The sequence below is a fragment of the Homo sapiens genome, chromosome 1 (assembly GCF_000001405.40).
Source record: "Homo sapiens chromosome 1, GRCh38.p14 Primary Assembly".
Taxonomy (NCBI): domain Eukaryota; kingdom Metazoa; phylum Chordata; class Mammalia; order Primates; family Hominidae; genus Homo; species Homo sapiens.
Genome location: NC_000001.11, coordinates 226,029,965 through 226,137,373, shown reverse-complemented (window position 1 = coordinate 226,137,373; position 107,409 = coordinate 226,029,965). Strand labels below are relative to the sequence as shown.

Genomic DNA, 107,409 nt, shown 5'->3' with positions numbered 1-107,409 from the left:
TCCTGCCTCTGCCTCCCGAGTAGCTGGGACTACAGGCGCCCGCCACTACGCCCGGCTAATTTTTTTGTATTTTTAGTAGAGACGGGGTTTCACCGTGTTAACCAGGATGGTCTCGATCTCCTGCCCTCGTCCCTTCGTGGCCTCCCAAAGTGCTGGGATTACAGGAGTGAGCCACCGCACCTGGCCCTTTTGCCTGATCTTTTATGTGAGGGGTTTGCTTCCCTTCCCCGGTGGTTTAAAGTTTTTGTTTCATAGAAAAGAAGGGTTCTGGGAAAGGGTTTTCCTGCCTGTCCTTGGGATCAGCTGATCATTTCTACTTGTCTGTGCTGCCAAGGGTGACTCTCCCCAGCTTCCTGCTCTGTACCACTGGAGGCCCATCCTGGGAAAGTGTGTAGGTGACTGTGATTCCTCTTGTCAGGGTCTCCGCTGTTCAAAATTGATGCCCCAACACTTGAACTTTAAGAACTGTTAAAATTGGCCGGGCACAGTGGCTCACCCCTGTAATCCTAGCACTTTGAGAGGCTGAGGCGGGCGGATTGCCTGAGCTCAGGAGTTTGAGACCAACCTGGGCAACATGGTGAACCTCGTCTCTACTAAAATACAAAAGAAAAATTAGCTGGGCGTGGCGGCGTGCACCTGTAGTCCCAGCTACTCAGGGGGCTGAGGCAGGAGAATTGCTTGCACCCGGGAGGCGGAGGTAGCAGTGAGCCAAGATCGCGCCACTACACCTCGGCCTCCCAAAGTGCTGGGATTACAGGTGTGAGCCACTGCACCCGGCCCTCTTTCTGGGTTTTTAAGCTTCACTGCGTGAGGATAGGTGGGGAGTAGGTACCATCCCATGAGAGGCCAAGCGGTCTCTGCAGAGTGAGGGCAGGTGGTCAGCCAGGCCAGCGGAGGGGAGACTGGAGGGAGCTGTCGATGCGGGGTGAGGGGGCAGGGGACTATGTTGCCCAGGCTGGTCTCAAACGCCTGGGCTCAAGCAATCCGCCCGCCTCAGCCTCCCAAGGTGTTGGGATTACAGGTGTGAGCCACCACACTACACCCAGACTTCAAGTTTCATTTTAGGAGGAAAAAAGCTAATGTGCCCGGAGCCTGGCCCCCGCTAGCTTTTGCTGCATCTCCTTTCTGTGGCACAGACGCAGGCTGCTCAGCAACGTCTTACACCCCTCATCTGTCCTGTCAACCCAGTAGGCTGGCTTCTGCCCTCACCAAAGATCACCAGCAGTTTCTGTGGATAAAACCTTTGACACCTTTGTATCCTGGGCTGCTTTGCAATATTTCACCCTCTTTCCTGCCCCTTCCTCCTTGAAAGTCGGCTCCACCCGGTGCTCTCCATTGCCTGCTGCCTCCCTGGGCACTCTCCCGCCCTCTCCCTGGCTCCCGCCTGTCCCCGAAATGCAGGTCCCTGGGATTCCGGCTGCAGCCCTCCTCCCTCCCCTGTGCGCTCCCACCCGGCCTGCTGGTTTGGGAGCCTCCTCTCTTGTAGTCCGGGAAACATAAGCACCCCCTGCAAAGCGTTGTTTGAGGGTTTTGAGCAGTCTTGTGTGTAAAACGCCTTTGGTAACCCGTGTTAGCAGTTTAGACACTGGGGGAGGGAGGGCTCCTCGGTCCTTCCTGGAACCCTGTGGATCGGCTGTGGTGATGTGTGAACCCCCTGGAAACCTCAGTGCAAGATGTGGACACCTAGGCCTTTTCTCAGTTTCTACCCTGTTCTCAAAGGACGCTGACCAAGGAAGTGAGTGTCCACTGCTCTGCATGCTCCGGCTGGTCTCTCTCCCCTCCTGTAGCTCTCACTGGCTCCTAAGCCCAGCTCCAAGCTGAGTGGGGAGTGGGTGTTTCCCCTAAAAGGAGTGCCATTTTCCCCACAGCAGGAAGGAGAGTGGACTTTGGCACTGGGAGAGGAGAGAGGTGCTGGTGGAAGGCCAGGCCTAGCACGGAGGCTGTGAGGGCGCCCTGCCCTGGGCCCGGCCTGCGCAGGAGAAGGGCTGAGTGCACAGAGGGCAGCAGCATCGGAGCCAGCGCCACGTGGGCTCACTCCTCAGCCTGACATTGTCCCTAGGTGCGGCCTTCACGGGCAGGGCTGTCATCAGGCTCCCAAACGCCAGGGCGAGGAAGCAGCGTGGAGCAGGGTTCTGCAGCATTCAGTAACAATTCATTGAACACACACTCTTGGAGCACCTGCGCTCCCGGCGCCAGACGCTGGCGAAGCCGGGCATGGAGCCCAGCACGGGCCCTGCTGTCAAGTAACTGACATCCTGTTGGCCAGAGGCAGACCAAATAAGGAAAGGAAAGAACAGATAACGAAAAGCAGTGAGAAAAGTGAAGGGATGATACGGGGACCACTACCTTAGCTTGAGAGGTCAGGAAAGGCTCTATGAGGAGAGGGCTGTTTGAGAACTTAACGATGTTAGCCCCGTGAAGATGTGCACAGAGCCTTCCAGGAGGGAACAGCCAGTGCAGAGGCCCTGAGGTAGGAAGACGTTTGTGTGTGTGGAGGACAACGGCCAGTGAAGCGCGAAGTGAGAGGCGGGGGGAATAGCAGGGGATGAGATCGGAGAAAGAGGTGGGGCACATCATTCCTTTGCAGGTGTGGTGGGGACCGTGGGGGAGGCATGAAGCCCAGGAAGGGCATGATCTGGCTTCTATTTGAAAACATTTCTCTGGTTGCTGTACAGAGAGTGGGGAAGCAGAAGTAGATGTAGGGAGATGAGTTAGGAGGTGAGGGCAGTGGTCCAGGTGGGGCTCTGGTGGCTTGAACTAGGCTGGAGCAGTGAAGACACGGGAGTCGAATGCAGTATACATTTTGGAGACAGCTGACAGGTGACAGGACCTGTCTGGCATGGCAATGTTTGGGGTGCTGCTGGGCCACCGTTTTTGCTGAAAGTCACCCCACCTGGTGTCCTAAGCAGTGTTCAAAAGTCCTTTGGGATCCTCTGCCTGAGACCGTGGCCACCACACCTGTACACAGTCTCACCCTGTCCACTGAGTGGGCCTCACCCTGCACACTGAGCGGGCCTCACCCTGCACACTGAGTGGGTCTCACCCTGCACACTGAGTGGGCCTCACCCTGTCAGAGTGGGTCTCACCCTGCACACTGAGTGGGTCTCACCCTGCACACTGAGTGGGCCTCACCCTGTCAGAGTGGGTCTCACCCTGTACGCTGAGTGGGTTTGGTGTCACCTGGGAGAAGACACATGGGGAAGGGAAGGGGAATCTCCTGTCGGTGCTGGAGGGAGGGCTGTGTGATGTATCTGGAAACGTAATGGAGGCTGCTCCCCTTATTCATGATGGGAACCGAGATGGCCAGGTTACGCTGAGCTGTCCTGGATTCTACCGTGGAGTCCCACTGGCATCTCAACTTTGTCCAAAACTGTCCCCAAATCCACCCTCCTGGATCCCTGTGTTTGTGAGTGGTGTCCTCTTTCCATCCTCCCTCCTCATCAGCGCCCAAGTCCTATTGCTTCCACTTCCCAAAGACTCAAGCCAGCTCCTCTCCCTCCCCAGGCTCTCACTAGTTCTCTGCTGAGTTGCTGCCCAGCCTTCTCATCCATCCAGTCTCTGCAGCACAGCCAGGGAGCTTTCCAAAAGGCAGATCTAATGTCCCTCCCCAGCTTAAAACTCTTCAGTCCCCAAAAAATTCTAGACAAAAGCCATACTTTTAAGCAGAGGTCACTCCAAAACGCAGCTTCAGCTCCACCTCCTCCTCCCAGGCCCCCTCCCTGCTCCCCATTTGCCTCCAGGACATGGCCCCAAATTAATCAGTCACCCTTCTGGGCCTTGCCCTTCCTACTAACTTGACCTTCAGGACTCTGTCCTCCCTCCTCAGAGGTCCAGGGACCCCCTCTGCACACAGCACAGGGCCCCTGTCCTCACACAGCTTCTCACCATAGCCCTGACCTTGGACCACACTGGCTCTTACCTGCCCCTCTCTTCCACGACAGGAACCAAGGATCTAGCGAGCCCTGGAAGGCAGGGCCGTCTTTCGTGTGTGTCTCATGCGGTTCCTGTCATAGCAACAGGACATTAATAATACAGTGAACACCAGCCCTTCCCAGGAAGGGAGGAGGTGGAGGGCCACTAAGAGAACAGAGGAACAAGTCTTTCCAGAAAACTTGCCAGGCTGGGGAAGGTTGTGATGGGTTCATTTGGTGGCACTGGAAGAGCTGAAGGGTGCTGCGTGGGCAGAGGCACCGGCAGAGGCTGCCCGGAACAGCATTGCCCGCTCACAGCAGCCTGCACACTGGTGGCACGCAGGGTCAGTGGCCCTCAGCTCACGCCCACACAGCTGTTCTGTAAGCATGAATTTGAAGACGGTGGCAAGGAAAGAAGGTGCACAGGTGGCTCTTCCATCCCCTCAAGCCAGTGTCCTAGGCAGTGTCCCAGCCTGGCCTTTGTTCCTTGGTCTCCATTCCCACCTAGGGAGGCCCTGGGAGCTGCCAGGGCGGCAGCCTGCGGGTGGAACTGGAAGGAGACCCGGGATTGGTGTCGGTGGGCTGCATGCTCAGGAAGCTTTCCTGAGGCTCAGCTATGTGAGCAAACAGGATCAAATTTGCTTTCTGGAGGCCCCACAGGAGTCTCCCCGGGGGACCTTCCTGCCCCAGGGCCATGCCCTTCCCCAGCTGGCTCACTCTCCTGTCCCTATACCCCAACTCCACCCAGTCTCTCCCCAGAATCCCATAGTTCTTTCTAGGTTTTTTTGTTTTGTTTTGTTTGAGACAGAGTCTCGCTCTGTTGCCCAGGCTGGCGTGCAGTGATGTGATCTCGGCTCACTGCAACTCCTGCCTCCTGGGGCCTCGCTAGGCTAATTTTTGTATTTTTAGTAGAAACGGGGTTTCACCCTATTGGCCAGACTGGTCTCAAACTCCTGACCTCGTGATCCACCCACCTTGGCCTCCCAAAGTGCTGGGATTACAGGCGTGAGCCACCACGCCCAGCCCTCTTTCTGGGTTTCTAAGCTTCACTGCATGAGGATACGTTGGGAGTAGGGGCCAAGCAGTCCCTGCAAAGTGAGGGCAGGTGGTCAGCCAGGCCAGTGAAGGGAGACTGAAGGGAGCTGTCAATGCGGGGTGACGGGGCAGGGGGCTATTGTCTTATGTTCATTTCCACCCTCTGGAATAATCACAGAGGCGCACATTGAGCATTTACTTCCTACCAACTGCAGTGCTAAGTGCTTTCAACACGCTTTCACTTTTAATCCCCTTTTTACAGAGCGGGACACTGAGCCTTAAAGAGGTCAAGCCATTTACCCAATATAGATTATAGAGAGCAAATAATTGGCAGACCTGAGAGTCAATTTCAGGGCTGTCTGGCTCCAGATCTCCAACTGAAATTAAGATGAAGGTTTCCAGAGTCAAACTGCCTGAGGTCAAATCCTGACTCCATAACTCACTCTGAAAACTTGGGCAAGTGACTTAGCTCTCTAAACTTCTGTTTCCTCATCTGTGAAATGGTGTTGATAACAGAACCTATCTCAAAAGTTGTTCTGAAGAGTGGAGAGTGAATGCATGGAAGGTGCCGGGCAGAGGACCTGATGATAAGCATTCGACAGGCGTGGTCGTCACGATGCATGATGGTGATCATGGTCATCATGGCCCTGGAACTGGCCTGCTGAGGTTTAGCTGCAAGAAAACTGAGCTAGGTGGACCCCTCCACTCAGCACCCTTCTTATCCTGCTACACAGGGCCCACAGCTGAACCCCTAGGTCTGAGGCACTACTGGATTTGCCTTTTTTTTTTTTTTTTTGAGACAGAGTCTTGCGCTGCCACCCAGGCTGGAGTGCAGTGGCGCAATCTCAGCTCACTGCAACCTCCGCCTCCTGGGTTCAAGCGATTCTCCTGCCTCAGCCTCCCGAGTAGGTGGGACTACAGGCATGTGCCGCCATGCCCGGCTAATTTTTGTATTTTTAGAAGAGACCGGGATTTCACCATGTTGCCCAGGCTGGTCTGGAACTCCTGACCTCAGGTGATCCACCTCCCTTGGCCTCCCAAAGTGCTGGGATTACAGACATGAGCCACCGCACCTGGCCCCGGGTTTGCCTTCTTACTGGAGCCAGGAGAACACGTGTGCATTCTTCTCCATGTCCAGTCACCTCTTAAGGGAGTAAGTCTTCAGTCCTGGGACCATGACCTCCCAAACTCCTGGTGGGTTCCTATACCTGCTTTCAGGACCAGCATCACTGATTTTTCCTATTGGTCAGGCTCCAATACAGCTCAACATGGTACTGTTATTGAGACCATCTTTAAGTAAAGTTTCAATATTTTTTCATCATAGATTTGTTTTCATTTTCATTTTTAAAATATTGCATTATCTATCTTGATTACTGACTTTTTTGGCATCCTGTTACATTTTGTGCCTGAGGCAAGTGCCTCACTCACCTCACCCTGGTCCCAGCCCTGCTGCATAGCGCTGCTTGAGTGTCCTCACAATATGGCAGCTGGCTTCCCCCACAGCCAGTGGTCCAAGAAAGCCAGGAAGCAGCGGCAACGTCTTTTATGGTCTAGCCTTGGAAGACACACTCTGTCACTTCTGCAATATCCTATTCATTACACAGGTCATCCCTGCTCAATGTAGGAGGCACTACATAGGAATGTGAATACCAGGAGACAAGAATTATGGGGTCACCTTAGAGACTAGCTACCACACCGAGTCTCCAGCCCAGACTCTTAGTGGTAGAGAGCAGCCTCCACAGAAGGAAACCAATAATCTGGTAAGGGAGTTTAGGGGCAGTGGGGAAATGTTGGTCACAGGATACAAAGTTTCAGTTAGAAGGAACAAGTTCTGGAGATGGAATGGATATGTTAACTATCTTGATTTAGTCATTCCACAGTGTATACATATATCAAAACATCATGTTGTACACTATAAATATATACAAGTTTTATGTGTTAATTTTTTTTTTTTTTTTGAGACGGAGTCTCACTCTGTTGCCCAGGCCAGAGTGCAGTGGCAAGATCTTGGCTCATTGCTACCTCCACCTCCCAGGCTTATGCAATTCTCCTGCCTCAGCCCCCCGAGTAGCTGGGAATACAGCCGCGTGCTACCACGCCCAGCTAATTTTTGTATTTTTAGTAGAGACAGGGTTTCCCTATGTTGGCCAGGCTGATCTTGAACTCCTGACCTCATGATCCACCCACCTCGGCCTCCCAAAGTGCTGGGATTACAGGTGTGAGCCACTGTGCCTGGCCAACTGTTTTTAAAAAACAATAAAACTGGTGAGGCTTTACCCCTTCTCCACCACCCTTCCCTGCCTTAGACCCTGAGTGGTACTGACCCAGAGCTGGCCCATGTGGGGCCCACTCACCTGATCACAGTTCACTGGTCCAGGAAGAAGCACCTAACCCAATTGGCTGTCTCCCAGGGTTTTTAAATTTGGCAGCGAGTGAGTTCCTCTGGTGGAAGATGGACCCTGTGGGTGATTGTTCCCAGCTGGGTGGGGAAATTAGCCTGGAGAGACCGGAGAACCCAGGCCTCAGTTCCCATTGTGCATGAAGCCGAGTGACATCTCTGTACTGCTTTTTAGTCCATTTCCTGCTGCCATACAGAATTCCACAGAGTGGGCCAGACACGGTGGCTCACGCACTTTGGGAGGCTGAGGTTGGCAGATCACTTAAGCCCAGGAGTTGGAGACCAGCCTGGGCAACGTGGTGAAACCCCGTCTCTACTAAAAATACAAAAATTAGCAGAGCATGGTGGCGCACACCTGTGATCCCAGCTACTTGGGAGGCTGAGGCAGGAGAATTGCTTGAACCCAGGAGGCGGAGGTTGCAGTGAGCGGAGATTGCACCACTGCACTCCAGTCTGGGTGACTGACAGAGCAAGATTCCATCTCAAATAATAATAGTAATAATAGTATAAAAAATTTTAAAAAGAATTCCACAGACTGGGTGGAAAAGAAATTGATTTCCCACAGTCCTGGAGGCTGGAAAGTCCAAGAGCATGGCACCAGCATCTTGTGAGGGCCCCACCATGGCAGAAGGATGGAAGGCAGAGGTAAGCATGTGAGACATGAGAGGGAAGTGGTCCAGAATCATCCTTTTTATCAAGAACCCACTCCAGAGATGATGGCATGGATCCATTCCTGAGGGCAGAGCCCTCATAACCTAATTACCTTGCAAAGGCCCCACCTGCCAATGCCACCATCACAACGGCAATTACATTTCAACATGAACATTGCTGGGGACATTTGAACCATAGCACTCTGTTTTGTCCATGGTCTGGGCTTAGAACCAATAAATTACCCCTTCCTCCCAAGCCTTCTTGAGTTGGGTGATGAAGTTCTGTCACCTCATCATCTCTTCCTGGGTGGCCTTCTGTGGAAGATGATGCTATCGGCAGTGTTTCTCAGCATGCAGCCAGTGCTATCGGCATCCACATCACCCAGGGCTCTTGAAAATATCAGTGCCTGGGCCCCCCCTCCAACCTGCTGAATCAGATTCTCTAGGGTGGGCCCCAGGCTTCTGCAATTTCAACATTGGAATTTGGGCAGGACTATGACACAGTGACTCACTGCCCCTCTCCAGCTGTCCTGTGTGTCCTGCAGTTCATGCTGCTTAGTGTTGACAGTGTCTGAGAAACCCAAAGTGTTGTAGCCCTGGGAGGTGGTATGTGGGCTCATAGCTTTGGGGAACCAAGTGGAGTTAAGAGCTGTGATAAAAGCACTGTGGGCGTTCCAGGCTGGGGTGGGGGCTGGAATCTGAGGAATGGAGGAGTATCTAGGAAAGTGGCTGGAAGCGGACAACATTGTGCTGGCTGCAGCTCATTCTTAGTGGGCAGGTCTTAGCAAGTCGTGTCATTCACAGCCCAGTTAAAAGATGTACTGGGCCGGGCACGGTGGCTCATGCCTGTAATCCCAGCACTTTGGAAGGCAGAGGTGGGCGGATCACCTGAGGTAAGGAGTTCGAGACCAGCCTGGCCAACATGGTGAAACCCCCATCTCTACTAAAAATACAAAATTTAGCCAACCGTGGTGGCAGGCACCTGTGATCCCAGCTACTCAGGAGGCTGAGGCAGGAGCATCGCTGGAACCCGGGAGGCGGAGGTTGCAGTGAGCCGAGATTGCGCCACTGCACCCCACCCTGGGCAACAGAGCGAGGATTCATCTCAGAAAATAAAACAAAAAGTTGAACCAAGATTGCAAAGTTCCCTTCCAGCTCCAAAACTCAAGCCAGGGGCCCTGTGAGACTTTCCCGGAAGTCTGGGCCCTGAGGTTGCTGAGGGCGCTTCCATGCAGGTGCCGCTTCCATCCAGGAACTGAGCTCTGCCCTTCCGTTTGTTTGTTCACTTCACTCCTCCCCTAGAGGCTGAAGTTGCTTCTGGGAAGGAGGCTGGGCACTTCTGGGCTGAGCCTTGTTTCCATAGCACCCAGCCACCCTGCCAGGAAGACACAGGTTTCTCCTGGTTGACTGTGAGAGGACTTTGACCCGCGCTCCGTTTCCTGCTGGGCCAGACTTAGGAGGAGGTACCGGGGCAAGCAGCACAGTGGGACTTGCAGGTCCCGGACCCAGCCCTTCATTCAGACCAGTTGTTCTGGAAGTTTGGGCCCCAACCAAGAGCAACAGCAGCAGTATCAGGAAACTTGTTAGAAATGCAAATTACCGGACCCCACCCTGGACCTACTAAATTAGAAACTCTAGGGTGGGGCCAGCCATCTGTGTTTTTGTAAGTCCCCAGGTGTCTCTCATGCACACCAAAGTTTCAGAAACACTTTATGCATTGTGTGCATGTGTGTGTGTGTGTGTTTTCTTTTTTTTCTTTTTTTTTTTTTTGCAGGATTTGACAGAGTCTTTATCTGGCTTCTGTTACATCTTATTCTGACTCAGGTTTACGGACACAATGCTGGAAAACCAGTTCCTGCTCTACCCACGCCTCAACTTGTTAAGAAGAAACAGTATCTAACACCGAGGCACGTCACATCTTCGCCATTCCCACTTCCTTTCTGCCCTAGGCATTCAATGTATGCCACCGGGGGCCATCAGGACTAGGGCTCTGCAACCACGGCAGCAGACAGGTGTGAAGCTCAGAGTCCCTCCTAACAGCCTCCCTCCAGCGTCTTCTTGGCCGCGGCGGCGAAGCAGCTCCGCAGGGCCTCGAACTCCCGCGCGCAGAAGTCCTTACTCGGCCCCGCAGGCGGCCAGCCGCTCGGGGAAGGCGCGGAGGCAGCTTCGCATGCGGCCCCACACCGCTCCGTCAGCCGACATGAGCGGCTATTCCCAGCGCCCCTCATGTGTGTGTTTTCAAAATGAGGTTTTGCTCTGTCACTGAGGCTGGAGTGCAGAGGTGCCATCATAGCCCATTGCAACCTCCACCTCCTGGCCTTAAGCAGTCCTCCTGCCTCAGCCTCCCAAGTAGCTGGGACTACAAGTGTGTGCTTGTTTTTTCTTTTGTAGAGATAGGGTCTTGCTATGTTGTCCAGGCTGGTCTTGAAGCCCTGGGCTCAAGCAATCCTTCCACCTTGGCCTCCCAAAGCACTGAGATTATAAGCATGAGCCTCCATACCCAGCCCAAGAACCCCCACTTTATTGTGTGATCAATTGTTCCAGTTTGCCCAGGACTCTCAGTTTTAGCACTGGGACTCTCTCTTTTTTTTTTAGACGGATTCTTGCTCTGTCGCCCAGGCTGGAGTGCAGTGGCGCGATCTCAGCTCACTGCAACCTCCACCTCCCAGGTTCATGCCATTCTTCTGCCTCAGCCTCCCGAGCAGCTGGGACTACAGGTGCCCGCCACCACGCCCAGCTAATTTTTTGTATTTTTAGTAGAGACGGGGTTTCACTGTGTTAGCCAGGATGGTCTCGATCTCGTGACCTCGTGACCCACCCGCCTTGGCCTCCCAAAGTCCTGGGATTACAGGCATAAGCCACCGTGCCCGGCTTTTTTTTTTTCTTTTTTCTTTTTTTTTTTTTTTTTGAGACAATCTCGCTCTGTCATCCAGGCTGGAGTAAAGTGGCACAATCTTGGCTCACTGCGACCTCTGTCTCCCGTGGTTCAAGCAATCCTCCTACCTCAGCCTCCCAGGTAGCTGGGACTACAGGTGTGTGCCACCATGTCCAGCTAATTTTTGTATTTTTTTGTAAAGACAGGGTTTCACCATGTTGCCCAGGCTGGTCTTGAACTCCTGAGCTCAAGCAATTCACCCACCTCAATCTTCCAAAATGCTGGGAGTACAGGCATAAGCCACCGCTCTCACCCATTCATTCAGTTTTTCAAAATCAGATCTGAGCTCCAGTCCTGGGAGCCTGGGGCAGCTTCTGATGCTAGGAGAGGCACAGGCCTGGCTACCACCATGGGTAGCAGAGGAGTGGGGTCAGCTCTGAACTTAGGAGAGTGATAGGAGGGAGAGGAGGCTGGGAGAGTAACAGGAGGGAAGGAGGGAAATTCTGCTGCCGCCGCCGCCGCCGCCGCCGCCGCTGCTGCTTTGAAGCTTTCCTGGGTAAATGGTGACAAGGACCACAAACCTCCTTACCTGGGCGAGAGCTTTGGGAGGTTTCAAAGCACCTTCACTTACATCACCCTACTGGATTCCAAATTACTCCTTAGAGCAGTGCCCATAAGAAATACTGCATTTGTCCAGTTTCTATTTCCTCTGCCTGAGCTTGAGCTGCTTTGGTGGCAGGGACCATCCCAGTGTCCCCATCAAACCTTCAGTGCCCAGTAGACAGAACCCTTGCCCAATCTTCCCGTCCAAATCCTGCATCTTCTGCAGGAGCTAGTTCCTCTGCAGGTCCTGGCAATATGGAGCACAGGGTCCATAGTTTTCCTCCCACCTATGGATTTCCTCTGGGCCATCACAGCCTGTTCCACAGACTGAATTTCAGCTCCCTGTCTTGGCCAGGGCACATCCTGTCTAATCACTCATGTTCACCCAGCTTTGCACCCTCTTCAGCCTCCCCACGTTTAAGCGAGGCAGCTGGCGGTGCAGGAAGAATATTCATCCATCTCCTAGGAGCTCAGGAGTCAGACCCTGGGCCCAGACTCCTGCAGCAAGTCGGGGCTTCTGTCACAAGCGCCTCACCTTACTGGCTTTGGCGCCATCTAGTGGACGCATCTGGGTCTGCGGGGACCGCAGCCCTTCCTGTGACCCAGAAGCAAAACCAGCAATTTACCTGGCCGTACATTATTTTTGAGTCCCGAATCCCAAGAGTCCACTCCCAACCCAGCTCAGCATGTATTGTCCACTGCCTGCTTAGTGCCGGACCAACACACCTTCACCTCACATCAACAGGGACTCAAACAGAGCCTCTTCCCCTCAAATCCCAGCCCCATACTCAACTGTGTGCACAAAAGCAGGCATTCGTCCTAACAAAGCAGAATGAAACAACCCAAACTTCCCTCAAGATGGGGAGCATGCATTCTACGGAATATTATGAAATGGATAAAAGGGTTTGCTGGATTGGAAACGTCTCCAAAAGCACATTAAAGAACAATACATACCGCATGATGCCGTTTATTGGAAGAAACAAACCCAAGCCTGATCCACTGTTCGCATATCCGTGTGAAATGCAGAGGGAGGGCTGGACACACACCAAGCTAATCACAGGGACCTTTAGGGAGGGATGGGGGTGGGGTAAGGGTGAAAGAGGCCTTTCCTTTTACACACCTTTACTGTGTATCTTTTTATATTTCTAAGGCAAAAGGTAAATTAAACAACCCCTGTGTTAAAGGTGGAGAGTGTCCAGGTTCTTGGCATCTTGAACAAAGAATTGGAAGAGACACACAAACAAAGCAAGGAAGGAATGAAGATTTTATTGAAAATGAAAGTACACTCCACTGTGTGGGAATGGGCCTGAGTGTAGGATTCAAAAGGCCCTGTTACAGAATTTGGGGGAGTTTAAATACCCCCTAGAGGATTCATTGGTTACTTCGGGTATGCCCTATATAAACAGAGAGGATGAAGTAAAGTTACAAAGTCATTTACCTGATATGCCCTATGGAGAGGATATTTCCGGTTATAGCTGAAGTGTGAATGAGCCTTATGTTCCCTGCCTCCAGACCCTATTTTCCTGCCTCACCTGGTGCCAGGAGCTGAGTCGCTGCTGCTCTCCCAGGTGCTCCATGATGAGCAGTGCTGGCCTTCTGATCCGACTCTCCCACACCCACACCAGCTGCCTTCCTGAGCCACCAGGCTCCCCAGTGGTGGCTCCTCTCCTTTGACGGCCTTGTCACCTCTCTGCAGTCTCTTCCCCTCACACCTGGCCGCTGCAGCCCCTCAGTGGTGAGCATTCGGTGGGCTGATCAGCATCCGCACACCGCTCCTAGTAAGGGGCAATCCCCATTTTGTGAGCTGTCATGGGAGCCAGGGCCCCTCCTCCCACCTCAAAGGCTAAAGGGGGCAGCATTCCTTCTCCCTTCCTGGGCATCTGGCTAACCCAGGCAAAGATGCAGGGACAGGAGCCCTCCCTCCCCGCTGTGGTGCCCAGCACCCCCGCCCATCATTACAGCCAATGCCTGTGGAGTTGTGGCAGGGGCTGCATTCAGCGATGCTGCAGCCCAGTAGTGGTGGTGACCACAGTCACCTCCCAAGACTGTCCCCGGCTGTGGCTGTGGCCATCCAGACTCCTGGTCAGCTCCCTGAGCTCCCCACAATACTCCCAAGGACTCCTTTTCTACTTAGTCATCAGGGTTGATTTCGATTGCTGGCCACCTCCCTTTGGGCCCTGGCCAGGCCTGTGGAGCTAGTCCTTTCCAAGTGTCACAGGTGAGTGACTGTGTGTGAGGGACAGCGGGTCAGTGTGATAGATAACCTGTGGTCCACATAGGGAGATGGTGCCATACCAAGAAACTGCCAGGACCGAGATGTTAAAGAGTCAGGGGATGTGACTTGCTAAAGGCAACCACGGGAGATGACTGTGCTGGGAAGATGGTTTCAAGAAAACTGGGAACCTAGGAAGCTTGGTGAGCACCCACTTGGACCTTCCCTGGCCTGGCAGGGCCTCCCCTTGGAGGGATAGCCCTGCAGCTTCCCCATCAGTGGGCAGGCTTGGGGAGGGCCTGGAGAGGAGAGGGGTCCCCTAAACACACCCAGCCCCAGGGCCTCAGCAGACAAGTGCTGGTCACCTATTATTTGTACTTATTGTAGTAAACAGTCACTTTTAGGCTGGGGGCTCACGCATGTAATCCCAGCACTTTGGGAGGCCGAGAGGGGCGGATCACTTGAGCTCAGGAGTTTGAGACCAGCCTGGCCAACATGGCAAAACCCCGTCTCTACTAAAACTACAAAAAAATTAGCCGGGCGTGGTGGCGGGCGCCTTGTAATCTTAGCTACTGGGGAGGCCGAGGCAGGAGAATGGCGTGAACCCGGGAGGCGGAGGTTGCAGTGAGCCGAGGTTGCTCCCCTGCACTCCAGCCTGGGCGACAGAGCGAGACTCCATCTCATAAAAAATCACAACAGTCACTTTTATGAGCAGTGCTCATTTCACCCCGCCTCTACCACACACTCGGCAGGGCGGCTTCACAGGTGCCCTTCCTGCTGTCTGGGACCCTTTGCCAGACTCCTCCCCACCTGGCCACCCTTCTTTCCAACCAACAACGTGGCTCCTCGGTTCCTCCAGGTTCCTTCCTGCCCTGTAAAACCCCTGGCCTCCTGCCAGGCTCAAGAAATGCCCTCGGATCTCTTCCGTGCTTTCGCCCCGCAGGAGACACAGCCTAGGTCCCGCCTCCGTCACGCGACAGAGACTCAGAAAGCGCCCACGCGGGCAGGGCCCGGGCAAGACTACCTCACCGCCGCCCACCCATCCCCGGAGCCTTCAGCAGCGCGGAGCTCAGGCTTCCCTGTCTCCCCTCTGCCCCCGCGCCGGCCGTGCGTGCAGTGCTTCGGCCCCTAGGCTGCGCCCGCGCCCCGTCCTCCCTCCCGGGGTTGGTGCGGGTCTCCCAGGCCGGGCCGGGGCACTGGACCGACGCCCAGGAAGCGGCCGCCGCCGCAGCGAATTGCCCGCTCTCGCTTCGGCTTTCACCGCCCAGAAAGCGGCGCCTCCGACCTGGCTCTTAAACAACGGCGACTTTTATTATAAAGCCCGGGGGTGGTGCGGAGGAGCCCGCCACTCGGTGCCCCTCACTGCGGCCTCTGGCCTTCGCCTGGAAGGCGCGCGAGCCGGCGGCCCCGAGAGGCCGGGGGTGGGAGGCGCGGGGGCGACCCCGACGCGTGGAGCCGCCCGGGACGCACGCGGGCCCCAGCAGCCCCGAGTGCAGTCCTGGCTGCGTTGTGGGAGCCGCGGCCACGCCAGCGCCGGGGCCCCTCCCGCCCGAGACTGGTGAGGCGGCGGGAAACCGCGGGACGGCCAGGCTGGGGCTCTTCAGTGCGGCTCTCGGCGGGACTGCGGTCGCGGAACAAAGGGGCGCGGAGGTGGGCGGGGGGTGCATCGCCGGCGGGGCGGGGCCTCGGCGTCCGGGGCTGAGGTCTCCTCACCTCCGGGCCGGGCGGGGTCTGGCGGCCGCGCCCCTCCGCGGGCTCCCCAGGCGCCCAGCCGCGCGGCAACAACCACAGCCACCGTTTCCGCTCCCCGCCCGCCCCTGCTCAGCGCTGGGGGCGCGAGGGCGCTGCTCGCCCGATTCAGAGGCCAGGTGTAACTACTGGTGTCACAGAAGTTCGGTGTTTCCAAGATGTGCTTCCTTTTTGTAGCGAAGGAAGCGCGGCCACCAGGCCAGGTCGTCCCAAAGTGCAGGGTCCCCGGCCCCCGTCATCCCCGCCCGGTTGCAGGCCCCGACGCTCCGCGCTCCCGCCTGCTGCGCGCGGCGGCCACCAGAGGGCGCCCGGCTGCTGTCACCCCGCGGAGCGCGGGACCCAGGCCGGGCGGGGGAGGTCAGCGGCGGGCCCGCCACCCCCGGCCCCTGCGGGGGGGGGCCTGGCGCTGCTGGCGGCCGGAGGGACGATTGCGGGGTCCCTTTCCCAGACCGGAACCAACAAGGCCGCCGGCCAGAGAACCGAGTTGGGTCGCCGTGTGACCTCGGGGCAGGTGCTAGCCGTCGTTGTGCCTCGGTTTCCCGCCTGTGAAGAGAGAGCGAGCACTGCCCGTCTGTGCATTGGGTCGCGATTCCCAAGCTCCCTAGGCTGGCCGTGGGGGAAGGCGGCCCCGCCGCCCCTGAGGCCCCGCGTGGGAACTCTCTTAGCAAGGGCACTGACGACGTCCTACTAACTGCCTTACGACTGTATTTTAAAGGAAGGTGGGAGGCAGGGCCCCTCATTTCCAAGTGCACCACCCACCAAAGCTGTGATCTTGTCACTGCTCAATACGAGCCTGGAAAATGATGTACAGCCCTTCCTTTAAGCGTGCTCGGTAAAAGGAGATCCATCCCAACAAGCAGAAGCTGATAATCTGCTTGAAAAGGGATTCCTCCACTTACGAAATTATTTGCAACGGGATTTTTCTCATTGAGTAAATTGTAGGCAAATCACCTGTGAATGAATATTTGTAACAGGCCAGCGGATTTGGAAATGAGTCTTACTGTAAAATAAGTACTTCCGTGGTAAAAATGGTTCCAGGGCCAAGGATGGGCCTGTGGTTCAGCTGGAGCATGCTGCCGGCTCACCTGATGGGCGCCTAGGACGTTCTCTAACGGGCCTCTGAGCCTGGTTCCCTCCCATTCCCTCTGCATCCACTCCAGCAGGGAGTCCAGGAGGATTCTACCCTTCCTTGGCCAGAGGATGCTGAAGCTGGGCCCCTTCCTACCTGTTTCCTCTCTTGTGCCCCATCTCCTAGGGGAGATCCTTTGCTCCACTAGGCTCGACTGGAAGAGACCGGGAGGCCATGCAGGGAGCACCCTCACTGGCCAGGCACCCAAGGTGTGCCAGGCACGGCCTCCCAGGCTGTAGCTCTACCAGGAGTGGGTTCTCCTTGTGAAGATTCTGACTTTGCTTGTCCCACCTGGCTTGGGGACTCCCACCCTCGCTCAACCACAGCATTGCCAAACTCAGTAGGGCATCTCTCTGGACACAGAGGGATGGAGGAAATGGCCACTCAGGCTCCAGAACTGCACGGGAATTCTGGGCCATATCTTGGCCCACCAGCCTCAGCTCACCCTGGCCACTCAAGCCTCGGCCTTCCTGGGGCCCCTTGGTTCTGGGGAGGGACCCATTAGTAAATACCATTGCTCACTTGCTGCTTTTAAATCTCCTGAACGTTGGCGGGGCACAGTGGCTCACACTTGTAATCCCAGCACTTTGAGAGGCAGAGGTGGGTGGATCATTTGAGGCCAGGAGTTCGAGACCAGCCTGGCCAAGACAGTGAAACCCCGTCTCTACTAAAAATACAAACATTAGCCAGGCGTAGTGATGTACGCCTGTAGTCCCAGCTACTTGGGAGGCTGAGGCAAGAGAATCACTTGAACCAGTGAGCAGAGGTTGCAGTGAGCCAAGGTCGCACCACTGTACTCCAGCCTGGGTGACAGAGTGAGACCCTGTCTCAAAAAAGCAAACAACAAAAAACAAAACAAAACAAACAAAAAGCCCAAAAATCAATCTCCTGAACGTTGTGAATTTTTCATTAAATCCAAAAAGCTGGTGGAACGAGCACAGGCTTTCCACCCTCTCACCTGCAGAAGAGGCGGAAGCCAGTGCTGGTTTGATGGTGCCCTCTTCATTCCCATTGAGGTTGGAAAGCTGCCCCTCCCCAGCAGCCCTGGCCTCCCCTAGGGTGATGCTCAGGCCTGCCCTGGCACACAGTGAGGGTGGAATCCTGAGAAGCCTATGGGGAGGGGAGCCAGACCTGGGGCTTCAGGTGGGAACCACCCAGCTGCCTTCATTACAGCTCTGGGGCTGTCCTTCCCACCACCGCATCCCTGCAGCTTGAGAGGGCTTACAGCCCATTCAAGAGAGACAGGCTTCATCCTCTGTGCACAGGCAGAATGCACCTCGTGCAGTGGATTGCCGCCATCCTTTTCTGTTTATTCTTCATTCATTTGTCCTACCCACAGTTCCTGACACTTGTTTCGAATCAGGCTCTCCAGTAGGGGTGAGGGCGGAAACATAAAGACATATTTTTCTGGGGTTCACGGAGAGTGATTCTTACTTCCTCATATTGGGGGGTTGGGGGGGACACTCTGACTTCACCATTTACTAGCTGTGTGACCTAAGCAAGGCAAGTCACCCAGCCTCTCTGAGACTGTTTCCTTATCTATAAAATGGGACCAAGGGGGACTTGCCCAGAGACCTCCACTGTGAGTCTTGGCTGTAGGTTGTGAAGGGTTCCAGTGGAACGTCCTCTGGCCACAGCAGAAAGATAGCCTGGGGCTCTGGGGACTGTGGAGATAGGCCAGACCCTCCTCCTGGAAGGCCCTTTGTCTCTCTTCCACCTTCCTTCACCCACCTGGGGCTCCTCCCTGTTGTCCAGTGATGTCCAAGGGCCTGCTGCCTGTGGCTTGGCTGATTGAATATTGAGGGTCACTGAGGACTCCTGTCTGGGACAGGGACAGATACACCACAAAGGGAGAAAGAGCTCTCTAAGCCTCTTGAGTCATGAGGCCCCATCCTTGTTCTGGCTCTCCAACTTGCCCTGTGTGACCTCCTCGCAGGGCTTCCCCCATCCTATGAGGGCCTGCTCTGGACATGTCTGGAAGGGGGTGCACACCTCCCTGCAGTCAGGCGTCAGCCCGGGGGAACTGGCTATGCTTCATCCAGACCCTTCCTCTCCTCCCTTAGAAATAGACTCCCAGCTCCAGAAAATGCCCATTCACACCAGGAAGGTCTAAGGATCCTCCCTACCCTGTACCCCACCTCATACCCATCAAAGTAGCCCAGGGTCCCCAGCAGTCAAGGTCCCCAGCCTCAAGAATTTGCTCATTAAGAAAAAGCTGATTCCCCCTCCTTCACCCTTCCCTTCCTCCCTCTTCCCATCTCCTCCCCTCCTCCACACCATGAGCAGCAGGCCAAGGTGGGAGGGGAGACAGACACCACCACCCCCGCCACCCACAGCAATCTTAATTGCCTAGATGAATCTAGACAGAGGCCGCCTGAGGCAGGAGCCTCATGTGGGGATGGCACCATGAGAAAACGAACAGTTCACCGCACCCACATTCATCACCATCATTCTTCATCACCTCTCTGTTAGTGTCAGGGGCTTCTTTAATAAAACTTTTAGCTGACAGCTGCCACTGTCCCTCAAGAAGTGACATGCCTCTGCTGGAACAGATCATCAGGAGAATCCTCCCCCAACTCCCCTTCCCGACCTGGTTCCCCCAAATATCAACAGCCCTTTTGTCATCTGGAATACAATTGCCATTTGCCCCCATCCAAAGGGAAAGAGTGGACCCCACCCCACCTCCTACAGGATAGAGTCCAGCCCTCAGGAGTTGCGTGGTGAGGGCAGTCAGAGAGACCCGCTGTGGAGACTTTGCAATACTTGAGGTCTCTGGTCACCCTGAGGGCTGAGTGAGCAGGCCTTTGGGACTCTGGAGGATGAGGCCCAAGCCAGGACACTCCTTGCTTTGCTCCTAGCCTCTCCCAGGTTCCCACGTCCCTAGACCCACTCTGGTCCTGCCCTCCTCTGGCCTTGGCTGTCACTGTCATCTGCGCCCATCAAGCTAGAGCGCTATAAGGCAGTCTCATCTCCAGGGCTGGGGCTGGAGGTGCTCCTGACAGGCAGCTTCATTATCCCACTGGCAGGGAAATGTTTGCTGCATACCTGGGAGCCTAAACCTTACAGCTGGAACACAGGGCTGCACAGAAGCCAGGTTGCTGGGGGCTGGGGAAGGGAGGGGAGTTGTCCCTCAATACCCTTTGGCCCCTTCAGAATGTTGAGCTACATGAATGTTACCCAACAAGTAAATAAATAAAATATTCATAAAAACTGAGGCATACAGCCGTGTGCAGTGGTATACATCTATAGTCCCAGCTACTCGGGAGGCTGAGGTGGGAGGATCGCCTAAGCCCAGGAGATGGAGGCTGCAGTGCGCTATGATCATACCCATGAATAACCACTGCACACTCCAGCCTGGGCGACATAGAGAGAACCTGTCTCAAACAAACAAACAAACAAAAAAAGTGAGGCATGCAAAGGAAAGAACATCACTCACAACATCCTGAATTGCGGGTGCATGGGGGAAGCTGGGGTGCTCATCCCTCAGAGCACAGTATCTGTCTACCAGCACTCTCCCCTTAGCTCCCAGTTAACACTGGTTGGGGCACTCAGGATATTGTCTAAAAGTTAATCACGGGCCGGGCGTGGTAGCTCATGCCTGTAATCCCAGCCCTTTGGGAAGCCGAGGCAGGTGGAAGGCTTGAGGTCAGGAGTTCAAGACCAGCCTGACCAACATGGTGAAACTTCGTCTCTACTAAAAAACAAAAATTAGTCAGGCGTGGTGGCAGGCACCTGTAATCCAAGCTAGTCGGGAAGCTGAGGCAGGAGAATGGCTTGAAGCCAGCAGATGGAGGTTGTAGTGAGCCAAGATTGCACCACTGCACTCCAGCCTGACTGACTCCATTTCAAAAAAAAAAAAAAGAAAAAAAAAAAAGAGAGAGTTAATCACTTAAGGCTAGCCCGAGTTTCTTGTCATTGAGAACCTTGTCTTTGTTATCTCTTTCCCCAAGGCCCCTGCCTGTGGACCGTTGAATATATTTGTGAAGGGGAAGAGAAGGGAGAAGGCCATGTAGAATTGGCCTGGGAGCAGAAGTCATCTTTCTATGGGAGCAGAAAGACCCCCATTTTCCCTGCAGCACCTCAGCAGGGGAGCATGTGCTTCTGGGCTGTGCCTGAGGTCCTGGCATCCTTTTTGTTTTGAGACGGAGTTTCACTCTTGTCGCCCAGCTGGAGTGCAATGGCACAATCTCAGCTCACCGCATCCTCTGCCTCCTGGGTTCAAGCGATTCTCCTGCCTCAGCCTCCCGAGTAGCTGGGATTACAGGCACCCGCCACCACATCTGGCTAATTTTTGTATTTTTAGTAGAGACGGGGTTTCACCATGTTGGCCAGGCTGGTCTAGAACTGCTGACCTCAGGTGATCCACCTGCCTCAGCATCCCAAAGTTCTGGGATTACGGGCATGAGCCACTGCGCCCGGCCCAGGCATCCTTCTTGACTGTGGCACTAAGGGCCCGAACACGGCTCACCCTGACCCTCCTCTGAGAAGGAGGGATTAGTGGGTAAGCGGCCTCACACCCTCAGTGGTCTGGAAGGCTGCAGGCATGCGAAAGTTTGCATCACACTCAAGAGAGACCAGAGAGGGCCCTAGCTACCCACACATGCGGAGGAGAACATCGTGACTGGCACACTGCAGAGGAGACAGGAAAGGGCCTGGGGGAAAGCAAAAGCAGCATCAGACTTGTAAAGTTGTCTGGACTTTGAATATGTTCCTCACAATCTACACACAGATCCATTAGCAAACAGTGGAAGCTTTACTGGCTCAAATTGTTTCTCACAACCTCTGACCAATCACTGGCTTCCAGGGACAACCCTTAGAAAGTCAGGCTTAACTCTCCCTCTCCCTCCACCTCCCCCTCCCCCTCCCCTCTTTCCACTGTCTCCCTCTGATGCCGAGCCGAAGCTGGACTGTACTGCTGCCATCTCGGCTCACTGCAACCTCCCTGCCTGATTCTCCTGCCTCAGCCTGCCGAGTGCCTCAGGCGCGCACCGCCACGCCTGACTGGTTTTCGTATTTTTTGGGTTTCGCTGTGTTGGCCGGGCTGGTCTCCAGCTCCTAACCGCGAGTGATCCGCCAGCCTCGGCCTCCCGAGGTGCCAGGATTGCAGACGGAGTCTCCTTCACTCAGTGCTCAATGGTGCCCAGGCTGGAGTGCAGTGGCGTGATCTCGGCTCGCTACAACATCTACCTCCCAGCCGCCTGCCTTGGCCTCCCAAAGTGCTGAGATTGCAGCCTCTGCCTGGCCGCCACCCCGTCTGGGAAGTGAGGAGCGTCTCTGCCTGGCCGCCCATCGTCTGGGATGTGAGGAGCCCCTCTGCCTGGCTGCCCAGTCTGGAAAGTGAGGAGCGTCTCTGCCCAGCCGCCATCTCATCTAGGAAGTGAGGAGCGCCTCTTCCCGGCCGCCATCCCATGTAGGAAGTGAGGAGCGTCTCTGCCCGGCCGCCCATTGTCTGAGATGTGGGGAGCGCCTCTGCCCTGTCGCCCCGTCCGGGATGTGAGGAGCGTCTCTGCCCGGCCGCCCCGTCTGAGAAGTGAGGAGACCCTCTGCCTGGCAACCGCCCTGTCTGAGAAGTGAGGAGCCCCTCCGCCCAGCAGCCGCCCCGTCTGAGAAGTGGGGAGCCCCTCCGCCCGGCAGCCACCCCGTCTGGGAAGTGAGGAGCGTCTCCGCCCGGCAGCCACCCCGTCCGGGAGGGAGGTGGGGGGGTCAGCCCCCTGCCTGGCCAGCCGCCCCCTCCGGGAGGTGAGGGGCGCCTCTGCCCGGCCGCCCTACTGGGAAGTGAGGAGCCCCTCTGCCTGGCCGGCCGCCCCGACCGGGAGGGAGGTGGGGGGGGTCAGCCCCCCACCCGGCCAGCCGCCCCGTCCGGGAGGGAGGTGGGGGGGTCAGCCCCCCGCCCGGCCAGCCGCCCCATCCGGGAGGTGAGGGGCGCCTCTGCCCGGCCGCCCCTACTGGGAAGTGAGGAGCCCCTCTGCCCGGCCACCACCCCGTCTGGGAGGTGTACCCAACAGCTCATTGAGAACGGGCCATGATGACAATGGCAGTTTTGTGGAACAGAAAGGGGGCAAAGGTGGGGAAAAGATTGAGAAATCGGATGGTTGCTGTGTCTGTGTAGAAAGAGGTAGACATGGGAGACTTTTCATTTTGTTCTGTACTAAGAAAAATTCTTCTGCCTTGGGATCCTGTTGATCTGTGACCTTACCCCCAACCCTGTGCTCTCTGAAACATGTGCTGTGTCCACTCAGGGTTAAATGGATTAAGGGCGGTGCAAGATGTGCTTTGTTAAACAGATGCTTGAAGGCAGCATGCTCGTTAAGAGTCATCACCACTCCCTAATCTCAAGTACCCAGGGACACAAACACTGCGGAAGGCCGCAGGGTCCTCTGCCTAGGAAAACCAGAGACCTTTGTTCACTTGTTTATCTGCTGACCTTCCCTCCACTATTGTCCTGTGACCCTGCCAAATCCCCCTCTGCGAGAAACACCCAAGAATGATCAATAAAAAAAAAAAAAAAATAAATAAATAAATAAAAAGAAAGTCAGGCTTAAAAATAAAAACAAGCAGGCTGGGCGCAGTGGCTCACACCTGTAATCCCCGCACTTTGGGAGGCTGAGGCAGATGGATCATTTAAGGTCAGGAGTTGGAGAACAACCTGGGCAACACGGCGAAACCCTGTCTCTACTAAAAACACAAAAATTAGTTGGGTATGGTGGTGCACACCTGTAATCCCAGCTACTCGGGAGGCTGAGGTGGGAGAATCGCTTGAGCCCAGTGGGGTGGGGATGGAGGCGGAGTTTGTAGTGAGCCAAGATTGCACCACTGCACTCCAGCCTGGGTGACAGGTGACAGAGTGAGACTCTGTCTTAAAAAATAAAATAAATAAATAAAAACAAGCAGGAAAACTACTGAGCAGATCAGCGCCCGGAATAAAGGTTACTAATATTACAATAATATTTTCATTAGAACGTTCTAATTATAAAAATAAAACTTGTTTTCTTAAAAAAGAAAAGCAGCAGAAATAGCAGCAGCTGCACACTGTGAGGAGAAGGCAGACTCCAAAGAATCAGTCCAAGCCAGCCACTAAATGAACAAACAAGACGGCAACAACAATGCTGGGAAAGGGAACTGGAATCCACAGTTGTTACAATATATTTTATTTATTTACTTATTTATTTTTATGTTATTTTAATTTTTTTTGAGATGGAGTCTCACTCTGTTGCCCAGGCTGGAGTGCAATGGTGCGATCTCGGCTCACTGCAACCTCCACCTCCCGGGTTCAAGGGATTCTCCGGCCTCCACCTCCCGAGTAGCTGGGATTACAGGCATGCACCACCATGCCTGGCTAATTTTTGTAGTTTTGTAGAGATGGGGTTTCACCATGTTGGCTAGGCTGGTCTTGAACTTCTGACCTCAGGTGATCTGCCTGCCTCAGCCTCCCAAAGTGCTGGCATTACAGGCATGAACCACTGTGCCCGGCCTTATTTTATTTATTTATTTACTGAGACATGGTCTTGCTCTATCACCAAGGCTGGAGTGCAGTGGCACAATCTTGGCTCACTGCAACTTCTCGGCCTCTGAGTAGCTGGGACTACAGGCACACCAGCTAATTTTTGTATTTTTTGTAGAGACAGGGTCTCACTGTGTTGCCCAGGCTGGTCTCAAACTCCTGGCCTCAAAGGATCCTACCACCTCGACCTCCCAAAGTGCTGAAATTACAGGTGTGAGCCACCGTGTTTGGCCATATTATCTAAAATGTCCATTTGTCAACAAAAAATTGCAAGACATGCAAAGAAAAAGGAAAGTGTGACCCACACTCTGGAAAAAAAGAGAGTCAACAGAAACTCACTGAGGGGTCCCAGATGTTAGACTTTGTCTCTCTCCTTCCCTCTCTTTCTCCCTGTTCCAATTTCCAGGGACGAGGCTCTGACTGGCCAGGTTCCACCCCTGATCCTATCATCTGTGGAGGAGGTGGAGTGGGCAGAGAAAAATTGTAATAACATAGTACGTGGAAGCTACTTGACCCCACATGGGTGAAGATCATTTCCTAGAGAAAAGAGGGGTCACTGGTTCCAGTTTAGGTAGACATCCCCAGAGGTGTCTGTTGCTCTTGTTTCTTTTCTGAAAGGTAAGTGGTGACACCTCCAGGAGCCCAGTGGCATTTGGATTTGTTATCTCCCACTGGGAGGACGGCATCCTTCATTTGCTGGCCATTTCTTAGGTTGGTGATTTGCAAACATCCCTTCTCCCCATGGAGGGACTGTGTAGAGTTGGAAGAGGGGAGGGATGGGAAGAGGCTACACTAACCCTAGGCTCCTTTTCAGCAACCAAGTCTCAGAAGTGGTGCCATCATTCACTTTTGATTTAATGTAAATTGCATTAAAACAACAAAGAAATAGTTGTTGGATCTCTTTCCTCTGACTCCATTTCTGCCAATGATCAAGATTGGGCTGTGTGACCAGGACATGGGTGGGAGCCCTGACAACACTCAGGGTGGGCCCTGTGTGAACCGCAGCTCTCAAGTAGCAAGGAGAAGACAAAAGAACCAGGAATGAGAAAAATAAAAGGTATTAAAATAGGCTTAGCTACTTTGGGGTTTTCCTTTGTATTTATATTTAGCAAGGATTGTGTGCCTAACTCTGCATTAAAATAGCTGATGCTACCAGTCATTGTTCCAGGCCTTTGCACACTGCAGCCTGGCAGGCTTTCTGCAGCCAAAAGTGAAGGCAGCTGGCAGGGCCTGGCCCACCCAAGCCGAGGAGAGGGCATTTATTTCATGGACCTCCCTCACTGAACCCTCGTGGGCGTGAATGCAAACAGAAGCAGGGCACTTTGGGTATGGCTCCGAGCTGGGAAGGCTCATAGGACCAGCCATGCTCAAGGACTTAAGCCTCCAAAACGCGTCTCCTGCTGCCTGCGGCCATGGGAGCTGAGATTCCTCCACTGCATCACCAAGCCTGGCATCTCAGGGAGGCAGATGCTATAGCCAGCTCTGCTCACACTCCCTTGGGGACTCAGCGAGTCCTACCTTAAAATGCCAGAATCTGTCATATCCTCCCTACGGGCCCATTGGCCACCTGGGAGGAACAGGTGTGCCAGTGAAAGGAACAGGTGTGCCAGTGAAAGGTAGAATGGGGAAGGAGCTACAAAGGGGAGGAGGACCCTGGAGTGAGAAGGTTTATGAGACAAACCCTCCCTTTGCCCAGAGGTTTCCAAGTCTTGGCCCTGGTGCTAATGACCTGGTGCCAGTGACTTCCATGCAGAGCTGGACAGAGTCCCTGAGCAGTGGGCTGATAATCCTGCGCAGGAAGGCGGCCATAGGGTCTACCAATGACGTTAGAATACTGAGGAAGAGACAGTGTGATGTCCCTGTGTGCTTGACGACTTAAATTTATCCCCTGGGGACAGTTAGCATTTGAAGTGTCCTTGTCAGGAGCCCACACTCCAGAGGTGGCTATGTCAACTGCTTCAAATGCCTTTATCTAAATATGCACCTGGGGGTGTTAAAAATAGTTTCTTTGGGAAAATGATGGGTGTTCCAGATGTGACTGGCTGGAAAGAGTGAGCAGGCACTTATGCTGGGGAACGAAGATTACGAGTATCTGGCAAACTCCCGCCGCTCCAGCCTAGAGTTCCATCGGTATCTTGAGTTCCCCTTAGTGGGGGGATTCTGTTGGTTGATACCACAGAAGAATATAATTGCATTTGCTTCCAAGGGACTCTTTCTTGCAAGACATGTCAGAAATCCGGGCTCCCGCCGTTGGGCAGCAGCACCGTGACCTCTAGCAGGCTATTTAGCTCCGGCTTCCGCTTCTGTAGATTGGAGATGATGACAATCTTGCCAGGTGGTGGTGAGGGGTAGCCGAGCTTTAAAATGGCAAGTTTCTGCTGCAGCTCCCTCCGGCTGTGTGGCTGGAGCAAGGTCAGCAAGGCCCCGGGCCCCAGGCCCCGCCATCCCCGGCTACCCGAGAGCGCGGTCGCGGACGACTAGCCAGGACGCCCCTAGAGCCGCCCTTCCTTCCTCCGCCCGCGCCGCGCGGGCCACCCGCGGACATCTGGTGGCTAAGCAGCCTCTCCGGGCTGCTGCCTCCTCCGCCCCCGCTCCGGGAAGCCCCGAGCTGGCGCCCTCGCTCTGGTCGCAGCATCCGGGGCCGCCTCTTTCGCCCCGCGCGTGGCTCCGGAAGCAGGTCGGCTTGCCTCTGGGGATCCGCGCGCCTCTGGGGGTCCGCGCCGGCCCTGCCTTCCCCAGTGGTGGCGGGGGTCGGGGGGCGCCCAGGAGGCCCAGGGGCTGCCCCTCGGCCTCGCCGCAAGCGGCCAGCCGAGGCCAGTGGGCCAGGGCAGCTGCAGGCGCCTCCCTCCCCCGCAGCACTGAACTCCCCCGCCCCGCACTCGAGGCGGCTGCCAGGAACTGAAATATTAATAGGCACAAACTTCCTGGAAAGATTTGCGTCCTCAACACAAATGACCCCGCTTTGCCCACTGAAATAAATAAATAAAGGGCAGCTCCCGGGCCAGGCGGCAGAGGAGCCGGGGGGAACTGCCGGGGAGCCGGGGGGAACTGCCGCGAACCCGCCCCCCAGCCCGGCCTCCGCCGCGGCCCACGCGCTCTCCGCACTGCTCTTGGAACGTCCCGCGGGACGCACCGGGCGGAGGGCGCGGGCTCGGGGCTCCCTTTTTTAAGCAGGGCTTGGGCGCGCGCGGGCAGCCTGGACGCCCCGGGTGGTCGCGCGCACGCCCGGCCACGCGCACGCCCCCGCCCCCGCGCTCCCCGGAGCAGCCCCCGCCCGGCCGCGCGCCCGGCCAGCCAGCCCCTGCCCGCGAGTGACGCGCGCGCCTCCCAGCCTGCGGCTCCTCCTCTCCCGACGCAACTGGCCCGCCCTCCTCTGCGCTCCTCCGCCGGGACATCTGTCATTTAGGAACCTCAAAACAAATCTCCACCTGGCGTTTAGAAATGCGATTTGATTTTCAGAGTTCTTCGATATTCGCATCTCCCGGGATTCCCTGGGCAGGGAGGCAGCTGTGGCCCAGGAGGCCAACGCGCCTCTCCTCGCAGCAGCTCAGGAGGAGGTGACAGGCCAGGAAGCCCCACTCCGACCGCCGCTTTCCCCATGCGCCACGGATTCAGCGCCTGCTCCCATCTTGCCCATAGCACAGTTCCAAAGTAGGGAAGTGTCAGTGCCCAGCTCGACCGCATACCCCATGGAGACCGCATACCCCATGGAGCGGTCCGGACGCCCCAGCTCAGGCTTCAGGCTTCTGAAGGGAACAGCTGCATTTGTTCCAACTGTTCTCCCTACCTGGAAGCCATCCATTCATTCATTTAAAATAGTTATTGAGCGCCTAATAGGTCCTATTCTAGGCACTATTCTAGGAACTGGGGATACGGAGCAAAAACAAACACAAAAATCCCTGCGCTCCTAGAGTTTGTATTGTAATGGGAGAGACAGAGCAACCAAAGTAAAATGTAAAATATGTTAAATAGTGATCAAGCTAAGGGGAAAAAATAACCACAGGGAAGAAGGATATGAAATGTGTGTGTAGGAGAAGTTAAGTGTTGGATAGGGTGCCTGGAAAGGCCTCACTGAGAAGGCTACAGTGATTTTTGAGTAAAGGCCAGAGGGAACCAAGCAAGCCACCCACACAGATATCCGGCGGCCTGCTGTGTTCCCGGAAGAGCAGGGAGGCCAGAGTGGATGGAGCAGAGTGAAGAGGAGGTGCCTAGTGGAAGCCAGGGGCCTACCTCAGTGGCTCATGCCTTTTAATCCCAGCACTTTGAGAGGCCAAGGTGGAAGGATCACTTGAGGCCAGGGGTTCAGGACCAGCTTGGGCAACATCGCAAGCCAGCCCATCCCCTCCCCATCTCTATACTTTTTTTTTTTTTTTTTTTGGAAAATTAGCCAGGCTGGCCGGTAGGGTGGCTTACGCCTGTAATGGTAGCACTTTGGGAGGCTGAAGCTGGTGGATCACTTGAGGCCAGGAGTTGGAGACCAGCCTGGCCAACATGTATTTTTAGCTTTACTAAAAATACAAAAATTAGGCCGGTGGGGGGTCCCAGCACTTTGGGAGCTGAGGCGGGTGGATCCCCTGAGATCAAGAGTTTGAGACCAGCCGGGCCAACATGGTGAAACCCTGTCTCTACTAAAAATACAAAAATTAGCTGGGCATGGTGGCACACATCTGTAATCCCAGCTACTCAGGAGGCTGAGGCAGGAGAATCGCTTGAACCCGGGATGCGAAGTTTGCAATGAACCGAGATCATGCAATTGCACTCCAGCCTGGGCAACAAGAGTGGAACTACATCTCATAAAATATATATATACACACAAAAATTAGCTGGGTGTGGTGGCACGTGCCTGTAATCCCAGCTATGTAGGAGGCTGAGGCATGAGAATCGCTTGAACCTGGGAAGTGGAGGTTGAGTGAGCTGAGATTGTGCCACTGCACTCCAGCCTGGGCAACAGAGTGAGACTCTGCCTCAAAAAAAAAAAAGAAAGAAAGAAGAAAAGAAAATTAGGCATGATGGTGGTGCCTGTATTTCCAGCCACTTCAGAGGCTGAGGTGGGAGAATGGCTCAAACCCAGGAGTTTGAGCTGCAGTGAGCTATGAGCATGCCACTGTACTCCAGCCTGGACAGCAGAGTTAGACCCTGTCTTTGAAAATGAAAATAAGAAGCTAGGGCTGGAGAGGTAAGACAGGGGGATCAGATCTTGGAAAGAGACAGTGGGCCATTGTAAGGACTTGGGCTTACAGATGAGAGCCACTGCAGGGTTCTTTCTGAGCAGAAGAGGGACACCTCTGACTTTGAAAGCAGCACCCTGCGGGGTGGGGAGATTGTAGAAGTAAGGGCAGAAACAAGAGACCAGTCAGCAGGCTCTTGGGGTAATCCCAGGAGAGATGATTACCCTAGAGGCTGCCTAGGATGGTGGCTGAGAAAGTGAAGAGAAGGGGTGGGATTCTGGAAATATTTTAAAGGCTGACAGGATTTATCAGCAGGCCAAATATGAAGTGGGAGAGAGAAAGAAGAGAGAGGAATCAGGGAAAATCTCAAGGTTTTGGCCTGAGCAACAGGAAGAAAGGGTTGTCACTAATCAAGATGGAGAAAACTGGCCTTGCTAGTTTGGTGGGTGGGGGTGGGACTCTTAGAAGCCCAGTTTTGAACGGGTTAGGTTTCAGACACCTAGTAGATACATCTGTGTGGAGGGTTAAGTAGACACTGGTTAGGCAGGTCTGATGCAGAGGAAATGTGCAGGCTGGGGATAAATACTGGGGAGCCACCAGCACAGACCTGCTGGTATTTAAAGCCACAGTTTTCTGAGACTGTCTAGCTCTGTACTGTGCAATACAGCAGCCACTAGCCACATGTGGCTCTCCAACACATGAAATTAGTGCAAATTATGGCTGGGCATAGTGGCTCACGCCTGTAATCCTAGCACTTTGGGAGGCCGAGGCAGGTGGATCACGAGGTCAGGAGGTCGAGACCAGCCTGGGCGACAGACTGAGACTTTGTCTCAAAAAGAAAAAGAAAAAGAAAAAAAGAAATTAGTGCAAATTATGTGACTGAAGAACTAACTTTTTTTTAAGAGATTGGGTCTTGGTCTGTTGCCCAGGCTGGAGTGCAGTGGCACAATCACAGTAGCCTGGAATTCCTGGGCTCAAGCAATCCACCCACCTCAGCCTCCTGAACAACTGGGAATAGGGGCACACACCACTGTGACTAATTATTTTATTACTATTATTATTATTATTATTATTTTTTAGTGGAGATGAGATCTCCCTCTGTTGCCTAGGCTGGTCTTGAACTCCTGGCTTCAAGCAAACCTCCCACCTCGGCCTCCCAAAACACTGGGATTACAGGAATAAGCCACCATGTCCAGCCTAGAACTAAATTTTTTTTTTTTTTTGCAGCGGAGTCTTGCTCTGTCGCCAGGCTGGAGTGCAGTGGCGCGATCTCGGCTCACTGCAACCTCTGCCTCCAGGGTTCAAGCAATTCTTCTGCCTTAACCTCCCGAGTAGCTGGGACTATGGGCGCCCACCACCACTCCTGGCTAATTTTTTTTTTTTGTATTTTTAGTAGAGACGGGGTTTCACCATGTTCACCAGGATGGTCTCAATCTCTTGACCTTGTGATCTGCCTGCCTCGCCTCCCAAAGTGCTGGGATTACAAGCGTGAGCCACCACGCCCGGCCGCCTAGAACTAAATTTTTAATTTTAATTAACTTAAATTTGAAAACCGATATCTGATTCAGTTATTGAAAATGTTTTAAGTATGTTTGGAACAACTCAAGTATATAAATCTACTTTTTCAGCAGCCAAGTTTATGAAATCTAAATACCTATCAAGATTTTCTGATGAAAATTTAGCATCCAAATTGAGGTGAGCTTTAAGTGAAAAATATACAATGGATTTCAAATATTTAGTACAAAAACTAAAATATTTCATTAATAGTTTTTTATTGATTACATGTTTAAATGATACTAATTGGCTACATTGGGATAAATAAAATGTTATTAAAATTAATTTCACTGGCTGGGCATGGTGGCTTATGCCTGTAATCCCAGAACTTTGGGAGGCTAAGGCAGTGGATCACCTGAGGTCAGGAGTTTCAGACCAGCCTGGCCAACATGCTGAAACCCCGTCTCTACTAAAAATACAAAAATTAGCTGGGCGTGGTGGCGCATCCCTGTAGTCCCAGCCACTTGGGAGGCTGAGGAAGGAGAATCACTTGAACTCGGGAGGCAGAGGTTGCAGTGAGCCGAGATCATGCCACTGCACTCCATCCTAGGTGACAGAGTGAGACTCCATCTCAAAATAATAATAATAATTTTACCGTTTCTTATTACTTTTTTTTTTTTTTTTGAGACAGTCTCACTCTGTCGCCCAGGCTGGAGTGCAGTGGCGTGATCTCGGCTCACTGCAACCTCTGCCTCCTGGGTTCAAGTGATTCTTGTGCCTCAGCCTCTCGAGTAGCTGGGATTACAGGCACTCACCACCACGCCCAGCTAATTTTTTGTATTTTTAGTAGAGACAGGCTTTCACCATGTTGGCCGGGCTGGTCTCGAACTCCTGGACTCAAGCCATCCCCCTGCCTTGGCCTCCCAAAGTGCTGGGATTACAGGCGTGAGCCCACCGAGCCTGGCCTTCTTATTACTTTTTAAAAAATGCGGCTGGGTGTGGTGGCTCATGCCTGTAATCCCAGCACTTTGGGAGGCCAAGGCAGGTGGATGGCTTGAGTCCAGGAGTTCGAGATCAGCCTGGCCAACATGGTGAAACCCTGTCTCTACTGAAATACAAAAATTAGCTGGGCGTGGTGGTACATGCCTGCAGTGCCAGCTACTCAGGAGGCTGAGGTGGAAAATCGCTTGAACCTGGGAGGTGAGAGTTGCAACAAGCCAAGATCATGCCACTGTACTCCAGCTTGGGCAACAGAGTGGGACCCCATCTCAAAAAAAAAAAAAAAAAAAAGTGGCTACTAGATGATTTTGCATTACACATGTGGTTCACATTAAATTTCTGTTAGATAGCGTCAATCTTGGGAGGGAGTATGGCTAGAGAAGAGGAGTTCACAGATTGCACTCTGGGGCACTGCTTTACGCAGAAGCCAGTGATATGGGGAAGAACCAGCAGAAAAGCCTGGGATGGAACAGTCTGAGAGGTAGGAGGAAAACCAGGTACGTGTGTTGTCCTGGAAGCTCCTGGAAGAGGGCGTTACCAGGATGAAGGGAGCCATCTGGTCAGATGGATGTTGCTGCAAGATCAAGTAATGAGGACAAGGGATGAACACCAAGTTCAGCAATGGTGACGCTGGCAAGAGCAGTTTTGGAGGAACAGCGAGGGCCAAGCCTGATGGGAATAGGTCCAGGAGAGAGCAGAAATGGACTCATCCGCAGGAATGGACTCATCAGCAGAGTTTTGCTGTAAAGGAAGAAGGGAGGGGTGACTGGAGTAGGAGGTGTGACAGGAAGGGCTCTTGTATAGCTGGGAGGAATAGCAGCATGCGTCCTGCTGATGGGGATGACTCGGAGAGGCCAGAGTGGCTGGAGCGGAAGTCCTGAGTGGGAGGGAGCTGGGTGGCATGCACAGGGACAGCTGGAGTCTTGGCCGGGGGGTTGAGGGTTCACTCATAGGTACAACAGGGAGAGCAGAATTCTTGGGCCCAGATGCAGGGCGGTGCGTGAGGCAGTGGTGGGAACTTGTGGAAGTTCTCTTCTGATTGCTTCAATTTGGTACTTTGGATTTGCCTCTGAATCGGTGTTCCCCATTTGCAGTTATCCCCTTACCTATCCCACCATCAGAACTCTTCTTTTTATTATAAGACTGAAGGAAAACAGCTCCCAGTGAAGGCATATGCCATCTCCTTTGCTTCTTGTATGCTCCAGGGCCTGGGCAGCACTGGCTCCCTTTCCTTCCCACATCCAGGACCAGTTCCTCTTCTTGCCAACCCCCACAGAGTCTGTCTCTCCTTGGGACACAGGTGAACTCGGGCCCTAGCCTCCCTCTTATCCATGGTTTGTGGGGCTGTGCAGGTTACTGAGTTCTCTCAGCTAAGACAGCTGCATTCTGATGAGTCCTGCTCTGGACTCGCCTTTCTAGCAGTGTTGAGTACAGTCATGCATCACTTAATAACAGGGATATATTCTGAGAAATGTGTCATTAGGTGATTTTGTCTCTGTGCTAACATCCTAGAGTGTCCTTGACACAATCCTAGATGGTAGAGGCTACTACACACCTGGGCTACACGGCGTAGGCTATTGCTCCTGGGCTACAAACCTGTACAGCATGTTACTGTGCTGAATACTGGTAACACAAAGGTATTTGTGTATCTAAACAGAGAAAAAGTATGGTGAAAATATGGTATAAAAGAGAAAAAATATGGGCCAGGCATGATGGCTCACACCTGTAAACCCAGCACTTTGGGAAGCCAAGGCGGGTGAGTCACTTGAGGTCAGGAGTTCGAGACCAGCCTGCCCAACATGGTGAAACTCCATCTCTATTAAAAATAAAAAAATTAGCTGGGTGTGGTGGCATGCACCTGTAGTCCCAGCTACTCAGGAGGCTGAGGCAGGAGAATTGCTTGAACCCAGGAGACGGAGGTTGCAGTGAGCTGAGATCACACCACTGCACTCCAGCCTGGGTGGCAGAGCGAGACTTCATCTCAAAAAAAATTAAATTAAAAATTTAAAAAAGAGGCCGGGCGCTGTGGCTCACGCCTGTAATCCCAGCACTTTGGGAGGCCAAGGCGGGTGGATCAAGAGGTCAGGAGATCGAGACCATCCTGACTAACACGGTGAAACCCCGTCTCTACTGAAAATACAAAAAATTAGCCGGGCAAGGTGGCAGGCTCCTGTAGTCCCAGCTACTCAGGAGGCTGAGGCAGGAGAATGGCGTGAACCCGGGAGGTGGAGCTTGCAGTGAGCTGAGATCACGCCATTGCACTCCAGCCTGGGCGACAGAGCGAGACTCCGTCTCAAAAAAAAAAAAAAAAAAATTTAAAAAAAGAGAAAAAAATGGTATCCCCGGCCGGGTGCAGTGGCCTATGCCTGTAGTTCCAGCTATTAGGGAGACAGGTGGGAGAACTGATTGAGTTCAGGAGTTTGAAGCTGTAGTGGGTGATGATCGTGCCTGTAAATAGCAACTGCTTTCCAGTCTGGACAACATAGTGAGACGCCACCTCTAAAACAACAACAACAACAACAACAATGCAAAACGAAATGGTACACTTGTATAGGGCACTTACCATGAATGGAGCTTGCAAGGCTGGAGGCTGCTCTGGGAGACTCAGTGAGTGAGTGGTGAGTGCCTGTGAAGGCCTGGGACATTACTGTACACTACTGTAGATGTTATAACACTGTACACAGTGTACACTAAAATGACTTAAAATTTTCTTAGGCAAGGCACAGTGGCTCATGCCTGTAATCCTAGCATTTTGGGAGGCCGAGGCAGGCAGATCACTTGAGCCCAGGAGGTTGAGATCAGCCTGAGCAACATAGTGAAACCCCATCTCTACAAAAAATAACAAAATTAGCTGGTCATGATGGTGTACACCTGTAGTCCCAGCTACTCAGGTGGCTGAGGCAAGAGGATCGATTGAGCCCACGAGGTTGAGGCTGCAGTGAGCAGTGATTGTGCCCGGGTGACAGGGTGACACAGCAAGACTCTGTCTCAAAACAAACAAAACCCACCTTTACTAAAGATACAAAAATTAGCTGGGGTGGTGAAGCACACCTATAGTCTCAGCTACTTGAGAGGCTGAGGTTAGGGGATCACTTGAACCTGGGAGGCAGAGGTTGCAGTGAGCCAAGATTGCTCCACTGCACTCCAGCCTGGGTGACACAGCGAGACCCTTAAAAAAAATTTAAACTTTTGGACTCTTGTAATAACACTTAGCGTCAAACACAAATACATTGTAGAGCTGTATAAAAACATTTTCTTTCTTTATATCCTTATTCTATACACTTTTTTCTATTTTTATAATGTACTACTTTTTTTTGTTTTGTTTTGTTTTGTTTTTTGAGACAGTCTCACTCTTGTCACCCAGGCTGGAGTGCGGCGGTGCAATCTCGGCTCACTGTAACTTCCACCTCCCGGGTTCAAGTGATTCTCCTGCCTCAGCCTCCCAAGTAGCTGGGACTACAGACGTGCGTCACCTTGCCCGGCTAATTTTTGTATTTTTAGTAGAGACGGGGTTTCATCATGTTGGTCAGGCTGGTCTCGAACTCCTGACCTCAGGTGGTCTGCCCGCCTCAGCCTCCCAAAGTGCTGGGACTATAGGTGTGAGCCACCATGCCCGGCTTTTTTTAGTTTTTAAACTCTTTTGTTAAAACACAAACACACACAGTAGCCTAGGCCTTCACAGGGTCAGGACCATCAACATCACCATCTTCCACCTCCACATCTTGTCCCACTGGAAGGTCTTCCAGGGCAATAACATGCAGGGAGCTGGCATCTCCTATGATAACAATGCCTTCTGGATTCCTCCCGAAGGACCTGCCCAAGGCTGTTTTACAGTTAATGTGTTTTTCTTTTTATAAGTAGAAGGTCTATACTCTAAAATAACAATAAAAAATATAGCATAGTAAACATATAAGCCAGTAACATCGTCATTTGTTGTCATTATCAAGTATTATGTACTGTACATAATTATATGTGCTGTACCAGAGGTCTCCAACCTTTTTGACAGCAGGTTCTGGTTTCGTGGAAGACAGTTTTTCCACAGACTGGGGTAAGGGGGAGGGATGGTTTCAGGATGATTCAAGTGCATTACATTTGTTGTGCACTTTATTTCTATTATTATTATATTGTAATATATAATGAAGTAATTATACAATTCACCATAATGTAGAATCAGTGGGAGCCCTGAGCTTGTTTTCCTGCAACTAGACATCCCATCTGGGGGTGATGGGAGACAGTGACAGATGAGGCATTAGATTCTCATTAGGAGTGCACAACCTAGATCCCTGGCATATGCAGTTCACAATAGGTTTCCGATTCTAGGAAAATCTAATGCTTCTGCTGATCTGACAGGAGGCGGAGCTCAGGCAGCAAAACCAGTGTTGGGGAGTGGCTGTAAGTACTGATGAAGCTTTCTTTGGGGGCTGGCCCGCCGCTCAACTCCTGCTGTGCCGCCCGGTTCCTAACAGACCATGGACCAGTACTGATCCACGGGTTGGGGACCCCTCTGCTATACTTTTATATGACTGGCAGTGCAGTAGGTTTGTTTACACCAGCGTCACCATAAACACGTGAGTAATGCATTGGTTGCGCTAAGACTTAAGAAGGCTATGACATCACTAGGCCATAGGAATTTTTCAGCTCCATCATAATCTTATGGGGCCCTGTCTGTATGCGGTCCGTCATTTATAGAAACTTTGTCATAAACTCATAACTGTAATTGGATTTGTGCTTTCTTTTTTCTTTTTTTCTTTTTTTTTTTTGCCTTGCCACCCTCTTCCTAAAACTAGGTCCTGGAGGACTGGACCAAAACTGCTTCCCGTTCTTCCTCCACAGCCCAGCACAGTGTGGTGTGGTGTATAATGAAATGAAATTGGGCCTCCGGAAAAAGCGATTTCCAAGTGTGTTCCGCAGGTGCCTGACGGCGAGGATCCTGTGCGCATGCGCCCACCCACCGAGCCTTAACTGTGGGAATTAGGCATTCTTCCTAAATGGTTTGACCTCGGGCCCTTTTAAAATCTTAATGCTTGTTAACAACATCCAAGGCCATGAATATACTTCGGGAAATACAGTCTATTACTCTTTTTTTTTTTTTTTTGAGACGGACTCTTGCACTGTTGCCCAGGCTAGAGTGCAGCCGGGCGCGGTGGCGGGTGCTTGTAATCGCAGCCACTCGGGAGTCTGGGGTCGCTTGAACCCGGGAGGTGGAGGTTGCAATGAGCCGAAATGGTGCCACTGCACTCTAGCCTGGGCGACAGAGCGAGACTCCCTCTGAAAACAAAAACAAAAACAAAAACAAAAAACAAACAAAACCCCCACACATTAGTAGTAGTTATTACCGTGGTCTTCCAAAGGGATTTTTCTCTTTCAAGCAGCAGTTTGGGACTCTTACCTGTTGTTTGCTGGTTATTACCCAATGGTCCAAGGAGTGAAATTTTTGAAAAACTAAACACTAGCTAGGTGTCACCACGAAGTGAACGCTGAATATAAAAGTCATCATTAATATTCATAAAGTAAGTCAGTGGAGAACAATGACTACATTGGTTAAAATCTGGTTTGCACAGAATATTTTAGGAAAACATTGTTTAGGACCCAGTATCCTCCCTCAGTGTGGAAGTCAGTGAATGAAAATTGTATTTGACAAGTTGTTCTTTAAGAAGACACTGCTTATGTGAAATGAAGTCAACTTGAATCCAGTTATGTGTGTCTGTCTCTTACATAAAAAGCCCAGAGGTAGGAATTACAGAGTTGGATGTGCTATGGTCTAAATGTTTGTGCCACCCCTACAAATCCATATGTTGAAAAAATTTTTTTTTCCTTTGAGATGGGGTTTCACTCTGTCACCCAAGCTGGAGTGCAGTGATGTGGTCATGGCTTATTGTAGCCTCAACCTCTCAGACTCAAGTGATCCTCCCACCTCAGCCTCACAAGTAGCTGGGACTGCAGGCATGCCACCACAGCTGGCTAGTTTTAAAACTTTTTATAGAGATGGGGTTTCCCTGTGTTGCCCAGGCTGGTCTGGAACCCCTGGGCTTAAGCAATCCTCCCACCTCACCTCCCAAAGTGCTGGGGTTATAGGCATGAGCCACCATGACTGGCTTGTATGTGGAAATTTTAACCCCCAATTTTTTTTTAACTTTCATTCTCAAAGGAGGTGATTAATCCCCAAATGATGGTATTATGAGGTGGGCCCTTTGAGAAGTGATGAGATGAGGGTGAAGTCCTCATGACTGGGATTAGTGACCTTATAAGAAAGGCCCAGAGAGCTCACTAGTTCCTTTCTCTCTTTGAGGACACAGCAAGAAAACACTGGCTGGCTGGCACAGTGGCTTACACTTGTAATCCCAGCACTTTGGGAGTCTGGGGTGGGAAGGTTGCTTGAGGCCAGGAGTTCCAGACCAGCCTGGGCAACATAAGCAAGATCCCGCCGTCTCTATAAAAAGTTAAAAAAATTAGCCAGGCATGGTAGCACATGCCTATAGTTCCAGCTTCTTTGGAGGCTGAAGTGGTAGGATTGCCTGAGCCCAGGAGTTCAAGGCTGCAGTGAGCCCTGACTGCACTACAGCACTCCAACTTGGGTGATACAGCAAAACCCTATCTCCAGAAAAAAAAAGTTATCTAAAGAGAGTTTGATAGACCTAGCTCATCTCATCCTTCCCACCAGGCCCCACCTCATAGGCCACTGCCCAGGCAACAGAGTGGCCGTGTGGATCCACCTCACTGTGGCTGGGATAGGGAATGGGATCACATGGTCTGCCTGGGGCTGCCCCTTCAGTGGGGAGCTGTGGGCTGGGCATTTCATCTGTAGGAGACTGTGAGGTGAGAGGAAGCAGAGGATATTCTGTGGGAAGAATCTTCATGGACCAGGTGATAAGTGAGCTAGATTTGGAAGAATGGGTGGGATTCTAGTGAGCAGAGAGGGGTAGAACATTCCCGGAGGGGTAAAGGAAATAAAGTATATATTACAGAGCAGGGGGAGCCTCGTGTGGTTGGAGCTGGGAGGTATGGGGAGATGGGGAGGGCAGGGGGAGGGGAGGGGAGAAAGAGTGGAGAGAAATCAGGCAGCGTTGTGCTGAGGCCAGAATGGGTAGGGGCTATATTTTGGGTAAGCTGGGGGAAAGTGGAACTGATGTTCTCTGAGCTGTGCTCTAGGAATCAGAGAGCAGATGGAGGCTGGAGGTAACTGGGAAGGAGCCCACACCTTTCTGGGCATCCTTTGTCATCCATCTTCCTATGTCCAGGCAGGAGCCAACCTGCTCTCCAACCTGGCTTGCACTTGGCTGAACAGACAGTCACTGCCCACTGAGTACCCGTGGGCTCTTCTACCTTTCCAGAACCCTGGCTGCTGGCCAGTGGGCTAGTGCTGGCCAATTGGCTATAATCGGAAGTGTGACCTATATGTGAAAGCAAACAGAGTCTTGGGACCCCAAACTCACTATGCCAAAGGGAAAGTTAAGTTTGGGAACTGAGTCACAGAAAAACTGCCTTCCTTTTGTTCCCAAACAGATAGCGGTAGTTTCACAATCCTGTGTCATAGCCTCATTCGTAAGCCAGGTTCCCACAACAATAGAAGGCTACATATTTCCCAAATTGTTCACAAGGAAATTCCCTGTGGGCCCCTAAACCTTTCAGAATACACATTCCCCTATAAGCTAGTTCTAAAATCAAGTTCTGTTAAACTTCACCCTGACAATGTCAATTATCAGCTTATCTTCACAGGGACAGGATAAGGACAAGACTAGAAATCATCCCTCCTCCTACCCCAAGACTTTGCATAATTGACTTGGTCCTCTGTTTCACATGTAAAAGGTACATTCACTAAGGCTAATAGGAACCTAAGATTGTATCCATTTGCCTCATTGTCTACCCTTCTAGGAGCGCAGTGGAGCGATCTCGGCTTACTGCAACCTCCACCTCCTGGGTTCAAGTGATTCTCATGCCTCAGCCTCACAAATAGCTGGGATTACAGGCATGCATCACCATGCCTGGCTAATTTTTGTATTTGTAGTAGAGACAGGTTTGCACCATGTTGGCCAGGCTGGTCTCGAACTCCTTGCCTCAGGTGCTCCACCTGCCTGGATCTCCCAAAGTGCTGGGATTACAGGCGTGAGCCACCACGCCCAGCCCCCTTACCCCGTTTTTTTTTTTTTTTTTTTCCTCTTCTGCTTGCTCTTTCCCCTTCAAATACTGAAGTTCCTGAAACCTTCCTTGGAAAAATCACAGGTTGTAGATGCTTCTGTGACTTGTTTTTGTTTTGTTGGTTTTTTTGCATCCTCAATCATGGTTAAATAAGCTTCTAATCAATTGAGACCTGCCTCAGTCACTTTTTGGTTTACATGTGTCACTACTGGATCAAAAGGTGTAAGTTCTCCATGCCCTCTCTTCCCATGCCATGGTGACTGGTGATTGTCTAGATGGTGGCTCTTCTAGCAACCTGGATCCCTGAGACCCTAGGTGGAACAGAGCCCTGCCCTTCCATCCTCTTTTCTCCACTGCACTGAGCGTATAACATGATTGAGAAATATACTTTGTTGTGTGAAGTCATTGAAGTTTGGGGCTGATTTACTGCGGTAGAACCTAGCCTCACCTGACTAATAGACCAGCTGAGGGAGCTCCTTGCTCAGCGGCATGGGTTCCCCCGACACCCCCACCCCACACAGAGGTAGGCTGGGGTTGAGCAGAGCAGGGGAGGACAGCAGGACTTTGACCCCTGGAGGATTTGGCTTGGATTTCCCTCTCTTTTTTTTTTAATTTAAAAAAATGTATTTATTTATTTACTTAGAGACAGGGTCTTGCTGTGTTGCCCAGGCTGGAGTGCAATGATGCAACCTTAGCTTACTGCAGCCTCGGACTCCTGGGCTCAAGTAATCCTCCCACCTCCGCCTCCTGAGTAGGTAGGACTACAGGAACACACCACCACATCTGACTAATTTTTTTTTTTTTTTTTTTTGTAGAGATAGGTTTGCTATGTTCCCTAGGCTGGTCTCAAACTTCTGGCCTCAAGCAATCCTCCAGCCTCAGCCTTCCAAACTGCTGGGATGACAGGTGTGAACCACCACCCCTGGCTCAGACCTCTCAAAGGGCTCACTGCCTCCAGGGGGACCACAGCTGGGCTGAGCCTGCATTGCCTGAGCGCATACACCTCCACTGTAGAGGGAGAGGGCACCTGCCAGTGGAGGTCAGCCGCAGGCAACACAAGGTGGATTGTGTCTGAATCACCAGTAGCTCTATACAGCAAGGACCCTGTCCTTGAAGCACTGAGGCTGGAGACCAGACTGGGTCCTCAAGGCAACAGCTTCAGTCACCTCCTCCAGCCTTTCCTCCGAGGGGAGCTCTGAGCAAGACAAGCTTGATCATGTTACTTCCCTACTTAAAAACCTAGGATAGGGGCCAAGCAAAGTGGCTCATACCTGTAATCCCAGCACTTTGGGAGGCCGCGGCGGGGGCGAGCGGATCACTTGAGGTCAGGAGCTCAAGACCAGCCTGGCCAACATGATGAAACCTCATCTCCACTAAAAATACAAAAATTAGCTGGGCGTGGTGGTGTGCACCTGTAGTCCCAGCTACTCAGGAGGCTGAGGCAGGAGAATTGCTTGAACCCAGGAGGCAGAGGTTGCAGTGAGCTGAGAGGGTGCCATTGCACTCCAGCCTGGACGACAGAGCTAGACTCTGTCTCAAACAAACAAACAAACACACACCACCTCCAATAGGCCAGGCTGCTCATGCCTGTAATCCCAGCACTTTGGGGAGCTGAGGCAGGAGGACTCTTGAGTCTAGGAGTTGGAAACTAAACAGGGCAACATAGAGAGACCCTGTCTCTGATTAAACAAACAAACAAAACCCATAAAAATTAGGATAAGGTCCACATACCCTGGTCAAGCTTCAAGGTTGTTTGCAACCTGGCCCCAGGAAAGCAAAGTCCTGAAGAGTGGCTGCGGCAGACTGGCTCCTTCACCATTGCTCTGCTACAGCCACTACCAAGAGTTTTGTCTTCCCCAACTCCCTGATAGGTTCATGCACCTGGACAGTGGCATAAGCCATTCCCCACACCTAGAATGCCCTCACATGTCTCCTGCCCCTTTGCCTCTCTGGCCTGCTTTCGCTCCCTCCACCCTCTAGGACTCCCTCCAGCTCCTTATGGCCTGGAGGTCCCTGCCCACAGTCCCTGCTGCCTCTCTGAGGTGCAGACAAGGGATCATCATCGTCCCCTTCCCAAACTCTGTGCCAGGCATGATGCTGGGTGCTGTATACAGAAGTGAGCAAAGTGAACACAGTCCTTGCCCTCCTGGAGCTGATGGTCTTGGGGGCAAATAATCAGACAAATAAATCTAGAAATCTCACACTGAAGGAAAAACAGGGTGGAAGGGATCTATTCTAGAGGTGAGTGGGGGTTGCTAGGGAAGATCTCTTCAAGGAGGTGGGGTTTTGTTTTTCTTGTGGTTTTTTAGAGATGGGGTCTCCTTCTGTTGCTCAGGCTGGAGTGCAGTGGCATGATCACGGCTCACTGCAGCCTCCAATTCCTGGGCTCAAGTGATCCTCCCACATCAGCCTCCTGAGTAGCTGGGACTAACAGGTATGCACCATCAGGCCCAGCTGAAGAGGTGGTTTTTAAACTGATGCTTCCTCAGGGTGGAGAGGCCTTGCTGGATAGCGGGCAGGAGTGTACAGGAGGAGAAGGAAGAGCATGTGCCCAAGCCCTGAGCAAAGGTGGGAGAGGGTAGAAGAATGACCCTAAACTGCAGAACCCTGTAAAACCCAGGGCATTCTCCTTCCCCAGCATTTTCCTCTTCTGCTTCTCTTTCTCTCCCCCATCCTGTTTTCCCACCAGCCCTGCCCCCCACCCTTAACTATGGCAGGTGCCAGGGATGCACCTAGCACTGTGCTTAGGCTTTACACACTGTCATTCCCCAGCAGCCCTGGGAGACAGGTGTAATCATACCCATTTTACAGACCAAATAACTGAGACTTGGAGAGGTTAAGAGAACTGCCCAGGGTTGCTGGCCAGCAAGTGGTGAAACACATATTCAAGCCAGGGCCTGGTGTTTGTGCTGCCCTCTCTGTCCTGAAGAACCCTGCCTGGAGCTTGCCTTGTGCCCCACGGTCCTGCCCAGGCAGGAGGCTAATCCCCTTCTTGCTTGCTCACTATCTCCCTGCCAGGTGAGGGGATTGTGGAAGTGGAGGAAGCCATTGCATGGGGCCAAGCTGCCTCTCAGGAGCCCTGGACCCTTCCACTGGTAATGGAAGACCAAGACGGTGCTGAGCTATGAATGGCTGAACAGTTTCAGCCCAAACCACTCCATGGGCATTGCTTTTGCTGCTGGCTTCAAGCGCATCTGCCACAGTCTCAAAGAAAGTAAATTCAGCCTGGAACGGTAGCTTACACCTAAAATGTCAGCACCTGGGAGGCCAAGGCAGGAGGATAGCTTGAGGCCAAGAGTTCAAGACCAGACTGGGCAACATAGGGAGACCCGCCTCCATCTCTACTTTTAAAATAAGTTTAAAAATAAATAAATAAAATGGAGCCTCGGTAAATCGGAGGCAGCCAGGTCCAATTGCAGTTCCAGTGGGCACCAGGAAGAAGCCTAGGGCAGGAAGCTGCCTTTACTGGACGCCCCCCATTCCCGATGCAATCACCCATGACATTCCATTAATCGACAGCAGCCTCTGGAGAGGCAGTGGTGACAGAAGCTCTCATTTTATTGCTGAATGAACTGTGGCTCTTGGGGTTCAGTCACATGCCTAAAGCCACACAGCCAGTGCAAGGGGAGCCGGAGTTGGAACACAGGCTCCCTGACCCCAAAGCCCCCATTTCTTTCCAGCCACTACTTCCAGCAGGCCTGGCAGGGGCTGGGGAGAGAGGCCAAGCCCTTGCAGGGTGGTCTAGCAAGCCAGGGCCCAGCTGGCTCCCAGGAGCTAAGTCTATAAAGCTTCCCTGACAAGAGACACTTGGGGTCTTCCCAGCCCTTTGCTGGCAAGTTTTATTAGAAATGTCTTTCTGGCACTGTGGTCAAGTATTTTTGGAAGTTTCTAAGCATCTCGACGCTTGGAAAAGTGCATGGTTAGGCTGGAGAGAAGACTCTCAGGGAGTCGTGCTGAGGGAACAAAACTGGTGATCCAGGAAGTGAAATCAGCTTCATTTCTTTATGATTCTGCGGCCTTTTCCTGACCCCAGGACAGATCTGGGAAGCGGTAGGTCAATAGGCTCCTAGTTTGTGTGTGTGATGGTGGTGGTGGGTGGAGGATGAACTGAAGGGCGAGGTTTCCCAGCCTTCTGAAATCCCCTACCTCTGCTCCCTGTAGACAGAGGCGCTCTCTTCTGCTGTCTCCTTGTAAGATCCTGACAGCTTAACTGACTAATAATTTCTAGAAGCAGGGCTTCTTCTTGATACCCTCCACAGAGGTCCTGGTGCAGGATGTAAAAGGAAAGAAAACTCACCCGTTCAGGAGACCAGGAAAGGGAAGTTTTATGGATTTAGGAATCTAAGCCAGAGCAGCTCTGAAGTGAGTCACGATTTCTTAAGCACACACCATATTAAGCAGCTCATCTAGGCATTGTACATCTATTTTTAATACCACTATTGATGTATATCTTACATATTGTATAACTTACTCATTTCAAGTGTACAATTCAGTGAATTGTTAGTAAATTTACCAAGTTGTGTAACCCTCACCATAAATCCATTTTAGAACATTTCCATGACTCCAATAAAAGACTGCAGTCCCATTTACTGTTAATCCCCATTCTCCCCCTTCTCCAGGCAACCTTTAATCTAGTTTCTTTTTTGCAGAGATGGGGTCTCACTATGTTGCCCAGGCTGGTCTTGAACTCCTGGCCTCAAGCAATCCTCCCACCTCACCCTCCCAAAGTCCTGAGATTAGAGGTGTGAGCTGCAGTGCCCAGCTCCATAATCTATTTTCTGTCTCTAAATTTGTCTTTTCTGGACATTTCATAAAATGGAATCATAACAGGCCAGGCACGGTGGCTCACACCTGTATTCCTAGCACTTTGGGAGCCCGAGGTGGGTGGGTCACTTGAGGTCAGGAGTTCCAGACCAGCCTGGGCAACATGTTGAAACCCCATCTCTACTAAAAATACAAAAAAATTAGCCAGGCATGGTGGCGCGTGCTTGTAATCCCAGCTACTCAGGAGTCTGAGGTAGGAGAATCACTTGAACCCGGGAGGCAGAGGTTGCACTGAGCTGAGATTGTACCACTGCACTCCAGCCTGGGTGACAGAGCAAGACTCTGTCACAAAAAAAGAAAAAAAAACCCACTAAATAAAATAAATAAATAAATACATGGAAGCATACAGTATGCATTGTTTTGGGTCTGGCTTCTCTCTCCACGTAGCATTTGCAAGACTTATCCATGGCATAGCATGTATCAGTAGTTTGTTCTTTATCATTGCTCAGTAGTATTTCATTGTGTGGATGTACCACATTCTCTCTATCCATTCGCCAGTTGATGGACAGTTAGGTTGTTTCCTTTTTTTTTTTGAGACAGGATCTCATTCTATTGCCCAGGCTGGAGTGCAGTGATGTGATCATGGCTCAACGCAGCCTCAACCTCCGGGACTCACGTGATCCTCCTGCCTTAGCCTCCTAAGTAGCTGGGACTACAGGCATGTGCCACCATGCCTGGCTGACTTTTTTATATTTTTTGTAGAGATGGTGGTTTTCCCATGTTGCTCAGGCTGGTCTTGAACTCCTGGGCTCAAGGGATCTGCCCACTTTGGCCTTCCAAAGTGCTGGGATTACAGACATGAGCCACTGTGCCCAGCCTTGTTTCCAATTTTTGGCTATTATGAATAATGTTACTAAGAACATTTGTGTGTAGATAGGCTAAATCCTCACAACAATCCTGTCAGGTGGGCATTGTCATCCTCACTTTAAAGACGAGGACACCAAGGAACATAGAGATTAAGTAACTCACCCAAGGGCACACAGCTGCAATATTTCATCAGGCCTAGGAAGCACATTTTTCCCATATTTTCATGCTTCTGAAACTGGGATGCATCTCATAATCAGTGGCTTGTCATAGCTTACTTACAGCATTTTCCCCTTTCCTCATGGTACATAAAATGATGGTATGTTTTACAATCAAGGGCATCTTGATGAGATATGGCATTAAGTGGCTGGCCTTAGAGGTCTCCCTTACAGTTCACTCTTGTGTTAGGCCTGTTGGTTGTAAGTGACAGAAATCCCACTCAAAGGGAAATTTACTGGCTTGGTAATGGGAGAGGATCCTCGGACTAGGTCTTTGGGTTGGAGGAAGAGCTGCAGGGACCCTGAAAGGGGACTCCACACAGTTAAGTCTCTGTCCGTCTTTTGTTGCTGCTCATCTTTGCCAGCAGGCTCTGTTCCTCCATGAGGCAACCCCCGCTTAATAGTCCAAGGAGTGAAGTAATCCGAAAAACCTCTCTTCCTACCTCTGTGCATCAATTCTAAGGGAGAATTCTGAATGGTCCTGCTGGGATCACATGCCCATCTCTGGCCCGTCACTGTGGCCTGGGGAACGAGTCCCTCAAGGATCCAGCCCTGGAGGACATGCCCTTCCTTGTGGGTAGAAGATCTGTTGCCAGGCCGGGCATGGTGGCTCATGCCTTTAATCCCAGCACTTTGGGAGGCTGAGGTGGGCAGATCACCTGAGCTCAGGAGTTTGAGACCAGCCTGGCCAACACGGTAAAACCCTGTCTCTACTAAAAATACGAACATTAGTCTGGCGTGGTGGCGGGCACCTGTAGTTCTAGCTACCCAGGAAGCTGAAGCAGGAAAATCGCTTTAACCCAGGAGGCAGAGGTTGCAGTGAGCTGAGATCGTGCCACTGCACTCCAGCGTGGATGACAGAGCGAGACTCCATCTCAAAAAAAAAAAAAAAAGAAAGAAAGAAAAAACAAGAAAAGAAAAGAAAATCTGTTGCCAGAGGAGGGTAAGTAAGTGAGTTGCATGGCCAGCATCATTGAGCCTTCGGGCCACTATCACATGGTGTCACTCATTGTCATGTGATTATAGATATTACTGACTAAGGGGGTCTTTAGAAAGAATATCTGAAGTTTTTGATTTGTTTATTCTGTTGTGAGGTAATATTCTAAAGAGGTTAATTATACCTCTAAAAACTGTGTTGTTTGAAAATTAGCTGGGTGTGGTGGTGGACTCCTGTAATCCCAGCCACTTAGGAGGCTGAGGCAGGAGAATCGCTTGAACCTGGGAGGTGGAGGATGCAGTGAGCTGAGATCGTGCCACTGTACTCCAGCCTAGGCAACAGAGTGAGACTCTGTCTCAAAAAAAATAATAAATAAATAAATAAATAAATAAATAAATAAATGTGTTGTTTGAAGGACTTAATAAAGCAATAAAATATTCATGTAATATTCTAGATTTAATTATATTTAAACTTCTCATCAAGTAAAGATTTGTTTGCAGACAGTTCTGTAATAAAAACATGAAAAATCTTTTAGGAAACTAAACCTGTGAATTTGCCATGTTGAATTTAAGCTTCTAAGTATCGGTTTATATTTAACTCTGGCTTTAAACTGTGTGATATCACTTCTGCATCTCCCAAAAGATCTGGCACCTTTCTACCTCCACCCTGTTGCTCAAGTTCCCTTTGTTTGAATTGCCCTCCCCATGTCCATCTATCCAAATTCTACCTTCAATTTAATGTCACTGTCTGCAGGGGTCTTCCCTACTAGCTCTATCTGAAGGCAGTTTCTCCGTCTTTGAATTCCCACAGCCCCCTCATTAGGACTAGACACTCATCCGAGAAGAGCCTATAGCAGTATAATTTCCTGACCATTTGTTGGGTTTTTCCTTCCTATGTCTTCGTTTTCCCATTTTTGGAAAATAGGCTCTTCTGTGCCTTTGCCTCAGGAAAGGTTAAGTCATTGGGCTTCAGACACTTAAATCCAATATAATTCAGATAGAGATTAAGCTGCTATAACACAGACCCCAAAATGCAGTCATGCAAAAAGGATAGAAGCTTATTTCTATCTCACGAACCAATCTGGAGGTGGGCAACAGTGGCTTGAGATAAGTAAGCTGCTTGGCTCCACGTGGTTATTCAGGAACCCAGGTTTCTTTCTTGTCTGTTGTTCCTCCATCTCCTAGGGTATAGTCTTCATCTGCATGGTTGCAGCTGGAACACCACCCCGTTTGTGTTCCAGCCTATGGAAAAGGTAAAGAATTTAGAAAAGCATGTGCTTCATATTTTATGGCCAAGGCTTGGAAATGACACACATCACTCACACTTACATTCCATTGTCTGGAATTGCATCATATGGATGCATCATATAGATACATCTAGTTAGAAATGCGCTCTCTCTCTAGAGTAATGTGTGCTTATTTAAAAGTCAAGTATGTGGCCAGGCGCAGTGGCTCACGCCTGTAATCCCAGCACTTTGGGAGGCTGAGGCGGGTGGATCACAAGGTCAGGAGTTCAACACCAGCCTGACCAACATGGTGAAACCCCGTCTCTACTAAAAATAGAAAAAATACAAAAATTAGCCAGGCATGGTGGCGGGCACCTGTAATCCCAGCTACTCGGGAGGCTAAGGCAGGAGAATCACTTGAATCGCTTGAACCCGGGACGCAGAGGTTGCAGTGAGCTGAGATCGCACCACTGCACTCCAGCCTGGGTGACAAAGTGCGCCTCCGTCTCAAAAACAAACAAACAAACAAAACCTCAATTATTAGGAAGGAGGGGAGAAGATATTTTGAGGCATAACTAGCAGCTTACTACATTTTATTTTTTGGCTTTTGGCTTTAGTTTTCTCAGAGCTGGTGTCATTGAAGAGATTATGCCGAGTGCTTCTGGGGACAGAGAAGTGGGGACAAGCAGTAAGGCCAAGAAGAGAGAATCTAGGGAGAGAAGAGGGCTCCTGTACCAGTGGTCTATTGCTGCATAATAAAACATCTCAAAATTGTTAGTGTTAAATATTGACAACATAGGTGAGCAGGGTTGTGATTTTAAAAAATTAAAAAAGAAAAAATGTTGACCACATTTATTTTGCTCACAGATCTACTATTTTTGTAACATTTGATGGAGACACCTTATCTCTGCCCTGCTCAGTATCAGCTCAAGCATCTCAAAGCCTGGGTGCTGAGATCATCTGAGGGCTCTCTCAGTGACCTGTTTGGTCATTGCAGGTTGTTGGCTGGGACTTTAGTTGGTCTTGTGGCTAAAACACCTACACACGGCCTTTCTGTATGGACGCGTGGCTTTCCCGTAGCCTGGGGCATGGGTTCTAAAAGCAAACCTCCTATGAGCAATTGATAAGCAGACATTTATTGCCTTTTATTTTTATTATATTTTATTTATTTTTTGAGATGGAGTCTCACTCTGTTGCCCAGGCTGGAGTGCAGTGGCACAATCTCAGCTTATTGCAACCTCCACCTCCCAGGCTCAAGTGATTCTCTGCGTCAGCCTCCCCAGTTGCTGGGATCACAGGCGCACACCACCACACCCAGCTAATTTCGTATTTTTAGTAGAGGCAGGGTTTCACCATGTTAGCCAGGCTGTTCTCGAACTCCTGACCTCAAGAGATCTGCCTGCCTTAGCTTCCCAAAGTGTTGGAATTACAGCCATGAGCCATGGTGCCCGGCTTATTGCCTTTTATTTATTTTATTCTATTTCTTTTTTTTTTTTTTTTTGAGACAGAGTCTTGCTCTGTCACCCAGGCTGGAGTGCAATGGCACGATCTCCGGCTCACTCGGGTTCAAGTGATTCTCCTGCTTCAGCCTCCCGAGTAGCTGAGACTACAGGCACCCACCTCGGCCTCCCAAAGTGTTGGGATTACAGGCATGAGCTACTGCACCCACCCAATTTTAAATCTGAAGTATTTATTTTACTTATCACCTATGTAAGAAAAAATATAACCACCTCACCGGAGATATCATTGCTTAGGATGAGGCTGAATTTATTTAGGTAAAAAATAGTGAGTCAATTTAAAGAAATACCTTAAGTAAATAAATCTGAGGCCAGGAGTGGTGGCTCATGCCTGTAATCCCAGCACTTTGGGAGGCCGAGGAGAGTGGATCACGAGGTCAGGATATCGAGACCACGGTGAAACCCCGTCTCTACTAAAAATAGAAAAAATTAGCCGGGCGCGGTGGTGGGCGCCTGTAGTCCCAGCTACCCGGGAGGCTGAGGCAGGAGAATGGTATGAACCCGGGAGGCGGATCTTGCAGTGAGCCGAGATCGCGCCACTGCACTCCAGCCTGGGTGACAGAGCGAGACTCCGTCTCAACAACAACAAAAAAAATTAAATTTAATTTAAAAAATAAATAAATAAATCTGAGTGAGGACTAGAGAAGGCTCTGTAGCAAGTTCAGGGTGCAGTGCAAGCTGCTCTTTCTTTTGGCCCTTATCATCCACAGACCCAACAATATCCGAGTGTCTGTGGCAATGGGGATGCTATATGGAGGCCCTGGGAAGCACCAGTAAGAGAATCACAGCACAGGCCTCTAGGGTTTGGGAACAGATGCACAGCCTGTTTCACAGATAACTGTTCTTCTGGCTTGCTTCTGGTCCCTGGTAGAAACAGAACACCTAGTTATGGGTCGTGAAGCGGCCGCATGTGCACTGCATGTTGTCTTACTCACCCCGCCACGGGATTGGGCACGTGCAGCAGCAATCTCTAATCACGCGGAGACGGCATATGTACACTGGGCTCCAGCAGGCTCAGAAGGCACAAGTGAGCTGTGCGAGCAGGTGGCGCAGACTCCTTCGACAGCGATTCTTGCCTTATTGCCTGTTTTCCTTCATTCCTAGGACCTCATAGAAAGTTCCTTGTGTCAGCCGGGCACCGTGGTTCATGCCTGTAATTCCAGCACTTTGGGAGGCCGAGGTGGGCGGATCACCTGAGATGAGGAGTTTGAGATCAGCCTGGGCAACATGGTGAAACCCCGTCTCTACTAAAAATACAAAAATTAGCCCGTTGTGGCCTGTAATCCCATCTGCTCGGGAGGCTGAGGCATGAGACTCACTTGAACTCAGGAGGCTTAGGTTGCAGTGAGCCCGAGATCACGCCATTGTACTCCAGCCTGGGCGACAGAGCAAGACTCCGTCTCAAAAAAAAAAAAAGTTCCTGTGTCAGTTGACTGAGGAGGAAAAAAATCCAGACTTGGTTTACAGATGGCTCCTGCACAACAGAGAGTGGACAGCTGGAGCCCACCAGCCCCGCTCCAGGGTGTCCCTGAAGGACAAGTGGTGAAAGAAAATCTTCCTTGGGGGCAGAACTTCAAGAGGCACATTTGTTTGTCTACTTTGCCTGGATGGAGAGACAGCCAGATGGAGGGATCTACATAGATTCACTGGCAAGAACATGGAAGGAGGATTGGTGACAAGCAGGTCTGGGGAAGAAGTATGTGGACAGATCTTCCAAACAGGCCCAGAATATAAAGATATTTGGGTCCCATGTGAATGCACACCAAAGGGTATCACTGCAAAGGAGGCTCTTGACTATCAGCGGAACAAAGCATGTTCTCTGGAGGTCGGGCTGTCTCTTTTTCCAGCTACCATTGCTTGCCCAATGGACCTATGTAACAAAGAGGCTGTGTGGCAAGATTGGAGGCTATGCGCGAGCTCAACAACATGGACTTCCCCTCACCAAGGCTGAGTAAGTCATCTACTAACTGCCTAATCTGCCAATAGCAGAGACCAACACTGAGCCCACTGTGGCTCCTTGGGGGACCCAGCCAGCCATCTAATGGCAAATTGATTACACTGGACTTTTTCCATCATGGAAAGGACATTATACACATATTCTGGATTTGCTTTGCCTGTTCATCTTGTTTCTGCCAGCACCACCATGCATGGATTAACAGAATGCCTTCCTCACCATCCTAATACTCCACTCAGTACTGCTTCTGATCAAAAGATGAGCAGCAATGGCCTACTGCCCATGGAACAAACTGATTTTTTTGTTGTTTTTCTTTTTCTTTTCTTTTCTTTTTTTTTTTTGAGACGGAGTTTTGCTCTGTTGCCCAGGCTGGAGTGCAGTGGCGCAATCTCGGCTCACTGCAAGCTCCGCCTCCCGCGTTCAGGCCATTCTCCTGCCTCAGCCTCCGGAGTAGCTGGGACTACAGGTGCCCGCCACCACGCCCGGCTAATTTTTTGTATTTTTAGTAGAGACGGGGTTTCACCTTGTTTGCCAGGATGGTCTTGATCTCCTGACCTCGTGATCCGCCCGCCTCGGCCTCCCAAAGTGCTGGGATTACAGGCGTGAGCCACCGCGCCTAGCCTTCTTTTTCTTTTTTCTTTCTTTTCTTTTCTTTTTTTTTCTGAGATAGAGTTTCACTCTTTTTGCCCAGACTGGGGTGCAATGGTGCGATCTCGGCTCACTGCAACCTCTGCCTCCCCAGTTCAAGCAATTCTCCTGCCTCAGCCTGCCAAGTAGCTAAGATTACAGGCACCTGCCACCACGCCTGGCTAATTTTTGTATTTTTAGTAGAGACGGGTTTTCACCATGGTGGCCAGGCTGGTCTTGAACTCCTGACCTCAGGTGATCCGCCCACCTTGGCCTCCAAAAGTGCTGGGATCACAGGGGTGAGCCACTGTGCCCAGCCCTTGTTTGTTTTTAAGGCAGGATCTCGCTCTGTCACCCAGGTTGGAGTGCAGTGGTGTGATCTCAGCTCACTGTAGCCTCAAACTCTTGAGCAGGTGATCCTCCCAGCTCAGCCACCCAAGTAGCTAGGACTACAGACACACACCACCACACCTGGCTAATTTTTATTTTATTTTATTATTTTGTTTTGTTTGAGACAGGGTCTCGCTTTGTCGCCCAGGCTGGAGTGCAGTGGTGAGATCTCGGCTCACTGCAACCTCTGCCTCCACGGTTCAAGTGATTCTCTTCCCTCAGCCTCCCAAGTAGCTGGGATTATAGGCGCCTGCCACCAAGCCCGGCTAATTTTTGTATTTTTAGTGAGATGGGTTTTCACCATGTTGGCCAGGCTGGTCTCGAACTCCTGACCTCAAGTGATCCACCTGCCTTGGCCTCCTGAAGTGCTAGGATTACAGGTGTGAACCACTGCGCCCAGCCATGCCCGGCTAATTTTTGAATTTTTAGTAGAGACGGGGTTTCACCATCTTGGCCAGGCTCGTCTTGAACTTCTGACCTCGTGATCCACCTGCCTAGGCCTCCCAAATTGCTGGGATTATAGGCGTGAGCCACTGTGCCCGGCCTCACTTTTTTCTTTTCTTTTTCTTTCTTTCTTTTTTGAGACGGAGTCTCGCTCTGTCACCCACGCTGGAGTGCAGTGGTGTGATCTCGGCTCACTGCAACCTCCGCCTCCCGGGTTCAAGTGATTTTCCTGCCTCAGCCTCCTGAGTAGCTGGGGGTTACAGGTGTGCGCCACCACGTCTGGCTAATTTTTGTATTTTTAGTAGAGATGGGTTTTCGCCCTGTTGGCCAGGCTGGTCTCGAACTCCTGGCCTCAACTGAGCCGCCCGCCTTGACCTCCCAAAGTGCTGGATTACAGGCGTGAGCCAACACGCCCGGCCCCTGAGGTCACTTTCGCGGGGCAGAGGGTATGAAGCTGCGGAGAACAGGCTCGAGCGCTGCGGAGCCGGGAATTACTGAGTCCCGCGACGCGCGGGCAGGACTGGCACTGTTTTTTCCAGCTCGCGGGCTCTCAGTTCATAGTATGACATCCCCACCCATCGGCCCGGAGGCTGCTGAGCACTAACCCGATTTGTTTTCCAAAGTGCCACGCTTCACCCACTCGGCAGGATATGCGGCACCTTCAGGGCCGCAGCTGCAGCTCGCGGGCTCCAGGCGTTCGCATGGCTGGGCCAGGCGCTGGAGGCGGCCCTCACCCGTGGGACGGTGCCCCCCAGGCCCCGGGACGGAAAGGAGCTGCGGCGACGGCGGGAGAGGGCCCTACCCCCGGCGAGGCTGAGGCCTCAGGAGCGGACCTCACTGCAGGCAGCCCGGGAGGGAACGGCGGGGGAGTCCCGGGTCGTGGGGGTGACCCAGCCAGGGCTGGCGGAGAAGGGCCCGTAAGGTCGGCAAACCTGGGAGAGCGCGGGTGGCTGGAACCCCCTGTGCAGGCGGCCGCGTGGGGGCGGACCCGGTGGGCGTGGCGAGCTCCGGGGGCGTGGCCTGGGCCTTGGGGCCGCGTCACGTGACAACGACCGAGGCTAGAGGTGCTGTTGGGCGAACGCGAGGCGTCTGAAAGGATCAGTTTCGCGTTTTGGGGAAAGTTCTCTCTGGCACCTGGGGCTGGGGAGGGCGAGCCGGAGGAAGAGAGCCCGGGTGAGGCGGCGATTTCAGAAATGCCTGAAAAGGGAGAAGCCCGCCCCGGAGCCACGACAGTGGGGACGCTGGAGAGATGCTGGGGACCGGCCTCCACGACCTGGGGGGGAGGGGGGAGGGGACGAGCGGCGGGCACCCTGAACCCTTAGTCCTCGAGGCCCTGACAGCGACCCTCCCTCATGCTGCCCCCGAGGAGGAGTTGGAAGGAGCAGCTGGCCCCACGCCCCGTTTCCCGAGACTGCGGGCAGCGCTCCTCAGGAGTGTGTCCGGGGCCGGCTACTTCCTCCACTAAGAGACGAGTCGCCCGGGCCGCAGGAAGGGCCTGGTGCGCGGCCATCTGCTGACCAGTCTGGAGCTAGCGTGGTGGCTTCGGCTGCGCTGACAGTGATGCCACCGAGGTCTCTTACACACCAACAAGCTTCACAGGCCCCTCACCCAGCTAAGCCCGGGCATGGCATGCCTTGAGGGTATCCGAGGCTGTGACATCTTAGCAGAAATCCAAGCTAGCCCTCCCCACCCCCTCCACTCTACCTCCCCTTCACTTGGAATCAGAACTGTTCTATTTCAGCTCCAAATGTGATGATGATGACCAAATAAAATCCACCGTGAATTGAGCCCTCACTGTGTGTGCCCGGCTCTGTGCTAAACATTTGTCATGCGTTCTCTCACATAATCCCCGGACCTCCTACCACTTTCGTTATTTTTGCCTTGCCAGCACTAATTGTAAAACTGAACTCTTATTATTACGATGTTTTAATTGACTCAAATTTAGAGGTGTTATACGAAATCACAGGTTTGATGTGTAATGTTTCTTTTACTAATTCATATACAACATATAGACCTTGCAAATGTTTGAAACTGGCCGGGCGTGGTGGCTCACGCCTGTAATCCCAGCACTTTGGGAGGATGAGGCGGGCGGATCACCTGAGATCAGGCGTTTGGGACCAGCCTGGCCAACATGGCGAAACCCTGTCTCTACTAAACATACAAAAATTAGCCAGGCGTGGTGACACGCACCTGTGGTCCCAGCCACTCGGGAGGCTGAGGCACGAGAATCACTTGAACCCGGGAGGCAGAAGTTGCAGTGAGCCAAGATTGTGCCACTGCACTCCAGCCTGGACAACAGAGCAACTCCGTCTCAAAAACTAAAAATACATACATACACACATTTAACAAATTGGATCGGCCTTTTTTTTTTTTTTTTTTTTGAGACTGAGTTTCGCTCTTGTTGCCCAAGCTAGAGTGCAATGGCGCGATCTCGGCTCACCGCAATTTCCGCCTCCCGGGTTCAAGCGATTCTCCTACCTCAGCCTCCCGAGTAGCTGAGACTACAGGCGCCCGCCACCACGCCCAGCTAATTTTTTGTATTTTTAGTAGACACGGGGTTTCACCGTGTTAGCCAGGATGGTCTCAATCTCTTGACCTTGTGATCCGCCCCCCTCGGCCTCCAAAGTGCTGAGATTACAGTGTGAGCCACTGCGCCCGGCCCTTTTTTTTTTTTTTTTTTTTTTGAGACAGGGTGTCACTCTGTCACCCAGGCTGGAGTGCAGTGACGCGGTCACAGCTCACTGCAGCCTCAACCTCCCCGGGTTCAGGCGATCCTCTCACCTCAGCCTCTTGAACAGCTGGGACTACAGGCGCGCAGCAGCACACCTGGCTAATTTTTGTATTTTTTGTAGAGATGGGTTCTGCTATGCTGCCCCAAGTTGTTCTGGAACTCCTGGGCTCAAGCAATCCGCCTGCTTCGCCCTCCACAGTGCTGGGATTACAGGCATGAGCCACCATGCTCAGCCCTGCCTCAGTCTTTTTGATGGTTATGTGGTATTTCTTTTTAAAATTTTTTGTTTGGGTTTTGTTTTAGAGTATGTTGCCCAGGGAGGACTGAAACTCCTGGGCTCAAAAAATCCGTATTTTATTGTTTTCTTTAACTATGAATTATTTAGTTGTTTTATGTTCAGGCAGCTGGTCTGTTTCTAGTTGTATTTTTCTATTAATTTTATCTTAATTCCATTGTGATTGAAGAACATACTCTACGTAACTGCAGTTAAGAATATTTGTTAGGCTTTCTATCAGCTGTGCATGTGAACAACTTTGGTAAAAATTTTCCTTGTGAATTTGAAAAGAATGAATTCAGTTGTTGAGTTCAGAGCTCTATATATGTTAGCTGATGAAGTTTGTTAATTGTGTTGTTCAAATCTTCTATATCTTTACTTCTTGTTTTTTCTCTCAGCTGATATAAAATATATTTTAAAGTCTGCCACAATGATTGTGAATTTGTCTACTTCTCTTTTTAGTTTTCTCTGCTCTGTATATTTTCAACCTGTGCTGTTAGGTGCATACAGATTTAGGATTGTGATGTCTTCCTTTTTGATTGCTTCCTTTAGCATTATGAAATGGCCTCTTTACCTCTTGTTATGTTTCTTCCCTTAAAGTATACTTTTATGTTTGTTTGTTGTTTTTATTTTTGAGATGGGGCCTCACTCTGTCGCTCAGGCTGGAGTGCAGTGGCCTGATCAGGGATCACTGCAGCCTCTACCTCCTGGGCTCAGGTGATCTGGAATCCCACACCTGAGCCTCCCCAGTAGGTGGAACTACAGGCCCACACCACCACACCCAGCTAATTTTTTTTTTTTTTGAGGCGGAGTCTTGCTCTGTCGCCCAGGCTGGAGTGCAGTGGCACGATCTCGGCTTACTGCAAACTTCACCTCCCGGGTTCACGCCATTCTCCTGTCTCAGCCTCCTGAGTAGCTGGGGACTACAGGTGCCCACCACCATGCCTGGCTAATTTTTTGTATTTTTAGTAGAGACGGGGTTTCATCTTGTTAGCCAGGATGGTCTCGATCTCCTGACCTCGTGATCCACCTGCCTCGGCCTCCCAAAGTGCTGGGATTACAGGCGTGAGCCACCACGCCCGGCCTTTTTTTTTTTTTTTTTTTTTTTTGAGATGGCGTCTTGCTCTGTCACCCAGGCTGGAGTGCAATGGTGTGATCTCAGCTCACTGCAACCTTCACCTCCCGGGTTCAAGTGATTCTCCTGCCTCAGCTTCCCGAGTAGCTGGGATTACAGGCATGTGCCACCATGCCTGGCTAATTTTTTTTTTTTTTTTTGAGATGGAATCTTGCTCTGTCACAGAGGCTGGAGTGCAGTGGCAGGATCTCGGCTCACTGCAACCTCCGCCTCCCGGGTTCAAGTGATTTTTGTGCCTCAGCCTCCGGAATAGCTGGGACTACAGGCGCACACCACCATGCCTGGCTAATTTTTTGTATTTTTAGTAGAGACTGGGTTTCACCACATTGGCCAGGCTGGTCTTGAACTCCTGACCTCAGGTGATCCATCTGCCTCAGTCTCCCAAAGTGCTGGGATTACAGGCGTGAGCCACTGCTCCCGGCCCAGTGTCTTACACTTTGGATTTATCAGGTTGTTTCTTTATCCTTATTATATTCAGTTTAAACATTTTGGCTAAAAGTTTGGGTGATGTGTCCTCAGTACGATGTCAGTTTGTCTCCTTTTTGATGACATGAAGTTTCATCGTTTGATTAAAGCCTAGTTTCTCTTGAATTCCCTCTAATCAGGTTTTGTTCCCTCTATTTCATCAAAACTGTTATTAGGATCACCAATGACCTCTAGAAATTCAATGGTCAATTCTCAGACCTCACGCTCCCCTTGACTTAGTAGTATTTGACACCGTAGATCACTTCGTCCTCATTGGAGCACTTTCTTCTTTTGAATTCCAGATGATCACATATGTCTGGCTTTCTTCCTCTCTGCCTATTTCTTCTCAGTCTTCTTTGGAGCTGTCACTCAGTCTCTAAACTCTAAATGTTGAGTTCCTCAGTCCTTGGAGCTCCTCTCTAATTTCTTTTTTTTTTCTTTTTTCTTTTTTTTTTTTTTTTTTGAGACGGAGTCTTGCTGTTGCCCAGGCTGGAGTGCAGTGGCAGGATCTCGGCTCACTGCAAGCTCCGCCTCCCGGGTTCACGCCATTCTCCTGCCTCAGCCTCCCGAGTACCTGAGACTACAGGCGCCCGCCACGACGCCTGGCTAATTTTTTGTATTTTTAGTAGAGACGGGGTTTCATCTTGTTAGCCAGGATGGTCTCGATCTCCTGACCTCGTGATCCACCCGCCTCGGCCTCCCAAAGTGCTGGGATTACAGGCGTGAGCCACCGCGCCCGGCCTTCCTCTCTAATTTCTATCAGCACCTGCTTCCTTGGTGATCTCAGCTAGTTTTAAGACCATGCTGATGACTTCCAAATTTATATCTCCAGCCCAAACCTCTTTCCTAAACCCCAGGTTCATATCCAATAGTCTCCATGAAATCAATAAAAAGTCTAATTAAGCATCTCAATCTTAACACGTCCAAAACTGAGCTCCTTATATTTCCCAAACCTGTTCCCTCACAGTCTTCCCTAAGTGAAGCAATAGCAACTTCATGCGGTTGCTCAGGTCAAAACCCTGGCCCCATTAACCGCCCCCTCTCCCTTTTTTTTTCTCATGCCTACATCCATTAAGTCCTAGCCATCCTCCTATCATTGTAAAATATCCAGAATGCCACTTTGCACACTGCCACTGCCACCACCCAAGTCCAAGCCGCTATATCATGTCACACTTAGGTTACTGCAATAGCTTAATTGGTTTTCCTTTCTGCTCTACCCTTATTGCCTTCGGTCTATTCTCCAGACAGCAGCTGGAGTGATTTTGTTAAAACATTAGTCAGACCATTTTATCCTTCTGCTGAAAACTCTCCAGAGGTTTCCCGTCTCACTCAGTGTCCTTGCAGGACCTATAAAGCGCTACATGCTCTGACTCCCATTACATCTCCGGTTTCCCACCGTGCTTCTCTGCTCGTTTGCTCTGCTGTGGCATGCTCACCTCCCTGTTGTTCCGAGAACATACCAGGCTGGCTCCTCCAATGGGACCCCTAATAGGACCTGAAATACTCTTCTCTCACATCTGTGTGGCTTGCTGTCTCATTTTCTTCAAGACTTGACTCGAAAGATACCTCAGTGATGCCTCCCATGGCTACGCTAACTTCCAACATCTCCCCCCCGAGTCCACAACACTTGTTATCCACATTCTTTTTTTCTTTTTAGCACTTACCACTATCTGATAAATTATGTACAGTTGGTCCCAAATTATGATGGTTCGATCTACAATTTTTCAACTTTACGATGATGCAAAAGTGACACACATTCAATAGAAACTGTCCTTGGAGTATCCACACAACCATTGTTTGTCACTTTGTTTAGTATTCATGAGCTCTTCAACATTTTATTTAAAAAATAGGCCGGGCGCAGTGGCCCACACCTATAATCCCAGCACTTTGGGAGGCCGAGGCAGGTGAATCACAAGGTCAGGAGTTCAAGACCAGCCTGGTCAATATGGTGAAACCTCGTCTCTACTAAAAAACAACCCACAAAAATTAGCTGGGCGTGGTGGCATGTGCCTATAGTCCCAGGTACTCAGGAGGCTGAGGCAGGAGAATTGCTTGAACCCAGGAGGTGGTGGTTGCAGTGAGCCAAGATTGCGCCGCTGCACTCCAGCCTAGGTTACAGAGCAAGACTCCATCTCAAAAAAAAAAAAAAAACAAAAACAAAAAAACAAAAAGGCTGTTAGATGGTTTTGCCCAACTGTAGGCTAATATTAAGTATTCTGAGCACATTTTTTTTTTTTTTTGAGACAGGGTCTCACTCTGCCACCCAGGTTGGAGTGTAGTGGTAAGATCTCAGCTCACTGCAACCTCTGCTTGAACCCGGGTTCAAGCAATCCTCCTGCCTCAGCCTTCCAAGTGACTGGGATTACAGGCACGTGCCACCACGCCCAGCTAATTTTTGTTTTGTTTTGAGATGGAGTCTTGTTCCCGTTGCGCAAGCTGGAATGCAGTGGTGCGATCTCGGCTCACTGCAACCTCCACCGCCAGGGTTCAAGCGATTCTCCTTCCTTAACCTCCCGAGTAGCTGGGATTACAGGCGTGTGCCATTATGCCCAGCTAATTTTTGTATTTTTAGTAGAGATGGGGTTTCGCTACGTTGGCCAGGCTGGTATCGAACTCCTGACCTCAGGCGATCCACCCACCTTGGCCTCCCAAAGTGCTGGGATTATAGGGGTGAGCCACCGCGTCCAGACTAATTTTTATATTTTTAATAGAAACAGGGTTTCACCATGTTGGCCGGGCTAGTCTTGAACTCCTGACCTCAAGTGATCTGCCCATCTCAGCCTCTCAATGTGCTGGGATTACAGGCGTGAGCCAACATGACTGGCCATTCTGAGAACATTTAAAGTAGGCTAGGCTAGGCTGTGATGTTGGGTATGTTAGGTGTATTAAATGCATTGTCGATTTAGGGTATTTTCAACTTACAGTCAGTTTACTGGAACATGGCCCTATCCTAAGTCAAGGAGAGTCTGCATTTACTTCATCTTTATTGTGTTTTTTCCCACTACAATGTAGCTCCATAACAATAGGGAACTTTGTTCACTTCTGTGTCCCCACAACAGTGTCTGGTACATAGAAGGTACTCCATAAATAATGAATGAATGAATGAACGAGGCATAGGGGGACTGGGTGATTTGCCCGAGGTCACTCGGCTAGTACAGAGGCAGTTTAGCTACTGTTGTTTTTTGAAGACAAAGTCTCTCTTGCCCAGGCTGGAGTGCAAGTAGCACAATCATGGTTCACTGCAGTCTCAACCTCCTGGGCCCAACTGATCTTCCCACCTCAGCCTCCTGAACAGTTGGGACCACAGGTGGGTGCTACCATATCTGGTTATTTTAAATTTTTTTTGTAGAGACAGGGTCTCACTATGTTGCCCAGGCTGGTCTCAATCTTCTGGTCTCAAGTGACCCTCCTGCCTCAGCCTCTTATAGGCGTGAGTCACCACGCCCAGCTCAGAGCCTGAACTCTTAACTGTGGAACTACACTGCAAATAATTATTTCCTTAAAAAAATAATTTCCAGGCCAGGCGCCGTGGCTCGGGCCTGTAATCCCAGCACTTTGGGAGACTGAAGCGGGTGGATCACCTGAGGTCAGGAGTTAGAGACCAGCCTGGCCAACATGGTGAAACCCCATTTCTACTAAAAACACAAAATTAGCCAGATGTGGTGGCTCAATTTTTTTGAGACGGAGTTTGACTCTTGTTGCCCAGGCTGGAGTGCAGTGGCGTGATCTCGGCTCACTGCAACCTCCATCTCCCGGGTTCAAGCAATTCTCCTGCCTCAGCCTCCCAAGTAGCTAGCTAGTGGTTTAAAAAAAAAAAAAAAGTATTCATAATGACTTTTGAGAATGCCTCTTAACTAGTTTCACCACTTATGTTGTTACTGATTTATTTGCTATCATGATAAAATTGTAACCCACCTAGTCCTATTTCACTTTTTTCCATAAAATCGAGCTCCTGCAGGATCTATTTCACTTTGAGACTAATATTCACTAGCATAAGAATCATACCTAATTCAGTAGGGATGCTACTTGGAAAGTTAAGTTTGAAACCAGGTTTTGCCCTACAATTCTGCAAGGAACAGTATGTATGTTGGCTTGCCTTATCAGAATTTTAGATTCTAGTTCACTTACTATTGTGTTCTGCTTTTTTTTTTTTTTTTTTTTTTTTTTTTTGAGACAGAGTCTCGCTCTGTGGCCCAGGCTGGAGTGCAGTGGTGAGATCTAGGCTCACTGCAACCTCTACTTCCTGGGTTCAAGTGACTCTCCCACCTCAGCCTCCTGAGTAGCTGGGATTACAGGCACGCACCACCATGCCCAGCTAATTTTTGTATTTTTAGTCAAGACGGGGTTTCACCGTGTTGCCTAAGCTGGTCTTGAACTCCTGACCTCGTGATCTTCCCACCTTGGCCTCCTGAAGTGCTGGGATTACAGGCGTGAGCCACCTCACCCAGCCAGGCCTTGTGTTTTTGTATCTACTTTCATTTAATCCTCAAAATAACAAATCAGTTACCATATATTAAGTTTACAGAAGCTTAACGTTGACATGGAGGTGAGCAGGACCACTCATTCATTCTAGCATTAATTTGACAGATTTTTATTCAGATTTACTATATATCAGCATGGGGGCTATAATGGGAAATAGTGCGAACCCCCGTTCTTGTAGCATTCTAGTGGGAGCAGTCAAGAAAATAGTAGATAAATGGCCGGGCGCAGTGGCTCATGCCTGTAATCCCAGCACTCTGGGAGGCCAAGGTGGATCACCTGAGGTCAGGAGTTCAAGACCAGCCTGACCAATATGGTGAAACCCCGTCTCTACTAAAAATACAAAAATTAGCCGGGCGTGGTGGCATGTGCGTGTAGTGCCAGCTACTTGAGAGGCTGAGACAGAATTGCTTGAACCCGGGAGGCAGAGGTTGCAGTCATCTGAGATTGTGCTATTGCACTCCAGCCTGGGCAACAGAGACTCCATCTCAAAAAAAAAAAAAAAAAAAAGACAAATTAACAAGATAATTTCAGATTTTTGGTAAATACTAAGGAATGTGAAAAAGGGTGTGTGAGCAGAGGGTTTGGCTGGAACTTAAGTGGTGGAAAGATTGGTAAGGTCAGATCACATTAGGTTTCTCCTGAGTCAGTGAGTAGTTTAGATTTCATCCAGTGTGCAATGGGAAGCCGTTAGAGATCTTTAAGTGGGGAAATGACCTGAAACAATTTACGTTTTAAAAGTTTATCTGGAGGCTGTGCGGAGGAGTCCAGAGGAGAGTAACAGTGGATGGATGCAGATAGATTTAAATTATTTCAAGAGTCTAGGTGAGAAAATAGCAGCTTGGGCTGGGCGCGGTGGCTCAAGCCTGTGATCCCAGCACTTTGGGAGGCCAAGGTTGGGGGATCACCTAAGGTCAGGAGTTTGAGACCAGCCTGGCCAACATGGTGAAACCCCTTCTCTACTAAAAATACAAAAAAATTAGCTGGGCATGGTGATGGGCGCCTGTAACCCCAGCTACTTGGGAGGCTTAGACAGAATTGCTTGAACTCGGGAGGCGGAGGTTTCAGTGAGGCGAGATCACATCATTGCACTCCAGCCTGGGCAACAAGAGCTAAACTCCGTCTCAAAAAAAAAAAAAAAAAAAAAAAGAAAAGTAAAGAAAATAGCAAATAGCAGCTTGGATTAGGGCAGTAGAAGTGGGGAGTGAAAAGTTTTGGATGCCCCTTTGGAGGAAGAGCCTAAAGGAATAGGTAATGAGAGTGGAATTAAAGGGGGTAGGTTATGACTGAGCAGGTGATGAGCAGCATGGTTTTGACTGCATACAGGCTTTTCTTATGATTTCTAAAATATCACCCTCAATCCTAATTTTGTCTTCCCTCCCAACCCCCATTTGTTTCTACTACTGCCAAGACTTCAACTTCTACAATCCCTGGCAAAATTAACTGCTCTAATTTATTCTATGTATCACTTAAGAGAATGGTCTTCGATTTAGCCTACCTGGGGACAAAGTCTACCTCTTTCGTCATTTCTTTACCTGTAAAATAGAGCATACAATAGTACCCACTTCACAGTTGTTGAGAATTAAATTTTGAATTGGGGCATACTTTTGCATCCTCAGCATTTGGCAGGCCCTTGATTTATTTGCAAATTTGAATGTATTTCCTCTTAAAGATTCTGGACTGTCAAGAAAAGGCAAGAGTTTGGGCATTGTTCAAGCACCCACCTATTCATAATAGCTGAGATTCCCCCCATTTGCTTAAGAGGATGTTTTCAAATTCCTAAAGATTCTTCCATAGTATTCCCGATTTTCCTAAGACGTTTACCTGAAATTTTTTTTTAATCTTAAAATATAATTTTCTGGGGTTTTTCATCCGTTAACTTAGACTTTAGTGAACTTTTCTGGAATCTTAGAAGGTGTTTGTTGGCTATTTACTTTGCTATTGAAAAGCTGAAACAAAGTGGTAATTCTAGCTAGTCTCCATACATTTTGGGCCGAATTCCAATTCACTCTAGGTTTTTTTTCTGGGTGGGACTGCCATATAGCAACTCTGAAGCATCATAGGAAAGAGGATTATGAGCCTAACAGTTACCGAGCATTAACCCAGGGATTAAAGAGCTGGCAGATCCACTTACACCTGAGTCAAAGGATAGCCCTGAGCTCAAAACTACTATGCATATTTGTCAGGTCCTGGTAAACTAGGAATATATAAGAATACATGCCCAATATTAACATAGCATTGTATGAGACAATTCAATAAATTGACCAGACATTTGTGTACATACGTTGAGTGCCAAGTTTATCTTTGTGCTTTTTTCTATCTGGCTCATTTTATAATGTACAACTTACTGTATTATACCTGGACAGTGAGCACATAGTACTAAATATTTGTTTAAACATTGAAATTATGTTTAAAAAAAGAATTGTTAACAACCACTTCATGGGGCAATAAAAAATGTACTTTTAGAGCATTAAAACTTTTCGAGATTTTAGGATTCCAAGAACTCAAAGGACTGTATTGTCTACTTGTAAATAACTGGTCTTTATCAGATTCCAGCAGGTAACATTAACTTCCTCCCTTACTGGAGACACCTTTTTCTTCTGAAGTGTTTCATGAAAAGGCCATTTGGTCTTTTGCACTGAAAAACTGGATTGAACAGAGAACATTCAACTACAATTGGCTTTTAGTAACTTATATTGAGAAAGTTCCAAGTGTTACCCGTACTTCCCTGTAGAAGTACATGCAAAAGATCATACTGAAAACTAGGATGCATGCTAACAAAATCAGCCTCTTAAAGTAATTAATTCTCCCATTAAAGAATTTTATAGTCACCTATAGTCAAAAGATTAAGTTATGGCTAAATGTTTAAGAGCAGTAAGAATGCAAGCCCAGTGTCGTATCTTACTGACATGCGTCTATTCTTGGCATAGTTATTAACATTTCGTATCACTTCTAGGGCAGTTTCAAACACTCAAACGTTACAACTAATGGGATGTGTTAAAAGTCTTAGAAGGTTTAATTATCCTCATTTCACATTAATTGTACCAACACTAAATAAAACAGGGCTAAGAATTAACTATTAGTGCTTGAATAAATTCAGGGTTAACTAATAGAGCATCTTAAAATAGCCAGATCTTGAATGCATTAATTTTTGAGCTAAAGACTGTTACACACTCTCATTTGTTATTAAACATTCATGAAAGTTCAATCTACTTACAGATTCCACTATTTCCAGGTGATCCTGTTGATTAGCTTTTCGAATTATTGGTTCAGAAGACAACACATCCAAAGAGTTAAGACCACTGGGTAGTGGCAAGCTTCTAAAAATTAGAAATAAAGCCAAGTTCCTTTTGCCACCAAGTCTATACTTTCCTTCTCTCTCAATAAGTCTCACGTCTCAGATATAAAGTGACTATTAAAGGACTTAATACTGAAATTATTTGGAATATAATTGTAGGGCAAGGCTATAATAAAGACCAAAAGCAGGTATAGTTTAATGTATTTTAATAGCAAACTTACAGGAACAGCACAGAAGACAGACAACATTAAAAACATGTACTTGCATGTAGGACAACTCAGTTAGAAAAGTATAGTGAATGGATGGAATCTACTGTATGATAAAAATGCTACAAACACCATTTAGTTGCCATCAATAAGAAATTTACTTGTTTTAAAAAAATCCAAATGCTGGCATTGTCCAGAAAAATTTAACAGGTTTATTTATAATTATTATAAAGTTGAACCGCTGAAACTTGTTCACTGAAACATTTTAACTTGCATTAATGCTTTACGTCTCCGCATTTATATTAAAAATTCACACACAAATGAAAATGGAAAAACTGCCAATACCTGATTTCTGTCCCCTATTTTTCCACTCGCAATCATATACTTAGGTACCTTTTGACCCCATGGAAAAAAAATATCTAACGTTCAGAACTACCAATAACAGGAAGAAGAGAAATTTTTTTTTTTTTTTTTGAGAATGAAATGTTTCCCATCATAGTGGATTCTTAAGCACGTTCTCCACGTATGCGGCGTGCTAGCTGGATGTCTTTTGGCATAATTGTTACACGTTTGGCATGGATAGCACACAGGTTGGTGTCTTCAAAAAGGCCAACCAGATAGGCCTCACTTGCCTCCTGCAAAAGGAATGAAGAAAAAATTACTGATGATGTTATTTCCAATAGTTAAGACCCAACTATACGAATTAAAACAAAAAGGTTTTTGAACCCTTTAAAAAAATGACTGGGCAAGATGCTGACAATTTTACCAAATGCTTACATTTTACAACCTGTGGGACAAAGCTCAAAAGCAGCTTATGAAAAAAAACAAAAGCTTAAGTCAGTAAATCTTTTATCAAGTTACACAAATCAAATTACTTTGTTACTAGGAAACTTCAATTTTTCTAATGGTAACATGATTTCTAATAAACTGAAATGTCACAAATAAAGCAAGAAATCCAATTTAACACTCTCATTCTTATAAACGCAATCATGTCCAATCCAAATACCCCATCCCAGCCTAGTCTCCTCCTCACTCTGAATCCCATTCACACAGTATGTGAACCTCTGCCTTGTCCAGTAGTATAACATGGTGAACAAGTGGTTTTTATCACATGCTTCTCATCTATGTTCCCTTTCATACCTGTTTTATCATAAGAGTACTTTTGATTCCAGAACATATCACAAGTTAGTTCCGTATTTCTTTCTTTCTTTCTGAGATGGAGTCTTACTCTGTCGCCCAGGCTGGAGTGCAGTAGCGCGATCTCGGCTCACTGCAACCTCCACCTCCCGGATTCAAGCGATTCTCCTGCCTCAGCCTCCCGAGTAGCTGGGACTACAGGTATGCGCCACCATGCCTGGCTACTTTTTTGTATTTTTAGTAGAGAAGGGGTTTCACCATGTTGGTCAGGCTGGTCTCGAACTCCTGACCTCGTGATCCACCCACCTTGGCCTCCCAAAGTGCTGGGATTATAGGCGTGAGCCACCGCGCCCGGCAGTTCCTTATTTATTTATTTTGAGACGGAGTCTCTCTTTGTTGCCCAGGCTGGAGTGCAGTGGCAAGATCTCAGCTCACTGCAAGCTCCACCTCCCAGGTTCATGTCATTCTCCTGCCTCAGCCTCCCGAGTAGCTCGGGCTACAGGCGCCCACCACCACGCCTGACTAATTTTCAGTAGAGATGGGGCTTCATTGTGTTAGCTAGGATGGTCTCGATCTCCTGACCTCGTGATCCTCCTGCCTCGGCCTCCCAAAGTGCTGGGATTACAGGAGTGAGCCACCGCAACTGGCCTGGCAGTTCCTTATTTATATACTTTGATCTATGCCCCGGAAACATGCCCCTGTCCTCTACCAAGTACCTTCCTCTACGTACCCCAATTTGTAACAGCATTTGTTGCCCTCTAGTACTAGTATCGATTTCTCTGGTTTTTCCCATTTGACTGTAAGATCCTTTCAAGTTATCTTATTCCTACTACCACTTAAAAATGACAGTGTATGAATCACTCATTGACACTTAACTTGTGAAGAGGAAAAAGGGGCGTTTCCACTTAGAATTAACTCATAACTCAAATTCTTAGTATACTTATAGCTGTCTGAAAAGCTGAAGAATCTTTTAGTCTAAGCCAAAACATCTGCTTACTCTTTTTGTTTTTGTTTTTTGAGGTTTGAGTCTTGCTCTGTAGCCCTGGCTGGAGTGCAGTGGTATAACCTCGGCTCACTGCAACCTCCACCTCCCGAGCTCAGGCAATTCTCCTGCCTCAGCCTCCCGAGTAGCTGGGATTACAGGCATGCACCATCACGTCCAGCTAATTTTGTATTTTTAGTAGAGATGGGGTTTCACCATGTTGGCCAGGCTGGTCTTGAACTCCTAACTTCAGGTGATCTGCCCACCTCAGCCTCCCAAAGTGCTGGGATTACAGGTGTGAGCCGCCATGCCCGGCCTGCTTACTCATTTTGAAATGGAGAAATTACCATTTTAAAAAATAATCATAAATCCAACAGTTTTGGATCTGGAGCATGAAATGATAGGTTAGTTGGCTCTCTCTCCTTTTCTATAAGGAAAAGTTATTTCTCTGCTGAAGATATATTAAGGGAGAAAACAGTCTTATAGTTGCATTTTTATTCTAATAAAAAAAATTCCAGACCAGGTGCCGTGGTGGCTCACGCCTGTAATCCCAGCACTTTGGGAGGCCGAGGCAGGCAGATCACCCGAGGTCAGGAGCTTGAGACTAGACTGACCAACACGGAGAAACCTTGTCTCTACTAAAAATACAAAAAGTAGCTGGGCGTGGTGGCATGTGCCTGTAGTCCCAGCTACTTGGGAGGCTGAGACAGGAGAATTGCTTGAACCCGGGAGGCGGAGGCTGCAGTAAGCCGAGATTGCACCACTGCACTCCAGCCTAGGTGACAGAGTGTGACTCGTCTCAAAAAAAAAAAAAAAAGGTACTTTCACATTTCTAGCTTCATCCTTTTTAGCCCTATCACTACTCTTCTACAAGTTTCCTTCATTCAAATTGAACTATTTTCACGTGTGTTTCTCCAGCATTTGTTATTAACAACTAAGTCTTACTTATCTACCCTTTAAGGCCCAGCTCAAGACTATTCCATGAAGGAGAAAATCGCATACTTGTCTCTTGCTCCTGTTGCCAGTGCAGGCAACCCTGAACTCCTAGTTCCTTGGCACTCACAATGACCTTGCATTATCAGCCATTTTTTGGTGCCCTTAAGTTACTTGATAACAGAAATCTCATTTAATACTCCAAATGCCTTGTCCTCAAGTAGATTTTCAATATTTGCTAGTTTTAAAAAATGTTTCTATTCTATGCAAGTAGTCCCTCGCATCTTACCTATTCCACAGGTATTAAAAGCAAAAGTCCTTAATATTCCGAGATTCGTTCTTAAGATATTCTAGAAGTGGGTAGAAATCCTGGAAAAAATGGCATATTGTAGCCTCCTTAGGGGCTCACAACGCATATCAGCTATTATATCAGGAAAGAAAACAGTTTAATTTTGCTTAACCTGGCACCTCGGGATTACAGAAAGCTAGAATGCTTTTGTAAAATGTGGTACAAGCTACTATGCAAGCAAACCATCAGGCACCATGGTTCTGGTGGCCTTTCAGAGTGGTATCACTTAGAACCACTCAGATGTGGCATGTGGTAGCTGGGGCTCTCACTGCTGTCTTAGAACCTGGCTACTAGTTTATAAGGATTGTGTCTGGTCAGCTCTGAGAGGAGACTGAACTCCTACGAGAGGATCTGACCATGACCCATACATTTCCAATTTTATTACAAGTAACCCAAAGTCCCTTAAAACATTAAGGCTGTAATGGGAATTAAAGACTGCCACACTAATTTATGACCTAATGAATTAATTTTGATTTAATGGCAAAGAAAAAAAAGAACTACAAGAAAGTATTAGTTTAGGACATTTTGAGTATATTCAACGTCTGCCTCTTTACCATTTCAAAGCAACACTGTCCACTTAACACAAGAATATTTGAGTTCAAGTTCTCAGACATTAAAAGCAAAGACTATATTTTAAGTAAGTCAATTATTGATTATCTATGGCAAACTGAGACTAATTTCTCCTCTACCATTCTCACTGGACTGCCTGCTATCCTTTAGTTGTAAAGTGTGTAATTCTAAGGCCAAAAACAAAGGACCTTTGGATTTCTACTTCAATTGCGATCTTCTATTATCCTATTCCATTAACAAATTCTCCCTCTGTTATCTTTTTTTTTTTTTTGAGACAAGAGTTTTGCTCTTGTTGCCCAGGCTGGAGTGCAATGGCGCCATCTCGGCTCACTGCAACCTCTGCTTTCCGGGTTTAAGCAATTCTCCTGCCTCAGCCTCCCTAGTAGCTGGGATTATAGGCGCCTGCCACCACGCCAAGCTAATTTTTTGTATTTTTAGTAGAGAAGGGGTTTCACACCATGTTGGCCACGCTGGTCTGGAACTCCTGACCTCAGGTGATCTACCCACCTCAGCCTCCCAAAGTGTTGGGATTACAGATGTGAGTCACGGCGCCCGGCCCACTCTCTGTATTTTTAAGATAACTAAAATATATGCATAAAAAAGCAAACAGAAAACACAAAAGCTTAACAAAGATCACTCTTTCCAATAAAGAGCTATCTAACACTAAGAGAACTGTGGACAGAAGAGGTGAACATTTTGCTTAAAACCAATACAACCACACTTAATGACAAATATGTAATAGTAACAATGGAAGTTTACATGTGAATAATTTTAGAAAGATGAGTCTTTTACCCAGATTGTTTAGTAAATTCAATTTAAAAGGCTACATTATTGACATTTAAGCTAAAAACGCTACACTTTTCAAGTACAGTATTGTTCTTTAAGCACAGTTCTAACTAGAAAATATTAGCAGCTTTGTACCAATGCTTACGAATCTTAGTAACATTTCTGTATTTAGTAATAAATAAGAACTGAAGATAATCGGCTATTAAAACAGAAAATAAAGTTTTAAGTAAAAACATGGAAGATTTTAGTAGTTGAAATTTCAGCAACTCACTGAGAATTTAATGGATGCCTACTCCTGGAATTCACCAATCAAATGAAGTTTAGATTAACCATAGAAACAGCTCGACCAATTACACTTCAGGGTGGAATCCACCTATCCTATCTTTCTCATACATAAAGCAAAAGCCCAGCACAGCAACAGCAGCCTTGAAAATCCTCCAATGGAATGTACTTAGATTCTGGATGCCCCCTCCCCACCCCCAGAATGATTCAGGTCTGCAATGGTGCCTAACAATCAGCATTTTTAACGACCCCCAACTGCATGCTTCTGATGGAGGTGGTAGCTTTACTGTATTCTGGGATACTTGCAACTAAAGAATCCAACCACACAATATAAAATAGGTTACTTAAGTGACTGATGTTAATGACGTCTACATACCTTTATCAAGTATCTTGTAGGAATTTCAAGTTTTGGTCTTAACTTAAACCACAAATATCTCAAATACATAAATATCTCTAGAACAGTATTTCTCTAAGTCCTGACATGCTAGAGATTAAGATTAAATTCAATATGCTCCACATGTAAGTGGCAATCCCTAATCCCCTTTAGGAAACCACAAGGCAAATCCTGGCCCCTTTACACGTCCAGTATCACCTTTAAGCACCGTTCCCCCAATCTTGCCAATCCAATCCTATCCTCCACTCACTGCTCCTTTTACGTCTTAATGCATAATTTTTTAATACTGCCTATTCCCATCCTAGGTATTAAGCTCTCTCTACCTATATGTTTCTTCAGGACCTGAAGAGACATTTCTTTTATTCTAGGCACTGTTGTTTGAAATTGTTACTACAAATATAGACCTCTAGTCTCAAGTTCTTCTTAATGTCCTGCAGCATCCATAAACCAAACCAGAGGATTTTCTTTAAATATTGTTTTTAGTGCAATGTTTCAAAATTTTAAATGGTATAATGGAATGTGCACTAAGCCTTGGAGTCAAATAGGTTCAAATTATGGTTTTGCCATTTTCTACGTGTATGACCTTGAGCAATTTAACCTTTCTGAAGTCTCAACAGTGAAGTAACAATATCAACTACCTGACAGGCTTGTGATTAAATGATATAAGCACATGCAACAATTTGGAACTGTTCTTGGTACACAACAGGAATACAAACTCTGAGTCTTCCCACCCACCATTTTACCTGCAAAGCACCGATAGCTGCGCTCTGGAAGCGCAGATCTGTTTTAAAGTCCTGAGCAATTTCTCGCACCAGACGCTGGAAGGGAAGTTTGCGAATCAGAAGTTCAGTGGACTTCTGATAACGTCTAATTTCACGGAGCGCCACAGTACCAGGCCTTTAAAAAATTAATAAAGAAACTGTTACCAAAAACATAACTAGCACAAAAAGGTAAGTGGGCAGCTTCAAAGAAATGCAGTAATCTTTCAAAAAATAAGCCACCCAACAATTCTTCAGCTTCAGTATCAAATTTCACTGATCAACTTAAGATGTGAACATTCAAATCTAGTAACAATACCTTTAAAGCAAAAAGCATGAAATTAAAATGCATTCTTAGCAAGAAATTCATCAAAGCCCTATTTATTTTCATTTTAAAAAGTTATTCATGTATATAAACCTTGGGAAGGTATTAGCTGTCAGGCTAATGAAGAAGTTGGCTCCCCTCAATTTAGCACCACTCTCCTTCCCTACACCCTCTATTATCTTAAGAGCCCTTAAAGATGACCAACACAACCCAATGAACTTCATTTAAAAATCTGCTTGTGGCATTCAAGTTCTATTTCCCAGAATACCTCTACCCTGACTACAGTTCACCCCTCATCAACTATTAAATTTGAATACACCCGATTGTGCAGTGTTCCTTCCACGTGGAAAAGTTTTTTTTACTAAGTAATTGTCAGCAAGAAATTTACCTCTCATTCTGACTTATTTCTTCCACTGTATGAGCTTTTATTTTAGGTTAATCGTAATATTTGCGGAGGCTAAGTCTAGGCAACTTCTGCCCTCTAATGGCAGATGCCCTTAACAACACAGTGGCTCAGGTAGTTCACAATCAAAAGAGCTAATACAGAAGGAAATAAGCTAATCAAGTAAATGAGGGGGTAGGAACTTTATAAAACACCCAATCTCGATTATATTATTATTTTGCCAAAAACTAGGAAAGATAACCTCAAAAGTGTATTCAAGAAAGCAACACTTAACTATTTTTAAAGAATTACTAATAGTTAACTAAAATGTCAATATATCCCATTAACATTATCAGTGATATACGAGGTCTCCTTAGACCTCCAGGTAAGATTATGGCTTCAAAGTTAAACGTTTTCAATAAAACCTAATACTTAACTTTATATATAAATGATCATACAGTACATTTATTTAAGCAGTAGTTAAGTGTTCAAATGAAAAAAAAAAGTTTCTCTAAAGCAAAAAGTTTTCCTGTTATCCATCTTTTTGTTAAATTATGTGGATACATACAAGAGAGACTTTGTCCCATTTTTTTCCTGTTTTTTAATACCTGTAACGATGAGGTTTCTTCACCCCTCCAGTAGAGGGCGCACTCTTGCGAGCGGCTTTTGTAGCCAGTTGCTTCCTGGGTGCTTTACCACCGGTCGATTTGCGGGCAGTCTGCTTTGTACGAGCCATGGTACAGAGACCTCCTTACTTACCTACCAGCATTGAAAAATCAAAAATCACCATATGCAACTACCAAACATACAACTTTTCCTGCCACGATCACCCCCTCCCCAAATCTGGAAATTATGATCAGTATAAAAAATAATGTTCGTATTGTTATATAATTTGAAAGGGTGAAGATTACGTCTACCCAAAATCTCTTCTTGAAACAAACTAGAGTACTAGAAAATTGTTAGCAGTATCAATCACCTCTCAAAATGCCAATTCTGAGCGACAAACGGCAAAACAAAAATACCTCGAACGGCCTTTGATCCAATTTATTTAATTAAAGCAGTAATTAGAAATGTCTGTAAACATTCCATCCACAAACAAGTCAAAAGAAAAAAGGCACAAACCACTGGAAGGTCGAGTCAAATTACAGCAAAAAAAAGGTCTTACTCCCCCCCACTTTGGCTGCCCCCCCTTCGTCTGACTGTTGATGGATTGCTGTAAATATCTGAAAATATTCTTGGTTTTGCATCTTTACAGTTATGTTGACAAAAAGGCGTCTCGAAAAAACAAGAGAGGAACAACAGCTACCACCAGCGAGCATTCTACAAAGCCCCGTCCTCGCGTCCAGTCCTCACAGGCTTCGCAGTGAAATAAAAAGTGCCCCGCACCCAGGCTTTAATTAACGCACGACATCCGCCGACCGGTCCACCCCAAGCACCACATAAACTTTTGGTTTTGCCTCCTTCGGGTCCCTCGGCACAGGGTCCCCCAACCTGCCCGCCTCGCTCCCAGCGCCTCGAGCAGGAACCAACTCGGCTCCCCGACCAGAACAAAATGGAAACAATCGCAAAACGTATCCGATTCCGTTCCAAAGAGACAAAACACCAAATCGCTCGAAAATACCCCTATCCCCTGCCACGTGCCGCCCTCCAAAATGCAAAAGTTTTTTTTGCATTTCAAATGCATCAAGTTTCCGCCTCTCCAAAAAAGGGAAAAAAACGTCCCTCTTTTAAAAATTCTTGCTTTTTTGAAATGGGGAAGAGAGAAACGGGGGAAAAAATATGGTCGGTGACCAGAGAAGAGAGACAAGATGGTGAAGCTTAGCAACAACTGTGGGGAGGCAGCAAAAAGCGAGTTACCCCAGGGTGCGAAGCGGCGGCGATTTCCACCCCTTTCCCGCTCGAAAACTGGGGGCTGGGGCCCGGGGGCGGTAGTTAAGAGGCCCGCGCGGGTCATGGTGAAGGTTTGGGGTCCGGGGAAGGGGCGGCGGGCGGGATTTCACCGAAGAAAGAGGAGCCAGGGGCGCGGGGAGGAGGAGGGAGAGCAGGCTCGGCGCCGCGGCGGTTGCTGCTGTTGGGCTGAGGCGGCGAGAGACGGGGGAGCCGCCGCCGCCAGAGGGAACAGGGAAACTCGCTCCTCACCTCCATTTCTGGGCCAAAAAGTTTGTGGGCTAAGCCGGAGGGGCTATGGGTCCCCTCCCGGCACCGCCAGGGCCCGGCTCGGGGCTGACGGCAAGCGGGGCTCGGTTCCGGGGAAGCGGGCAGACGGGGAAACTTACCCCCCTTCTCCTTCGGCTGGAGCTCGGCGAGCGAGAGGCGGCGCTGGCGTTGGAGAGCGACGGCGGCGCGGCGGCGGCTGCGAACACAATTGAAAGATGGCTGACACCGAGGCTATCCCCCAACACACGCCGCCCCGCCCCCGCGCCGCGCGCCAGCCAATCACACACAATGGAGGGAAGGCTCGGCCCCGCCCCCATAGCTCCTCTCGCGCCCCGCCCCCGCCCTTCCCCCCGCGCGCCCGTTCGCTGGCGCGCGCTCGCCCCTCCCCCGCGCGCCGCCCGCTCCCTCCTCCAGGCCGCCTCGCGCCGTGTGTGTACAAACACAAAAGACACGCTGAGGGGCCGCCGGCTCCCGCCGAGACTGCCGCCCGCACCCGGCCAGCCCCCGCCCCCGGCCCTGCACTCCCATCCCGCTCCGTGTGCGCACGGCGTCGAACCCCCGAAGCCCGGGTTTGGGGCGCCCGGAGGGAAGTGGGGGGAGGGGAAGGCGGGCGGAGGCGCGGCGGGTGAACGCCCGGCCTGCGGGCGTCTCGGGCCGCGGCGGGGAGGGGAGGGAGGGGCTGCCCCCGCGCGGGCCCCGGCGCGCGCCCCCGAGGAGACCCGGGCGGCAGTGGGGGAGGAGGACGCGGTCGGCCGGGTCGCCGCGCCCCATTGGAAAACGCTCCCCAGCAGGAAGCTGGCAAATAGGAATCCAGCGTCCCGCGCCCGCTGTCGGACCTGGCCGCTGCGGCAGCGGGAGGGGCGGACCGACGGCCTCCTTCCCGCCTGCGCGCTCGGCCAAGTGCGGCCGGGTCCTGCGGGACCGGCCCGAGTCCGCCGTAGACAACTTGATCCGCTAAGACTCCTGGGCCGGCCGCCTGCGTGCAGGGCAGCCCCTCGCCGGTGTTGGCCTCCGGGATCAGGGGACGGGGCTCGCTCTCCTCCCGGGCCCGGGCCCCCGACGCAAGATGGCTGTGTCGCGTCGGCCTCTAAACAATGTGTGGAGCGCGCAGCTCCTGCACCAGGGCCTGGTGGCTTGTCCTGCCCGCCCGTGGGGGCCGTGTGATCTGTTTTCGGTAGGATTGCTTTGGAAAGGAATTGCCGAATATAGATAGTCAAATGTCCGCAGCTTCTGCATAGTTTAGAAGAGGCTGAAAACGGCAGAAAGAAGGCAAACGTGGTTTGGGAATTAGTACATATACCTGTTTTCCAATTCTCAGTAGCATAGGAAACGGACTTTTCATGGCCCAAGTTATCCTCACGACTTGTCAGTTGATTGGCTTTGGAACCTCTGAACCGTCCCTAGATGGTATTGACGCTTCACAACTGTGTGTAAAGGTTTTCAATGGAAGGGTCATGCAAATATCCCGTAGGGTAGTGAAGGAGGAAAATTTCATAAATGAAGGGCAGTAATTATTTGTAATCTGAAGATCTCACAAAGCGGCTTAGTGATAAACATTATCCCGAAACAGATACATGGAAATCAGATACGAGGGAAGAAATGGATTTGTCCAAGGTCACTTAAGTGAGGAAGAGACCTAGGAGAAACAAACAGACAAAAATCCAGGCCTCCCGTTTCATTATTATTTCATGAATGTTAAGTGTCCATGGTTGCTGTGCAGAACACATGCAATCTCTAATCCTATCCTAAAAGCACATATGCAATCAGCTTGGACCGAGCTGCCAGCAAAGAATTTCCTATAATTCAAGCCAAGATGAGTTATTTTGCTTGTTTTTTGTTTTGTTTTCAGGAAACCGAAATATTTATTGTTGGATTTATCCAGGAAGGCTGTTCTGCATTAGTTAAATGCATCATATCTTCAAGAAATGTTAAATGACATGGGTAATGTTTTCTTTGTATGCTGGATTTTTCAATAGCTTCTACTTCTTGGCTTTAAAAAATATTTCTAACCAAGGGTCAGACCATTTTAGGTAGAGTAATTATGATCTTAGATGATTTGAACTAACTCAGCTGTCTGTCCATTTGTGAAATGGGAATAATAATATTTATCTCTATGAAGTTAGGCCACAAATTCTTTCTAGTAGGTTCAAGTATTTAAGCACCTGGAGAGGTGACTGGTTACCCTCCTAGTGGCTTCAGGAAGTTTTCTCACTGAATGAATATTTATTGAGTGCCAACTCTGCTCAGCACAATTCAGGGGTGCTGGGAATGCAGCAGTGAATAACACAAGCAGTGTTCCTGCCCTCATGGGGCTTATGATCTCTGGAAGCACTGCTTTGCACAGGGAAGTAGCACCAGGAGGGGGTAAAGAAAGAGGGACTTTGGAGCCCCAAGATTGGCAAAAACTATAGCTAATGAGAGAGGTGAACTGTAGAGTCTAGATAATGGGGAAGGAGAGGTGCCAGAGCAAGAAGGGATTCTCACAGGGCCCTACGGGTCAGTCCTGAATTGGCTTTACTAGAACTCAGGCCCAGCACAATGGCTCACATCTGTAATCCCAGCGCTTTGGGAGGCCGAGGTGGGTGGATCACTTGAGATCAGGAGTTTGAGACCAACCTGGCCAACCTGGAGAAACCCTGTCTCTACTAAAAATAAAAATTAGCCGTCATGGTGGCACACGTCTGTAATCCTAGCTACTTGGGAGGCTGAAGTGGGAGGATTGCTTGAATTTGGGAGGTGGAGGTTGCAGTGAGCCGAAATTTTGCCACTGCACTTCAGCCTGGGCAACAGTAAGACTCCATCTCAGAAAAAAAAAAAAATAGAATTCTTGGGCTAATAATGGCCTCAACATTTGCAGTTAAAAAAGAAATGGGGAGGATGGGAGCAAAAGGTTTTAAGTTAAAATATTTTCCTTAGAATAGAGTACTTATGGCCATGAATTTAGATTTGTTTATAAGTAGAAAAGTAGAATGGAAAGGATTTTAAAAGCAACGCTATTCATATCTGCTTGGCTCCTGTCAATCAACTGCAAAGATTACTGCCTCATGGAGATGCTTCTGGTCACTGTAATGCTATCTCCATGCACACTTTATCACATTGATTTCACATCACCTTTTTATCACATTGATTTACATCTATCATTTGTTCACTTGCTTATTGTCCAGTTCCTCCCCAAAGAATATAACCTCTGAGGTAATGGTGGTCTTGTCTGTTTTTTCTCCTGTCCCTGATCATTTGCTGTACCTTTTTATTAGGTGATCTCATCCAGTTACATGGAAATTATCATGTAGAAAAATAGAATAAAACAATGAACCCCTTGTACCCATCTTTAGAAATTACTGACTCATGACCAATATTGGGTTCCCTCTATACTCTACTCACTTCTACCTCACCGATTTGAATTATTTTGAAGCAAATCCCAGCCTGCATTATTTCATCTGTAGATAATTTAGTATGTATCATAGGAGTCAAATAGATGATTGATGTGCCCCTTAAATCTCTTATAATCTACAGATTCTTTCTCTGTATTTGTACTTTGTTGAAAAATATGGATTGGCCAGGCGTGGTGGCTCACACTTGTAATCCCAGCACTTTGGGAGGCTGAGGTGGGCTGATCACTTGAGGTCAGGAGTTGGAGACCACCTTGGCCAACATGGCGAAACCCTATCTCTACTAAAAATACAAAAATTAGCCAGGCGTGGTGGCTCACGCCTGTAGTCCCAGCTACTTGGGAGGCTGAGGTAGGAGAATTGCTTGAACCCCAGGAGGCGGAGGTTGCAGTGAGCAGAGACTGCGCCACTGCACTCCAGTCTGGGCGACAGAGCAAGACTCCGTCTCAAACAAAAGAAAAATATGGATCATTTATCCTGAGGCTTTGGATCCACACTGTCTAAAACTGTCCTTTCCCTCAGTCTTGTCCAGTAAATAGCACTACCATTTACTCAACTCAAACCAAAAAGTACAGACAGCCTCCTTGAGCCTCTTTTTCTTTCACCCCGATAGCCAGTCTATTGGTCTTGCTCTGAAATGCTTATCAGAATGACCTACTCCTCTTCTCATCTCTTACCTGCCCTTCAACAGTAACTTTCTGTATGACCTTTCTCTTTCCACTCCTGCACCTCTGTATTTTATTTGCTACCAAGCAGACACAGATTAGATTATAGAATATAAATCAGATTAGGTTGCATTCTTGCTTAATCCATTCAGTGGCCTCCCACTGCTCTTGGTTAAATTCCACATGTGTGGGCCCTGGCATTACCCCTCTTTCCCCTCCGCACTGTGCTGCAGACTAGCCACCCCTGGTCCATCAAGTCCTCCTCTGCCTTAGGATCATTGCATCTGTTCTTTCTGAAGCTTGAATTCTCTTCCACCAGCTTTTGATAGGACTGTCTCACCATCTTCTAAGGCAAACTTTCTAACCTTTCCCATGTCATTTTCTTCTTAGAAAATGATCATATTTGGCCAGGTGCAGTGGCTCACACCTCTAATCCCTGCACTTTGGGAGGCCGAGGTTGGTGAATCACCTGAGGTCAGGAGTTCGAGACCAACCTGGCCAATATAATGAAACCCCGTCTCTACTAAAAATATAAAAAATTAGCCAGGCATGGTCGTGGGCACTTGTAATCCCAGCTACTTGGGAGGCCTGAGGCAGGAGAATCACTTGAACCCGGGAGGTGGAGGTTGCAGTGAGCTGAGATCACACCACTGCACTCCAGCCTGGGCAACAAGAGCGAAACTCCATGTCAAAAAAAAAAAGAAGAAAATGATCATATTTGTAAGTTGCACCGAGGATTAGTGGAGGGTATTTGGAGCCACTCATATGGAACTTGATTTTTAAATTTGGGCTTGGCATGGTAGCTCAAGCCTGTAATCCCAGCACTTTTTTATTTGTTTGTTTGTTTATTTTTTTTTTTTTTGAGACAAGAGTTTTGCTCTTGTTGCCCAGGCTGGAGTGCAGTGGCTCGATCTCGGCTCACTGCAACCTCTACCTCCCGAGTTCAAGCGATTCTCCTGCCTCAGCCTCCTGAGCAGCTGGGATTACAGACATGCACCACCAGTTCTGGCTAATTTTGTGTTATTAGTAGAGACCGGGTTTCTCCATGTTGGTCAGGCTGGCCTGGAACTCAACCTCAGATGATCCGCCTGCCTCAGCCTCCCAAAGTGCTGGGATTACAGGTGTGGGCCACTGCGCCTGTAATCCCAGCACTTTTGGGACGCCAAAACAGGCAGATCACCTGAGGTCAGGAGAAGACCAGCCTGGCCAACATGGAGAAACCCCGTCTCTACAAAAATAAGCTGGGCATGATGGCGGTTGCCTGTAATCCCAGCTACTCAGGAGGCTGAGGCAGGAGAATCCCTTGAACCCAGGAGGTGGAGGTTGCAGTGAGCTGAGATCACGCCATTGCACTCCAGCCTGGGCGACAGAGTGAGACTCCATCTCAAAAATATAAATAAATAAATAAGCAAACAAGAAACTTAAAAAATAAATATAAAATTCATTACAGGCATACTTCATTTTATTGTGCTTCACAGATGTGTTACTTACTATTTGAAGGTTTGTGGCAACCCTGCTTTGAGCAAGTCATTTTTCTAATAGCATTTTGGTAATTCTCACAGTATTTCAAACTTTTCCATTACTATTTTTTCTTTTTTTGAGACAGAGTCTCACTCTGTCGCCGAGGCTGGAGTGCAGTGGCACTGTGTCAGCTCACTGCAACCTCCGTCTCCTGGGTTCAAGCAATTCTCCTGCCTCAGCCTCCCGAGTAGCTGGGTTTACAGGCGTCCACCACCACACCTGGCTAGTTTTTATATTTTTAGTAGAGACGGGGTTTCACCATGTTGGCCAGGCTGGTCTTGAACTCCTGACCTCAGGTGATCTGCCTACCTCGGCCTCCCAAGGTGCTGGGATTACAGGCATGAGCCACCGCGCCTGGCCTTTTCCATTGCTATTATTATTATTCGAGACAGAGTCTCACTCTGTGGTCCAGGCTGGAATGCAGTGGTGTGATCGCTGCTCACTGCAACCTCCGCCTCCCAGGTTCAAGCAATTCTCCTGCCTCAGCCTCCCAAGTAGCTGGAATTACAGGCATGTGCCACCATGCCCAGCTAATTTTTTTGTATTTTCAATAGAGACAGGGTTTTGCCATGTTGGCCAGGCTGGTCTCAAACTCCTGACCTCAAGTGATCTGCCCGCCTTGGCCAACCAAAGTGCTGGGATTATTGGCATGAGCCACCACACCTGCCCTCCATTATTATTATTTCAGTTATGGTGATCTGTAATCAGTGATCTTTGATGTTACTATTGTAATTGTCTTGGGCAGCCACAAGCTGCACCTGTATAAGATGGCAAACTTAACTCCATAAATGTCCTGTGTGTTCTGATGTCCACGGATCAGCTGTTCCCTCATTTCTCTTTCTCTCCTTGCGCCTCCAATTCCCTAAGACACAATATTGAAATCCAGGCCAATTAATAGCCCCACAGTGACCTCTAAGTGTTCAAGTTAAAGGAAGAGTTGCACGTTTCTCACTTTAAATCGAAAGCTAGAAATGATTTTGCTTAGTGAGGAAGGCATGTTGAAAGCCAAGATAGGCCAAAAGTTAGGGCTCTTACACCGAACAGTTAACCAAGTTGTGAAGGCAAAGGGAAAGTTCTTGAAGGAAATTAAAAGTGCTACTCCAGTGAGTACCTGAATGTTAAGAAACAGAACAGCCCTCTTGCTGATATGGAAAACATTTTAGTGGTCTGGACAAATCAAACCAGCTACAACATTCCCTTAAGCTAAAGCCTAATCCAGATCACAGTCCTAGCTCTCTTCAATTCTCTGAATCCTGAGAGAGGTGAGGAAACTACAGAAGGAAAGTTTGAAGCGAGCAGAGGTTGGTTAATGAGGTTTAAGTAATGAAGTCATCTCTAACAAAAAAGTGCAAGATGAAGCATAGGTGATCCAAAAGATCTAAGATAATTGATGAAGGTGGCTACACTAAACAACAGATTTTTGTTGAAGATGAAACAGTTTCTATTTGAAGGAGATGCCATCTAAGACTTTCATAGCTAGAGAAGAGAAATCAGTGCCTGCCTTCAAGTTTCCAAGGACAGGATGATTCTCTTGGTAGGGGCTAACACAGCTGTGACTTTCAGTGGAAGTCAGTGCTTATTTAGCGTTCTCAAAATTCTAGGGCCTTTAAGAATTATGCTAAATCTGCTCTGCCTGTGCGCTATATAAATGGAACAACAAAGCCTGGATGACAGTACATCTGTTTATAGCATGGTTTACTTTTTTTTTTTTTTTTTTGAGACGTAGTTTCACTCTTGTTGCCCAGGCTGGAGTGCAATGGCACCATCTCGGCTCACCACAACCTCTGCCTCCCAGGTTCAAGCAATCCTCCTACCTCAGCCTCCCAAGTAGCTGGGATTACAGGCATGCGCCACCACACCCAGCTCATTTTGTATTTTTAGTAGAGATGGGGGTTTCTCCATGTTGGTCAGGCTGGTCTCGAACTTCCGACCTCAGGTGATCCACCTGCCTCAGCCTCTCAAAGTGCTGGGATTACAGGCATGAGCCACCGCACCCGGCCTGAAAAAGAAAGTGAATTCTCATACAGCCTGCCTCATTCCTAACATTTATGAGAATATCTGAAATACCAGACAAGTTATCCTATTAAGAACTTTTTTCATAGACTGCTTCCAATTATATTATTAATAAGAAGTTTAATTGAAGAACAGATCAAACCTTAAGTGTGAAGCCTTTATCTCAATGATGAAAATTTCTAAGTCACCTCAGCCTAAAAATTCATTTACCTCTCTTGCAGTCTCAGATGGTTTGTCCCTCCCTAGGTTGCAATGTGAGGACTTAGGGGCTACATGGCTCCCTATTAAGACAATAAGCTTTCCCAAGTTCACTTTCTACACTGACATCCACCCACAGTATGACCCATCCTGTATACATTGTCCCAAGGCCTCATGGAGGGAGTGCTCCCTACTGTTAGTCTCCAAATGCAGCCCAGGAAGTCACCCCCTGCTGAGGTTGCCAGATAAAATGGTGCGTGGGCATACTTACACTAGAAAATAATTCGTTGTTTATCTGAAATTCAAATTTAGCTGGGCATTGTATGTTTTGATTTGCTAAATCTGGCAGACTTAACCGCCTGCTATAGTGCTGTTTCTTTCAACTCTCCATGGCCCCAGCTCCTGGTTGTTGACATTGTTCTGAGCTGTTCGTTAGCAGCTGAACCTGGCTTCCTTCCGTGGGCCTGAAGGGCTGCTGTCCACTTGCATTCTTGCCACATCCATCCTTCCCTTTCTAGCAAGAGAATTTTTCCATGTATAGGTCTCCATATTGAAGGTAAAGAGTTTCCAGACCCTCTCAGGTCCCTTAACCGTTGTCTTTCATGGACATTTAAAACTCTCCACAGACAGGGCAGAGCTTCATAATAGCTGAGATTACTCTGGTCTCCCTCCTAGATACTCTGCCAAGAAACCTACCCCATGGAGCTGTCAGGTTCTTGTCACAGTTTACTGTACAAAGCTCGCTGTGAAAGTTGACAGTGCCATCCAAGTTCAATTCCTAATTAGTTCTTCACAAAGCAGAACCTACCCAGTGACAATCCCTAGGCATAACCAGGATAAAAGAGGACCAAATGGGAATGGCAGGGACTTTGAAGTCAAACGGGGCTGAGTTTGAATCCCAGCACTGCCACTTATTACTAGGGGAGTATTAACCCCTCTGGATCCTAGATTCCTTGTCTGTAAAATGAGTAAATTTACCTTAAAGTACGATTAATAGTCCTACCTTGTTAGGTTGCTGTAAGGATTAGAGAGAATGAAGATGGAGTACCTGACGCAGAGTCCAGACTCCACTAATGATGATCCGTTGTGTCATACCCATCTTTACTGCTTTCAAAAGAGTGATACGGTCTTTATTATTACAACTTAAAATAGCTGTATTAATGCTTCCCAAACATGTCTGTGAAATGTGACCTTTTTGAACCATGAAGTTCAGGTTACCTTTAGGGGGAAGGTGCTTAATTAAGCAATAGCTGGCTGGATGTGGTGGCTCACACCTGTAATCCCAGCACTTTGAGAGACCAAAGTGGGCAGATCACTTGAGGTCAGGAGTTCGAGACCAGCCTTGCCAACATGGTGAAACCCTGTCTCTACTAAAAATACAAAAATTAGCCAGAAATCACTTGAACCTGGGAGGTGGAGGTTGCAGTGAGCTGAGATCGTGCCACTGCACTCCAGCCTGGAGTGGACCCAGTCTAAAAAAAAAAAAAAAAAGCAATAGTCACATTACTAGAAGCCCCTCAATGTCCCCAGTCTGTGAGGTAGAAAAGTAATTGCAGCATCAGGAGGGTAGAAGATTTCTCCAGACTGGTTCCATAGGAGAGAGAGAAACAGACTCTGCCAAGGCAGTCTTCTGGCCTGTGAGTGGTATCCTTCCCTCTCAGTCATCAAGGATGCCCCACTGCTACTCAAAAGCCACAGGAAAAGTTACCAGTTATGTTGGGATTATAGTTTTGTGTTTCCTTGAGGGTGATCAGCTCCTTTCTTGCTTATAGGTTTCTTTTTTTTTCTTTTTTTTGTTTGGACAGAGTCTCACTCTGTCACCCAGGCTGGAGTGCAGTGGCACGATCTTCTTGGCTCACTGCAACCTCCACCTCCCAGGTTCAAGCGATTCTTCTGCCTCAGCCTCCTGGGTAGCTGGGATTACAGGTGTGTGCCACCCACGCTTGGCTAATTTTTATGTTTTTAGTAGAGATGAGGTTTCACCATGTTGGCCAGGCTGGTCTCGAACTCCTGACCTCAGATGATCTGCCCACCTCGGCCTCCCAAAGTGCTGGGATTACAGGCGTGAGCCACTGTGCCCAGCCATGTTTCCTGAACACCCAAAGTAGCTTAAGTCACACATATTTACCAGGAGTCAGTGATGAAAGAGAGGTCCATTGTCATTCCAAAATGCGCCCTTTACACTTATTAGGAAATAAGGTAACATTATTTCCACAAACATTAAATGCGGGTGATACAGATATTAGTAAAAGTCTTTTTTTTTTTTTTTTTTTTTTTTTTGAGATGGAGTCTCGCTCTGTCACCCAGGGTGGAGTGCAGTGGCACCATCTCGGCTCGCTGCAATCTCTGCTTCCTGCGTTCAAGCGATTCTTCTGCCTCAGCCTTCCGAGTAGTTGAGACTACAGGCGTGAGCCACCACGCCCAGCTAATTGTTATACTTTTAGTAGAGACGGAGTGTAACTGTATTGGCCAGGCTGGTCTCGAACTCCTAGACCTCATGATCTGCCTGCCTCGGCCTCCCAAAGTGCCAGGATTATAGGCATGAGCCACTGCGCCCAGCTAGTGAAAGTCTTTCTATAACCACTATTGCCCCCATAAATTTTCTTCCTTTTCTTTTTTCTTTCTTTTTTTTTTTAATAGTGATAGGATCTTGCTCTGTTGCTTAGGCTGGAGTGCAGTGGCTCATAGCTCATTGTAACATCCAACTCCTGGGCTCAAGCCATCCTCCCACCTCAGCCTCCTGAGTAGCTAGGATTACAGGCATATGTCACCATGGTTGGATAATTTTTAAAATTTTTTCCCATAGAGATGTCACATAGAGATGGGATCTTGCTCTGTTGGCCAGGCTGGTCTCAAACTCCTGGCCTCAAGTGATCCTCCTGCCTCAGCTTCCCAAAGCATTGGGATTATAGGTATGAGCCACTGTGCCCAGCACTCCTACAAATTTTCATGTGTGGGTATGAAATCCCCTGACTCCCTAATAAGCCCAATGGTTGAAAATTTAAAGGTCAACATGTTTATCAGAAATGAGAAAATAGGCCAGACGCAGTGTTTCATGCCTATAATCCCAGCACTTTGGGAGGCCGAGGCAGGCAGATCACCTGAGGTCAGGAGTTTGAGACCAGCCTGGCCAACATGGCGAAACCCTGTCTCTACTAAAAGTACAAAAAATTAGCCAGGTATGGTGACGTGTGCCTGTAGTCTCAGCTACTTGGGAGGTTGAGACAGGAGAATTGCTTGAACCTGGGAGGTGGAGGTTGCAGTGAGCCACTGCATTCCATCCTGGGCGACAGAGCGAGACTCCATCTCAAAAAAATTTATATTATGTATAATAATATATGTATAATTTGTGTTATTACATTATATATTTTGTTATATATTATGTATAAATAATAACATTATTATTAGAGAGTCCATCAAATAGTTGAGAAAAACATAGCTAATATTTATTGAGCATTTATGGTGTGCCAGGCCCTGTGTTGAATGTTACATGTGCTTTCTCAATAATAATAATGTGTCTATTATTCTGCCCCAGTTACAGATGAGGAAATAGGCTAAGGAAGGTTGGGTAACTGACCAGGCTGGCAAGTGGCAGGGCTGGGACTCCACCCCGAATCTGCTCAGTAGCCCAGGCTCTGCTGTCCATATGATTCACAAGCATTTATTCAACTAAAATTAGTCACAGACAGTTATCAGAAATTTACCTTTAAAATCTTAAAAAGGGCCATATTTGATTTTTTTTTTTTTTTTTTTTTTTTTATGAAACAGTCTCGCTCTGTCTCCCAGGCTAGATTGCAGTGGTGCGATTTTGGCTCACTGCAACCTCCACCTCCCGGGTTCAAGTAATTCTCCTGCCTCAGCCTCCTGAGTAGGTGGGATTACAGGCGCCCGCCACTGTGCCTGGCTAATTTTTGTATTTTTAGTAGAGGCGGGGTTTCACCATGTTGGCCAGACTGGTCTCAAATTCCTGACCTCATGATCCACCTGCCTCAGCCTCCCAAAGTGCTGGGATTACAGGTGTGAGCCACCACGTCCAGCCTGATCATATTTTTACCTATCAAGAATTGGACCAGTTTTCTAGAGTGTCATATAAATATACTAATAACCTCACAACAAGTTGCTGAAATTAATAAATATATATGTATCAAAGATTATAATGCATAATGTTAAAAGCTGCAGTAATTTTCAAAGAAAGTAGTACCTAGATACAAGAGTCCTCCAGTAAGGAAGGTGAGTAACTACCCATTTGCCATGAATCAGCAGTTAGCCTATTAGTGGTGCTTCACAAATACTTTTTTGTCATCTTTGAGGGGTAGAAGCACTGCTATTCCATAGCTCCTAGAGAGATGTAGCGGCCAGGATGAAACTCAGAAGCCCAGGGAGCTCCAGCCGTAGGATCCCAGAGCTCAGTCTCTCTGCTCCCCTGGAATGTGTTTTTCCAAACTGCGGTGTGAGGCTGAAGGGCCAGCACACTGGACCCAGGCTTATGAAATGGACAAGACTAATGTGAAAGGGACTGGTTCTTTGCGGGTGCTCATTAAATGTGGTTTCCCCTTCTCTTATTCAATAAATAGCTATTTGGTTTGTGTCATCTCCTATTTATTGCTATATTAGAAAATAATAGCATCATTCCCACATACAGCATCTGTGACTAGAGCTGACAAGACCAACATAGGGCAACAGTGCTTTCTGTGGCATTTGCATAGAAAGTGCGCCCTTCGAATAGGCAGTATGCCTGGAGCTGTTTGGAGTTTAGCCTGAGACTCAAATCTGCAAAAGCCTTTTCTGAGAAAGCTACCCTGTTTGTGATTGCTACATTCCAGTTTATGTGACAGCCATTGCTTTGTTTCCTAGCAGTCCATAGATACATCATTGGAAATTGTGGTTTGGAGCATCATTTAAGGGTTTTTTTATTTTTTAATACGTGGTTTAAATGACACCGCTCTTCAGTTTATCATCTTCAGTATAGCATCTGTTTTTTATTCATCTTGTATCTGTACTTTACCTACTAAAGTAGGGGGCCATTGTTCAATGAAATTATCATGAAAATCATTTCAAAACTTTACCACTTTAGTTTGTTGGTGGTGATTATATGGAACAGACCCCCTCAGATATTGTTGATGACTGTATAAATTGATAAAACCTCTTTTGAAAGCAATTTGCACATGCATCAAGGATCATGAGCATATTCATACTCTGAGCCTATAATTCAGCATCTAGAATCTAAACCAAGGAAAAATAAAAATACAGAAAATATATGTCTAATGGTATTTATTGCAGATTTATTAATAGTGCAGAAGTATAAACAAATAGACATATGATTAATATATTTTAGTAAACCCCAAGTGAAATATCCTGCCATTAAAATGCTATCCTTAGTAAGTTTTACTAGAAATGTTTCTAAAAATGTTTTTAAAATTGTAATGTTGGCCAGGTGTGGTGGCTCACAGCTGTAATCTCAGCACTTTGGGAGGCCAAGGTGGGAGGATCACATGAGGCCAGGAGTTCAAACCAGCCTGTGCAACATGGCAAGACCCCATCTCTACAAAGAAAAAAAGACATTGTAATGTGGGTTGGAGAAAGTGAGATATAAAATTGTATATTTATTTTATGCTGGGAAAATTATACACAAGTATACCCATATACCAGGATGGTGGTATTATGGGTGATATGTTTTTCTTTCTACTTTTCCAACATTTTTAATAATGTGATTACATTATTTTTATAGTGGAAAGATTTTTTAATAATTAAAAAACTCGTAAGTGCAAGTAGAACCGTATGCCATTATGAGGAGAATTTTTAGAACTAAGGATACCAGGACACCTGGCCTGACTTAAAGCCTAGCAATAGGACACAGGGTTTGAAATTGAAACTATTCCCCCAAATCCAAGACATACACATATCCATAGATAAATTGGCAATGATGGCTGTAAACCAAAAGTGATTTGGGTAACTCAAGTTTATTTGAGGGAACCCCTCCAGACATTATGTTGGCAGGAACTATGGCCACCCATGGTGCCATACATAACCCCGGTACAAGCTGTCAGGGAACCAAATAAAATTGATATGCCCTCATGTGGCTCAGACAGTGAGTCTTGTCAGCAGTTGTTCTGCCCAGGAAACTTCTCTGTTGATAGTGTCATCATTCTATACAAAGGCAAGTCTGGCCAGTCCTAACTAACAGATACCAGTACAAAGGCATTACAATGTCTTATCCATGATTGGAAGCTTTTTGTTAGTGTTCAGATGACCACATTCTTCTACTTTTCCCCTCTCCCAGGACATTCACTCAGCCTGTCCTGGGAGAAGAGCCTTCCTCCTAGTCCCTGCATTCAGCAGTGCATCTGGAGTGATGGTGCAGTGGAGAATGTCTTGTTATTAGTTTCTGGACACTGTCTCTCTCTTTCTCTCTCTCTCTCTCCAAATTAAGTTTTAATAAAAATATATTGGTGAATGTCTTGAAGATTCATTCATTCATTTGGTCATTTCTTCATTTATTAAAGGATTCATTAAAACAAACATAATAGGCCAGGCATAGTGGCTCACGCCTGTAATCCCAGCACTTTGGGAGGCCAAGGTGGGTGGATCACCAGAGATCAGGAGTTCGAGACCAGCCTGACCAATATGGTGAAACCACGTCTCTACTAAAAATACAAAAATTATCTGGGCGTTGTGGTGTGTGCCTGCAATCCCAGCTACTCAGGAGGCTGAGATGGGAAAATTGCTTGAACCCAGGAGGCAGAGGTTGCAGTGATTCAAGATGGCACCACTGCACTCCAGCCTGGGCGACTGAGTGAAACTGTCTCAAAACAACAACAACAACAAAAACAGGCATAATTTATTACATACTGGAATTAAAGAACACAGAAAACCACCACCCTTCTTTCAGTTTATAGGCTAAATCAGGCTCACAGATAAAAATCTAAGGATCCTCAGCGTGGTATTCCAGAAATTGCTGGGGAAGCTGGCAGGGTTGGGGGGTGGTGGGGGAAGTGGGGGCCGTGATGGGTGTGCTTAGGACCTGGTAATGAGAGTGAGATGGGACCACATGTTCCTTAGGGAGTAGAGCTCAGACTGGGGAAGGGGAGAGGCTCTGGGAATTGCTGAAGGGAGTGGGACTCGGGTGTGGCCCAGGAAGGTCTTGGGAGGGCTGGTAACTACTGGTGAGCTGAGTGTAGCTTGAAACTTAAAGGGAGATTCAGGAAAGAGATGAAAGAAGACAAATGTCACATACTAGACAATTTTGCTTAAGTCTATCTCTTGAGTGAGGGAACAGTAGGACTGTTGCTTTTTCTTCCTGAATCCACCTCTGCAGTTTGGTCCCCTTTGGGTAGATCTGCAAATAGGGAAGTGTTCATGGCCACCTGCCCAGGAGGCTTCCTAAGAATTTGTTGAGCAAATTTCTTTGATACCCGGGATTTGATATTTGCCAAGAGTCAGCCTGAACAAATTCCTAACTGTTGAACATGAAAGCAGAATTCTCAGAGTTGGCCAGCTCTGCAAATTGTGTCTTTCCCTAGCAGAGAACTTGCAGTAGTACAGGCTATTTCCTCATCCACTAAGCACATGCTTGTTGGCCTATGTGGTGGTCTAGCCTTTGCATTCTTGCCTTTGAGAAGATTTCTGGAGAGTACCAGGCAAGATTCTTCTCCAGCCTAGGAGGTGGGACGGCAAGAGGATGGGCTCTCCAGTTCTTTTTTGTCTATTAATTCTACTCCTCCCCTTCTAGGATCTTCCTTTCTCTCTTCATCTCCATTCTCCCCCCTTTTTCTCTACCCTCTTATTCCCTATTCTGGCCAAATGGATTAGGGAGTGGGGAGGGAATGGTCAGGGCTGGAAAGTCCATTCTTATTTATTTTTCTCTTTATAGCAAATCCCAAGACTTCCTTCATGGAAGCACGTGGGAAATTACACCCCTGGGTTGCTGAGGCCACTTAATTTAAAAAGTAAGCCCAGTCTGGAGTGTATCAGTTGGGTGAAGCATCCATCCCTGGGGCATGGTCTTCAAATGCCTGCCATGTCTTGGAGAAAAGCTGGGGCTCACAGAGTGCTGCTGCCCCTGCCTTGCACACACATGTGCAAGGGTTGGTGGTGCTGGGGACCAGGCTTAGGTAGAAGGGAGGTCAGCCCTTCCAGAAGTGAATATTCTGAACTCAGCCTCTCTAACTCCAAATAACTTAAAATGAAAGATTTGTCTGGGAGCAGTGTCTCATGCCTGTAATCCCAAAACTTTGGGATGCTGAGATGGGAGGATCGTTTGAGGGCAGGAATTCAAGACCAGCCTGGGTAATATAGTGTGATGGTTAATATTTGGCGTCAACTTGATTGAAAGATGCCTAGATAGCTGGTCAAGTATTGCTTCTGGGTGTGTCTGTGAGGGTGTTGCCAGAGGAAATTAACATTTGAGTCAGTGGACTGGGAGAGAAAGATCCACTCTCAATGTGGGTGGGCACCATCCAATCGACCACCAGCATGGCTGGAACAAAGCAGACAGAGGAAGGTGGGATAAGACGGCTTGCTGAATCTTCTGGCTTTCATCTTTCCTCTGTGCTAGATGCTTCCAGCCCTGAAGCATCAGACTCCAGGTTCTTTGGCTTTTGGACTCTTGGAGTTACACCAGTGGTTTCCCAGGAACTCTCCAGCCTTGGGCCACAGACTGAAGTTTGCACTGTCGGCTTCCCTGCTTTTGAGGTTTTGTGACTCAGACTGAGCCAACTGGCTTCCTTGCTCTTCAGGTTGCGGACGGCCTATCGTGGGACTTTGCCTTGTGATTGTGTGAGTCAATTGTCCTTAATAAACTGCCTTTCATATATACATCTATCCTATTAGTTCTGTCCCTCTGGAGAACTCTGACTGCTGATACACATAGCAAGACCCCGTCTCTAAAAAAAAGAGAGAAAGGCACATTGGAAAATAGAGAATAGATCAAGAAAACAATCCACTCATAATTCCATTACCCTATCACTACCACTAGTAGCATTCCAAAAAGGTTTTCATTATTAATTCAGGTTGGTGCTATAGTGGGTACACAGGGTCAAGGGGAAGGTACCTGCAAAGTCTAAGTGAAGCAAAGACTATCCTTTGAGAATGAAATTAGGAAAAATTGTTGAGATCAGCCCTCTATAGCAATGGCCCAATCTATGAAACTGAAATAACTTTGCTGAGACATTTCAGCTTTCTCATCTGTAAAATGGCAATAATACTTGAATTCCCTCCTTTTCAGACTTGTTGTGAGATTAAAATAAAATAATAAAAAGCAACAAATTATAAAGTCATTAGTAAATGGATGTATCCTACTGTGTCATGATTATCCAATTTATTTAAATGACATAGGCAATCAAATTTCATAATTCAGGATTTAAAAAATTGTACTTGGGGCCTCTCAATTCCTTTCCTGTCTGATTTGGTGAAATATAATAGGTAGGTAGTTGGTAAATAAGTCTTGTTTCTCACAGGTTGTATATATCTATCTGGTTGGAAATAAAATAAAGATATGGCAGACTAATGCCTATTTGCACGTGCTTTTAGAACATCTCTACTGTACTGTAGCACCATTAGATGATTAGTATTAGTAACTAATGCTCTGGAAGTATGAGAATAATAAAATAATGATGAAAACAAAAAGAATAAAGAAAAATAGAATACTCATACTTTATTATAGTTTTGTATTCTTTTTTCTAACTTTAAAAAAAATTTATTATAGCCACACTGAGAAACAGTCTATAAAAAAATGAAAACAATTCTTATTTTTTAGAGACAGGGTCTCACTCTGTTGCTCAGACTGGAGTGCTATGGCATGATCATAGCTCACTGCAGCTTTGAACTCCTGAACTCACGCAATCCTCCCACCGCAGCCTCCTGATTAGCTAGGACTACAGATGCACACTACCATGCCCAGCTAACTTTAAATTTTTTTTTTTTTTTTTTGTAGAGAGAGGGTTTGTTTTGTTGTCCATGCTGGTCTCAAACTCCTGGCCTCAAGCAATCCTTTTGCCTCAGCCTGCCAAAGTCCTAGGATTATAGGTGTGAGCCACCACCTCCAACTTAGGTTTGTATTATAAAATTAACCTCAGAAGCAAATCACTGCTCCAGACTCTGTGAAACCATGTGATCTTGGTCTATTTTGTGTTGCCATAACAGAACACTTGAGACTGGGTAATTTATAAACAAAAGAGGTTTATTTGGCTCACAATTCTGCAGGCTGGGAAGTTCAAGGGCATGGCCCTGGCCTCTGGTGAGAGCTTCCATGCTGCAACATAACATGGTAGGGAAGGTCAAAAGGGAAGTGAACACATGTGAAGAGGGAGAACCTGAGGGATGTCTCAGCTTCATAAACAACCCACTCTCACTGGAACTAATCCTTTCCGACAGGAACTAATCCAGTCTTACACCAAGCCATTCATGAGGGATCCCCCCCATGATCCAGACACCTCCCACTAGGCCCACCTCTCAGCACCACCACATGGGGGATCAAATTTCAACACGAGTTTTGGTGGGGACAAACAAACCATGTCCCAGCCACGCCACATGTGGCACACCAAAGCAGAAACATAAACATATGAACAGCTGTTTTAGAGAAAGTCTGTTTTCTATGCTGCCAGAAATACAAAGCAACGGTACTTATTCTGATGGGTTCTTGAGTTATTTCAATCTTTTCCACATATTTCCTAAGCATCATTCCTTCATGTACAATTAGATGGCCCTCAGGCTTCATCCCATCAGAGATCAGAGTCAAATCCCTATGAAATGAGTTGAATTTCATCCTCCCAAAATTCACATGTTAAAGTTCTAACCCATAGCACTTCAGAATGTGACGTGATTTAGAAATAGGGTCATTACAGGACAAGTGCAGTGGTTCATGCCTATAATTCCAGCACTTTGGGAGGCCAAGGCAGGAGGATTGCTAGAGCTCAGGAGTTTGAGACTGGCCTGAGCAACATGGCAAAACCCCATCTTTGCAAAATACACAAAAATTAGCCAGACATGGTGGTGCGTGCCTGTAATCCCAGCTACTTGGGAGGCTGAGGCACGAGAATTGCCTGAACCTAGTAGGTGGAGGTTGTAGTGAGCCAAGATTGTGCCACAGCACTCCAGCCTGGGTGACAGAGTGAGACTCTGTCAAAAAAAAAAAAGAAAGAGGAAGGAAGGAAGGAAGGAAGGAGAAATAGGTCATTACAGATGTAATTAGTTATTTAAAAAAAATAAGAAATAGGGTCATTACAGATGTAATTAGTTAAAATGAGGTCATACTGGAATAGGGTGGGCCCCTAATCCAATATGACTGGTGTTCTTTTTTTTTTTTTCTAAACAATATTGTATAAAGACTGGTGTTCTTATCCAAGGGAGAAATTTGACAGACATGCATAGAGGAAAGATGGTGCAAAGAGACACAGGGAGAAGACGGCTACCTACCAGCCAAAGAGAGAGGCCACAGACAGATTCCCTTACAGCTCTCTGAGGACCAAGCAGCCCTTCTGACACCTTGATTTCAGACTTCCAGCCTCCAGAATGCGAGACAATACATTTCTGTTGTTTAAGCTATCCAGGCTGTTGCCCTTTGTTATGGCAGCAAAAAAATACACCTTTCTTGTAGGAGATACTTATTTGTGATTAGTTCCAGAGGAAGAACTTCCTGGAGAAGGTGGGCAGGTCAGTGGGAGCTCAGCCCCTCACATGGGGCTGTTGGCCTTCAGGCTGCCAAGGCCCATCCAACACTTGAGACGGTTAATGGCACCCATGTAAGGCCAGGGATTTGGGGAAGATGATTTCCCTCCATCTCTGGCACAGACTGATCCTGGCCTAAAGTAACTCACATTATGCTTCCTCTCTTGACCTACACTTGACTGCCATTACTGAGACAAGACCGGCACATGGCCAGGCACAGTGGATGGCTCATGCCTGTAATCCCAGCACTTTGGGAGGCCAAGGCGGGTGGATCACTTGAGGTCAGGAGTTTGAGACCAGCCTGGCCAACATGGTGAAACCCGTCTCTACTAAAAATACAAAAAAATAGCCAGGCGTGGTGGTATGTGCCTGTAATCCCAGCTACTCGGGAGGCTGAGGCAGGAGAATCACTTGAACCCAGGAGGTAGAGGTTGCAGTGAACCAATTTTGCACCATTGCATTCCAGCCTGGGTGACAGAGTGAGACTCCATCTCAAAAAAAAAAAAAAAGAAAAAGACGGGCACAACACTACATTGAGATTTTGTTCCATCAGAACTTCCTCTGGCCACAGAGTCAAGTCATTTGTAAACCATCATCACTTGTGCAAATCTGAAAACTGGGGACTCTGCAGAGGATGACAAAGGACACCGGATGTGGACAGAGGAAGTTGTGATGAAGTAAAAAAAAATCCCTCAGTGAAATCAACCAAAGTGTCCATTTCTACTTTGATAATGTTACATGAGAGTGGAAATGCAACTTATTTTATAGGAATACTAATTTTGCAATGAGTTTGCTAAGGTGTATGCCCTGCCCACTGCTGATGGACCAGGGTTGGGGATCTGGTCCTGAGACCAGCCAGTCCACTGGATAAACTGTGCCCTAGATGCCCTCCCTTGAACACTTTCACTCAGGTCTGCCATCATTCTGTGGATAAGAGGGACAGAGAGATGCCTTTTTTTTTTTTTTGACAGAGTCTTACTCTGTCGCCCAGGCTGGAGTGCAGTGGCACGATCTCGGCTCACTGCAACCTCCACCTACCGGGTTCAAGCAATTCTCCTGCTTCAGCCTCCCAAGTAGCTGGGATTACAGGCACGCACCACCATGCCAGGCTAATTTTTGTATTTTTAGTAAAGACAGGGTTTCACCATGTTGGTCAGGCTGGTCTCGAGCTCCTGATCTCATGATCCACCCACCTTGGCCTCCCAAAGTGCTGGGATTACAGGTGTGAGCCACTGCGCCCGGCTGAGAGATGCCTTTTAAGAGAAAGCTAGGCAGAAGACACTGCTCAGGAGAGATGAGTGGAGAGAGGTGGAGCTGAAGGAACCTGAAGTACAGAAAGCAGAGGGGAGCCTCCTTTTCTGTCCCACCGTGGTCCCCTAAGGCGCATCCTTTCGCCCTGTTTCCTGCTCTTTGAATCCAGCAATCCAAGATTGCCTGCTGTGTCCTAGTAATGCCCACTGCTGGCCCCACCCTCTCTGACCTGAGCTAGCTCAAGTGGATACCTGTTCATTGTAACCCCTCACCTTGCCCGGAGCAGCATCTTGTCCTTACCCGGGGAGCAGTCCAGCCACCCCGTCCCTGGGCTGCCGAGCACCTGGAGAAACAGCAGCCAGAAGACTGGACCCCACTACTGTTCATATCCCTGTCTGCATGGATTGAAACTCTGTTTTATTCACTGCTGTGGTTCTAGCCCCTAGTGCAATTCCTGCCACATAGTGAGCACTCAAGACAGTGTTTGAATGAATGAAATGCATTGCTTCAACCTCTGCTGGGCTATCTGAGCTCTCTGTCTTCTCTCAGCACTTTTCACCTGTCTTTGCTTAAGTCCTGTTTGTTTCCTGCCCTGGCTCTTCCACTTGCTCAAGTTACCCTCCTGCTGCCTCTCTCTTCAGCAGTAATAGCTAACGTTTACTGAGTGCATATTGTGGACTGGGCACTGTTCTAAGTGTTTTTACATGTGTGAAATCCTTTAATCCTCTTGAAACCTATGAAACAAATCCTATTATCACTCCTATCTTACAGATGAGAAAGCTGAGGCATGGAGACTAAGTGACTTGTCCAAGGTCACAAAATAGCAATAATGAGGACTCAAACTAGACAGTCTGGCTCTAGTCAACATCCTTAACCCCTCATTAGCTTCGTGATAATAAAACCCAGCAGTGCTCAGCAGCCTAACTAAAAGAGCAGAGAAAACTCTTTCTTCATTAGAAGAGAACAAGACTATTCTTTATAAAATGTTTGTGAAAAGGAGTGATTGGTCTCTAGTTTGGGTGCCTAGCACAAGTCACCACCCCCTGGTTCACCAAGAAAACTGAGGGAATTAGGTATGAATTCTGCAGACCCTCCTGCCTGCAGACATCTTTGTCAGACCATTCTGCTGCCTTCCTCCTGTCTCAGAGAACTGGGTCTGCCCTTGCTTTAGCTCTTGATCTAGGTCCCTCCTGACTGTTTTGGGGGTTGCCTCGTTAGATGCACCCATCAGGGTCCTGGCAGAAGAGAGGTGGTGCACTCAAAACTTGGGCTGCCGAGCACCGTCAGAGTTTAAGCAGGGTTCGATGAAGAGCCCACCCACAGGGTGTAAGCAGAACAGGACAGGGTGTGTGGGCACAGGCAATAGCAAGGACCCACAAGGGGGGTAAACGGTGACCCTGGGGCCTGGCACAAGTGGGCTCTGTGGAGAGTGGGGGCCTGGGAGTGAGGTGGAGTAGAGTTGTATTTGACAGCAACAAGCCTTGCCGCTCTCTCTCCTGCCCATCCGTGGTGCAGAGGCTCCTGGAAGCTGGAGGGCAGTGGAGGCTGCCTGATGGAGTCTCCTGGAACACGGAGCAGTTGTGGAGAAGTGAGGGTCTTGGGTACACGGAGCATAGCCAGCGCATGGCTTCCCCGTCCTGTGTGCTCAGCCTCCCCTTCTCTGTTAGAATGCTGTCTTCTCTCCTCTGCTGACCCACATCTCCCCTTCCTTCCAGGGACAATTAATCTACAGAATAGTTTCTAATAATCGTCTCCACTTCCTTACTACCTATTAACTTTATTTATTTATTTATTTATTTATTTATTTATTTATTTATTGAGACGGAGTCTTGCTCTGTCGCTTAGGCTGGAGTGCCATGGCACGATCTCAGCTCACTGCAACCTCCGCCTCCCAGGATCAAGCAATTCTCCTGGGATTATGGCCAAACCCCATCTCTACTAAAAATACAAAAATTAGCTGAGTGTGGTGGCGGGTGCCTGTAATCCCAGCTACTCAGGAGAATGAGGCAGGGAGAATTAATTTAACCCAGGAGGCGGAGGTTGCAGTGAGCTGACATTGCACCACTGCACTCCAGCCTGGGCAATAGGGTGAGACTCTGTCTTCAAAAAAAAAAAAAATTGATGCAGAAGAACAATTTTTTTTTTTCTGGAGACGAAATCTCACTGTCGCCCAGGCTGGAGTGCAATGGTGCCATCTCGGCTCACTGCAACCTCCATCTCCCAGGTTCAAGTGATTCTCCTGCCTCAGCCTCCCGAGTAGCTGGGATTACAGGCATGCACCACCATGCCTGGCTAATTTTTGTTCTTTTAGTAGAGACGGGGTTTCACCATGTTGACCAGACTGGTCTCAAACTCCTGACCTCAGGTGATCCGCCTGCCTCAGCCTCCCAAAGTGCTGGGATTACAGGCGTGAGCCACTGTGCCTGGCCAACTTTTTAAAATCCTTATTGCGTTTTAGATTACAAGTACAACATTAAGTTATGTAAAATTTGAACACTACAGGCCGGTCGTGGTGGCTCATGCCCCTAGCACTTTGGGAGGCCTAGGCAGGCGGATCACCAGAGGTCAGGAGTTCGAGACCAGCCTGGCCAACATGGTGAAACCCCGTCTCTACTAAAAATATTAGCCAGGCATGGTGGCAGATGCCTGTAATCCCAGCTACTCGGGAGCTGAGGCAGGAGAATCGCTTGAATCCGGGAGGCGGAGGTTGCAGTGAGCCGAATTGTGCCACTGCACTCCACTCTGGGTGACAGAGCAAGACTCTGTCGCAAAAAAAAAAAAAAAAAAAAAGGCGCAGTGGTTCACACCTGTAATCCCAGCACTTTGGGAGGCCAAGGTGGGCGGATCACGAGGTCAGGAGATTGAGACCATCCTGGCTAACACGGTGAAACCCCGTCTCTACTAAAAATACAAAAAATTAGCTGGGCGTGGTGGCGGGTGCCTGTAGTCCCAGCTACTCGGGAGGCTGAGGCAGGAGAATGGCGTGAACCCGGGAGGTGGAGCTTGCAATGAGCCGAGATCGTGCCACTGCACTCCAGCCTGGGTGACAGAGTAAGACTCTGTCAAAAAAAAACAAAAACAAAAACAAAAAACTACAAAAGTATATAATATATAAAGGAGAGTCTTCCATTGAATTAACCCATACATACACTAGAAACCACCGCTGTCAAGAGTATGGTGCATGTTTGTCTAACTTGTAAAAAGTATATGTATGATCCGAATGACTGAAATAAAAAATAATGACACCATTAAATGCTGGTGAGGATAGAGAGAACTTTGATCACTCACATATTGCCAGTAGGAAAATAAAATGGCATGGCCACTCTAGCAAAGAATATGACTGCTTCTTACAATATTAAATATGCACCTGCCATATGATGCAGCAATTACACTCCTGGGCATCTACCCAGAGAAATGAAAGTTTTTATGTTCCTGGTCATAACTGTTCACAATAGCTTTATTCCTAATTGCCCCAAACTGGAAACAACTGAAATGTCCTTTAATGGTGGAAGGTTCAATAAACTATGGTACATTCATACCATGGAATACTACTCAGCAATAAAAGGGAAGGAATTATTGATACACATGACGATCTGGATGGATCTCCAGAGAATTTTGCTGAGTGAAAAAAGCCAATCTCAAGTTGCATACTGTGTGATTCGTTTTAGATAATATTCTTGAAACAATAAATGTATAGAGATAGAAAACAGATCAGGGGTCAGGTAGAAGGGAAGAGTGACTGTGGCCATAAAAAGGTAGCATAAGGGGTCTGTGTGGTGGAACTGTTCTTCATCTTGAGTTTGGTGGTGGTCACGTGAATCCACACATGTAAACTTGCTTAGAACCAAATACACACACATGAGTGGCTGGGTATGGTGGCTCATGCCTGTAATCCCAGCACTTTGGGAGGCTGAGGCAGGCATATCACTTGAGGTCAGAAGTTCAAGACCAGCCTGGCCAACATGGTGAAACCCCATCTCTACTAAAAATACTAAAATTAGCTGAGTGTGATGGCACATGCCTGTAATCCCAGCTACGCAGGAGACTGAGGCTGGAGAATCACTTGAACCCTGGAGGTGGAGGTTGCAGTGAGCCGAGATCGCGCCACTGCACTCCAGCATGGGCAGCAGAGTGAGACTCCATCTCAAAAAAAAAAAGAACTAAATACTAAAAAACTAAAAATTGATGACATCTGAGTAATGGCGAAGGGTTCTATCAATGTCAGTTTCCTGGCTGTGATATTGTACAATAGTTATATAAGATGTTACCATTGGGGGGAAATGGGTGAAGGGTACGCAGGATCTCTCTGCATATTTCTTTTTTCAATAAATTTTATTGAGATAAAATTCACGTAATATTTACCTTTTTAATGTGTAAAATTTAGTGGTTTTTAACATATTTACAAAGTTGTGCAACTTCAGCACTATCTAATTTTAGAACCTCTTCATCACCCCCAAAAGAAACCCTGTATCCATTATTAGTTACTCCCTGTTCCCCTCTCCCCCAGCTCCTGGCAGCCACTAATCTACTTTCTGTCTCTGGATTTGCCTACTCTAGATATTTCATATTAATGGAATCATACAATATGTGGCCTTGTGTCTGGCTTCTGTCACTTAGCACAAGGTTTTCAAAATCCATCTATTAATATTTTATAAAATGTGTCTGCACTTCATTTCTTTTTACAGCCAAATAATACTTCATTGTATGGGTCTACTTCTGCATTTTATTTATCATATTCATAAGTTGATGGACATTTGGGTTGTTTCTACTTCTTGGCTACTATGAATAATGCTGCTGTGGACATTCATGTACTAGTTTTTGTGTGAACATGTGTTTTTAATTCTCTTAGGTATTTATACCTAGGAGTGGAATTGCGGAGTCATATAGTAACTGTATGTTTAACTTTCTTTTTCTTTTTTTTTTTTTTTTGAGATGGAGTCTCACTCTGTCGCCCAGGCTGGAGTGCAGTGGCGTGATCTCGGCTCACTACAACCTCTGCCTCCCGGGTTCAAGCGATTCTCCTGCCTCAGCCTGAGGCCTGAGTAGCTGGGATTACAGGTGCACGCCACCACGCCCAGCTAATTTTTGTATTTTTAGTAGAGACGGGGTTTCACCGTGTTGGTCAGGCTGGTCTCGAACTCCTGACGTCGTGATCCACCTGCCTTGGCCTCCCAAAGTGCTGGGATTACAGGCGTGAGCCATCGTGCCCGGCCCTCTGTGTTTAACTTTCTAAGGAATCACCAAGCTTTTTTCAAAGGGGTGGCACTGTTTTGCATTTCCATAAGCAATGTCTGAGGGGTCTGATTTCTCCACATCCTTACCAACATTTGTTATTGTCTGGTTTTTTTTTTTTTTTAATTACAGCCATCCTAGTAAGTGTGAAATTGTAAGACATTGTGATTCTATATTATCTCCCTTTTTTTTTTTTTTTTTTTTGAGATAGGGTCTTGCTCTGTCACCCAAACTGGAGTGCAGTGGTGTGATCACAGCCCACTGAAGCCTCAACCTCCCAGGCTCAAGTGATCTTCCTATCTCAGCCTCCCAAGTAGCTAGGGCTACAGGCATGTACCACCATGCTTGGCTAATTATTTTCTTTTTTATAGAGACAGGATTGTACTGTCTCTTATAATTGCATGTAAATTGGCCTGGCACAGTGGCTCACACCTCTATTCCCAGCACTTTGGGAGGCCAAGGTGGGTGGATCACTTGAGGTCAGGAGTTCGAGACCAGCCTGGCCAACATGGTGAAACCTGTCTCTACTAAAAATACAAAAATTAGCTGGGCTCAGTGGCACATGCCTGTAATCCTAGCTATTTGGGAGGCTGAGGCAGGAGAATCACTTGAACCCGAGAGGCGGAGGTTGCAGTGAGCCGAGATCGTGCCACTGCACTCCAGCCTGGGCAACAACAGTGAAACTCCGTCTCAAAAAAATTGAGCCACCACACCCAGATAAATTTTGTATTTTTAGTAGACACGGGGTTTCACCATGTTGGCCAGACTAGTCTTGAACTCCTGACTTTGTGATCCACCCGCCTCCGTCTCCCAAAGTGCTGGGATTACAGGCATGAGCCACTGCACCCGGCCTACCTGGTGTTTGTTAAATGAACACTTGGGTGAACTGAAAACACCCAGTGATGCTCCAGAAAGGAGCACAAGTGCAGTAGGAAGGGGAGGAGTTTTTCCTATTGGCAAGAGGCCTCATGGAGACTACATCATGGTAGAATTGGTAGAATTGGAACTGCTCTGTGAGCAGCAGAAAGAAGGAAAGTGAGAAAGGAAGAGGGAAAAACCTTGGGGCTATTCCCTGGGAGTCTTAGAGCCAGCAGGAGATTCTTCTTTCACTGCTGCCCACAGGCAAAGAGGGAAGTAAAAAGGTGAAGGAAGATACAGAGAGCTCCTCTGTCTCTGCTGTGCCTCCTTTGCTGAATTCAGCACCTACATGCTAAATGCAAAAGCCCTTTATTTACTCAAAAGAAGTTTGGACTCAATGGTCCCAAATGCTTGGCACCTCTTTCCTCCTCAGGTAGGATGAGAATCCCTCTGAACAAAGCTGGATAATGGCTTTACTATGTCCATGGAAATTTTCCCCCTGGGAATAATGCCTTTCTCAATTATATGGGCATTTTCAGTGTACACCTCTTTGGAAAAGGTCAAGAACAAGCCATATAAATACAATCTTTTCTAATTATACATTTATATTTGGGTAAAAGTTCTTTCATAGTAGGGATCAAAGAGAATATAGAACTTAAAGACAGAGAGAACTCTCCAGAAGAAAGTCTGAACTTACCTAACAAAAAGTTAGATGAACAGCATTGGTTGTTTTTTTTCCTTTTTTTGCTTATATATATTATATGCCTTACAATGAATATGTCTTACTTTCCTAATAAGAGAAAAAAGCAATACGTTTATTTAAACCCTAAGAATTGCTGCCGGGCGTGGTGGTTCACACCTGTAATCCCAACACTTCGGGAGGCCGAGGTGGATCGTTTGAGGCCAGGAGTTCATAACCAGCCTGGGGAACATAGTGAGACCCCGCATCTACAAAAAAAAAAACAAAGAAAGAAAAGAAAAAAACCTATAAAAATCCGGGTGTGGTGGCACACACCTGTGGTGCCAGCTACTCGGGAAGCTGTGGTTGGACGATCACTTGAGCCAGGGTCGAGGCTGCAGTGAGCTATGATCATGCCAGTGCACTCCAGCCTGGGCAACAGACAGAGACCCTGTCTTAAAAAAATAAAATAAATAAAATAAAATAAGATAAAAAAGAATTGCTCATTAGCGGACATGGAGTAAAGGTTATCAGAAGAAAAAGCAGAAGGGCTGAGGCCATCTTGCTCAGATTGGAGGCTTATAGGATAAGGGAGCATATTTGTTTCCTATGCTGCATAACGTATTACGACAAATGCACTAGTTTAAAACAACTTCCCTTTATTATCCCACACCCTGTGAGTCAGGGGCCTGGGCATAGTGCAGGCCGCAAGGCTGTCATCATGGTGTCGGCCGTGGCTCAGCTCCATCTGGAGGCCTGACTAGTGACAGATCTGCTGCCAAACTCATTCGGGTTGTTGGCAGAATTTGGTTCCTTGCTGCTGTAAGACCAAGGGCCTGGATTTTTGCTGACTGTTAGCTGCCCTTAGCTCTATGAGGCTGCTCACAGTTCCTGGCCATGTGGACCTCTTGATAGGTCCTCTTACAAAATAGCAGCTTGCTTCCTCAAAGCCACTAAGGGAGGAACAGAGCTAGTGGGGTAGAATTGTATATAATGTAATCTAATCACAGACTAACAGCCCATCACCTTTGCCATATTCTGTTGGTTAGAAGTAGTCTTAGATTGGGAGGCTGAGGCAAAAGGATTGCTTGAGCCCAGGAGTTAGAGGCTGTAGTGGGCTATAATTGCATCTGTGAACAGCAACTGCACTCTAGCCAAGGCAACACAGTGAGACCCCATCTCTTTAAAAAAAAAAAAAAAAAAAAAAAAAAAAAAAGAAAGAAAAAAACAAGAAAAAAAAAGAAGCAGTCACTGGACCCACCCACACTCAAAGGGAGGGAATTATATGATTATACAAAGGTGTGAGTTACTAGGAGGTGGAGATCATGGGGACCACTTTAGAGTCTGTTCCTTAAAGGGAGCTCAGAAATTCTTTTGGGATCCATATCCCCTTGTCATTCAGCATTCCAGTACATTCCAGTGGCTGTCCTACTGCAAGCACCTGGGATTCTTCACCTGACAGTTTTCCTTCCACCTGAGACACAGACATGCTGAAGGGTTACTGACCCTACGAGCAGGCCTCAGCCAATGATGGATGGAAACCGGAGGCTCCCCATCTTCCTCACCTCTTGGGTAGGAAAGCTCAGAGGCATGTTCTGCACTGTCTCCCAGGGTCCCCAGTAGGACTGAACCCCAGCTGCAGTTACACAGAAGCAACTTGCTTAATAATGTTCCTTTTCTTGGCTTCCTTCCCTTTCCTGCCTTACTTCCCCACTCTAGTCTTCCCGCAATCACCTCTTAAACAAACTAGTTGAATCTAGAAACAGAAAGTAGAGTGATTGCTAGGGGGTAGGGGAAGGAGGGAATGGGGAGTTATTTGGTTTAAGGTATACGGTTCAGTTTTACAGGATGAAAAGTGTTATAGAGATGGATGATGGTGATGACTGCACAACATTGTGAATGTGTTTAATATCACTGAATTGGACACTAACACTTATTAAGATGGGGCCGGGCACGACAGCTCACGCCTGTAATCCCAGCACTTTGAGAGGCCTAGGCGGGCAGATCATCAAGTCAGGAGTTCGAGACCAGCCTGACCAACATGGTGAAACCCCGTCTGTACTAAAAATACAAAAATTAGCGGGGTGTGGTGGCACATGCCTGTAATCTCAGCTACTCAGGAGGCTGAGGCAGGAGAATCGCTTGAACACGGGAGGCAGAGGTTTCAGTGAGCCAAGATCATGCTACTGTACTCCAGCCTGGGTGACAGAGCGAAACTGCATCTCAAAAAAAAAAAAAAAAAAAAAAACCAAACAAAAAAAACAACTTATTAAGATGGTAAATTGTATGTTACATGTATTTTCCACAATTTAAAAAAATGAAACAAAACGAAATATACAGAACAAAACTAGTCGCACTCAAATCCTGCCTTAAGGTGTGATTCTGGGACAACCTAACCTAAGGTAATAGGAATCTATATTAATTTTGGGTAGCAGAGAAAAAAAGCACTTACAAGCTGAGTTTAGGGTTATTTATACATGGCATCCAACTAAAAGAAACCTGAAATCAGCAAAGACTAGAAATGAGAAAAAGAGTCTAGCAGGTCTGGGGAGGAAAATGAAGAATCAGACACCATCTTCAACAAGTTAGTCAAATGTGACTAACCTGGGAATGGTTAAATTTCCCAGCTATAGATAGGTAATATCCTAAGATTCCTCACAGTGTAATAAAGCAGATTTTTTGCATCCTAAACCTGAACGTAGCAATTTGGACATGTCACAGAGGCAGGGCACAGAAGAGGCAGCCAGACTTCAGCCCTCCAGCGATTAGTAAGTAGAAGTGACCAGCAGTTTTGGGCTGCCCAGCACCTATTGCCACTATCTTGTTAATTGTACCCTGTTTTTCCTTGAATGTCTCCAAGATACCTCAAAATCAGTAAGTCGAAAACCAAACTCATGATTCTCCCTGCCAGACCCAGGCTTCTTTGAGCATTCCATAGGTCAAGATGGTGCCATCATCCATCTATGTAGGCAAGCCAAATATGATGGCCCCAGACTGGTTCCCTTCTCTCCTTCCCTGTATACAATCCGTCACCAAGTCCTGCAATTTTACTTCCTCAATTTCTTATGGGTTTTTGTTTTGTTTTGTTTTGTTTTTGTTGTTGTTGTTTTTTTTTTTTTAGATGGAGTTTTGCTCTGTCACCCAGGCTGGAGTGCAGTGGCATGATCTCGGCTCCCTGCAACTTCCTCCTCCTGGGTTTAAGCCATTCTCATGCCTCAGCCTCCCAGGTAGCTGGGATTACAGGCATGCACCACCACACCCAGCCAAGTTTTTCTTTCTTTTTTTTTTTTTTTTTTTGCATTCTTAATGGAGATGTGGTTTCTTCATGTTGGCCAGGCTGGTCTCAAACTCCTGATCTCAGGTGAACCACCCGTCTCGGCTTCCCAAAGTGCTGGGATTACAGGTGTGAGCCATGGTGCCAGGCCTACTTCCTCAATTTCTGTTAAACTCATCAATTTCTCTCTGTATCCACCACTATGACTACTCCAGTCCAAGTCCCTGCCATCTCAGCTTCCAAAATAGTTTCCCAGCTGTGTCACTCAGTAACAGGGCAATCCCTGTGTGATGGTTAATTTTAGGCATCAACTTGACTGGATTAAGGGATACTGAGCTGGTGAAGCATTATTTCTGGGTATGTTGGTGAGGGTATTTCCATAAGAGATGGGCATTTGAATCAGTGGACTGAGTAAAGAAAATCCACTCTCACCCAATGTGGCTGGGCACCATCCAATCCTTTGACGGCCTGAATAGAACCAAAAGGTATAAGACAGGCAAATTCTCACTTTCTCACTCCTGAAACTGGGACACCCTCTTCTCCTGCCCTTGGATGTCAGAACTCCAGGTTCTCTGGTTCTTTGGACCCTGGAACTTGCACCAGCAGCCAGTCTGTTTCTCAGGCCTCTTGCTTTGGACTCAGAATTACACTGTCAGATTCCCTGGTTCTCTAGCTTGCAGACAGCATATAGTGAGACTTCTCAGCCTCCATAATCATGTGAGCCAATTCCTATAATAAATCTTCTCTCGGCTGGGCGCGGTGGCTCACACCTGTAATCCTAGCACTTTGGGAGGCCAAGGCGGGCGGATCACCTGTGGTCAGGAGTTTGAGAGCAACCTGGCCAACATGGTGAAACCCCATCTCTACTAACTACAAAAATTAGCCTGCGTGACGGCAGGCACCTGTAATCCCAGCTACTCGGGAGGCTGAGGCAGGAGAATCGCTTGAACCTGGGAGGCAGAATTTGCAGCGAGCTGAGATCGTGCCACTGCACTCCAGCCTGGGTGACAGAGTGAGACTGTCTCAAAAAAAAAAAAAATGAAAAATAAATCTTATCTTCTATCTATCTATCTATCTATCTATCTATCTATCTATCTATCTATCATCTATAATAAATCATCTCTCATCTCTGTCATCTATCTATCCATCCATCCATCTCTCTCTTTCTCCTATTGATTCTCTGTCTCTCTGGAGAAGCCTAATACACTCTGGGCATACAAAGCCCTCCTGACACCCCCTCAGTTTCTTCTTAGGGAACTGCCCCTGGCCACACTTCCCAACCTCAGGACTCCTACACATTCTCACAGTCCATGTACCTCATTGTTTTTAGCGTTCAGTCATAGTTGTAACATAAAACATTTGTAAATATATTTTTATTGTGAGAACGTTCAGTATAACGAAATACAGAGAACAACATATCAAGCACCTATGTAGTCATAACCCAGAATTAACAATATTAACACATGTTAACTTTCTGCCATATTTATTTCAAATTTCGTTTTACGTTTAAAAGAAATCAAACATAAAACAGATGTGGTTAAAATCCACTTGAACAGTATTTCCCTTCTCCTCCACTTCTGTTCTCTCTCCCTCTTCAGAGGAACTAGCAACAAGAATTTCAATGTATTTCTTTCTCATTCATGTTTTTATGCTTTTAATAGATAAGGTGTATTTTCAAAACCATTGGTTGTTCCTATTGTTTTTTGGTTGTTGTTGAGACAGAGTCTCGCTCTGTCGCCCAGGCTGGAGTGCAGTGGCGCTATCTCAGTTCACTGCAACCTCTGCCTCTTGGGTTTGAGCGATTTTCCTGACTCAGCCTCCTGAGTAGCTGGGACTATGGGCACGCACCACCACGCCTGGCTAATTTTTGTATTTTTAGTAGAGACGGGGTTTCACCATGTTGCCCAGACTGGTCTTGAACTCTTGAGCTCAGGTGATCTGCCTGTCTCGGCCTCCCAAAGTGCTGGGAATACAGGCGTGAGCTACCGCACCTGGCCTATTCCTACAGTTTCTAAAAGCAGATATAATTAGTTTTAATTTAAACCACTTTGATTTCATTCAAGCCGAGAATATCTTGGTCCTCAGATGGTGGATTCAGAAGGGAACCAAAGAGGGTTTTCATTCTGTCTCATCGTGGAGAAACAGCAGCAAGAACAACCAGCTCATCTTTCTTCTTCTTCCACTTCCCCCCAAGTACCAGAGGGGAGCTGGGGCCAGCAATA

General features: G+C 48.2%; 1 protein-coding gene, 2 long non-coding RNA genes and 1 pseudogene across 7 annotated transcripts, besides 20 other annotated features; 1 reads left to right on the top strand and 3 right to left on the bottom strand.

Annotated features, from left to right (window-relative positions):
* Positions 1–9,890: 9,890 nt before the first annotated feature.
* LOC112268255 (NADH dehydrogenase [ubiquinone] 1 alpha subcomplex assembly factor 8-like) lies at positions 9,891–10,275 on the bottom strand (annotated as a pseudogene).
* Positions 11,872–12,166: an enhancer, noted in NCBI's record as "tiled region #5028; K562 Activating DNase matched - State 8:EnhW". NCBI's record gives its function as "activates a minimal TATA promoter and a strong SV40 promoter by Sharpr-MPRA in K562 cells {active_cell/tissue: K562}" and the evidence as "EXISTENCE:reporter gene assay evidence [ECO:0000049][PMID:27701403]".
* Positions 14,401–14,630: an enhancer, noted in NCBI's record as "active region_2646". NCBI's record gives its function as "activates an Ori minimal core promoter by ATAC-STARR-seq in GM12878 lymphoblastoid cells {active_cell/tissue: GM12878}" and the evidence as "EXISTENCE:reporter gene assay evidence [ECO:0000049][PMID:35858748]".
* Positions 14,721–15,100: a silencer, noted in NCBI's record as "silent region_1879". NCBI's record gives its function as "represses an Ori minimal core promoter by ATAC-STARR-seq in GM12878 lymphoblastoid cells {active_cell/tissue: GM12878}" and the evidence as "EXISTENCE:reporter gene assay evidence [ECO:0000049][PMID:35858748]".
* Positions 15,111–15,500: a silencer, noted in NCBI's record as "silent region_1878". NCBI's record gives its function as "represses an Ori minimal core promoter by ATAC-STARR-seq in GM12878 lymphoblastoid cells {active_cell/tissue: GM12878}" and the evidence as "EXISTENCE:reporter gene assay evidence [ECO:0000049][PMID:35858748]".
* Positions 15,681–15,920: a silencer, noted in NCBI's record as "silent region_1877". NCBI's record gives its function as "represses an Ori minimal core promoter by ATAC-STARR-seq in GM12878 lymphoblastoid cells {active_cell/tissue: GM12878}" and the evidence as "EXISTENCE:reporter gene assay evidence [ECO:0000049][PMID:35858748]".
* Positions 15,931–15,990: a silencer, noted in NCBI's record as "silent region_1876". NCBI's record gives its function as "represses an Ori minimal core promoter by ATAC-STARR-seq in GM12878 lymphoblastoid cells {active_cell/tissue: GM12878}" and the evidence as "EXISTENCE:reporter gene assay evidence [ECO:0000049][PMID:35858748]".
* Positions 21,490–22,294: an enhancer, noted in NCBI's record as "H3K27ac hESC enhancer chr1:226302781-226303585 (GRCh37/hg19 assembly coordinates)". NCBI's record gives its function as "activates a minimal SCP1, AML or CMV promoter by ChIP-STARR-seq in primed H9 embryonic stem cells {active_cell/tissue: H9 hESC(primed)}" and the evidence as "EXISTENCE:reporter gene assay evidence [ECO:0000049][PMID:30033119]".
* Positions 25,372–25,879: an enhancer, noted in NCBI's record as "H3K4me1 hESC enhancer chr1:226299196-226299703 (GRCh37/hg19 assembly coordinates)". NCBI's record gives its function as "activates a minimal SCP1, AML or CMV promoter by ChIP-STARR-seq in primed H9 embryonic stem cells {active_cell/tissue: H9 hESC(primed)}" and the evidence as "EXISTENCE:reporter gene assay evidence [ECO:0000049][PMID:30033119]".
* Positions 26,298–26,347: a silencer, noted in NCBI's record as "silent region_1875". NCBI's record gives its function as "represses an Ori minimal core promoter by ATAC-STARR-seq in GM12878 lymphoblastoid cells {active_cell/tissue: GM12878}" and the evidence as "EXISTENCE:reporter gene assay evidence [ECO:0000049][PMID:35858748]".
* Positions 26,728–27,187: a silencer, noted in NCBI's record as "silent region_1874". NCBI's record gives its function as "represses an Ori minimal core promoter by ATAC-STARR-seq in GM12878 lymphoblastoid cells {active_cell/tissue: GM12878}" and the evidence as "EXISTENCE:reporter gene assay evidence [ECO:0000049][PMID:35858748]".
* Positions 27,268–27,367: a silencer, noted in NCBI's record as "silent region_1873". NCBI's record gives its function as "represses an Ori minimal core promoter by ATAC-STARR-seq in GM12878 lymphoblastoid cells {active_cell/tissue: GM12878}" and the evidence as "EXISTENCE:reporter gene assay evidence [ECO:0000049][PMID:35858748]".
* Positions 28,915–29,109: a silencer, noted in NCBI's record as "fragment chr1:226295966-226296160 (GRCh37/hg19 assembly coordinates)". NCBI's record gives its function as "represses an EF-1alpha promoter that drives an FKBP-Casp9 reporter gene in an ReSE screen in phorbol 12-myristate 13-acetate-treated (for megakaryocytic differentiation) K562 erythroleukemia cells {active_cell/tissue: K562(+PMA)}" and the evidence as "EXISTENCE:reporter gene assay evidence [ECO:0000049][PMID:32094911]".
* On the bottom strand, positions 47,085–53,799 carry LINC01703 (long intergenic non-protein coding RNA 1703). The gene is made up of 4 exons (NR_146920.1): positions 53,406–53,799; positions 50,321–50,578; positions 47,720–47,884; positions 47,085–47,149 (listed from the first exon to the last, which is right to left on the bottom strand). It is a non-coding gene; the product is annotated as a long intergenic non-protein coding RNA 1703 (long non-coding RNA).
* Positions 53,399–53,978: a silencer, noted in NCBI's record as "silent region_1872". NCBI's record gives its function as "represses an Ori minimal core promoter by ATAC-STARR-seq in GM12878 lymphoblastoid cells {active_cell/tissue: GM12878}" and the evidence as "EXISTENCE:reporter gene assay evidence [ECO:0000049][PMID:35858748]".
* Positions 53,953–54,820: an enhancer, noted in NCBI's record as "H3K27ac-H3K4me1 hESC enhancer chr1:226270255-226271122 (GRCh37/hg19 assembly coordinates)". NCBI's record gives its function as "activates a minimal SCP1, AML or CMV promoter by ChIP-STARR-seq in primed H9 embryonic stem cells {active_cell/tissue: H9 hESC(primed)}" and the evidence as "EXISTENCE:reporter gene assay evidence [ECO:0000049][PMID:30033119]".
* Positions 54,089–54,138: a silencer, noted in NCBI's record as "silent region_1871". NCBI's record gives its function as "represses an Ori minimal core promoter by ATAC-STARR-seq in GM12878 lymphoblastoid cells {active_cell/tissue: GM12878}" and the evidence as "EXISTENCE:reporter gene assay evidence [ECO:0000049][PMID:35858748]".
* On the bottom strand, positions 65,355–75,543 carry H3-3A (H3.3 histone A). Of its 5 annotated transcripts, none has more exons than NM_001379043.1 (5): positions 75,280–75,543; positions 74,563–74,639; positions 72,895–73,040; positions 71,565–71,718; positions 65,355–66,023 (listed from the first exon to the last, which is right to left on the bottom strand). In NM_001379043.1, exons 3-5 carry the CDS (start codon positions 73,020–73,022, stop codon positions 65,895–65,897), a joined length of 411 nt encoding a protein of 136 aa, NP_001365972.1. In that variant the 5' UTR covers positions 73,023–73,040; positions 74,563–74,639; positions 75,280–75,543; the 3' UTR covers positions 65,355–65,894. The 5 variants fall into 5 exon arrangements, with proteins under 5 accessions (NP_001365972.1, NP_001365975.1, NP_001365974.1 ...); NM_001379046.1 differs by lacking the exon at positions 75,280–75,543 and adding an exon at positions 74,990–75,104 and having other exon boundaries at positions 72,895–73,045; NM_001379045.1 differs by lacking the exon at positions 75,280–75,543 and adding an exon at positions 74,990–75,104.
* Positions 72,987–73,056: an enhancer, noted in NCBI's record as "active region_2645". NCBI's record gives its function as "activates an Ori minimal core promoter by ATAC-STARR-seq in GM12878 lymphoblastoid cells {active_cell/tissue: GM12878}" and the evidence as "EXISTENCE:reporter gene assay evidence [ECO:0000049][PMID:35858748]".
* Positions 74,250–74,319: a silencer, noted in NCBI's record as "silent region_1870". NCBI's record gives its function as "represses an Ori minimal core promoter by ATAC-STARR-seq in GM12878 lymphoblastoid cells {active_cell/tissue: GM12878}" and the evidence as "EXISTENCE:reporter gene assay evidence [ECO:0000049][PMID:35858748]".
* Positions 74,690–75,539: a silencer, noted in NCBI's record as "silent region_1869". NCBI's record gives its function as "represses an Ori minimal core promoter by ATAC-STARR-seq in GM12878 lymphoblastoid cells {active_cell/tissue: GM12878}" and the evidence as "EXISTENCE:reporter gene assay evidence [ECO:0000049][PMID:35858748]".
* On the top strand, positions 74,879–91,043 carry H3-3A-DT (H3-3A divergent transcript). The gene is made up of 2 exons (NR_185887.1): positions 74,879–76,384; positions 90,784–91,043. It is a non-coding gene; the product is annotated as a H3-3A divergent transcript (long non-coding RNA).
* Positions 74,938–75,103: a silencer, noted in NCBI's record as "fragment chr1:226249972-226250137 (GRCh37/hg19 assembly coordinates)". NCBI's record gives its function as "represses an EF-1alpha promoter that drives an FKBP-Casp9 reporter gene in an ReSE screen in K562 erythroleukemia cells {active_cell/tissue: K562}" and the evidence as "EXISTENCE:reporter gene assay evidence [ECO:0000049][PMID:32094911]".
* Positions 107,127–107,176: an enhancer, noted in NCBI's record as "active region_2644". NCBI's record gives its function as "activates an Ori minimal core promoter by ATAC-STARR-seq in GM12878 lymphoblastoid cells {active_cell/tissue: GM12878}" and the evidence as "EXISTENCE:reporter gene assay evidence [ECO:0000049][PMID:35858748]".

Excerpts from the sequence above, each read along its gene's own strand:
- H3-3A (NM_001379043.1), bottom strand. The coding sequence starts at position 73,022 with ATGGCTCGTACAAAGCAGACTGCCCGCAAATCGACCGGTGGTAAAGCA. Across the intron at positions 71,719-72,894 it reads AAGAAACCTCATCGTTACAG|GCCTGGTACTGTGGCGCTCC; the intron begins GTATTAAAAAAC and ends AATTTTTTAAAG. Across the intron at positions 66,024-71,564 it reads CAGCTATCGGTGCTTTGCAG|GAGGCAAGTGAGGCCTATCT; the intron begins GTAAAATGGTGG and ends TTCCTTTTGCAG.